Source organism: Pinus tabuliformis, chromosome X (assembly GCF_031772625.1).
Source record: "Pinus tabuliformis cultivar Carrire ecotype Pingquan chromosome X, CPIR1, whole genome shotgun sequence".
NCBI classification, from domain to species: domain Eukaryota; kingdom Viridiplantae; phylum Streptophyta; class Pinopsida; order Pinales; family Pinaceae; genus Pinus; species Pinus tabuliformis.
The window spans coordinates 1,327,664,268-1,327,808,446 of record NC_142308.1 but is presented as its reverse complement, the minus strand read 5'-3'; the positions used below and the strand labels follow the sequence as shown (position 1 = coordinate 1,327,808,446).

General features: G+C 37.8%; 2 protein-coding genes across 4 annotated transcripts in view; one reads left to right on the top strand and one right to left on the bottom strand.

The window, feature by feature from the left end:
• Positions 1–67,476: 67,476 nt before the first annotated feature.
• Positions 67,477–123,874, bottom strand: LOC149144987 (uncharacterized). Of its 3 annotated transcripts, none has more exons than XM_089448554.1 (3): positions 123,690–123,874; positions 123,466–123,604; positions 67,477–67,771 (listed from the first exon to the last, which is right to left on the bottom strand). In XM_089448554.1, the coding sequence occupies exons 2-3, from the start codon at positions 123,589–123,591 to the stop codon at positions 67,733–67,735; spliced, it is 165 nt and encodes a 54-aa protein (XP_089304680.1). In that variant the 5' UTR covers positions 123,592–123,604; positions 123,690–123,874; the 3' UTR covers positions 67,477–67,732. The 3 variants fall into 3 exon arrangements, with proteins under 3 accessions (XP_089304680.1, XP_089304679.1, XP_089304678.1); XM_089448553.1 differs by having other exon boundaries at positions 123,466–123,601; positions 123,690–123,861; XM_089448552.1 differs by lacking the exon at positions 123,690–123,874 and having other exon boundaries at positions 123,466–123,624.
• An 18,203-nt stretch (positions 123,875–142,077) lies between these two features.
• Positions 142,078–144,179, top strand: part of LOC149144986 (uncharacterized) — a 3,987-nt gene continuing 1,885 nt past the window's right edge. Inside the window, exons 1-3 of the mRNA XM_089452326.1 lie at positions 142,078–142,552; positions 142,673–143,679; positions 144,010–144,179. The exon at positions 144,010–144,179 is cut by the window's right edge and continues 1,885 nt beyond it. Of these exons, the coding sequence (XP_089308452.1) occupies positions 142,078–142,552; positions 142,673–143,679; positions 144,010–144,179 (1,652 nt within the window). The remainder of the gene's footprint in view (positions 142,553–142,672; positions 143,680–144,009) is intronic.

The following is a 144,179-nucleotide window of genomic DNA, read 5'->3' as shown; positions in this document are numbered from 1 at the left end:
AGCTTCTAATCATAAGCCAGTTGTAATAGAAATTGGAAAAATGGAAAACCAAGGCCCACTCACATTCAAGTACAGCTCAATCTGGAACAATAGCACAGAAATCAGTGAATTAGTTAAAGCAGCATGGGCACCAAGAATATCAGGCTCACCACAATACACATGGGACACAAAATTAAAAAATGTAAGAGCCAAGCTAAAGGAATGGGCAAGGTTTAAAAAAAAAAAAAATGAGCTATGTCATAAAATGGATAGCATGTAGGCTGAAAAAGAATGTAAAGAAGAAAGCAAGCAAGACTACCTTAAAGAGAAAGAAATTTTCTAGGAAATATACAGGGAAAACAGGAAAGAGGAGGAAGAGGCAAGACTAAAATCTAGAATCCTTTGGCTCAAGGCAGGGGATAAGAATACGTTCTTTTTTCATAACAGTATGAAAATTAGAAGAGCTAGAAACCAGATAGCAAAAATACAAGTGGAAAATCAAGAAATCAAAGGAGCGGAAGAAATAAAAATATCAGCCCACAAGCACTTCAAAAACTTACTGTCAATAAAGGAGGAAACGGTTGAATGTGATGAAATTTTGCAGCATACAAAGAAGAAAATCGAAAAAGAACAAAACAAAGACATGTGTAAGGACCTCACAGAAGAAGAAATTGTGGAGGCCATTTGGAGCCTGCGTCCGGAAAAAATGCCCGGGCCAGACAGATTCACAATAGCCTTCTAGAGAAATCATTAGTATACAATCAGAAAGGATTTCTTAATAATGGCAAAGAATGTTTAAAAAAAAATGGGAGGCCACACAAGATCTTCCTATCTTGCCTTGGTTCCAAAGGAAGTAAACCCATCCACCTTCAATAGGTTCCGGCCCATAACTTTATGCAACTCCTCCTACAAGATAATAACAAAAATAGTGGCAAACAAAATAAAGAAAGTGTTGCACTTAATCATCTCAGAAAATCAAGGAGGGTTTGTCCCAAACAGACAAATCATTGACAATCTCATCATAGTTTAGGAAGTTGTCCACTCCAGTATCTTAAAGCAACAAAAAGGTATGATAATCAAACTAGATATGGCAAATGCTTTCTATAGAGTCAGCCACTCATATCTACTGGCTGTACTTCGGAAACTGGGCTTCTCAAAAGAAATAATAGAAGTGATACAAGAATTCATATCCACTCCCTGGATATCCCCCCTCATCAATGGAAGACCCAGTGAATTTTTTCAAAGCACAAGAGGCCTCAGGCAAGGCTGCCCTCTATCACCATTTCTCTATATAATAATGGCAGAAACTCTTAGTAGAGCATTGGAAACTCAGAGGAAAGAAAGAACTATCACAAGACTGAGAATAGCAAAAGGAATAAAGACCATAAATCACTCCTTGTTTGCAGATGATACATTGTTGATGGGAGGAGCATCAACGATAATAACAAGAAGATTCAAAAAATTAATGGATGCATTTCTACAGGTGTCAGGTGGAATTTTGAATAATACAAAATTCAAGATCTATGGGTGGAACATTCCACTGTGAACTATGCAAAGAATTTTCCAAATCATGGAAATCCCAGCACAGGAAAATTGGAATCACTTTCTCTATCTGGGATTACCAATATCAAAAGAGATCATAAAGGCAGAAATATGGACAAAACAAATTGGGAAAATGCAAGACAGGATAAAGAACTAGGGAATGATGTGGTTAAATATGGCTGGAAGGGTGATATTAATTAAGGCTCTCCTTGTTGCATTACCAATATATCAATATGCACTAATCATGGCACCAGCAAGTGCCCACAAGCAGATGGAATTAATTCTAAGAATTTTTCTCTGGCAGGGGAGGAAGTAGGGAAACAAAAAGTTTAGTTTGGTAAGGTGGGAAAAAGTAGTGCTACCATATGAATAAGGAGGTTTGTCCATTCGGCTGCCTGGGCTCATGAATGCAGCCCTGGGAATGAAAATTGTCTTAAGACTCATAACAGGTAATGAAAGTTGGTGGAAAAAATCCCTCATAAACAATTATCTAAATGGTTCCAAGGAGAATCTGTTGAATGGGAAAATCCCAATAAGACAAAGCACCCAAGTATGGAAGCTAGTCAAAAGAGTCATTCCAACAATGGGCAGCCACATTTCCAAAACTCCTAGGAATGGACAAAAAATCTTGATATGGGAAGACAGAATCATGGGAAAAGACCCATTATAGGATCACCCGAAAATGGATGGCATTCAAGAGTGGATGAGATGGAAAGGATTTAATACCTTACATTCAATCTCCCTGTGGACTCAGAAGGAATGGAAGGAATGGAAAAGGCCAACAATCCTAGCAAACATGCAAGAACAATGGAATAAACTCACACAACATTTAAAGGGGGCAGCACCAATTCACCGTGACGAGGAAGACAATTACCTGTGGGACCCAAGTAATGGGCAATATACAATGAAAACTGGATATAAAATTCTTCAAGATCAAACCAATCAGAAAGAATGGGAACCATGGAAAATAGCATGGAAATCTGAAAGTTTGCCTAAGATTAAAAAAAAAAAAATAAATAAATAAATAAAAAAAAAATTAAAAATTAAAAATTAATAAAAATTAAAAATTAAAAATAATTAAAAATAAAATAAAAAATCATTTGGACCCTATTAAAAGGAAAGATCCTGACTGGCGAAAACCTTAAAAAAATATGATTCCATGGGCCATCAAGATGCCCATTATGCAACAAGTAGAAGAAACTATTCAACACTTATTTCAGGAATGTAAATTCTCAAGAGAATGCTAGGAGCAGCTCTTGAGTTCGCTGGAAGTAAATATAGACTATGGTAAACCATTGCCAGAATTCCTCAAAATTCTAGAGAAAGCCTACCCATATGCAACAAAGAAGAAAGTCACAATTATAAGAATCTGGAAATGCATTCCAACAGTCCTATGCTGGCAAATTTAGCTGACTCGGAACAGTTGCATCTTTAAAAACCAAAATCCTAGAATTTGAAAAACATTATCAAAAACATGGGGATTAACTTTAGAAATATTCAATGAAAAAGGAACGACCCCAACGGATTACAGTATCCTTCAACAAGAAGAAAGAGAATGGCTTAGCAAATCCATAATAGACAACAATGGTAAAAAGGGACGGAGAAAAGAAAGCTCAGGGAAAAACTGGAAATTGAGAATGACTGAAGAAGAAATTGAAGTTGGAAAAGACTACAAAACAGATATTGTTTGCAATTTGATGGAGCCTCCAAGAATAATCCTGGAAAGGCAGGAGCAAGCAGGATATTTTTTTATCCAGGAGGGAAAAAAATTGTCACATATGAATGGGGATTGGGACAAATTTCAAATAATAAGGCTGAAGCTTATAGCTTGTACATGGGGACAAAAATAATTAAAAAAAGAGGAATCCAAAATCCAGTAATCCTAGGAGATTCAGCCATCATAATTGAGGCAATGACCCGAACCAAAAGTCCAAGCAACGAGTTTATGAGTAGAATTATCAAAAGAATAAGAAGGAATTTAGAAGTCTTTGGTAGTGTAACTTTTAAACAGATACTGAGGAGAGACAATCAGCAGGTGGATTTCCATGCAAATCAAACAGTGGAGATGAATGAAGGAAGAGTTCGGGAAAACAATGAGGAACACCATCACTTTGTGCCATAAGATCAAAATTAATTTGAAAAGATTAATGTACTGGGGAAAAAAGGGACAAAGCAAGACAAATCATGGAAAAAATAAAAAAATCAAAAACTCAGAAAATCAAAAAACATACAGCCAAAAGAAACCTCAGAAAATCATGGAAAGGAAAAAGAAAAAGCGAGGAAAAAAGGAGAAACAAATAATCATTGTTAGAAACAACAATATAATTCAAAAGGATTATGAGCAAGCAAAGCACTGCTCAGAAGGAAAGTGGGCCATAGAAGGAAAAAGCGTGGAAAAAATAGCTCACAACTCCAACGCATGGGGAGATAGTTTCAACAATAGATTCAAAGGTAAGCTGGCAGCGAAGAAGCATCACCACCTTAAAGAAGAGTGCATAGAGGAGCGATTTACGATTTGCAGTGTAATTTGTAATTTCTCAAGGCCCGTGACTGGCCATTGATCCTCCATAGCGCCTCCAGGCCTTCACACTGGAAGCCCAGCTCTTGGGACAGCAAGAGCATCAGCTCTCTGCGCAGTCCAATTCCTCACGCAGGCTCCCACGTGGTTTAATGCTCAGCTTGCTTCTCTCCTTCAAACCGGTTCAATTCCTCCCTCTGTACGTCAACCTCCAGCATCTGCACTTCAGCTGGCAGCCAATTGGGTTGTTTGTAGTTGCTCAAGGCCCGTGACTGGCCATCGACCCTCCATAGCACCTCCAAGCCTTCACTCTGGAAGCCCAGCTCTTGGGACAGCAAGAGCATCAACTCTATGTGCAGTCCTCTTTAAAAAGCTCACTCAACTCTCTTCTCTCCTTCCAGCCGGTCCAACTCCGCCTTCTTCTCTCTCTTCTCTCCTTCCAGCCGGTCCAACTCCGCCCTCTGCTCTCTCTTCTCTCCTTCCAGCCGATCCAACTCCGCCCTCTGCTCTTCAACCTCTAGCATCTATGCTTCAGCTGGCAGCCAATTCATTACTATTGGGTTGTGTTATATTCTTTCCACATAGTTAACAAGGGGTTTGAAGGGCACCCGTAACCCCACTTTATGGGGTCCGAGGCAGTGCCCCAGAAAATTTTGGTTTTGGACCCTATATTAGGTTGGGCAGACCCACCTATGGTTTTGTGCATCATTTTCGCACATGTTTTTTGGACACGATGGTTTTCGGTCCATGGTATTGGACGTGATGGTTTTCGGTCCATTGTATTGGACATGATGGTTTTCGTTCCATGGTATTGGATGCTTCGGCATGTATAAATATGTATTGTAACATTAAAAGGAACACAATGAAAAATCAAGATGGTAGTCCCGGTTTTGGGATCTAGGGGAAAATCTCTATGTATATGTACTTTATGTGTTCTGCTCTCGCATTATTTATTTTCTATGTTTTAGAATTCATATGCAGGTAATTTATGTACGGGGTTAAAACCTACATTTGGTATCAGAGCAGATTTGGCTTCAAGGGGATGCCTTTGTTGCTGAGGGGTTTCGCTCGGGCCTGTGGTAGACCCTTTTTAGTGGGAGATCTGCGAGATCGACTCTGGTGGTGAAAGAAGATGGCGAGCAGTGGAAAGATAGATATCAAGAAATTTAATGGTCAGAGTTTTGAGTTGTGGAAACTCAAGATGGAGGAACTGTTGGTGGATAAAGATCAGTGGATCGTGGTAGATCCGAGTACTAAACCAACAGAAGTGTCTGATGAAGAATGGAAGAAGTTGGATCGAAAGACAAAGAGCACAATACGATTGTGTGTCTCAGATTCAGCATTGTTGAATGTATCAGGGGAAGCTACAGCAAAGGCTTTATGGGACAAGTTAGGGACTTTGTACCAATCTAAGTCTCTGGTGAATAAATTATTCCTGCAGAAAAAGTTGTATAACCTGAGGATGAAAGATGGAGACTCGGTGACAAAGCATCTGAACGCATTTAATACTGTGCTAACTCAGTTAGCATCTGTTGATATTAAAATTTCAAATGAAGATAAATGCATCAGTTTGTTGTGTTCTCTACCAAATTCGTGGGATAGTCTAGTTATTGCAATAGGTAGCAATGCCACTGCCTTGCAGTTTGATGAAATAGTCTCAGCCTTGCTAACGGAGGAGATGAGATAGAAAAATATGGAGAGCCAAAATGGTGATTCCTAGTCTATACGAGGACGGTCCCAGAACAGAAACAAAAATAAGTTATTGAGTGGGAGATCTAAATCTCCAGGAAATCCTGTAAAGGTGGTGTGCTGGAAATGCGGAAAGGAAGGCCACTTCAAAAGGGACTGTAAATCTAAAGATCCTGATAAAGGAAAGGGATCTGATGAGGCTCCTTCTGTAGAGGTGAAAACCACCTCAGATGAAGGTGGGGGTGTGTAGTTGGCTTCTTCAAGTACACATGTAGATCATGAGGCATGGTTGATTGACTCAGGTGCATCCTTTCACTTCACTCCCCATAGAGAGTGGTTCTGCAAGTATGAGAAATATGATGGTGGTGATGTCTTCTTGGGGGATGACAGGAAGGCTAGAATCAGTGGTCGTGGAAAAATAAAGTTGAAGCTGCAAGGTGGAAGGGTTAGAATGCTTCTAGGTGTTCTACACATTCCTACATTAGCCAGAAATCTGATTTCTGTTAGCAAGCTGGATGATGCAGGTGTAAAAATAGTGTTTGAGAAGGATACCTGCAAGATGGTTTGGGGAGCACCGGTATTGATGCGGGGAGTTTGGATTGGAACTCTGTATAAGCTGCAAGGTAGCATTGTTATTGATGGGTGCAATAGTTTGGTGGTTCCTGAAAGTGGTGCAGAAGATCTAGTGGTCTCTAGAGAGAAGACCATGTTGTGGCATCAAAGGCTTGGACATATTGGAGAGAAGGGCCTTCAAATACTTCATGGTAAAGGTATGGTAGAAGGTACGAGTAATAGCTCTCTGGATTTTTATTTCTGTGAAAATTGTGTATATGGGAAGCAGAATCGGGTGAGTTTCCCCTCTGGTAGTAAGAGGGCGAAACAAATATTAGAACTTGTGCACATTAATGTGTTTGGACCTGTGAAGGTTCCATCATTGGGTAATTCTGTGTACTATGTATCATTTATAGATGACTTCTCAAGGAATACATGAATAGATTTCCTTAAGAAGAAATCTGAAGTCTTTTACAGGTTTAAAGAATTTAAGGCTCTAGTGGAAAACTAGACAAAGAAGAAGATAAAGGTGCTGAGGACATATAATGGTGGAGAGTTTTGCAGTAAGGAATTTGAAGAATTCTACAAGAAGTGTGGTATAGCACGGCAAAAGACTACTCCATATACACCTTAGCAAAATGGATTTGCAGAACGAATGAATAAGACGTTGATGGAAATGGTAAGAAGCATGCTCAGTGGTTCCGAGTTAGGACAGGAATTTTGGGCAGAGGCGGTGGATATTGCATGTTACCTGGTCAACAAGTCACCTTCATCAGCGTTGGAGGATAAGACTCCACAAGAGGTATAGACTGGTAAGAAACCCTCTCTTTCATATCTGAGGGAAATTTGGATGTGATGCATATGTACATGTTCCAAAGGAGAAAAGAACAAAGTTGGATAGTAAATCTGAAAAGTGCATATTTATTGGGTATAAGGATGGTTTAAAGGGTTATAAGCTTTGGAACCCAGTAACAAGGAAGGTTATGTACAGCCGAGATGTGGTGTTCATAGAGGTGAAAGATGTTATTAAACATGAAGTCCAACCAAAGGAACTGAGAAGATAGAGTTTGAGCTAAAGGAGGAAGAATTAGACTTTACAGTAGAGGAGGAATCAGAAGATGAACAGCCACAAACTCCGGCTGTGAGAAGATCAGTTCGAGAAAGAAGGCAGCCAGAAATGTATAGTCCATCTGATTTTTGTTCAAATTTTGCTTTGTCTGTTACTAATGATGATCCCAGAATAGTGAAGGAAGCAGTGGATTCAGAGGATGGAAAACTCTGGAAAGAGGCCATGGTTGATGAAATGGCATCTTTGCACAAAAATGAGGCTTGGGATCTAGTGGAGTTTTCGGCTGGAAGGAAACCCATTGGTAGCAAATGGGTGTTCAAAAAGAAGACAAATGCAGAAGGAAAAGTGGAGAAATACAAAGCTCGGTTGGTAGCAAAAGGTTATTCCTAGGTGTCGGGAATTGATTTTGGTGATATTTTTTCTCCTGTTGCCAAGGTAACTTCTATTAGATTACTTTTATCTGTTGCTGGTGCTTTTGATTTTTTGGTAGAACAGATGGATGTGAAGACGGAATTTCTTCACGGGGATTTGGAAGAGGAGATCTACATGAAGCAACCTGAAGGCTTTGCGGTGAAGGGTAAGAAAGAACTGGTATGTAAGTTAAAGAAGTCACTATATGGGTTAAAACAATCACCAAAGATGTGGTATCAGAAATTTGATACATTTATATGGGGACTTGGCTTCACCAGAATCAAAGCAAATCACTGTGTGTATTTTCAATTAATTGGTGACTGTGTTATTTATCTGGTCTTGTATGTGGATGATATGTTTTTGGTTGGAAATGACAAAGAAGCTGTCCAGGATTTGAAGACCCAATTGTCCTCTAAATTCTACATGAAAGATCTTGGTGCTGCAAACTATATTTTGGGAATGGAAATGAAAAGAGATCGAGAAAAGAGGAAGCTCTGGTTAAACCAGAGGAAGTATGTCGAGACAATATTGCAGAGGTTTAATATGCAGGATAGTAAACCGGTGAAGGTTCCTATTCCTGTAGGTGTGAGGTTATCTGCTGAACAGTGTCCCAAGACACAAGAAGAGGAAGAGGACATGTCTCGTGTTCCATATGTAACTACAGTTGGTAGCCTGATGTATGCAATGGTTTGTACTAGACCAGACATTGCACATGCAGTGGGAGTATTGAGCAGGTTTATGTCAAAACCAGGAAAGGAGCATTGGACAGCAGTGAAGCGGGTTTTCAAGTATTTGCGTGGCACTAGTGATTATGGTATGTGCTACCAAGGAAGACCAGGATTGGACAGAGTGTTGGATATTCATGGATTTGTTGATGTAGACTGGGCTGGAGATCTGGATCAGAGAAGATCTACAAGTGGGTATGTGTTTAACCTATTTGGAGGTGCAGTCAGTTGGATGAGTAAGAAACAATCTGTAGTGGCACTATCAACTATAGAGGTAGAATACATGGCAGCCACTCATGCAAGCAAGGAAGCAGTTTGGTTGCAGAGATTGTGTTCAAGTATGGGGTTAGTACAGGAAGCTATAAGGATATACTGTGACAACCAAAGTGCAATTTTCTTGGAAAAGAACCCTGCATATCATTCAAAGACAAAGCACATTGATGTTCAGTATCACTTTGTCAGGGATATGATAGAAGAAAAAAAGGTGTTGCTAGTAAAGGTGGACACTTTGAAGAATACTGCAGATGCATTGACAAAATCTGTGAGCTCAAAGAAGTTTTCTTGGTGTAGAGAGACAATGGGCATTTCAGGGCTGGGAAAATGACTAAGCTCTCTTGTGGCCACTTGTGGAAAGAAAACAACAAGTGGGAGAATGTTTGGTTGTGTTATATTCTTTCCACATAGTTAACAGGGGATTTGAAGGGCACCCGTAACCCCACTTTATGGGGTCCAGGGCAGCACCCCAGAAAATTTTGGTTTTGAACCCTATGTTAGGTTGGGCGGACCCACCTATGGTTTTGTGCATGATTTTCGCACATGTTTTTTGGACGCGATGGTTTTCGGTCCATGGTATTGGACGTGATGGTTTTCGGTCCATGGTATTGGATGTGATGGTTTTCGGTCCATGGTATTGGATGCTTCGGCATGTATAAATATGTATTGTAACATTGAAAGGAAAATAATGAAAAATCAAGCTGGTAGACTCGGTTTTGGGATCCAAGAGAAAATCTCTGTGTATATGTGTTTTATGTGTTCTGCTCTCGCATTATTTATTTTTTGTGTTTTAGAATTTATATGCAGGTAATTTCTGTACGGGTTTAAAAACTACATTACCAACCCTCTATTTATGCGTGGCTCTGCCCATAAGTCGGTGGCCCATCTGCTCTCTGCTCCTACAGCCATAACCTTTCCTTGCAGCTCTTATCACAAAGTTTCGAATTTCACTCTTCCCTCTTCACATCCGCAGGCCCTCTCTTATACTATCTGTTTCAGAGGCAATACCCACAACAACAACAACAACAACAAAGTTCACAACAGAGGTCACCAAATCGGAGCAACAATGGATCAAGGGAGCGCAGGCAGCGACAACAATGCAAGGGGAAAAAGCAGTCAGATGGAGTCTAACTCCATTGAGAAGGCAGCCAGAAACGACCCATGCCCAGCATGCAAAGGAAACAAGGTCATGATACATTGGCTGCAACAGTCTCTCAAAGATCTAAGAAGTGAGATGAGAATGGAGTACAGCTTTCAGAAGCAAAATATGGCAGCATAACATCATGAGATAAAGGATCTGAAAACCAAGTGCAAGCATCTGCAGGAAGTAGTAAAATACTATAGGATCAACGCAGCGAGAAATGAAGGAGAAAACTCAGCCAACAACAACAACAGAACTGAAGCAACCTAAGAACACTCAGTCAACAAGCCATAAACCCAAAGAGAATTTATGTTATGTAAATTTGTTTGCTTAGTAGGTCAATACGTCCGACAGTATTCTAGAATAATTAAAAGAATATATGAAGTTTGGAAATTAAGCACAGGAGAAGGGACTGTTCTCTCATCTTGTTGCTTAGTCTACCATTACAATATAGCTTAATGTAACTAGAGCTAGCTCTACACCCTTTTTTGGTAATATATCATCTAACCGATCTTGTTAAAAAAAACAAACACAAGCATTATTTAATCTTAGGCAAAAATTGGATAAATCATGAATGTATCAATTTCAAAGAAATATAATGAAATATGTCTTATATATATATATATATATATATATATATATATATATATATATATCAATTTAATAACGGAACATTGTTTTATAGACAACCTTTTTTATACAATAATTTAAAATAAAACACAATTTTGACAACATAGTTTATAATATTCCAGTGCACACTCATTGATTGTTCTTTTGCCTTTTTCCCTTAAGAGCATCCTTAGGAAGACCTTGTTCTTCCATTTTCTTTCATGCAGGAGTGTGTTTTAAGAATGGGTATTTAATCAATAACTCATCCAAAATTGTAAGGTCCATAATAGCCTCAACCATTATCAATCTATCAACCTCTCTTTCCATATCTCCATCTTTGTCATTTATAGCCTCAACAAATTGACAATTCGGTCTTACAATAGGGACCCTTCCCTTACTACTATTTATAAATATTGCAATATTTTTGTGTGTGTATACACACCCATCTATATACATAAGATGACCTCTATTCATTTCTTTTCCACTTTCCAATTGGAGACGATGTGTATACATATTCAAATTTAAACAATATGCTGACATGTTATGCTTCTACTTTGCTAGCCTTCTCCATTAACCATTGTAATATGACAAACCATAATATGGTATTAATATCATAGTGGCTTGTTGAGAATTGTTTCTATGTTTAGTTCCGACATCGAAATTTTGGATAATAAAGAGGCCTAGATTGGATGGTCATATCATGTAGTTATATCCCTAAAATTGAAACACCTCATACAGTCTAGGTAGTTTTTGATCACTGGGCCAAGCACAATATAGTCGATGATCAAATGTATCTTTGTAAATTGATCTCAAACTCAAGGGAAATACATCATATACATCACATTCATTATTATAAAATATGTAGTACATCTTCCCCTTGTATTTAAGCAAATTATGCATCTTTAAACTGATTCTTGTTCTATTACTTGTCTTCGCCAATTCCTCATCTTCTGAGTTGGTATATGTGCACATATTTTTGTTATATGTATCATCATATAAATGATGATTGCCTTCTAGGATGGAAGACAATTCCCTAGGAAAATTTAAACCAAATACTTTATCCTACAAGTAATCATAAACAAAAAAAAATTAAATCATGTAAAACAATGTTTAGAAGAATAATACATATTATTTATATCAAATTGGAAAATTCCTTACCACAATTCCTATTGGATTCAAATCGATTATTGGAGGCATATTTCCCATTATAATCTCATCATCTATGTAATGTCTTTGTACAATCACTCATTTGAATTGTTTCTTTCCATGACATACTGAACATCCACAAACAACAACTTTCTCAAAGTATTCATCCCATGTACTATAGGCCTGCCCACCCTCTTTTTCATTGCAATCATTTTTTGTCTTCAAGATCCATTATCATATCCTCTTCCACCCATTGTACTCTATGTGATTTAACAATTTTAAGTCCACGTCCACGTACATATCTTTTTTATTTTGCTAGTTGAAGGCTCGGGCTCTACATTTTCTCCAATCTCCATATAAAATAATCAACAACATGCATTAATTTTTGTCAAGATTGGATAATACACTATAAATTTTAATAAGGACGTATCACAAAATTCCATTATATAAATTTTTCTTAAGTTAAATCAAAATTTGAGTACTTTATGTTTCACGTAATCCATTGTGTCCTCATTTGATATGACACAATTTGTTGCCATGGCCTCACCTGGCTTTTGTAATACACAACATATTCAATAATGCTTAGTACACCAAGTATATCATTTCAATGAAAATTATATCTAACACAAAACTTCACTTCATTCATATATTTGACATATTTAGATCATGTTAATTTGGAGTTGAAAAACAAATAATTTTATGACCATAGGTATATACATCAAGCCAAAATTTAGACAAGAAAAGTATCCAACGTCCCTATCCCACTTGGCCATCCTAATTTTCAAACATTTACCTTGATCATAGAATCACATTTAATCATCATTCTTGTGCCTTTTCAACCAATAAGTTTGACCTGAAAGGCATCATGGAAAAAAAAGTAACTTTCTCTCCTCTATCCAATTCTGTGAATGTAACAATTCATCATATCTTCCAATGTTCAAGTCGGAACAAATATGCACTCTCGGGCCAAACCAATTATACTTTTGAGAATGAAATTTTAAATGGGACATGATTGGACAATAACTAACCTTAATATATATCCTTGCGTCATGTCTGGAAAATATCCTACATAACTATGTTTCCAACTTATACACAACTTTCACGTAAGGAAAGTCAAAGCAAAACTTAAAATGTTGTATCAAGTCTGAAGTATAAATATATAAAATCAAAATAAAGTTATAACAATGAATAATTATGTAAACTAATAAAATAAACAAACTACAAATTGAATCATATTCATATTGGCTAATAACTAAAGCTTGTGCGTGCATTTTATTGAAGCAAGGCAATTTTGTCATGCTTCACAAAAATGCACTCCTATCCCTCATTTCAAAACCAAATTCAATTATTCAACTTAGAAAGTATTTTTTTGCTCATAATTAACATTAATATTATTAATATTGTTAATTTTTCATATATATATTTCTATTGTTCAACAATACTCCAAATTGCATGGATTTCATAGGGTAAAAGGCAGGGTTTGTGTGCCTCAAATAAATCCAAACCGGAAAATTAAAAATAAAAAATAAAATAAATAAATAGATTCTATCATTATTTTTTACTGAGAGCTGCACATGCTCCCGTGAGCTCCTCCCTGGTGCGCCTCGAGGGCTTCTGCAGACTTAAGTGTCGAGCAGACCAGAGCAGCCTCCTGCTGCGTTCATGGAATCATCGGATCCACCGGAGGATGGAGATCCTCCTCCAGGAAAACAAACCTATGAGAATGAAGAAAATGCAGATGTCTTTGCATCTCTGATCTCAGCCATTGGCCCTCCAAAAACTAGACCTTTAATATCCAATTTTTTTAAGAAACTCAAAGACATCCCAGAGATCTCTCTACCTCCATCTCTCCCCCACCGGGCGGCGCTATCTCTAGCAGAAAGGGGATTGGTTGGCCAATTTACAGGACTATGGCCGTCACCTGGTTCAGTTCAGAAATGGGTTGAAAGGAACCGATCCTCTTCAATAAGTGGGAAAATCTCCATAAGATTTTGTGGAAGAGGGTATTATACCTTTCATTTCGAAACAAAGGAATATCAAGATTTAATCTTTAGAAATGGCTCATACTTCATGGACATGCAAGGCCTATATCTAAACAGATGGACCCCTGACTTCGATCCTGAAATGGATGTACCCAACGCAATGTCGGTATGGGTAAGACTTCCCCACCTTCCTCTACATTATTGGGGCGATGAATCTATTAGGGCCATCGGGAATGCTGTAGGGAAGTATATTGACAAATTAAAACCAAAAGAGAACATGCTTGCATGTGCGAGGATATGTGTCGAAGTGGACCTAGGGAAGGGCCTTTTGGGGGTAGTAAAGATCAAATTAGATCAATGGGCACACATACAACAGCTGGATTATGAGCAGATATCGTTCAAATGCAATGTATGTCAAGAATATGGTCATTTTGAAAATAGAAGCCAAAAAAAACAAGAAAGTGAAAATTTAGAAGAGTCTGAAGAAAAATGGGCACAAGTTAAAAAGAAAAAATCGACAAACAATCAACCCCTCTCCTCCTCAAGCCATCCCCAGGATCCCCCCCCCTGATCCTTCTCCATCATCCACCCTCATCCAATCCGCCCTAATCTCCTCATCTTTCATCAATCCCAACCCCTTTGGACCTCTTTATGATCCTCCAAATCCTCCCTCGTCCCCTCATCTCTCCCCCTCCCATATCCTCACCCCCTCAGTTCCTATTATCCCTCACAGCCCTCCTCCCCCCTTAGTTGACAGAAGTTTGACAAGAAACCAATCAAAGGAATCTCTTCAAACCTTAGATCACCAAAATAAAGTAGGAAGAAAATATAACAAGGAGCTTAAAGATGAAGTGGCAGCAAAAGAGATGGCTTTAGCAACGCAACAACCCATGGAATCCTTTTTTGGGGAAAACTCCGGGAACAATGAGAAAAACCAAAATCATCAAAGAGGGAAAGGACCCTCAACCCATCAACTAAATAAATAATGATTGTGGTCTCCTGGAATTGTCGTGGTTTGGGGACATATTTTAAAATAAATGCAACAAAATATCTTTTAGTAAAGGAAATCCCAGATATTCTTATGCTTCAGGAGACCAAAACTAGTTGCCAAGATTCAGAAAAAAAAAAAAAAAAATAAATAAATAAATAAATAAATAAAAATAAAAATAAAAATAAAAATAAATAAAAACAAATAATAATAAAAAAAATAAAAAATAAATAAAAATAAAAATAAAAATAAAAAAATAAAAAATAAAAAAAAATGATCAAAAATCTAAAAAATTATGAGGGAACAGCTCAACAAGCTATAGGGGCCTCAAGGGGAATTTGTACATTATGGAGGAAAGGAAAATGGGAGCTGCTACAGCAAAAAAAGGAACAACACTGAATTAGAATAGATCTAAAAGAGACAACCACCATTGAGCAATTTTGCATTGTCAACATATATGCTCCCAACCGCTTCAGGGAAAAAGAACAACGTTGGAATATGTTTCAAGAGATCTTAAATGATACTCATAATAGAAAAATAATCTTTGGAGGGGACCTCAATCTTGCCCTAAATGTAGAGGAGAAATTTGGAGGGATTTACCATGCAAAATCTTCAAGGGATGCCATTGAAAACATTATGTAAAAAGAAAATCTAATAGACATCACTCCCAACAACAGTAAGTATGCATGGAACAACAAAAGGGTAGGAAGCAACAATATAAAGGAAATATTAGATCGTAATTTTGTTCAGGATAGCATCATCTCCAACTACAATTCAGCAAGATCAAGAATCATTCATACAACGACATCAGATCACAAGCCAGTGGTAATTACTATGGGTTGATTGAAAACCAAGGCTCAATACCTTTCAGATATTGCCCAATATGGAATAGCAATGTAGAATTAAAAAAACTAATTGTGGAAGTGTGGTCTCAAAAAATCTCTGGGTCCCCTTATTATGTGTGGGAAACCAAGCTAAAAAACTTGAGAAAGGACCTAAAAATATGGGCCATAGAAAACAAAAAGCAAGCAAAGCAAAGAAAGGTCAGGCTATTAAAAAAAAGTAGAAACTTCAAGAGGCAAATGAAAATAAGAAGGAGACCAAAGAGGACCATATCCAGGAAAAGGGCCTCTTTTGGGAAATATATAGGGAAAACTGGAAAGACGAGGAAGGGTCAAGACTAAAGTCAAGAAGCCTTTGGCTAAAAACAAGGGACAAAAACATAGCTTTTTTTCATAATACTATGAAAATCAGAATTAAAAAAAGAAGCTCATAAACATTTCAAAAACCTCCTAACAGCGAATGGAGAAATAGGAGATTATGAAACCTTTTTGCAGCATGTACCAAACAAGATAAGTATTGAGAATAATGCAGAAATTATGCAAGAAATCGTAAAAGAAGAAATTGAGGTAGTTGTTTGGGGCCTTCATCCGGATAAAGCACCAGGCCCAAATGGATTCACAATTTCTTTTTACATGCAGCACTACAAAATAATAAAAAAGGATTTAGTAAGAATGATAAGGAATTAATTCCAAAGGATGCAAGACCTTCCACTTTTAGCAGATTTCAGCCAATTTCATTGTGCAACTCTTCTTATAAAATAATAACGAAGTTCATTGCCAACAGAATAAAGAAATTTCTCCTTGAGATTGTCTCGGAAAACTATGGAGGCTTTGTTCCAAATAGATAGATTAGAGACAATGTATTGGTGGTCCAGGAAGCTCTACACTCAAGCATGTTGAAAAAAGAACAGGGAATCATCATAAAATTGGATATGGCCAATGCCTTTGATCGGGTAAGTCTTCCCTACCTCACTCTTATCTTAAAGAAATTTGGCTTCTCAATCGAAATCATTGAGGTAATCAGTGCCTGCATTATGGGACCATGGATAGCCTCGTTGATAAACAGAAGACCGAGTGAGTTCTTTCAAAGTTCCAGAGGGTTGAGGCAAGGTTTCCCTCTTTCACCTTTCTTATATATAATAACGGCAGATTCGTTAAGTAGAGATTTGGAAAAGAGAAGGAGATAAAGAACACTAACTGGTTTGCACATCTCACTTGGTGTAAGAAGCATAAATCATTCCATGTTCGCAGATGACACTTTGTTGATGGGAGGAGCTTCATGAATTATTTCCCAAAGATTTAAAAAAGTTCTTGATAACTTCATGGAGATTTCTGGTAGCCTCTTAAACAATGCAAAATGTAGAATGTATAGCTGGAATGCTCCCTCCCGCACCATGCAAAGAATATCCCATATCATTAAGATTCCAATACAAGAAAATTGGAATCACTTCTTTTGCCTTGGACTACCTATCTCTAAATAAAATCTAAAGGTTGAGTTATGGAGTATGAAAACTGAAAAGATGAAGGAAAAAATCCAAAGTTGGGGAATGTTGTGGTTGAACATTGCCGGCAGGGTGACTCTAATCAAAGCCATGCTCACTGCATTGCCAATTTACCAATATGCCACTATTCTGGCTCCGGCCAACATCCACAAACAAATGGAATTAATAATTAGAGGTTTTCTATGGCAGGGAGGGAAAAAGGAGACCAAAAATTTCATCTTGGTAAAATGGGAACAAGTAATTTTTCCCTATGAGAAGGGAGGCTGATCCATAAGGCTATTTGGATTGATGAATGTTGCCCTAGGGGCCAAAATTATATGGATAATGATAACTATAAAGGACAGTTCGTGGAAAAAAACTTTGGCTTTAAAGTATATGAATCATCAAAGAACCCACTTGCTAGATGAAAATGTCCCAATAAGGCCATGCTCGCAAGTATGGAAGCTAGTTAAAAAAATGATACCTACTATCATCAAGTACACTTCAAAGATGCCTTGAAATGGAAAAAGTATCAAGGTATGGGGAGACAGAATCATGGGGAAGGAGCCTTTATCATCTCACCCAGGTTTCCAAGAGAAAAGAGAATGGATGCAAGACAAGGGGCTAACCTCCTTGCACTCTATCTCTCGTTGGGAAAACAGAAATTGGCATGACTGGCACATTCCAAATCTGCCTCCAAATTTAAAAATCCAATGGGATCTCTTAGTCCTCCATATCAAAGGATCAACCCCAAAAAATATAGAAGATGAAGACACAATCATCTGGGATCCTAGTGGGGGTTCCTACTCAGTCAAGTCCGGATATAACTCTCTCCAGGCTCAGCAAGATGAACAAGATTGGGCCCCATGGAAATCTATATGGAAAACAGAAAGCCTCCCCAAAGTTAAAATATTCAGTTGGACTCTCCTAAAAGGAAGAATCCTTACTGCTGATAACCTTAAAAGAAAGGGATTCTCCAGCCCGTCACGGTGCTCAATGTGCCTAAATGAAGAAGAATCCATCCAACACCTCTTCTTGGATTGTCCATTTACTAGAGAGTGTTGGAAGCAGCTTTCTAGTCCTCTGGAAATGGAACTCAACTTCTCCATAACCTTTAATGACTTCTTTACTGAATGAAAAAAAATTACCCTTACTCAATGAAGAACAAGCAAACCATTAAAAGGTTTTGGGAAAGTCTCTCGTCATTTCTTTGTTGGCAGATTTGGCTCTCAAGAAATAAAAGCATCTTCAAAGACCAAATCCCAAAGATTGGAAGAGTTCTGTCAAAAACTTGGGGACTCACTTCAGAATTTCTAAACATGAAAGGTTTAAAAGAAATAGACAGTAGCAGCCTCCAACAAGAAGAAAGGAATTGGATCAGCCAGGCAACTATCAGAAGTAACTGGAATATTAGTCCCAATGTCAAACCTCCAACTCAAAACTGGAAAATTAGATTAAATAAGGAAGAATTCATAACATGGAAAGGAAATTTGAATAGGCATTGTCTCTTCTTCGACGGGGCCTCCAAAAACAATCTGGGTAGAGCTGGAGCAGGAGGGATCCTCCTCGAGCCAAGGGGGAATAATCCAGTCACTTATGAGTGGGGGTTGGGGGAAACCTCCAACAACAAGGCAGAGGCTTATGGCCTGCTAATGGGAACCAAGATTTAAAAAAAAAAACAGAGACCCTATAATAATGGGAGATTCAGCAATTATAATTGAAGCCATGGTTAGTAGAAGAAATCCTCCAAACGCTACCATGCATCGAATCCTCAAAAGAATAAGGCAAAATTTGGAAGGTCTGGGAAATGTCACTTTTAAACATATATTGCAGGAAAACAATAGTTCCGCAGACCACCATGCAAATTTGGTAGTGTCCAGGTCTGAAGGGGAAACAAGAGAAGCTGAGGATGTGTTCCACACATCTATTCCTTAGTCCTATTGACCTTGTATGAAAATCATGTCAAAAATCTCTTCTCCCTATGATATTTTGTGGTTCAATACAAAGGAGATATGCAGTATCAATACATATCTCTGCAGTGATTTCTTTTCGACTGACATAGCATGGAGGTCCCGTGACTCCACACGAACCTCTTTGTGCATAATCTGCCACTCCACCAACTCTAAGATTTTCAAATTGCATCCAATCAATTTCTACCATGTATGCATTTCCTCTCTACGGTATGGATCTCCTTTCGCACCCCTCTCTCCTTTATATCTCGGGCCTCCCTCTCCTCTATTCACTCCCAGATCGCCCCTCGCTCTTCTTGTTGAACTCTCTTCATACCGATTTCCCTATTCCTTTGTTTCCCCCTCCCTTCACTGCAGCCCATGTTCCTCCCTTAATCACCTTCTCGCTCCCCCTCTGTGCGATCCCAAGCCATCTACAAGCACACAACCAGTCTCATGCTTCTTTCCTCTTGCCCACAATCCTCCTATTCGCTTAACATCTTTGCTCTGCTCTCCTTTTGGTTGTATGCGCATTTCTTCTCACTCCCCTATCTTCATTATTCCCTCCTTTCTCGTTGTCTTTGTTGCAAGGATTAATTTCCACTTCTTATTGTTTCATTTCAAGCCAGCAAACTTGTGCTATATCAAAGGGAAGATGAAACTTCATTCATACAGCGTCACTCTAACAAGCTCATGGGAACAATAGCAGGGCATTTTTCAAGTAGAGATACCAGGAAGGAACACCACAACACAGAGGATCATATCTCAGATCAAAGGATAGCAGAAGACCGCTCAGCAATGGACTTAAATCTAGTAGATCGAGCTTCCCAAAATGAGAAATGTGCTACATGCAGAGCCAAAAAATTTATGATCGTCAAGATAAGAGAGACAATTCAAGACTTGAGGTTTCAAATGAGGTCTGAGAACTATGATTTGAAGAGACAATTGGAGAGTCAAAAGGCTGAAATAGACTCCCTCAACAACAAATGCACTCACCTTGAGGAGACAGTCAGCTACCTCAAAAACATTATGCTGAATCAGGAGGGAGAAAATTCAAACTACTAGAGCAGTAAACAGAGATCTCAGCAAGATCAATCTGTAAACAAATATTAAACTGCCCATAAGTGTTTTTGAAGTCTTTTAGTTTTTGACAGTTATGTTATGTAAGTGTATTTTCTTGCTTTCCCAGTTTGTAAGGCAGTATGCCAGAAATGTAGTTGGAATCTCTGGAATTTTGGATTCATGTCTAAAGGTTTCCGGGACTGCGTTCCCGACCTTCTCTCCTTCAGCATGACTCCATCCAGCATCATATGTAACATGAACTTGATCCTCTCTCTTTTTTGGAATATATAAAACAATAACCGATCTTTTAAAATATATATATATCCACACCGGGACCTGTAATTAATTGGCAGTGATATAATGATCATTCCATCATATGGGTCTGTGAAACTATACCTCAGTCTCCTACTGTAATAGCACCCTAATGGGCCTCAATTCTTGGGTATGACGTTGGGGCCTTCTTATTTGTAATATGAGAAAAGATTATGAAAAAGATATGAAGGAGATATGTTGAGCCCTATGAAAAAGATATCATGAAATAATTATTACAGAGATATCATGACAGGCCTATCACTTTTTTGTTGCATTGTTATTTCTAATGTTCTCTCTACATAATTTCTTATTGTGATATGGGGTGAATGCAAAGTGAAAATCTTGAAAAAAAAATTAAAATGCAATTCTCTACAACAAAGACTGCTAGCCCTAATAAAATTTACATGGTTACTACTTTACTTGTTAGTAAAGATATAACAATGTAAAAGTGTGTAAAATAATAAAATAAGAAATCTACAATTTGAATCAATCGGATTGGCCAATAAATGAAGTTTTTGCATGCATTTTAGTGAAGCAAGGCAATTTTGACCCGCTTTACAAAAATGCACACCCAACTTTCGTTTAAAGGCCAAATTAAATTATTCAAATTGGAGAGTATTTTATTGCTAATAAGTAACATTAATAAAATTAAATTATTTTAATTTAGAGATCTGAAGGTCGAAGTTAATGTAAGTGAAAGTGTTGGAGCAATCATAGTTCATGGTGTCTCCCCAAAAGTGTCAACATTTTGTGAAGCGCAGAAACTTATTGGAAGCAAATTAGTGTGTAAAATTAGTAATTAAATAATATACAAGATATTTTAAAGCATCTTAAGGGTTTAGATAGAGCTTACGCGATATTTTTATTTTTCTCCCTTTTTGGTCCAGAAATTGGAATTGCAGAGCAAGCATTGTCAGTTCCGTGAACAGAGGGTGGATTTAGGATTAAATTGTGGGATATTTATTCATGTGTTCCTGTAGAATGGTTTGATTATCATAAAGGTTTGTTAAAAATTTAGGCAGATTATGTGTACGTGATGACTAGATTTCTTACCCCGGTTTGGATTGCTACCCTTCACATAGTGTGATCTCCTTCCTTGAATGTTATTTTCCTTGCCTTGCCTCCAAGGACAAGATTTGCTAGCCCAACCTCAAAATGTTGAGTAGAGGGAATGGAGAAAATAGTGGACAAAATGAGATAAGTCATTGTGGAATTATAGATATGTCATTGTTTAAAAAATAAAAATAAAAAATTTTTATATATCTAGGGACATGAAACTGACCAAGAGAAATAAGCCTTGGCTTCGATATTGGGGATCTAGGCAGTTAACAAACTTGATGGTGTGGACTTGAAAATGCTTGCTAGATACATAGAAAACGATCAACTAAAACCACTGAAACATTGCAAGCACATCAACCAGCCCAAATAGAATCAATTAATTCCCTAACCACTCCTAGATCGAGTAGAAGATCAAGGAGGAAATCATTAATCCTAACCACTAAGAATTTGGAACTTGAAACAGAGACTTCCAATGCCCAATCCACTCTTGGGACATAAATATCTTATTCTGCCATGCCACATTATGAATCTCGCATTGGTAGCTATGATACTATGACATGTTTTCTGGCAAAATCCATAGATCAGATGTTGGGAGTGTTTTTGTGAATAGGTTGAAGGAATCATGCCTTCAACGGTTCAAATACCATCTCCATTTTCCATTCTCAAAGATATTTTTGCACCTACATAAAGTAGAAATTCATGACATGGAGACTGAATTTGGTGTAGGATGGTTTGTAAAAAAGGTTAAACTACAAATATCTCATAAATGTAATATATTTAGGTGCAATCAAACAAAGAAGATAAAAAAACTCTCGCTCGAGCAAAGGCTCAAAAGAAGGCCATATGATGTAAGTATAAAAGTATGGAAAGAACTTATAAAAACGTATAAGAAGTTGAATAAACGGAAGAAGTCCAGTGAGGAGAGTAACCACGTATTTGAATATGCTCATGATATTATATCAAATTTCTTAAACAACTTTTATATTTTATTTGTCTATAGTTAAATTTAATTACTATATGTTTTAGGACAAGGCCTTCAAGGCTAGGCTTGCAAAACGAAATGTCATGCATCACAGTGACCAAAAAGGTCTAGAAGCCTTGATTTGTACCTTTGCAAGTATATCTAATATGTGAAATGATATTTTCTTCATTTCCTAGAAAAAAATAAATGATTACATATTAATTAGTTTAACTACTCCATGTGCCATGTTTTTGTTAATTTTTGCAGCTGTGGCCAAGTTACAACTTGGATAGCTCAAATGAATGAGATGATGATTGCATTAGATGACCTAAGAAGTTACCCATGTGGTTAGGGCCAACCCATTCCATAATACATGTATGAATACCCCAAGTGGACCCTCATGAAAGCTTATAAATAGAAGATACCTCAAGCTCATTTTTACACATTCATCAAGTCATCTTCTCTTCTCTTATTGTCTTGGTTCGCACAGGTCTGTCGGAGGAAAGTTTGCACAACGATCTGAAATCACGGGGTCAAAGCTCGCACTGATCTAGGGTTTTCTAGATCTTGGACACTGGCATAGAACTGGACATTTTACTTCCTGGACTTCGGTACAGTGTGTTATGGGAGCATCCAGTGAGCCTTGGACATTGGCACAATGTGTTATGGGAGCATCCAGGGAGCCTTGGATGCTGGCACAGTGGGTTATGGGAGCGTCTAGGGCTTCATAGATAGATCGAGTCGTATAAGTCCCCGGACGCTCGCACAGAGTGGTCCTGAGAGTGTTCAGGCTGCCATAGATGCTCGTACAACAACCTTATAAGAATGTCCAGGTATTGAAGCAGGTCTAGGTATGTTTGACCCCAGACGCCCTCATCCATTTCACCTAAGAGCGTCTGGATATGTTCTAAGTGCTTCATCCAGAGATGCAGAGAGTGTCCAAATTTGCTATAGACACTCGCACCACTACTCCCCCCTGTGTCTAAGACTCATGGATGATATTTATGTATTTTGAAGATTCCACTCAGTGACAAAAATGTTCAATAGTACCCAGCAGTTTTCTATAGTTAGTGATAGCACACTTTAGTCCTCAGAATCATGGTTTTGAATATAAGCATGATTAGATATGTTTCATGGATATCATAGTTGTTTTGTTGCATAGATAAAGTTATGGATCATTGTACTCTCTTTTTATGAATCATTTGATGATGAACTAAGAAGAAGAAGATTTGCAAGGTTTTTCCCCATAGTGGGTTTCGCCCTAGTCTTGAACCAATCTATTTGTGCATGCTTTTATTTTATTTTTTCCTTTATGTTTCACTGCATTGATGATGATGATGATGTTCTTTCTATATAATTTCATATGTTGATGGATTATGGTGTAGATCTAAACAATGTAATGATGATGTGTGGTGAACTTAATGTATTAATGATGAGAAATTATCAAAGCAAAGAGCAATTTATCCCTTTGAAAAATTAACATGGTATCAAAGTTGGGTTGAAGAAAAGCCACAGAGATCACCTCGATGATGACACCTTTGATGGCAGCAAGAAGAGGATGGTGGAGACATAAAAGAATTCTAGGGTTTGAATAAAAGCCTAGGAAAATTTATTATTAGGGTTTGATGGATTCTATGAGGTTAGGGTTGGAGAGAAAACCATAGTTTATGGAAACAATAATAGGTATGTAACCTATCTTGTCAATGTGAAGATGCTAAATCACTTGACAAAGATTTGATGAAGTCCTAGATGGGAAAATTCGTAGCAGGCCTGGTTCGATAACTAAAAGAAACATTAGTATATGGACCATGGACATTGATGGCTCTTGAATATTTTTTCAAGAGGGAGAGGATCACCTCTCATTGAAGATAAGTATTTCTCAACTTATGATGCCTCTTACTTTTGTTTAGACCTTTGAATCTAATGACATTTATTACTTATACTTCATGCATATGTATTTGTGTATATGGATGTTTCTAACCTACTTGATGACATGTTATGAGTAGATATATCTTGAGGATCATGTGTACTGCAGGAAGGATGACTAGATTTAGAAGAGGTAAATAGATACTTAATGAAAAGGTGACAATAAATACAAGATGCCTCTAAAAATGTGCACAAATATTTTAACACCACAAGGTATGCTTGGTATGTTGTGTTTGAGTTATTGGCTTGGTAAGCCCTAAGGTATTATGAGAATGTCTCTTTCTTTGATGGCTCATACATACATATGAAAGCAACTTGGATCTATGTTTCCTATGATGAAATGATGCACCTAGTGTTGAACTTTTGATCTTCTTGAATTCTATGAGGCTATCTAATATTGATACATTGATACACATGATGATTGGCTAATATCTTATCCTATAAAGAAGGCTAGCTCCTTGACTCTAGTAAATGATACTCTTGATATTTTTCATGATGGATTTCATATATAAGGATAACTCATTGACTCCTATACATGATTCTGCTGAAAATGCTTGTGATAAGCATCATGAAAGCATATGGAAAGAGAGATTGTCGCTCTCATTGTTTTGGTAAAGCTTTATTGAATGACCTAACTTAATCTCATTAATCATGGTAACCTTGATATGAGAGGTATAAGTGTAATATTGATATGTATATCTCTTACTATCTGTGGTCATGTCTTGATATCATATGGTTAAACTGAATGTCCTAACTTGATTGAGTGACTTGATAGAAAGTGTTATTGTGTTTAATATCTGAGATATGATGTTGCATATATATGTTGCTTGAAGTCTAACCTTTGATGAAAGGTTGATGTCATTATGATAATAGCCACGATAGATATGATGTTGTATCTATATGCTACTTGAAGTCTAACCTTTGATGAAAGGTTGATGTCATTGTGCTAATAGCCATGATAGATATATGTTTATGATCTAATAGATCTGTTGTTGAATGACTCTAGTAGAGACAGGCCGATGACATGAATGAAGTAGATCCACAATCATAGGGATAATATCTTCTCAGACCAATATTTTCATTATGTACTGTTGAAATATGATTTATGTGCATCTAACGTTATTGATGCAGCAGAGTCTTAGATCTGAAGCCTATACAGAAATTAGGGTTTCTGCTCCGAACGTAGTCATAGATCTGGCAAATCTCATCCCTAGGTGCTCGCATGCTAAGGCCCAGATAGCGTCTAGGTAGCTAAATGCGCTCCCATGGTAACCTAAAGGGAGCGTCCAGGGGTTTGACTACACTTGACCATCATATGAAGCTTTCTGAAGATGTCTAAACTCTTAATCAAGGTGTCTTTGACATATTTTTCCGCGGTAATCTGATTTCTGAAGTTGTTGGGTTAAATTGTTTATCATTGTGCATGAAATCAGGTGTTCACCTGGGAGATTCCAATCCTACAGATGTGTGGAAAATAATAGTGATATCTACAAGTAGGAAAGAGTTGAATGTTTTCCATAATATGAACATGCAAATTGAACTTGTGTTTGTTGGTGACCGTGATCTACTTATAGATATGTCACTATGTTTGTGTTACAATAGTTTGGCATGATTTGGTTGATTGATATAGATGAACTATGTTTTGTCATGATACTTGACAATGACTTAGAGCTTTCAATTGATGATTGAGATATGTCTTCTAGATTTCTCTATGATAGCAAATTTGGACTTGACTTGATGTCTAATGATATGACCTGGCGATTGTTGATTTGCCTTGATATCAATCCTATGTCTACATAATGACTTATGTGGGTATTAAAAATTATTTTCTATTGGCCTCCTTGTTCCTAGCACAATGGTTGAGGTACTGATAGTTGAGATTCAACATGAAAATGGAACCTGCATGATTCATCCTTGGTGTAGGCATTTGCACCTAGTGATAGAAATGACTTGTATTATGATTATAAGAATGACCTGATGAATTTTGGATTGATATTTCATGGTTGGTTACAACTTGCTGACATTATAATAAATGAAGTCACGACTTGATATGAGCTCTCCCTGTCTCCTGGTTGAAAGAATTGACATTGTGATGTTGATGACTTTGATAATGATTGTGATATGACTTCTAAGCTTTGATAAGATGACTATGTTGATGCAATGGTACAACATTGATTTATGTAAGGATGATTATGTTGGATAAGAAAGGAATTATGCTTAGAGCATTGCATGAAGCAATCTCCCCGATCCAGATATGTCTATATTTGACAGTTATTTGGTGAAGTCAGGATGATGAGTTCCAAGGTATGGATCTGATTTAGATTATGGTTTTGGTTTTATAGCTTGATGATCTAATTTTGACAGGTGATGAGCCTCTGATGATATAAATCATATGGAGATGCCTTCTAAATCTGGAAATGATGTATCATTCCATGATGCATTGATTTCTAGAATTTGGGAAAGACATTCCATATTGCAAAGCTATTAAAAATGTTTTTGAGTAATGAAAATGCAAATCCTTGGATACTCTGATTTGAAGTTAAAATATGTTTTTGAACTTGACATGGCATCCGACTATTGATTGAAGCATTGATGTTCCATTTTAAACATCCATCTGTATATTTATGATATGCATAGAACTTGAATAAATTCATGACTGAGTTGCTTCTTTCACATAGAGTTCTCACAGATCATCCTTTGAAATATCTGCATGTGATATTCTATTTTTAAGACTGAGGTTGACCTACCTAATGAGATCCCAGGGTCGAGATGTTCTCCCCTATATGTTTGGATCCTATAGCTGTATATGGGGTTGTAGTTGTATAGCTCCCCCATGAGATTCTAGGTTGAGATGTGCTCCCTGATGATATCTCGAATGATAATTGATGATGATCTGGGTAGTAGCCCACTGATAGATATTCCAAATAGCATACTAACGGATAGAGGGTGGTAGCTTAGGCTCCCCTCCGATAACAAATTCTTCTTCTTCTAAATTCAATAATGTTCAGCATATGAGCAGGAACAATCAAGAGATAAGCAGGAATAAGCAAAGGATAGATCAAGATGTACATTGATGATGGACATGTAATGATGACTACATGACATATATGATCCGTGATGATACATGATGACACTTGAAGATTCCAGAATGGCATATTGATCGATGGACAGATATTGGTAGGTGGAATTGTCCCTAGTTGAGAGTGAGTGTTAATTTTTGCAACTACGGTCAAATTCCATCTTAGACAGCTCAAATGACTGAGATGATGATTGCATTATATTCCTCTTTTCTAGAGGACCAAAATTGACCTAAATATTACCTTATTTGGTCAAGCGGAAGTTGAGTGAATTATTTTATTCATACATATATTTTGGAATGGGTCAACCCTAACCACATGGGTAACTTCTTAGGTCGACCTCAACCCCAAGTGGACCCTCACAAAAGCCTATAAATGGAATATACCTCAAGCTCATTTGGACACAATGATCAAGCCATCTTCTCTTCTCTTATTGTCTTGGTTCACACAGGTCTTTTGGAGGAAAGTTTGTACAAGGGTATGAAATCTCAAGGTCGAAGCTTGCATTGATCTAGGTTTTTCTGGATCTCATACACCAACACATAACTAGACATTTTAGTCCCTAAAAGTTGGAACTGTGTGTTATGGGAGGGTCCATGGAGCCTTGGACGTTAGCATAGTGGGTTATGGGAGCATCCAGGGCTTCAGAGATAGATCGAGCTATATTAGTCCATGGACACTCGCACAGGGTGGTCCTAAGAGCGTCTGGGCTACCATAGACACTTGCATAACTACCTTATGAGAGTTTCCATGGCTTAAAGTAGGTCTAGGTATGTTTGACCATGGATTCCCTCATTCATTTTACCTGAGAGCATCTAAATTTGTTCCGGACGTAATCATCCAGTTATGTAGGAGTGTCCAGGTATGCTAAAGACTCTCGCACCGCTCCTCCTCCCTACTTCTCGAATTCATGGATGAGATTTATGTATTCCAAAGATTCCACTTAGTGACATAAGCATTCAGCAGTATCCAGCAATTGTCTACAGTCAGTGACAAAACACTTTAGTCCTCAGAATCGAGGTTTTGATTATAAGCATGATTAGTTATGTTTCATGGATATCATAATTGTTTTGTTGCATAGATAACGTTATGTATCATTGTACTCTCTTTTCTGCATTATTTGATGGTGACCTAGGAAGGAGAATATTTGCAAGGGTTTTCCCCATAGTGGGTTTTTCCCTAGTCTCAGACCAATTCTGGTGTCTCTATATGTGTGTGCTTTTCTTTTATTTGTTCCTTTATGTTCCTATGCATTGATGATGTTGATGTTCTTTCTATATAATTTCATATGTTGATGGATTATGGTGTAGATCTGAATAATGTAGTGATGATGTGGGGTGAAATTAAGGTATTAATGATTAAACACAATTATCAAAGCAAAGAACAATATAGCCCTATGAAAAAATAACAATTTGACAGGAGGACAAATATGGTCGTATGTTAGGTCCCTATAATACTAGTGTATTCCCCTTATTGTTATTATTAGTGTAGCCCCTTATTTTTATTGTTGTGCCCATGTATCCCTCATGTTGTTATTGGTATTCCCCATAGAATCCCACTACTTTTATTGTTGTGCCCTTACATTATTATTGTTATGTAGGCTCTTATTATATTATGATCCCTTATAATCCTATATATATCAAGGAGGTCTTATCATTTATAACATCCAAGAATTGTTCATTTATGTAATGTAAATGAGGTTTCCCCCTCGAATAGTCTAATTTTTAAGTCATTGATCTATCTTTTCTTCTATTTTGTGAGTTGGTTTCATAACATTTGGTATCAGAGCTTTGGATTCTAGGGTTTCACTTCTTTAAACAAGTCATCTTGGAATTTTCACTATAACTTTTTTTCTACAAGAATTCAGAAGTTGAAATTGCAACCACATGGAGCAAAAATATTGTGAGCTTAGTGTACAAATTTCAGATCTTAGTTTGGTATACTTTCGAAGATATGATCCGAGGAAGTTAGGGTTTTGGAAGGCTCCAGAATTCAATCTCAAACTGGTGACCTAGGGAAAGTCGTAATAACTTTCTCTCCAAGCATCATATTTAAATTTAGTATAAGTAGCTAAAAGTGCACAGACTATATTTATTGATGTATCATTTTCAGTGTCTAAGGTTGAAATAGTGACATGTGGAACTTTGTACAACTTCGCTTTACTGAACCAGTGGATAATCAGGTCATTGTGAGAGATTGGGCATAACTCTTCTTGAAGAATCCAATCTCAGTCTGACTTATTGAATTGGAAATAAGACTCAAAGGGATACCACAAGATAAAATTTTAGATCTTGGAGATCCAAAATTACAGAGATACAATAGTTTCAATATCGAGCTCCTAAAAAAAAGAAAAAGGTGTGTAATTTTTTAAAATGTACATAAATTTTGTTTGAAAAATCAGTGTGAAGTGATTCAAAGGGAATAGATAAGCACATATATCATTGTTTGATTCTAAAATTCCTAGAAACAAAAAAATGGACACACAAATATATATCATGTAACATGATATATCAAAATTACAAGACCAATTGCAACAAATTTCACTCTCACAAAGAGTAACCAAAAATGAATTGGAAGCGATGATGAATGTTAAGATGGATGATTTAAAAGGGAGCATGGATGCTTTAGAATAAAAAATGGAAGGTTTAAAGGATGGTTTAAAGGCATAAGTGGAAGGTTTGAATGGAGGTTTGATAAATTTGCTACAAGAAATGCTTCCTAATGGAAACAAGGTATTCCATGAAACTCATGATGAGAACAAAAAGAATATTAATCGTTATTTTAGAGACTCTAACTTTCGTTTGAAGACCTCCCACATTACAAAATCCGATATGAGGAATTTTGATGGCAAAGATCCAGTAACATGGATACCACAGATGGAGCAATATTTTGATCGACATGATGTGCAACCCTCATAAAAGGTATGTATTACATATTTATATTTAGAACCCACTTAGTTTGTATGGTATACATGGCTTTTTTCTTATAAACCACTTGTCACCTGGTCAATTTTTACAGAGGAAATGATAACACATTATGAAGATACAAAGAGCAACACCTTCTTTAGCTAATTGATAAATCTCAAACAAAAGGGTTTAATGGTGGGGCACATTAAAGACTTCTGAAAATTGGATATTACGGTAACTGATATTCCAAAGGAGCATAGGATTGATGTATTCATAGGGACTTTAAAGGATAACATCCAACATGAGGTTCTCCTTTGGGAACCTAGTTCATTGGAGAAGGCATTTAGGGTGGCAAGAAAAGTTGAAAGCAAAATTATGGCAACAAGGAAGTCTACCACTCACAACTATAACGATGGAAGTGTTGTTGCTCCTAGTCTTCCGCAACCTACAAGGTTGACACCACAAAAATTGGAAGAAAAAGAGAAAATGGGATTTGTTACAGTTGTGATAGCAAATACACTAAAGGTCATAAGTGTGTTGAGAAGAAATTATTGTACATAGATTACAAAACAAAACATGGACAAAATTTTTTCTCTAGATGGAGAATGAGATATCAATAGTTGACTTTCAATAAGTTAGTTGGATATTGTTTTGTTTATATGTCAATTTTCATTTCTTTCAACATAGATTAGATGCAACATAAATTGTAGTAAGTTTTAGTCTTGATTTGACTTAATATATCCTGAATCTGAAACGCTTCAGGACGAGTCGTTTTCCATGGATTTTCTTCAGAATTCCCTCAGCAAAGTCCCGGTGCCCTGCCTTTCGAATGTAGGAAGACCTGGAAAGAATGCGTATGGGCGGCTTCTTAACTGTAACGGTAAGGGAGGCGAGAAAATAGAGGCTGTAATAGTTTTTACCATTGATGTTTTTGGTGATTTTTCACCCAGTCCAGAGCTCTGTCAGCTTCTTCCTGCAGAAGATAATCATACCTACCCTCTGCTCCTAGTTCAGTGGATCAGTAGACTGCATGATCCCTCCTTTGCGTTTGGCTGTGTGGCTCCGGGGGTTTTAGCAGCGGCAGATCTGAAGCACCGCAGCTTAAAGCCGGTGTTCGAAGGGAAATGTGGAGAGCAAACGTGCCATACCCAGAACGCGCGATGCAATGGCACGGGGAAAAGGAGAGAAGAAAACTGGGACGCGGCAGGGTTGGAATCTGAAGGTTCTTACACTGTTTCGGTCGCTGCAACCAAAGAAGGGGGATTGCATGATGCAGATCTGCTCCCTCTCTCCATGGAACGGCCCAAACATTGCAGATCCCACCTGGATCTATTCGATCTAGCCACTATTCGAGAACAGCTAGAACCCAGGCAGCAGATCGGTGGCAATGAGCATAGATCGAGCAGAGGGTTTGAAGAACTAGACATGCAAATGGAAGATCGACCAAATACGAGGTCAGATCTGGAAGATTGTTCACAGCCAGATCACAGGGTTCAGGTAACATCAATTCGTTTTCAGATTTTTATTAAAACCCCTGAGGGGAAATCCTGTTTAGTGTGGGTACCTGCAGAAAGTACCATCATGCAGTTGAAACAACAAATCTGGGCATTAACGGGATACCCTGTTCAGATCCAACATTTGGTCAGTGGTAGGCGGTCCCTCCAGGACAGTAGATCCCTGATAAGCTATGAGATTAGTCCAGAAACAACCATTGTTTTAAACCTAAGGCTGAGAGGAGGGGCTTTGCCTCAGGGACAGCCAAGCTCCTCAGGGGGAGACAAGGGGAAAAAGACAACACCTCAGCATCAACCCAAGGAAGGCTCCTCCTACAAAAACATTTTACAGGGCAACAGAGATTCAGGGTCCTCTCCAGATCAAGGCGGATATACACCTAGGCCATACATAGTAGATCAGCTAGGGAAACTCTACAGGGCTTGATGACTTCGTTAAGTCCTATGAAACGCAGGCTCTAATTTGTCGTTTTAACAGTTTTTGGCCAAAACCAATGGATCTATTTCACTGGATTTTCACCACTTGGACCATGGAATGTGACATACATTTATGCTCCAAAGGTTTTTTTATAGTTAGATTTGCATCCACGGAAGTCAGAAATACAATCCTCAGTGCTGGGCCTTGGTTTTGGGGAACAGCGGGGTTGTTTATGACCCCATGGTTTCCAGATTTCGATCCAAACAAAATGACTGTATCCAAAGTGTCGGTCTGGGTCCGCCTATATAACCTTCCCCTTCACTTTTGGAGTGAACGAGTATTGGAAGGAATTGGGAACAGCATAGGGAAATATATCAAAACAGATCTGGAAAGGATTGATGAAAGGGTCTACACTTTTGCATGCATTTGTGTGGAAGTAGATCTAAGTAAAGGGTTGCCGGACAACATAAGGCTGATCTACAAACAACAAAACTGGCTGCAAGCACTAGACTATGAAAATACCGCTTTCAGATGTAGGCTCTACAGGATGACAGGACACCTGCAAAGCACATGTCCAGAAGCCAAGAAAGCAAGCAGTAAAAAGAATCAGAAAGGGAAGCAGAGGAAAGGATGGCAATTCACCCCCCCCCTAACTCAGAGGACGAAGAATCAGAAGCAGAAGAGGAAGAGATATCTGCAGAGAATGCTGAGGTATCTCAAGGAATGGAGACTCAGAAGGAAACCACATCAGAAAACAAGGCTACACAGCTTTACTCAAATCAGGCAGAGAAGGCAAGTGAGGATCTGAGTATGGGACGAACTAAATGGCATCACCACTCAGATACTTCAGATTCAGACAAGGAAACAACCTCACAGAAAGCAGAAACACAGTTAGTCATAGCTTCGATCGAGCCCACTCAAGGAGAGTGGCGCAAGGTCGAAAAGAAAAAGGGGAGAAAAACTTGAGTTTTCTCTTCCGGACTCCAGTTTTTCCCCTATTTCTCCCTTCTTTTTTCTTCTTTCTCCTTTTTTCTTCTTCTTAATGCACGTTAGTTTGTTAACGTTGCTGGGGGTGCAAAAGCACTCGAGCCCAGATGGGCAGCTTATGGAAATGCTTCAATGCATCTGCTAGTGTAACTTTTCATTTTTTTAATAAAAGGTTACCGATTTTTTCCTATGGAAAAAGATTAGATGCAACATACTATTGTTTTTCGTGTTTAACCAATGAAAAATGTTTTACATTCTAGTTTTAAAATTGGTTGGAACATGGTTGGTACATGATAGGATAAACGGCATCCTCCTAGGGCAATATATCAATGCAATGTTTCCCACCACATCGATGGAATGTTTCCTATTTCCACACAATCTAACAGAGCCCCAAGGAAGGGAAAACCTAAAGGACAACTACTCGACTAAGTGAAAACAACGGGACAATGACCCATTGTCACTTTAGTAAAGGTTCCCTAATGTTTATGGACTTTCATCGATGGGATAATTCCTAGGACCATGCCACTGAAATCAAGATTTTCCAAGTAGTTCCCTTCCTAAAGTTATAATCCATTAGGGGAGATCCCTCATGACTAGGATTGAGGATTAACCCCCCATTTAAGGTGAGGGAAGAAGACTACAATCAAAACCCTTCCTTCCTCCAAGTCACCCAATAATTCATGCCCAAAGTGCTCAAGGAGAAACAATCATAAGCACTCGATTGCATAATGAAAAACATACCTTTAGGATTGGATTTCCCACCTTCAAATACATGATCTCGATAAATGGATGAGGGGAAATATAACTAGCTTAGGGAGCAGAGATCAAATGACACAATACATTGCCTGTAATAGTCGCTATCAAGGGTTGTTGGCTATCAGCTGAAGACAAATCTGGGAGAAAAAATATCCTATGGGGTCGCCCACTTTTGGTGGGTAACATTTACCACCATACCTTGTCTTGTCACCCTAGAGATAATTCCTAGTTTAAAGGGAACCAATGCCTAGGACATCCACAGAATTGTTTTAAAACTTTTAAAATATTGTTAAAAATGTATTAAAATGTGCCCAAAGGTGATATATTTCCTTGTGTAATAGAACTTAATCTTAAAGATGAACCTTTATTCCCATATTAGCCTTATATTAGCAAGGTTTTAATTATTTTGCTAGAAAGGAGAATTGATAAGAGGTTACGGTTTATAACCTGAGCCCTTTAATATGATCCAAATTTAAAATTCTAAGATGAAAGTATGGATGATTTAGGTTAAGAATGGAAGTGCAGAAATAGTGGAGAGTCAATTAAGATGTCTTTGAACAAAACTTACAGGTATTCACTATAACTATTAAAGATAAATAATTTGAAATACATTTATCTACAATATGGATCACAAAAGTCTCAGATCTAACATTTTTTTACAATATTTTAATTTATTTATTTGCAATATGATTGGCTCTCAAATTAAACATGTTATTTCCCATTTTATAGATTAAAGAGCCAAAAGTGTAGAGGTCCTATCATAATTGAATGGTCATTGAGCTGAAAGGCTCATTCTACAACCCAATATGATGTGTAACGTTGACCGTCTGCCATCAAAGTTGAAATTTTTCTCATCTTGGTCAAAAAATAAATAAATAAATAACTATACAAAACATTTAAATAATGTCAACTCATAAAATAATTTGCACATGTTAGATCCGTATTTAAGATGGATCTATACTGCTAAGAGTAAAAACCAATATCTACCAATAAATATCATATATTTTTGGTATAAATGATACAGTCAAAAATTAAAACATATATGAATCGATTGTCTTTAGTGCAACTTTTTGGAAGCTTTTCCGATGGGTTTTTCCGATCCAATTTCTCTAAAATCCGGCAGCAATTTATTGAAATCACAAGTTTGATGAGTAACCTGCACAATCAAAGTGTCCTAGGGGTTTTTTAGGGTGTTGAATCCATATATACAGTCAAAAAACCAGTTTAAACAACACAAATCAAGATTTCACCTCAGGTTTTTCCATCGGATTTTGACATCGGAAAGTCCAAAAATTTACATTAAAGACAACTCCTATATGAATCATCAACCAAAAGTTGTATTGCTTATGGTTCATAAATCGATTATAATCACCGAAAAATCATTATACTTCCACCAAATAGAAGTGTTGGGTTTTTTGAATGTCTAAATCTATTAAACAAACATCGACGTCATTGGTAAATATTGAACCATATACTTTTACATGTTGTTCAAATGCTTATTATATATGTGCAATATTTGAAAAAAATGTGAATCAACGGTACTCATGTGAGAATAATTAAAATGGAACTCTCAGTGCTAATTTATTGTTGTTCCTATTTAAAAAAGGTGTATTGTTTTCTGAGTTATTGCCACAAGCTAGCTTAGGGCAACTTCTATCACAATAAATACACGTCAAACCATGATTCTAGCTTGGTCTTAAGGAGTGAGCTAAGAATTATATAAAACATATTAATTTTTGGCGACGAATCCAACACCATTCAGTGAAGATTATGATTTTGTATTGAGAATGCTTTCACTTTTAGCATAGTTTCACCGTATTCTAATATGTTTTCACCAATTTTTATTTGATCCAAAATTTTAGAAAAAAACTAAAATACATTTTATCTTTTTTTTTTCCAACCCAACTTGAAATGAAATTCTCATAGATCCATTGGTCTAAATTCATTTAATATCTTGAACAATTTTAGCTTGGTTTTAAGGAGTGTGCTAGTAATTATATAAAACATATTAATTTTTGGCGAGGAATCCAACACCATTCAATGAAGATTATGGTTTTGTATTGAGAATGGTTTCACTTTTAGCATAGTTTCAGCATATTCTAATATGTTTTCACCATTTTTTATTTGATCCAAAATTTTAGAAAAAACTGAAATACACTTTATCTTTTTTTTTCCAACCCAACTTGAAATGATTTTCTCATAGATCCAGTGGTCTAAAATTCATTTAATATCTTGAACATTTTTTTATGGTAAAGTTCCTTGCATATACATGAAACTCTTATTCACAAAATTTTATATAATTTAAAATCAAATTTACTCAAAAAGAGGAAGCAAGTCAAATACTACCATTAAACTTATTTGACCTCTTTTTTTATAATTAACCATTTAAAAAATCTATTAACACAAATTCCAATTACATAGGTCAAAAAATTAATTATAAAATATTTAAATTTATATAAAATTTAATTATTAAATATAAGTAAAACTTAATAACCTCTTATAATAAATATAAAAAAAATTATGTAGTACCTTAATTATGTAAAGTTTTTGTTGTGGTAAACCTATAAATTCATATACATGCATGGACCTATGATTTATTGACCACTATATTAAGTGTTTCTATCATGTTATGTTAAATTACAATTAATTGTATATTTTTACTAATTATATTTTCTTAAATTAAAAATTGTTTTCCTTAATTATAATATTTTCGTAATTATTTAATTTTGTTTTTAAATGAAACATACATTTTTTTTTAATTTTTCATTTTTGTTATATAATATTCAATTGCTATTAATTGATATTTTCACATGTTTCAACCAAAAACTTATAATTCTATTTTTTAAATAAATAAATAAATAATATTTTCTTTAACTAAAATATTCTCATAATTATTTAATTTTGCAAAATAATATGATAAGCTATAAAATATCTAATATATTTTTAAAAAACAACTATAGTTATTGAAAATGTTCATGGAAATAGACTTTTATACTTTATGTTAGGGACTAATAAAACATTATTATGGTTGTTGAGTAGGATTAGATTCTCCACTACCACAATGTGAAATTACAAATAACAAAATATCTTAATTTACCAATCAGTAAAATCTAAATAGACCAAATTCCAAAATAACAAAATATCTCAATTTACAAATCAATGAAATATAAATAGACCATATTACAAACCTTAATAATAACTTGAATTCAATATTTTTACTTTAATATAATTATATTTAAACCAAGCGGCAAGGAAAAGCTACTATATAGCACTTGTTAGATATTGTAATAATGATTTCATAATTATATATAGTAAATCATTTATTTTATGTATATAATTAAGTTAATAGTTATTAATTAAATGATTATTCCATAACTATAGTAAGGGAATATCCTAAATATATATGACATCATTTTATTTAATTTGACATAACTTGAAATTGTAAATTCTCGCTTATATATATTCTCACTTGTCTCTTGACATAACTTGAAATTGTAAATTCTCACTTATATATATTCTCACTTGTCTCTTGATATAACTTGAAATTGTAAATTCTCGCTTATATATATTCTCACTTGTCTCTTGACATAATTTGAAATTGTAAATTCTCGCTTATATATATTCTCACTTGTCTCTTCTAATCTCTTTAGTTTAACATGGTACCAAAGCAACTCTGAATGTAACCTAAGGAAAATTTAAAAATAGTGTGAAGACAAAGTTTGACACAACTTCTTGGAGAAACAAATAGAATTACAAAAGATAAATTCAAGAAATTCGAGGGGACAAATTTAAAGACGAAAAAATATACAGTCCAATCAAGAGAAAAACAGTACGAGTGTAGCATATCAAATATTTTTTTCCTGGCAGGTGGGAAAATTTATCATAATTTAGTTGATTAGGTGTTCAAGATTAGGCTCAAAGATTAAAGTGTTATAATCTTAATAAACTTAGCTTTAGATTGAAGAGCTCGTCATTCTGAATCCAACGACACAAATGGAACTCAAATCTAAGCTCATATGCAGAAGTTAAAGAAAGTAAAAGTTTAGGTTTGACTTGGACACATTGTAGCATTAGATGATGTGGCAAGGCCCTTCAGCGAATGAGGAGGTGCCAAGTGGCAGGCTTCCATTGGCCCCACATATCGCAAATCGCAATCGTAGGTGGGTCGGAGCTAAAAATCGGCCCCAGAACAGCGAAGGTGTAATGCGATAAGACAAGCAGGAAGGCTTTCAAGAATCAGTCGGAGGTGCGATGCGATGGATCGCAATCACACATCAGTGAAGGGAAGGAATTATAGAAAATTGTCCCCATCATACCCAGGGTTGCGATGCGATGGATCACAGATTGCAATCGTACACCACAGGAAAACAGAGTCTCGCATTATGATTACCCACTTATTCACAGTCGAACTACGATTTGTGATAAGTTCTTGGATGCGAGATGTTTATTGGTTCCAATTTTTAGTGTCATCGGGTCTGCCACATTGCAATCGCCCAGTGTGTACACAAACCTTAATCCCCCCGATCCTTTCCGATTGCGATTTGCGATAAGATAGTCGGTTGATGGAATATGGCTCGTCGCACAACAAAATTTTCACCCAGTTAGCGCATTTTTTGGGCTAATTTGTAGGATCATGCCGGAAATGGGGCAATTTGTGGAGCGAATAATGGGAAAACAAGGAGAAGTCATAAATTCTTTTGTTTTTCACCAAATTGAATGCAAAAAGAGGATATATAGCCATTTTTGGACATTCTGGACTAATTGGAGCAGGTTTCAGAAGCATTTGAACATTATAAACATATATTTTTACACTTTTGATCATAATAGAGAGGCCCAAGCCATTAGAAGCTGGAATAAGGAGACGTAACCCAGGAGGGGTGAAATCCTTTATCATGGGCTTGTTGTAATGTGTTTTTGATGATGTTCTATACATGTTTATGTTGTTGTTCAATTTCTAGTTTATGTTAAATTGCTTATAAAATTAACATAAAAACTCTTCATTTCACTTGAAAATTTTGATGAATCCTTAATCAAAATGAAAATATTTTGCTTTTAATCTGAGGAAGATCTTAGCACTACAAACTAGTATTCTAAATCAAATCAAATTTGGTATCTGAGCACTAGGTTTTGTTTTGTGAAAGAAGGTTTTAATTGTTTTTACAAGTTTATGTCATGCTTACAAGGTTAAAACTCAAAAGAGGTGAAGGAAAGATGGTTGGAAGCCCTGAAGTTGGGTCAAGGGGAAGAAGAGAAAGGTTGCCACAATCTCCAACACCAATTCAACCTCAAGTTGCAGTTGAGACTTCAGAGATCATGTCTCATGAAGGAGAACCTACAAACATGACAGAATATGAGAAAACCTTCAAAAAGGCTTTCTTTGATATGAAAGAGATAGTGAAGGTCCTCTATGAAGAGAGGAATAGAAGTTTGAAAGGAGAAAGTTCCAAACCTCCCAAAGGAGAAGGCTCTTTAAGAGGAGGTAATGGAAAAGGAGACAAACCTCCACCCTCTCCACCATCTTCTTCTTTACGAGCATATTCACCCTCTTCCACTAATACAACCCTTACTCATACTCATCATCATTCTTCAAAAGGAACTAGTAAATCACCTTTTTTAAAACTTGATGTTAAATTCGAGTTGCCCATGTATAATGGTGAAGTGAATTCACAGAAGCTTGATAATTGGATTTGTCAGCTGGAGGTCTATTGCAGGATTCAAAACCTTCAAGAGGATGACCTAAAGATTCAGTTAGCTTCCTTGAGAATGGAGGGTAAAGCACTAGTATGGTGGAAATCAAAGACCCAAGAGGAGATTAAAAAACACGGTAAGATCTATATTTCTTGGAATGATTTCATTGCTGCAATCAAAAGAAAATTCTACCCTCTAGCTTATATGCAGAAAGCCATCATGAATTGGAAAAACTTTAGACAGCTTAAAGGTCAAAATGTGCAAGTCTACACCCAAGAATTTAGAAAAAGGTCTTTGATGTTAGGTGTAGATTTTCAATCACAAGACACACTGTTGAAATACATAGGGGGTTTACACAGTTACCTTAGGCATACTATATTAATGTTTAATCCCAGTAATCTAGATAATGTGTGTGTGCAAGCCACTCATCTTGAGGCAAGAGGGAAAAACACCCCAGAAGAAGGTAGTAAAAAGTCATTTGAGGGTAAAGAGAAAGAAAATGGTTTCAAGGGAAAGAAAAGTGCATCCATTAAAAAGGAAGGAGAGAAAACAATCTGTAAACATGTTCTAGAGAGGGTCACGATGAAGCTCATTGTTAGAAGCTTCATCCCGAAATGAAACCAAAGAAATTTAACAACAAAGGAAAAGAAAAGACAACTGCAATCACTCAAGAAGAGGATTTGGGATTCGAATCGGTTGATGAAATGAAAATCACAGCCATGGGGTTTCAAGGAAAGGAATCCATTGCCAGCACTAGTTCTTCAAGCTCGCAAAATGAAACTCCAAATGAAAAGAGGAGAATAGAATTGTTTCACATAAGGGTGAGCTCAAAACATAACAAGATTGATACATTGTTTGATAGCGACTCTCAAGCCAATCTTATCTCAGAAACATTGTCAAGAGTTTAAATCTGGAAAATGTTCCACTTCATAAACTGTATCCACTTGGATGGGTATGTGACAATGTGTAATTGCAGGTTACGAGAAAGTGTAAACTGAAATTCACAATCACTGCAAAAATCATAGATGAAGTGGAGCTTGACACTGTGTCATTAGATATATGTGGCATCATTTTGGGCAGGCCATACTTTTATTACAAAAAAGCTATTTGCCATCGACATGAAAAAATTTATCACATATTCAAAAATGGAGTAGAATATATTGTGAGAGCTCACAGCCAAAAAAACAAATCTTTCAATTGTTAATGCAACGCAAATGAAAAGACTGGTGAATTTGAGCAAGAATCTTGTGCTTCTCATGATCAAACCCAAGAATGATATTGATTATGAAGCATTTGATGGTTGTAATTCGAATTTGAAAACTGATTTGGTTGACACTATTAACCAATCTGATGAATTTTTTAAGGAATCAAAGGCATTACTTCGGGGGAGGAATCCAACCTAAGTTATAGTTGCAGCAAAAGTGTCTTCTTCCTAACATTGGAATGTAAATCATGTCAGTGATGGAAAGTGCAAAAATTAAGATGCAAATCCATGGATTGTTGAATAAAATGATCATTCAACCTACTCCTTTACCATGTGGTGCACCTCTTGTTTTGGCACCCCAGAATAATGGTAAGCATTTCCTTGAATGGGATTCAAGAAGTGGTTTTCATCAAAGTAGAGTTGTTGAAGGAGATATAGGGAAGATGACATTCAAAACCAGACAAGGTTTGTTTGAATGTATTTTTATGATTTTCGGTCTTTTCCATGTTCCTACTACTTTTACGCATATGAACAAAGATGTGTTGAAACCATTTTTAGACATGATAGTCTATTTGGATGACATTTTCATTTTCATAAAATTTCATTATGAACAAGTCATGTGTGAGAAAAAAATACTTGATGTCGTATGTCAAGAACATTTGTTTCTGAAGATGTCAAATTATATGTTGGATAAAACCTCTTTGATGTACTTGAGCTATGAAATTGGTTCTTCCAAGCGTGTTCAGGTTCCCAAGGGATTTTTCGTAGTTTGCGTGGAATGTGGAGAAGGTGAGATGAAGCTAGACCTCTCCAAGATTGAAGTCATAACACACTCCATTCCTGCAGACATGTGTGAATGAATCATACATCCCCGTGAAGCCACAGATGCCTTTGCTCTGCTTATAATTTATGCAAGCAAGCTCAAGATAGTCATTTGGATAAGAGGTTTTTTGGGAGTAGCCCAATGTTGGAGGAGAAATTTTGTTAATTTTTCTTCAATTGTAGTTCATTTGCATTCGTTGGAAGTTGTGCAAAAGGTATTCCAGTGGGGAGGTAAACAACAAGAGGCATTTGATGTTTTAAAACAAAAGTCAATACAGTTCTTGTACTTGCACTTCCATACTTGAGACATTCATTTAAGTTTCAGGTTGTTGTATGTGACTATGCCATGGGCGTAGTCTTTTTGCAATGTGGTAAGCCCATTTCTTTTCATTCAAAAAATTTCAATGATAAAGTTTTTAAGTTGTAGTGACAAAGGCACTTCCATTGGATGGGTTTTATTCTACTATTCCACTCGGTCAAAAGGTATAAGTGACAAGCTTGTTGATGTACTTTATTTGCCTATATTTTGTATAACTACTTTCCTCGAGCATCATTTTGTTTCACATAAAAGTTATGTTCAGAAAAATACATACTTTCAAGATGTATATTCAAGCTTGAGTCAAAGGAATCAAGTGGAGGAATTTGTTTACCATTTGCATCATAATGTATTGTATCATCTTGGTAAGAAGGATGTTGCTACTAATAGTAAAATGGACAAGGCCAAAGAGTTCATTGAAAGACTCCAAATGCTACATCAAACAGTAAAAGAACGACTTGAAAAGGTTAAAGGCAAGTACATATAAAGGCACGACAAGAATCGTGTAGATCACAAGTTCCAATTCAGTGATCAATGGATCAAGATTGGAAAGGTGAGGGAATTGTACCCTCACCTGCTAGTCAATTGAAAGTGAAATTTTGGGGTCCAAAAGACTTCCAGTGGGGAGGAAGTGATCATGTGCTCAAAATTAGACTCAAAAATTGAAGTGTCAGAATCTTGATAAACTTAGCTTTAAATCGAAGGTCGTCATTATGAATCCAATGGTGTGAACGGCACTCAAACCTGAGCTCATATGCAGAAGCTAGAGCAATTCAAAGTTAAGGTTTGACTTGGACACATGGCAGGATTGGATGATGTGGCAAGGCCCTTCAGCGAATGAGGAGGCACAAAGTGGAAGGCCGCCATTTGCCCCCACATATAGTAAATTGCAATATCAGGCGGGTTGGCGTTAAAAATCGGCCCCAGAACAGCCAAGGTGCGATACGATAAGGTAGGCGGGAAAGCTTTCAAGAATCGGCCGAAGGCGCGATGCAATGGATCACAATCGTACATCGGTGAAGGAAAGGCATTACGAAAAATCAGCCCCAACATACACGGATTTGTGATGCAATTGATCGCAAATCGCAATCTCACACCACAGGAAAACATAGTCTCTCATTATGATTACCCTTTGATTCATCGTTAAACTGCGATTTGTGATAAGTTCTCAGATGTGAGAAGTTTATCGGTTCCAGTTTATAGTTTCGTCGGGTCTGCCACATCAAATCGCCCACCGCGTACACAAACCTTAAGCCCGCCGATCCTTGCCGATTGCGATTTGCGATAAGACAATTGGCCAACAGAATATGGCACGCCGCACGGCAACATTTTCACCTAGTTAGTGCGTTTTTGGGGCTAATTTGTAGGATCATGCCGAAAATGGGGCAATTTGTGGAGCAAATAATGGGAAAACAAGGGGAAGTCATAACTTCTTCAATTTTTCACCAAATTGGATGCAAAAAAAAGGCTAAATAGTCATTTTTGGACATTCTAGACTGATTGGAGCAGGTTTCAAAATAATTTGAGCATTGTAAACACAAATTTTGTTGGGTGTGGAGCCTGATTATATTCTGTATTCAAAGGTATCGCCACATTGGACCCCAGTTCGAAATGGGGCGACAATGACGCCCGTAAAATATTCGCTGCAGGGGGGGTCTAGGGGGGGTAGCTACGACCTTTGGGGAGCCCCCCCCCCCCCCCCCAGCGGGGGGTTTCGGGGGCAGCGCCCCCGAAGCTAAAAACAGATGTAAATTTTCCTTGTAAAAGTATAGTAATTTCTAGTCAATCTGGGTCGTTCATTTGGCAGATGATCCGACGGTAGAACTTATGTTTAGTTTAGGGTTTTTTGCCCTAGAAGGAAACCCTTCTCTTTGTATGAGGGCATTGTATTGAGTCTGTGTAATATATGTGTATTCTCCGAGCAAGAAGCAGAGAGGTGAGAATGTGAGAGAAAACAGAGGATATTACAGCGGATCTACTGTAGGTTGTGTCTCTTCATTTTGCTGGACAATAGAAAGGAAGGACTGGCTGTTCGGGGTGGACGTAGCCCAAATTGGGTGAACCACGTACATCTGTGTCTCTCTTGTTTTATGTGTTTTCTATTTTTATATCTCTGCAATATTTTATGTGTTCCATTGCTCCGTAATATATAATTTTCTAACAAATTTTACACTTTTAAGCATAATAGAGAAGTTCAAGCCATTGGAAGATGGACCAAGGAGATGTAGCCCAGGAGGGGTGAACTCCTTTATCATGTGCTCGTTGTAATGTGTTTTTGATGATGTTTTGTACATGTTTATGTTGTTGTTCAGTTTCTTGTTTATGTTAAATTGCTCATAAAATTAACATAAAAACTCTTCATTTCATTTGCAAAAATTGATGAATCCTTAAGCACAATGAAAGCATTTTGTTTATAATCTGACGAAGATCTTAGCACTGCAAACTAATATTCTAAATCTGATCATCAATAGTCAAACCAACAGTGAGGACAACCATCTCTCGTTGCTAACCGCGAATGTAAGCTGACTCATCGCCATTAATCAAGGAAAACCACGCCACCTAGAATAACCTGTTGGTGGTCTGTAAGGGGGCAGACTTCACTCTTTCTAGATGTCTCTGGGTCTTGGATCATTAACATGTTTCCTTACGTCCAAGGAAGACGAGCTCTTAGCCGAGTAGAAGCAATTTTAGGACATACTCCACGCCCGCAGCATATCAAACTTTTGGCAGTCACTGATGGTGGAAATTAAAACAATGATATTTAAAAAATTGACATCTCAAGAGTATTTATACAACAAATAACAACATTTTAAAAAATATGGTAGTATTAGTCTAACCAATAGAAGAAATGGTTTTTTGCCCAGAAATTGTCAATACAATTTCTAGTGATATTGTGATTTCTTCTTGTTTAAATACACATTTGAATGCATAAATGGATTCAGTGCCCTGAAATCCCTTGAATCACTTTATCTTTGCAAATTAAATAACTTAAACTTATGAATTTTTAAAATATGCGTTGTATTTTAAACAAAATTGATTAGACAAAATGCTTGAAAAAGAAACATTTTGTCTATTAGTTATAATACGCATATAGCGAAACAATGTACAATGACGTTGATTAATTGTACAGCCATCGATGGCAATTGTACAATAACTCAATAATCGCATCATATGGAAGCTCTTTAACTTTTACAATGACTCAATAATGGCATCATATGGCGGCTCTTTAAAATGGTCAGGTACAGGTACAGCATGACAGCAATGGGTCCATACAATGCTTCAACAAAGTGGCTCAAGTTAAAGAAACATTTTTTTGATAACTAAGAAAAGTAGAACCAAGAATAAATCTCTATTTAAAGAAAGCATATGTAAAAGGGTGTATTTTTATTTTTAAAAACTTATGGAATAAGAGAGGTTTTTCGGGGGAGGGGGTTTAAATTTTTTTTAAACAAAAAAGAAATGGTCAATATCAACAATTTTATTACGCTAAAGTCTTATAAGTTAGACAGTATAAATTTTCCTGCTTGGAAACAAAAAAAAATATGGAAAAAATGTTGTCTTAACACGACCTCCAAGAAATAGTTACAAGTATAATTGCAAAGCAAAAACTTATGACCAATGAATATAAGAAGAAAAACAAAATTGAATTACTTCTTACTTTTGCCTTGGAAGATAATATTCTTCCTTGCGTTAGGGGTGTTACCATTGCCTTTAAAGTTTGGACAAAATTGAATAAATTTATATGAAACCTTGAATAAACTTAGAGATTTATTGTTGTGAAATAAGTTAAATGCTTTAAAGGTGGTAGCATTAGATTCTATTACAGATTATGTTCAAAAGTTACAAAAATTGAAAAATGAATTATCAATGATTGACTTAGGTATTAAAGATAAAGAATTCAACACCATTCTATTTAACAACTTACCAGATAAAAATCAATGTTTTGTAACTTCATTTTGTATCTCTTCTCGAAAAGAAACACCCATAGTTGAAGAATTTGTAGGCTTACTCCTTCAGAAAGAGCAGAGACTCAACAAGAATGAACTTGCACCAAATGAAGCTTTTACAAGAAGACACTGAGGAAGAAGTCGCGATGAAGGTCATCAAGAAGGAAGATCTATTTAGGTACTTCTAGAAGTTCTAAACATTGCAATTACAGTAGCAAAAATAATCATACAAAATAATAATGTATTATTAAACAAAAACATGGAGATGAAAGCACTGGAAGTAGAGGATATTGCATAAAAAGAAGTAGACGTGGTAAACATTAGAGTAATTTTGTTCAAACAGCACAATTGTTCCTCAATACCCTATTATTGATTATTTGTTTATGGATTTTCAAACTGATAACCATGCTTCTCAATGTGTTTGGTACATTATTGATTATTTGTTTAAGGATTTTCAAACTGATAACCATGCTTCTCAATGTGTTTGGTACATTGATTTATCAGCCATAAAGCATAGAAACCATAAACAAGTTTTTTCAAAACTTACCCCTTGTGATAATGAAATTATTATTCTCGGTGATGACAGTTTTCATGAAGTATAGGGGAAAAGGATGTGTACAAATGAGAGTTTCATGAGATAGTATTAACACTACAAAGAATGTCTAATATGTTCCTCGCTTAACAAAAAATATACTTTCAAATAGTAAAATCATTAATGAAAACGATATTGTTGTGTTTGATTAAAGCTCATGAGAATAATATTATTACCAGAGGATTGTGGTTGAATGATATGTACATGATTGATGGTGTTCCATGGAAACAAAAAGTGTTTCTAACATGCTCCACCTCATAAAATCAGTGATGGCATGAAAGATATGGTCATTTTAATTGCTTTTATTTAAAATTGTTGCATAAACATAACTTGGTGAATGGATTACCTAATATTAAAGTAGACAAAAGTGTATGTGAAACATGTTTGGTAGGAAAGCAACATTTATTCAAATTTGATAACAGCAAAACCAAAGCAACTCAAGTACTTTAATTAATTCATTATGATGTTTGTGGTTCCATGAGAACTCAATCCCTTGGAGGTGCTAAATATTTGTCATTTTCTTTGACGATTTCTCACTCAAAATATCGGTATGTTTTTTTGAAGAACAAATCTAATGATTTTTCTACTTTTAAAAAAAAGAAGTTATGGTTGAAAATCAAGCGGTCAATGTATTAAGATGTTTCGAAGTAATAAAGGAGGTGAGTATGAATCAAAAAAATTTCATGATTTCTGCTATCATTGTGGTATTTAAAACAAACATCAGTTACCAAAACACCTCAACAAAAGGGGATAGCAGAGAGAGAAAACAGATCTATTATGGAGATGGTTAGGTGCATGCTAAAAGGGTATATCTTAATGACCATGTTTGGGTTGAAGCAATACAAACATCATGTTTTTTTGTTAAATTTAAATCCAACAAAGGTAGTCTGTGGGCAAACCCCTTATGAAGCTTTCTCGTGAAAGAAACCAGAGGCAACCAATCTCAAAGTTTTTGGTTATTTACCATATGCACATATTTATGATTTAAAGATATTGTACATTGGAGGCTAAGAGTAGAAAATGCATGCTTATTAGATATAGCACTAAATCAAATGCTTATAAGTTATATGATCCAATGAAAAAAAATTGTTATAAATGGAAATGTCATTTTTTATGAAAAAACTCCACATGTACATACATTTGAATGGAAAGGTGAAGCTTTGCATGGTGATAATGATGAGCATGAATTCAAAACTCTTGTTACATATAGAAGGTGCAAAAGATAAGAGAACAAAGAAGTAGAAGAAAACAATGTAGAGTTGAAAGAACAAAATGGCAATCAAAAAGAACAAGATGGTAATTAATATTTGAATAATAACAGTGAATCAAATTCAAGACCAAAACGGTTCTATAGGACTCTTCAAGATATAAAACCATATGAAATACAATAAGGACATAGAAGAACAAGATCACAATCACCACATTAGGTAAAACATGCTTTAATGAGTGAAGTTGTGCACTCTTATGATATAGTTTCTTTAATGAAGCATATTGAAAAACAAGAATGGAGAGATGCTATGAAAGTTGAATATGTTGTTTTGATAATAAAAAAACAACGCTTGTAAGTTAGTTAAATTACCCTCAGCTAAGAAACCAATCGGCTATAAATGAGTGTATCACACAAAATCAAATCACATGGTTCTATTATAAATATAAATCCAGGCTAGTTGCAAAGGGGTATGCACAAAAATAAGGTATTGATTATGAGGAATGTTTGCTCCTAGTACAAAATGAATAACAACTAGAATGTTGTTAGCTCTTGTAGCAAAATTTGGTTGCAAGGTACACTAGATGGATGTTAAAAGTGCATTCCTGGAAGAATATTTACAAGAAGTATATATGGAGCAACCTGAAGGATTTGTAGTTGAAGGAAAAGAAAACTTAGTATGTAAATTGGTGAAGTTATTGTATGGACTAAAACAAGCCCCTTTAGCATGTTATGAAAAGATTAATAAGTATCTTAAATTATTAAAATTAATAAATTAATTAATTAAAAATAAAAATAAGTGACCCCTATATATCAAAGAAAAAAATAAAAAATAAAAAATAAATTAAAAATAAGTGACCCCTATATATCAAAGAAAAAGGTGAAGAAATTATAATTATGACTCCATATGTTGATATCTTGATAATTACATGTCGCAGTAATTATTTGATACAAGAAGAAAAATATAGCATTTCTAATCATTTGATATGATTTACTTGAGAATGTTACATTATTGCTTGGGTATTAAAGTTTGGAAATGACCACATAGGATTTTTAATTCATGGACAAAGTATGTTTCATAAGTGTTGGAAAAAGTCAAAATGCAAGATTGCAATCCAAGAAAAACTCCAACTGAGGTAAATTTAAAATTTTTGAAAGATGATAAATCTAAAATAATATATGAATTGTTTTATCATCAACTTGTTGGCCCGGATTAATTTATCTTATTACAACCATACCAAACATAACTTTGGATTTGGAAGGTGATCAATATTTTTAAATTGTCATAGGAAAGCACATTGGAATGTAGCAAAAAGAGTACTCAAATACATAAAAATTACCTTGCAATTTGGTATCGCATTGGAAAAGAATGATAACTTCATGTTGAAAGGCTTTTCAAATGTAGATTACGCGGATGATATAGATAACAAGAAATCTATAGCATGTTATGTTTCTTCCCTTGGTAGTGGAGTAATTTCATGGGCAAGTAAAAAGAAACCTTTGATGTAACTTTCAACAATAGAAGCAGAATACAATGTAGTTGTTAGAGCAACTTGTTGAGAAGTATGGTTGTGAAGGATTTTAAGTGCTTTGAAGCTTCCACAAATGCAACCGACAATTTTACATTATGCCAACCAAAGTACCATCAAGATGACAAAAAATTCAATTTATCATTTGAAAACAAATCATGTTGAAATTCAACATCATTGTATTAGAGAACGAGTGCAGAACAAATAAATAGAGTTTATTTATTGCAGGTCTCGTGATAAAGTAGCAGGCATCTTCACTAAGGCACTCAATAAGAAAAAGCTTGAAAATTTTTTAGAAATGTTAGGGGTTATGGAAAATGAAATCATCTTTAAAAGGGGTTGTCAAATATTGTAATGATTAATTTAATATTTGTAAATAATAAATCATTTATTTTACATATGTAGTTAGGTAAATAGTTATTAGGTGATCGTTTCCTAACGAGAGTAATGGAATCTCCTAAAAACATATATGACACAATCTTATATAATTTGACATACATTGAAATAATAAATCTCTAACTCATTTACATTCTCTCACTTGTCTCTCATAATCTCCTTAGTTCAACACTTACTATGATAATAAGTTGTACCATTGCAATCCTAAATTATCTTCTTGCATATATGGTTTTCATGTATTTTGACCAAGTTTCATTGGTCATTTTGATGTGTTAGCTTTTTGACTAAAATGCGGAGTGATTTGGCATGCTCTAAATAGCTTTGAAATGTTTTCTTATATTGTCGTTGTAAATAAATGTAATTTTGAGATATGCATAGTTGAATAAATCATGCCCTCAACAATATTACAATAATCTATTGTTGACTATTTTGTGGTGTTTAATTATTTGAACTTAACTAAACAAATCGTGCATACATTCAAGATATATATGCATGTAATTTTGAATGTTTTAGTTTCACAGTAATATTGAAAGTTCTATTTGATAAATCCATGAAGTCATTGGAAGTGAAATTTTTTAATTAAGTGTGAATTTCTTAGTAAAGATTGTCATGTTCATGAAATTTATATGGTGGCCTAACATGCTTCCAAAGTGAAGGTTGAGGAGTTGGTCAAGTCATGAAGGGAAAAGTGTGTTAGAATTACAAACTCCAATTATGGTTCTTCTATTTGAATTATAGGAGAAATTTGAATGGGTTCTTCTACACCCTAGGTTGGTAAAGGGTAGCAATTATCCTTAATTAGAGGAAAGTTTGATTAAGACCATGAATTCGTGGACAAGTTAGGAAGGGCATGTCCCATGCATGTTTAAAAAGGAATAAGGGAAGCAAGGTAGGTAAGGTTAATAAGGTTTTGGAGTGAACGTGGGAATGGAATGTGCAATAGTGATTAAGGAAGAATAGGTACTTAAACCTCGGTTTGGTTGTTCTTGAGGCTTTGATTATTATTAGGTGTCTTTAGTGCATGAAGAAGCAAGAGGCTAAGAAGAAGTATATCTCAAAGTTGCATGTTCATTATGTCTCTTGGGTGGAAAAGGCATCATGAACTCAAAAAAAATCCGATGTTATCTCTTCTTCCCATCTTTCAACAAATTTATAGTATCTAGGGTGGTAAGAGAGGGGTGGTTGTTCCCTCCCGCGGAGAATGTTATTCAAAGTGTTGGCATGCTTGAAGACAAAGTCAAATATGAAAGTTTGTTTAATAACACTCTTCTTCTTCTCCCAATCTTGATATCATATATCATTTAGTTTGCACTAGAATTTCTAAAATTCTACTTGATCCCAATCTACATGCTTGAGTAGAGCACCCCGTGACAACTCTAAACATAAATCCTCATAAATAAATTGTTGAAAAGGGAGCTCCACTAGAAGAAAGCATTTATTCCACCCAAGATTTGAGCCTAGAAATTTGTATCTATATATTAGTGCATTATTTAGAAAAGGATTCCATTCATTGTCAAACAATATATCAAGCTTTTATAAGCTAGCTAAACATGCCATTTGTATGCTCTTTAGCATCTACTTTTGTAAAATAAAATTACTTAACCTTCTTCGTTGAAGAAAAACAAAATGTCATTGGCCTTCAAAAAGTAAGTGTGAAATAAGAATCAACTATGTACCTAAAAAATATAAGACCTGTTAAAGCACAATGAACCTAGACTCAACTATCTTAATAAATATCTAATACAAAATAATATAAAATATATCATGTTGGTTTGGTGCAAAGGGAGGCAAAATATTTAAAACCAAAAATCCACATTTACAATCCCTACCATCATTCAATGGAATTGGCACATAGTATGTCAACAAGGTGTTACATAATGTCAATATATGTATTAATCTCTCTTTACATCTATATCATCGTCTCATTGATCCTTTGGTGTTGAAGAACTTCACTAATCCCTAAAATTAAAGTTAGACAATATACAATGTCAATACTTTTAATACATTTTAATGTGTTACTCTACTTTTAATTTGGTTGAAATACTCAAAGACTCACTTGGTGGCTCTAGTAATTATAATTGTTGGTATAGGCAACAACATTCTACCATCATAACATCTAACCACTTCTGTTAGTGTCCTATGTCTAGGAATCTTAGTCTCGTTAGTCTTGCAATGTATCTAAGGTCAAAACTGTAAATATTAGTCATGAATCACTGATTATTATTGATAGAAGGCCACTCTCTAAACTTATGTTTTTCCTTACAAACGACAATCATGGAAAGTTTTTGGTCACTTGAGAAGGGTACAAAATCATGTTACAAGCCCTTAGTTAGTGTGAGTTGCTTAGTCCCATCTTGAGTCATAGTTAGTAGGCCATCTAGGTTAATGTATTCATCAAAGCAATCATGTAATGATCGTGACACAGGTTTCAAGATTTTTTATATCAATTTGGATGTCATTTCGACAGCTTGTGAGCTCAACAAGGGATAATGGTCGGAGGACAATCATTTCAAATCCCAATGCACTGTGTTTTCAGGAAAAGACATTGCGCATTCATGATGGTCTCTCCAAATCATGATCAGCATGATCACCCTCGCTCCAAGCCATTCAAAGTGGTCATTTGAACCTACATTATTATCTCTTAGCGCTGCAAATCCACACAGGGTCAATTTCTCGCATCTCAACTATCCAAATCCTCGCACAGGTGCAAATTTGGTTTTCCTTTTATCTTCCAGTCATGATAGAACTTTGAGATTGCTTTTAAAAGCCAACACAAACAGTCTAGAGCTTGCAAAAAGAACAAAATTGTCGTCATTGCTTTTCAGCATTTCGCTAAGTTTTAACCTCGTTCGCTGCAAATCCACACAATGGATTCTATTGCTTGTTTGTCACTTCCATTTCATCTTTCATTGTATGAACCTCTACATGCAAATGGTACCTTGGGTTTAAATTCAAACCAGGGTTTCTACCTCAAATTTTTTATGCTTGAAACTGTTTGAAAATTCAATTTCCCTTGGCGCTGTGAAAGTGCGCTGCGCAAACATATTTCCATCATATCTCTTAAACCATGTACCCATTTTCCCTGAATTTTTTACAATAGATGCATGGGGTGAGATGAATAAACTCAACTAGTTTCAGCTCAAAATATCTCACAATTTCCGAGAAACGAGCTACTGTCACCTACAGCCATTTTTGGATTTTCTCAAAATCCGTGAATCAGATTTGGCTCAATTTGTTTTTGGAGATGCATTATGATTATATTAAATTGATGTAAAAAATTCAACCCATTTAGATTCACTGTTCGGGAGATATTCACAAAATACAAGATGTTTCTCAAGGCACTGCGAAAGTGAGGTACAAGCCAAAGGGAGGTCTATAGGTGTTTTGAAACTTGCTCAGGACCATCACCATCATAGGAGAATTCGAGCCATACCTAGTTGCTTCATTTTTTCATATATAGGCTGCAATCATATAAAGCATGGAAGTCAATTTGTTTTGTTGCGAATCTGCCTAATGGCGTTGAGAGTGTTAGCCATATTTTGTCTTAAAATTCGAATTTTTTGCTTCTAGTAATATTTCTGAGCATGTAAATGGATGGAAAAATATCCTAGGGATTTTGTTTAATGTTTATTGGTCAGTATTCTAAGCTATTTATGTTTTAAACTTGGATTGGCTACAAGGAAAGCAGTTCTATTTTTAGTGTATGCACCAGATTTTGAATGTATCTAATTAAATTTAGTTTTGGTCAATGAAATCGACCACCTAGGATAGGAGATCGAATCTTTGATGATGTAAAAGGATAGAAAAATCATTGTAAAGGTTGAGTTGGCTGAATTTAGAGAGAAGACTTTTTGTGCACTGTAATTTTGAAGACTTTTTGCCAGTGAATGAATGGAATAGCAGGTGATTTGCATGGATTCTTGTGTCAGAATTTTGGTGCCTTGTGTTCCTTTGAATTGTGATTTATCCTATGTGTTTTTCATCCCTTTAATGTACATCTTTCTTGCTTTAAAAACCATATGATTGATTCAACATCCATCCTTAATGATGCTCTAATTAGTTTGCCAAGTTATTAATGTTTTCAGCTTTAGAACAACATTTTAGAATTCATCTATTTTTTGATGCTCTAATGTGCTTGTCATTCACTTTTTCTTCCTTCACCTTCCACAACAATTTAATCTAAAACCACCACCAAATTTTCCTACCTTTCCCTTGTGGAAACAATACTCTCTTTTCCCTCATATCACTGGACAAAAAAGTTGATTTGACATGACTCCATGCCCAGTGGATCTGCCCCTTTCCTCATCAACATACCATTGAAAATCAAACTTTATTTAGCCTATTTACCTAGCCTAATTGGGTAGCCTAAGTGAGAGAGCCCTCTCTAGGTCAGAAGGGCTAGATTATGACCTAGAAGTGGTTTGTGGTTACCTTTGGGATTCCTTTCTCAGCCTAGGGAAATCACAGAGTGCTAACAACTTCTACCAAATCTGTTCATCAAACTTCTATTCATCCACTAATTTGATGATCGAGGACAAGTTTAAGCATTATCTCAGAAGTACTTGCTTGCATAGTGAATTAGGGGTAAGTTGTTGCTTATTATAGTTATGATATTAGATAGCATGTTATCATTTAAATCTCTTACTCATGTTTTAAAGAGAAGTGTGTTCTTCTAAAAGCATATGGTTTTTCTTCAACATACATGAAATTTCATCCAAGAGGAATTAGAAGTGGTTTCTAATGATTGTTCATTTGGGGTTATATTGATTCTAATTCACACATGTTGCAACACTGTTATACATGGCCTAAGACCTATTATATGGGATTCCAGCCCTTTATTTCTTTCCTCTTCAAAGCTAACTCTTTCTTCAATGAGAGGGGATTTGGAGCAAAGCCTTCAAGACCACCACTAAGGGAGGGTAAGTTCCATATTCCATAATTCAAATTCTTGAGGAATATACTCTTGTGACGCAAGAACTTTCAACCGGTTTAAGCTCTCTCTCCTTAGAATCTTCAAAATAAGTGGAAGTTATATGGCTTTCAAGATTTTGAATCTATGCATTCATCCCATCATATGAAGAATTGAGAGTCAAATTGAGGAACTCATGTAGGGTTAAATTGAATTTTTAAATCATGTGGAAACTTTAGAAAAATGTAGGGATTTGGAAGAATTGGGATAAGTAATGCAACCTCTTCAAGGAATCATTTTAATGGCAAAAAAGTTTCATCATGAATGTATTTGGTCACTCATATGTAGTGAAGATTGGGTCATTGCTAATTATGCAATAGTGAGCCAATTTGTGTTATATTCAACTTCAATAGGAAAAGTTCTTTGCTCTAAGGATTTCTATAGTTGCAAGTATGATTGGAGGAGTTTCAACCTATAAAAGGTCACACTTGTCATTGCCAATGTACAAATCTCTTGAGCTCATTGGGTATGATATTTGGCGCCTTTGTTTCTTGGTATTTTCCTTATAGTATTAATTTGAAAAAAAATGCTTTAAGTACATCTTGAGAGCTTCATTAAAACCCATATTTTTCTATAAACCTTCTCTATGGGTACATATGGTTTGGGTTTGGAAGATTCCCACAATGGCTTCACATTCTCACCATTGATACTTGTGTTAATTTGTTAGTAATGCAATTCCCTACTCCTTGAAAGAAGCCTTATTCTTCTGATCCGTAATTGATCTAAGACAAACAATAAGGTATTACAAACTCATGTGCATGGATGTGCCTATGTTATTTTGTACAACGGATCGATAAGATTTCAAATACACAGGCAATGAAGCAGTTAGAAAAAATATAACAAACAACACATATAAACACAACAAGTTAAATAAAGAGTTCACCCAATACTCTTGGGCTACGTCTTCTTGGCCTCTCTATTATGTTTTCAAAGCAAATTTTTTACAACATTGAGCTCAATCTAAGTCTCACACAACAGATATAAATCAGCAAGATTGTACTTGGATCCCCAAGTCTTTGGAGTACACAGACTCTCTTTACTGACTCTCGACCTTTATTGGTCACAGTAATATGAGCCCACTCTGAGACTCATACATGACAGGCATTACAGAGGAGTGCACTTGAACCTCTCAAGCCTTCTCTGGAGTGCACAGACTTTCTGACTCTCTCTGTCTCTGTCTTAATCCTGGCTCGATGTTGCCTTTGCTTCTATAGATCAGCTCAGATTCTTCTCTCTGCTTTCGGCTTACTGCCTACTGCTCTTTCTCTTTGCCCTTTGCTCTTGTCAATTGGTGGCTTTTAAGCCAATCTGCTTCATGGTTGTTCGTTTCCGCTTCCCGATTTTCCAGTTCCCCTGCCTCTATCTGTTTGAATCCCTCTGTCCTACGTAATCAGTCACTGTATAACACTTCATAGGGAGGTAGCCACCTATTTCATAATGGATGAGTGTCAGTTCTCTTGGACATTTTTGAAACGATTGTTTTTTTCATTAACTCCAAAAATACACGCGAAACACGACCTTGTGCCAACGCATCTTCCATATCAAACTTCAAATCCTATACAACTCTGCCTATTGACCCCGTCAAATCCGGTCATCCATCGGAACGCGTCTCCGCCGTTGATATGGGGGCCCCAAATCCTACGATCATCGTTCATATCAGACGGCTAAATAGCATGATGTTTACCCGTCCGATGTGAACAGTTTTCTCTCTCTTCCGCCGGACGCGTGGCACTCGTTGTATGGCATCGAGCGGAACTCGGTTGAAACCGCTTACCGCTTGTAGCTCTTCCGACATTCTGCCGGTTTTGTGGAATCCCGCTTTCATGGAATCAGAACGATATCCGTTGCATTTTATAATTTTTCGGGTCCGGGTGCTTGCGGCCTTTCCTTCTTTGATGGGTTTGCCCTGCGATATGCGATTAGAGACTTGTCGCTAATCGCATATTAGAAACTACCCCCGTTTCTCGAAGTGGCCTCTACATTTGCTAATATGCGATAGCGCGCGTTACCATAGGCCGACGGTCTGCGCACTTGACCGACGATCATCATTGCTCCGCGTTGATTACAAATTGCAACTGTTACGAGGATATCTCCGATAAGCTTGACCTTTATAAGACTTTTAATCCTTGACATGATTTTAAAGAGTTCATGAAAACTTAGAGAGTGTTCTAGGATCCAATTTGGATCACGGCCTTCCCACTAAAAAGGATTTTGGACCACCAAAAGTTGGTTTTTAAGCATCAATCAAGTGAGGATATAGATTCCTTGCTTGCCCAAATTCTATCCATCTTGCACTGCTTGGTTTTGAACCTTTGATTCCAATCCTGAGGTACTCAACATCCCCTCTGTGCGTAGTTCTCACCTTCTTGTTTAGAACTGTGTCTTCCTGTAATTCATTGAGATATTCAGGCAACATATCATCAATAGAAGGCAATTGACTCTGCTCTTCGGGATCTTCAATCAATGAAGGTTCAAACAGTGTCTAGCTTTCTGCATTAACTACTGAATAGATGTGCATGTAAACTGGAAAATCAAGACGAAAAGCATTCTCATCAATTTTCTCAAGTATCCTAAAGGGTCCATACCTTATTGGCTTCAGCTTCTTACCTTCACCTTGCATTTTGTCTTTGCTGATATACAACCAGACTTGATCACCAACTTGGAACTATGCTCAGTCCGATGCTTATCATGCCTTGCCTTGTACTTGGCTTGGCTCTTTTCCAGCTATTCCTGTACTTCTTGGTGAATCTCTTGGATTTGTTCAATGAACTTGGTTGTTTCGTCCACATCATTGTGTCCACCAATCGCTATGTTTTTACCAAAGACAAAATCCAAGGGAGACCTTGGTATGAAACCAAAACAGGTCTCAAAAGGAGATCTCTGAGTAGAAGAATGTTTAGCCCGGTTGTAAGCATGTTGCACATAACACAAATGTTCATCCCAAAGCTTGGGATGCTTACTGCAATATCCTCTGAGCAACTGGATCACTGTCCTGTTGACCACCTCTGTTTGGCCATTTGTTTGTGGATGAAAGGTTGTGCTCTTCTTTAGTCTGGTGTCCATCAATTCCCACAGACTTTACCAAACTTTCCAATAAATCGGGAATCTCAATCAGATACTATGGAAGTGGGTAATCCAAAATGAGCCTATACATGCTGAAAGAACAACTTTGTTGTTTATTCAATTGTAATCTATTTGTTACAAGGTATTAAAATACACATTTTGCTGAACCTATCCACAATAACATATAAATAGTCATGACCTTTTCTAGATTTAGGCAGTCCCCTAACAAAGTCCATGGAAATACTTTCCCATGGATGAGAAGGAACTGGTAGTGGAGTGTACAAGCCTAATTTTCTATTGTTGGGCTTGTTTTTATCACACATGGTACACCCTCTTACATATCTAGAAACTGTTTCATGCATTTTTGGCCAGTAAAAAAATCTTTGCAGCTGTGCAACTGTGTTACTTACACCAAAGTGCTCTGATATTAGAGAAGTGTGTGCTTCTCCAAATATCTTTACTCTTTCGATTTGAGGAATGCATAACTTTCCAAAATGATACAAAAGTTGGTCCTTAACATGATAATCCAATTCTTCTACTTGTTTTCCATGACTTAAAGTTGCATATACATATTTGAAATCTATATCTTGAGCATATTGTTTAATGTAGCTTTCATGCAATATTGAATTATGCTCAAGTATAATAGATGCATTTATGATTGGTCTGGACAACGTATCTGTAACTTTATTGTGTATGCCCTTTTTATATCTGATGACAAGATGAAACTGTTGTAGAAAACCCATCCACCTATAGTGTCTTTATTGCTGCAACTTAGTTTGTGAGTGTAAATATTGAAGTGGTTGATGATCAGTATGTATAACTGTCTCTTTGCCCATTAGATAATGTTTCCACTTTTTCACACTTTGTACTAATGCATACAATTATTTATCATATGTGCGATAATTAACTACTACAGAATTAAATGTCTCAGAATGATAACATATGGGCTTACCGTGTTGTGTCAACACCGCTCCCATGATATAGTCACTGGCATCCATTTCAATCTCAAAGGGTCTTTGAATATCGGGCAATGCTAGTACTGGTGCTGTACTAATCTCTTCTTTTAAGGTGTCGAAGGCTTTCTGTTGTTTGCCTCCCTACTGAAACACCTTGTTCAATCCAGTTAAAGCATGTAAGGGAGCTACAATCAAGGAAAAGTTAGAAATAAACTTTCTCCAATACTATGTTGCTCCTAGGAAGCTTCTAACTTATGTAGCAGATTTGGGTTTAGGCAAGTTTACAATGACTGCAACTTTAGAGGAATCTATCTTCAATTCACCACCCCCTACAATATGACCCAAATAATTCAAAATGTTTTGCCAAATTCACATTTTGATAGCTTAACATAAAGATTTTCTCTTTTCAAATCATCTAAAGTTTTCTTTACATGCTTCAAATGCTCTTCCCATGTTTTACTAAATACAAGAATGTCATCTAGATATACAATGACAAAATCATCAATAAAAGGCCTGAGTACATCATTCATTACTCTCATGAAAGTAGCAGGAGCATTAGTTAAGCTAAAAGGCATAACTAACCACTCATATAGTCGCTGCTTTGTTTTGAAAGCAGTCTTCCATGCATCTTGCTCTGCGACTTTGACCTGATGGTAGCCACTATGCAATTCCAACTTGGAAAAGTAAACAACTTCTTTCAACTGATCTAATAGATCATCTATGCGAGGAAGGGGATAACGGTTTTTTATTGTTATCTTATTCAGTGCTCGATAATCAATGCACATTCTCCACGAGCCATCTTTCTTTCTCACCAAGACAATTGGAGACCCACATGGTGATGTGCTAGGTCTTATGAACCCTTTCTCGAGCAGCTCTTGTACCTGCTTCTTGATTTCTTCATTCTCTAAAGCGGATAACCTGTACATTCCAATTTTAGGCAATGGAACATCTTGCTGCAAATTAATATCATGTACTATTTCTTTTTTGGGTGGCAGACCTTTAGGTTCTTGAAATATCATATCATATTCTGAAACAACTTTATCTAAATTAGCTTCTTGTTTAGCATCACAGCCTTCAAATACATTGGTTTTATCAAGTTTTTTTCCTTTACAACCATCAGTAAAAATTGTTTGCGTGAATTTACAGTTCTTTTCATCTACCCTGAGTTTATGAGAGTATAATTATTCTTGAGTTTATGAACTCTTACAATATATTCAATTCCATCTTTAACGAGTTGATACTTATTTTCAGCTCTATAGAAAATTGCTTTTCTATCGTACAAGTAAGGACTTCCCAAAACAATTCCACATATATCCAAGGGAATTGCATCTAACTCAACTTCATCTACAAATGATGAACCAATGGCAAACCTAAGTTTACATTGTCTAGTCACTTGTAGCTTTGTTTTATCACATAACCAACCCAATGGATATGGCTTCTTGTGAGGTGTGGTTAGTAATCCCAATTTCTTTACAATTGTTTTAGAAATTAAGTTTACTTGTGAACCACTATCAAATAAAGTATCAATCTTTTAATGCTTTGAAATAACTCTAATATGAAAAAGTTCATGTCTTCTTCTCTCATTTTCTTCACTATCAATGGTTTGTGCAGAATTACTAGTAGATGCTTCAAAAATTTTACCTTGTATACCTGTGGCTGTGATTGTTGTTTCATCCCCTGAGTCTGACCCCAAATCCTTCTGAATAGCTGCAGCAGTCTTCTTATTTTTGCCATCGTACTTCTTGGGTTTCAGCTCTAAATGCATAATCCAGCAGTGTTCATCATCATCCCCATCCTTCTTGCAGTGGGTGCACGAAAGTTTGGTCTTTTGTACAGCATTTGCCTTCATCTCTTTCCATTTCTGCTTTCTCTTTTCCTTGTTCATGACAGGTTTTGATGATCCCCCAACTTCTGGTTTCATATTCTTGCCCCTAGCCTCTAGATGTATAGCTTGAACAGATACCTCATCTATGCTAGTAGGATTAAACATGAGAATAGTATGTCTCAAATAACTATGTAGACCACCTATATACTTCAGCAGAGTTACAGGTGAGTCTAACGAAATGCCTAGAATCAAAGCTCTTTTTCTAAATTCTTGGGTGTAACTTTGTACACTTTGCCCTTTCAATTGGCAAAGAGTTTTCCAACTCATCATAGCTTGCTGCATATAAGCTAATGGATAGAATTGTTTTTTAATTGCAAAAACAAATTCACTCCAGACAGAAAAGATTTTACCATGCTTCTTCATGTCAGCTTGTGCCCTGCCTTCCCACCATACCAAGGCAGTTCCTCCAAGGCCTAGGCTTGCCAGCTGAATCTTACTTCTGTCTAAATCAATGCTCTGCACCCTGCAATACACATCAATCTGTCTAATCCAATTATCCAGCTTCTCTGCATTCAACTCTCCATCATATATTGGCAAATCAAATTTTACATCTAATTTAATCAAAGATGTTTTCTTTTTATTTTCAGGGTTATTGGGGGTGTGGGAAGCTTTTCTTCTTTCCCTTTGCCTTTAGAATGGTCATTGAGGAGAGATTCTTCTGCTCCTTTGTTATGCTGGGAAGTTGAAGAATCTTCACTTTGACCTTTCTTAAATTCTCTATACATTTCTTTTACCATGGCTCTCATAGTCAAGACACTGTCCGTGAACAGAGGGTCTAATTCCAAGGGAATCTCTCCTGACATTTTCCTCCTAGTATAGACTCTACCAATTTCTGGATTAAATTCAGCCAATTCTCCTCCTCCTAGTTTAAGCTTTGATCTAGTTATCATTCACTAACAGTCCAACACAAATTTGTCTAACCTTAGCAACCTAAAGCTCTAATACCACTTGATCTGTAATTGATCTAAGACAAAAAATAAGGTATTACAGACTCATGTGCATGGATGTGCCTATGTTATTTTGTGCAATGGATCGATAAGATTGTGAAATACACAGGCAATGAAGCAGTTAAAGAAAACATAACGGACAACACATATAAACACAACAAGTTTAATAAGGAGTTCACCCAATACTCCTAGGCTACGTCTCCCGATCCAGCGTTCAATGGTGGCCTCTCTATTATGTTTTCAAAGCAGAGTTTTTACAACAGTGAGCTCAATTTGAGTCTCACACAACAGATATAAATCAGCAAGATTGTACTTGGATCCCCCAAGTCTCTGGAGTACACACTCTCCTTGCTGACTCTTGACCTCTATTGGTCACAGTAGTATGAGCCCAATCTGAGACTCATATATGACAGGCATTACATAGGAGTGCGCTTGAACCTCTCAAGCCTTCTCTAGAGTGCACAAACTCTCTAACTCTCTTGTCTCTGTCTTAATCCTCGCTCGATGTTGCCTTTGCTTCTATAGGTCAGCTCGGCTTCTTCTCTCTGCTTTCGGCTTACTGCCTACTGCTCTCTCTCTCTGCCCTTTGCTCTTGTCAGTTGGTGGCTTTTAATCCAATATGCTTCCTGGCTGTTCATTTCGGCTTCCCGGCTTTCCGGTTCCCCTGCCTCTGTCCGTTTGAATCCCTCTATCCTGCATAATCAATCATTGTATAACGCTTCACAGGGAGGTGGCCACCTATTTCATAACGGATGAGTGTCAGTGCTCTTGGACATTTATGAAACGATTGTTTTTTTCGTTAACTCCAAGAATACCCGCGAAACACGACTTTCTACCAACGCATCGTCCATATCGGACTTCATATCCTATACAACTATGCCTGTTGACCCCATCAAATCCAGTCATCCATCGGAACATGCCTCTGCCATTGATCTGGGGGCCCCAAATCCTATGGTCATCGTTCATATCGGACGGCTAAATAGCATGATGTTTACCCGTCCGATGTGAACAGTTTTCTCTCTCTTCCGTCAAACGCGTGGCACTCATTATATGGCATTGGGCAGAACTCAGTTGAAACCGCTTATCGCTCGTAGCCCTTCCGATATTCTGTCGATTTTGTGGAATCCCACTTTCATGGAATCGGAACGATATCCGTTGCATTTTATAATTTTTCAGGTCCGAGTGCTTGCGGGCTTTCCTTCTTTGAGGGGTTTGCCCTACGATATGCGATTAATTGCATATCAGAAACTACCCCCGTTTCTCGAAATGGCCTCTACATTTGTTAATTTGTGATAGTGCGCGTTACCATGGGCCGACGGTCTGCGTGCTTGACTGACGGTCCTCGTTGCTCCGCGTTGATCACAAATTGCAACTATTACAAGGATATCTTCGATAAGCTTGACCTTTGTAAGACTTTTAAAGAGTTCATGAAAACTTAAAGAGTGTTCTAGGATCCAATTTGGATCATCTTCTTGTAGGCAAATAAGTAGACCCTCTTCTACCTCTCCCCCATCCAAATTATAACAAGTCAAGAAAGAAAAATCCTCTATCCTAAAGAGATGAACCTAATATAGAACCAACCTCTCCAGTTATCACGAGGGGCAACATATATTTTGAAAACGTGATTAAGATTGAGAAAAATAGTTATAGCATCAACCTATATAAATTAGGAATGTGGTAAAAACAATGAAGGAACTAGATAGAGATGAACATGGGTCATCCACAAACAATGAGAGGCAAGAGTCAATCTTCTTTATTATCAGACACTGTAACACCCAAAGTCATGAAATCGTCGCTCAATCTATTGTAACTATTGAGTGGGCTATCAAAGATCTTTTGGTTAGCTATATTTGTGGTAAGAAACAACCACTCAATAATGACAGGGGAAAATTTGATACATTGATCAACTAATCCGAAAAAATTCTCCACATTAGAAAACCTCTAAAGATTAGTACAAGTTATGTTGAGCTCAACTTGGACACTTAAATGATTTTCTCCAACCTTTTACATTTTACTTACAACTATCATGATATTTCATTTCTTAAAAGCCAACAACTCCCTTGTGAAGTGTTCTTTACAAAAAGAGAAAATCATTCATATGATCAATAATCATGGTGTCTACAATCAATTTAATCTTGGTGGTCTTTTTGGTTAGTCGAGGTAATTTGTTGATCTTCACATTAAGGTCCCATATCAATTATATTAAACATGGTTACAATCTTCATGAACAAGTCTAATTAGAAAAGTTGGTGATATTAACATTCAACTTCAAGAGATCGTTCACCAAATTGGAATAAAGAGATTTAGGGATATTTTGGCAATTAAGAATGGGCTCAACTTTGCAAGTGCAAAATACAAAAGAATATAGAGCCTTTTCACCCCATCCCTACATATCAATCTACGAATATCTCAATTTGCTAAGATCCTAGTTTTACACAACTTGGGAGAAGAAATCAACTAAGATATTATGTTTTCATGTTCATAGTTATTCAAACTTTATATTATCCATGGCTATATGTGACTACCAGGTAGATAGTTCTTCATATTACAACAATGCTCTAGAGAAGATTATCTCCACTATATATAATCAATGACCAGTCATGGAAGCTCTTCTCTGCAAAGACAAAATTTAGGCCAAACATTTATAGTTGAGTGGTTTTTTTCATTGAAAACAATTTAGAATTTCCTATGGCAGTGTTGTACTATAAATTTTCCATTGTAATATATAAACAAACCCTTTTACTTATACAAAAAATCAGTCACATAAAGACAAGTTTTCTTACAAAATAATAATAAGAGATTGATCTAATAACAAGACATGAAACCAAAATTAGCAACATCTAATGTAAGTAAAAATGTAACATAATAAGTTTGTGATGTGGGTTAATGTAGGGAAAGCACTTTGGATGGTAGTACGAATAATTTAGAAAATCAAATTTCAAGGATGTTTTAGTTCTATGGGAAGGAGATAACTGAATTAACAAAGTTGTGTATTGTCTCCATCTCGTCCATATGAAAAAAAAGTACATATTTTCCTTGGGTTTACAAGAGAACATATCGTGGAGGGAACCTCATTTGAGTATGTTTGCTACATAATAAGAGGGCATGGGCTCAAATTAATTTAAGACGAACAAATTAAGGCATGTTCCTATGGAACATAAACATAAAAGGTAAGATAAGATATGATAATTTTATCAATATCCAATAATTTTATCAAATATCCAATTGTTGACCACAAATAGACCAATAGCACCACTAAGTACAATAGTGTGGGATGCAAAGTGGGAATCCAAAACATTGCTCCTACAAAAACATGATAAAATCATATCTACACTACACTAGATAAGATCCATATTTTAACATGGAGCAAAAAGCAAAGCAAGGGAGTGGGCAATGATGTCTTGCTAAAGGGGTGTTGATCAATACCCATTGATGTTATCTATACTAACCTCTAAGGTTGAATAAAAGCTCATGATATATGATTGATCGAAGAATATGAAGAGTTAGGAAATATGGTTTGAGACATGTCTCGCTCGCTAGATGTTGTAACATTGTGTCTAGGTCTAGAGGAAGTCTCACGTCTAATGGTGTTATGTGAATTGTCCTAGAATTTTAGGCAACAACCCCATAAGCGCCTCATTTGTGACTTTAAATGGCCTCCCAAGGTCTCATAAATCTAACCACTAAGGTTGTATTGCTATCAACTTGCCCCTTGGTGCTTCTATTGTTGAAAGTGTGGGAAAGAACAAAGTAATTGGTTTGGAGGTGTCTAATCTAGGTAGAGGTCTCCAAAGTGAGTGGGATCTAAGTCTGAACACCTCACTCATATAGAGACATGGATCTCTAGTACAAAAATAAAAAAGAAGGTAAAGAGAGCTTTGAGATTCCCTAAAAGGATAATGAAATCATTATATAATATTGTAATCGAAGAGACATGGAAAGATGAAGTGCTCCTTCGTCTTGATCTCATGAAGATGGCAACACTAGTAGATCTTGTCTTCCTATGTGATACAATGATCGATTTCAACTTGCAATCAAAGAGAACCAAGCTTAAACTCCCAAGAAGGATCCTAGGAGGATGCATTCAATGTCGAAGCATTAAGGGGACCAAAAAATAATGCCATACCTTAGCCACATGTAGTGATCTGCATAGAAGGCCAACTAGGGGTTTAACCCCACTAGTGGGTCGACTTAGTTAACCCAAATATATGGCTTGGAGATATAAATTTTGATAACCATATTCTACTCCTACTCGGTCAACAAGAATTGACCAAGGGCATTAAGAGAGTATCTCAAAAGGGAGAGGTGATCCATCAAGATACCAACCCTAAAGTAGGCAAGTGAACTTCATAAACCATTAGTGAGCCTAAATTGAAGTACTAATAGTGGCTATGGCCTCCGAGGAGCCATAGTAGAGAAAAGGGTAGTGACCTAACATAGCCTCAAAACCAATTGCAGAAGGGAGATCAAATCAAAGATAGTTTCAAACCTGAAGAGCATCACTGCAGACCCTACCTAATAATGGCCTATGAAATTGCCCCCTTGCATTGGTGAAGCAATGGAGCATGAGAGCTTTAATTATCCTTGTTATGCCACAAAATGACTAGAGTAATCTAAGCCTCCAAACCATAGAGCATTGTGCATCTGATAAGGTTGTCCATAAGGTCTATCCTTGACAAAATGTTGAGGGTTGGGGTTAACTACGACGACTTCAGATGCATGAGAACAATAACACATCCCACTAAAAAGGCATATTGATGTTGTATATTCTCCTAGTGACATATAACATACCTTCCAGATGAAATACATTAATATACCATTAATATACCAAATAAATAAGATGCATGAGACACAATAATATTTATTAAAATAAATGAATACATTGTAAACTTCTAGAAGTCAAAAGCACAGCATTAATATATCCTCTCCCGTTTGTTCCAATTAAAGAGTTTTCCAAAAATATTAAAAATCATAAAACACATGCTTAATAATATTGTCTTTGGAAAATCTTACTTCTACGATGTTTGAAGGCTAATCAATGAGGTATTAAACACTTTCTAAAATTATTTAAAATTTATCAAGCATATGAAAGTTGTGGTAGTTAAAAGGGTTAGTCTTTGTTTTTGTTTTCAGAGTGAAGTCACCCATTTATGCATCACAATACAAGTTGTTATGCAATATTGGCAAGTGAGGCCTTGTTACCATTAAATTTCTATCTATTAATGCATAACACCCACATAAAGTAAATGCCGTTGCTATAACCTTTTATTCGGGCATTGTAATGTTCTCTAAACATATTTCAAGATTTGGCTTTGATCATTAATATGAATTTACCTTTCCTTCGTCGTATTAAAGTAGACGTTAGAGTGGGCTGGTATCGTGTTATTAAAGTGGGGGAGTTCATAGCTCCCCTGAGATCAATCAGAAGAAAAATATACTAATTTACACATGAAAAAAAATAATAAATTTTTTACATGTTTAAGGATTTATAAAGATTTAGTTTTAATAAGTTCATAGCTCCCCTGAGATCAATCAGAAGAAAAATATACTAATTTACACATGAAAAAAAATTATAAATTTTTTACATGTTTAAGGATTTATAAAGATTTAGTTTTAATAATAAAAATAAGATTAATCATGACATTATTTGAGATGACCAATTGAGAGATTTACTTTTAATAGTGATAAACATGAGTAATAAATATACGGCTAGAGCTCTTTTGATAAGTATTGATCTTTCCATATTGTAAAATTGCACGTCACAAACATAGTTTTTCTCGTGGAGTAAAATAGTTCTTTCAGAATGTTTATAATGTTTATAGCACATAACTAGGACACATTTTTATTACTCACATGATGTAGATTAGTTGGTTTGTGTGGAGTTTAATCCCCATCAGGTTTTAAACCAAATAGAGAGAGACTGACTGCGGGGAAATAAACTATGCCATGGAGTGTCCAAGCTCAACTGAGTCTCACACAATTCTGATGACAACATTCTACTAGTTGATATATCATTCTTCCATTCAATATTAAAATTATTCCCAACCTAACAATATAATAATAAAACAAAAAACAAAACACAACAAAAAAAACAGACACTTTCTTTATTCATCAGGCATTCTGACTTTGTTTACAATTTAATTCTCCACTAACCTCCAATGTGACAAAATGCCAAGAAAGAAATTATGAATATTGGGCAGGACACAATTTAACATATATCAGTTCAATAAAGAACAAGCATGTGTGCGTTATCATGAAAGGTTAATTCTTCAGAATTTCCCATTTTCCAATCCATGTACATGATCAACTTGTTCACCAATTCATTCTCAAAAATTAACATTCATATATCTCGATCCCGAGCTTCTTCCTTCTGGAGTTTCTGTAAAGAAACAGTTTCATGTTATCAGTCAGTACAAAGTTAATCATTCCTACACATGTAGCACCATAATGCATCTATCATGATTACATCATGATCCTTTCAACCACAGATTATATGTTAAAGAAATATATTATACATTTGAATAAATGTTAAATATAAAGAATAAAAACTAGAAGAATACATGCGATAACAGAAGGAAACAGCAAGATTAAATTAAGTTTCCTATTAAGATGAGCTGCATTAATCAATAAATAGAGAACTCCAAGTATATAAGCGTAACTAAACGATCAAATATCATTAGGTGGAACAGGACAATTACCGGAATGAATTTCCTATGCGGCCCTCTCTCATCAGACTAATTTCATTTTCGTTCAATCATTTTCACCCAACGTTTCACTGCCTTGCTTCGTTGTGCAAAAACAAGAAGTGGATAAAGATGGTTAATATGGTACACAGTATTTCAAGTAACCACTAATTCTCTCTTGCGACTTAGAAACCTTGACTGATTGTATGTAGAAAATATAGGCCGGTGAAATCTTTTGTTTGTGAAAGGTCAATGCTACGAGTTACCAGTTTACAAATAATTAAACATGCTCTAGATGGGAATCTTATGAGACTTGTAATGTAACTTATGTGGGTATATGGACAAATCTAGACCTATGGATCTTCAAGCGTTCTATCAGGATTGTTTCCCTGAATGGTAGACAAACAATCTAGATGATATTCATGGTCAAACCTGAGATGAAGATCTTAAGCCATTTACTAAATCAACATGCGTACTCTAGCTAAAAAAATGGTTGAAAATAATTGCCAATGGGATTGCTGTTCTGACCATTTATCCTTAATTTGGCCAGAATTTATTCGGGTCAGAATTTCCTCCAACTACCTGAGCATGCATATTCTTCTCAGCAGGCATGTAAAGAAAGGTCATAATGTTCTCATGTCTCTTTTCCAACCTATCTACAATTGTCTTCCATTCCCAGCATTGTTTCCAACTATCCTTGCATTGATCTGTTGTACTGGGCCACTGGCTACTGACCAATAAAAAATATTCCTCATCAATGGCAGCTTGTCGGGTTGGTCCAGGGCACTGCTATCACCCTCACCAGGGTTCAACTATCACATCGTCCATTTATGCTCATGCTTGTGTTTACGCCAGTATTTGCAACTGCAGATGGGGTTAGGTGCAAGTCCTAGTAGACTTTGGTGGAATAGATACCTCCAAGTCACAGCCTCTTAAGTAAAGGAATGCTCCATAACACAGACGCTTGTACCATACTGTACATCTCACATTGAATAGTTTCTACTTGCTCATGTTCAATGGAAGTATTCCAACCAACATAAAATCTTCTCCATCCATCAGTCTCTCAGCATTCGTGGAACAGGCATGGATGTTTTAGAATACAATTATTTTGTTAACTTTTGTTTGAAAACCCAAAAAGAAGGAAGATAATTTATGCTGCGATGCTTCAATATTCATAGGGACATGTATACATCTTACAGACTACAAAATACACATATACATATTACATACATACAAATGAAAGCCGTCTGCATGATCAGCATAAGTATGTACACAGGCTTTTTTCAAGCTTGAAAATATAAACCGGCCCTTCATACCATGATCCCTGTGGCCCATATTGTACGAGTTTATAAGCCTGTAGGGCCCAAAGAGCTTGCAAGACAAGCCCAGAAGGCACAAAGATTAGCCCAACGATAAACAAACAATCTAAATATAGAACTCATATCAAATTTCAGTCTATTATGTATGTACAGGCACACAAAGGCCAATCTATCCATCTAACACCACAACTCTATCAAACCCTATTTTTAAAGGTAGTGGGCCTCTAATGTATGAATATTTTGGGCCTACAAGACCCAAAGACCCTGCAGTCGATAAAACTGCAAGCCCACAAGACACAAAGACTGGCCCTATGATTCATGACGTATAATGACTTGCATATTGTGTCAATTATTTGAAGCTCTCTCCTCTCTACCCATCTATTCTGAAGTAACTTTCCAAGCAGACCTTCAAAGTTAGCACTGATGCTCAAAGCTCAAAAGCGTTACTTTTTGTTGGTATACAAATGTTGTAGTTTCTATTGAAACGAAAAAAGTAGTTCCAAGTACAACATAATTCTTGCATATGTACAAGCACAAAATTTTCTCATACTTTCATGATTAAAGTAAAATCATAAAACATCCTACTGTGGGAGATTATATTCATCCCTCTAATCATCTACGCACTTGTCTATGATACATTCCAGTCTATAGATTTCAAATATATCATGTTTTTATAAATCAGAATAGATGCATCTCAACTTCGAATCTACAAAGTGTTGAGATGGATCAAATCTCTTAAGATGCAAATCTCTTTTTGAGTGCAAAACTTGAGGAAAGACTTGATTCCTCTCAACAATTGATAGATCCGCAGTTGAGTGTTACTTGAAGTTAGAGACAGTAGGGTTCTGCTAAATTTAGAAGTGCACTAAATTTGGTAGAGGAACCCACAAGTGAAGCTAAGGCGCAGTTTACTTTCTCTTAGTTTTGACTAAGGAAAATTCTCTAATTGTCCTATAATCAAAAATAGTAAATCTGTTAAAATTGGCAATTAGGGCCAAACTCCATGAGAGTCTTTTTATTTATGGCAGCTGATATTTTTCTTGGATTCCTCTTGTCGAGAGGTGTAAGATTGATCTAAAAATCATCCGATTCCTACATGTATTCATGGAGATATGAATTTATTTGTGTTATGTGACAATTCGTCAAGGTTGGCCTGCAACCAGATTACCCCCACTTGTCCTCCACATTTTAGTATAAATAGAGGTGGTCTTCAAGTCACTTTGACACACACTCTTGTGATCTCTCTTCATTCTGTTTTAGGTTTGATGAAGAAGAAATCTAGAGGGAGTGCCCTAGGATATACGCTGGCCTAATGATGCCCTAATCCGCAGTAAAGGGGAGAAGCCTAATGATGCCCTAACACTCCCATGAAGTGCCCTAGATGTGGAAGAAAAAGGGTCTTCTTGAAGATCCTACACTGCCCTAATTTACAGTCAATGAAGCAAGCCCTAATCGCAGTCATGACGGAGAATCCTTAACGTTGTTATAAAGACTTTAATGCAGTCTTGGAATCACAGCAAGGACAGGCTAAATGCAGGTCTATAAAAGACCCTAGACGCTGTCCTAGAAGAAGACATCTAGACGCAGAGTAAGAAGGGTCATATTATGCCCTAGCCGCAGAGAATAGGAGGGCTAATGTCTGTATAAAGGAGGCCTAATTAGCTATGGAAGACAGGCCCTAAACGCTGTCAAGAAAGCTCCTATACGCAGTCAATGTATGATCGAGAAGAGCCCAGATCCGCTGATGTAGTAGGCTCTAACTCTGCAGTAGTTAGACTCCCATACGCTGCCCTAATTAGCTGACAGGTGTAGCCCTCATCCGCTGCCAATAAAGGTCTCCTATCCCTGAGTTTGTACACTGTCCAGAGGAGGCCTTTCCTCAGCAAGTATGGTTCGAATTCACAGCTAGAAAGAGGCCTTAATATTGCAGTCAACAGAGAGAGTTAAAGGAAACTCTAAGCCTGCCAACAGAGCTCTAAATGCAGCTTATATCAGTGTAGCAAACAGCATTGTAGCAAGATTATGTCTGGGCATGAATAAAGAGTTCATGAGATCTGTTGGAAGAATCTATTACTACAGCCAGCTGCTTTGCTAGGCTGCAAGCCATAGCAAGCAGCTAAGGCTGTTCCATGTCAATAGTGCAGCATGGTGCAGCATAGTGATGATGAACTGCAGCATGAAAGTACAGCATAGTGCAGCATGGTGCAGCATAGTGATGATGAACTGCAGCATGAAAGTACAGCATAGTGATGATGAAGTGCAGCATGAAAGTGTAGCATGAATGGTGCAGCATAGCACAGCATGAATGGTGCAGCATAATGTAATGAAGTGCAGCACAGTGATGGGTACAGCATGGTGATGGAATCACCTGTGTTCAGATCTGCTACCTCATGTGTCATCTTCCTAGAGAAGATCTCTGCTCTTATTTTGACAAGTCAAAATGTTGACTTCTGATGTATATGTACTATCTCTCTCTCTGCTGAACTATTGAAGAACATAAGAAGAATTGATCAAGGGTTTCCCCACATTGGGGTTTGTCCCTGGCTGGCGCCACATCTTGTGTCCTCTTGTCTTGGCTTGTCTTCTGTGATTTATGTTTATGTTCTATCTGCATTTTACTATCATGCTAAATGTGATTGCTAATCTGGAATTGATATTGAGCTAATATGGAAAATTGAAGTAAATTTGCTCTCAGCATAGAACATACCTAAAATTAACAAAATTGCACTCAGCCATGCATGGAGATTTATTCTCAATTCGACTTGAGTTCAATAAGGCAGTTTGACTTGAGTTCAAGGAGTCAGTTTGACTTGAGTTCAAGCAACCAGTTCGACTTGAGTTCAAGGAGTCAATTCGCTTGAGTTGAGGAGCTAGTTCAATTCTATAAAGAAGAAGGGCGTAGACTTGGTAGATCACGTGATTATGCACTAGAGAGATTTGTGTGTGCAAGCTTAGCAAGGAATTTCTAGATCAGCATGTGAAGGCAGACAGAAAGGCCGAAAATCCACAAGAGATTTCTGGAGCCAAAGCGTATCACTTCAGGCCCAAGTTGGCTTGCACAGAAGGCAATCTTAGCCTGTACAGTCCGTACAGCTGCACATGAGAGAGGCCGAGTAGATCAAGGGTGCGCAGATTGGTGTGTTGAGGAACAAAGAATTGGAATGGAATTTCTCTTGATATTTTGTAATCAATCCCTGATATTTTGCTGAGCAGATTAATTAATAATACACACAAGTTGGCAGGTTTTCCCCAGTTGGGGTTTCCTAGGTATTTCTGGTGTATTGTTTATTGAATGCTTGTGTCTTCGTAATTTTGTTTTCCACTGCTATTATTCATTAGAATACTCAACATATTTAGTAAGTGAATTTTGCAGTTCAATTTTCAATTCTTGCGTCTCAGAATACTTGTTAAATTAGCAGCTAGGTATTAGAAATCTAACATCGTATCAGAGCTACATTCTAATTGAAGACCAAAAAGCAAGAAATTTTTCCTCAAGAGCAGGTTACAAACGCAGTGAAGAGAGTGCAGTGTTTCTCGAAAAATCAGTGCACTAGGATTTTCTCCTAGCAAGGTTTGCACAAGGGTTCTCTGAGCAGTTGAGCAGTTCAAACTAGCAGCATGGCATATTTGGTGTTGAGATTTGAAGACCGCCTTGATGGGGCCTTGAATTTGTGTTCTTGGAAGGAGAGGATTGGTATAGTATTGGAGGAGCAAGGAGTTTGGGGACTTCTGGAGAGTCCACTCGCTGCACCAGCAGATCCTCAAGCAACTGGCCCAGCATAACAAGAATGCAAAGGCCAGAAATATAATCCTTGAAGGAGTCAAAGATTATATCATCCCTCACCTTTCCGGAAAGAAGATAACATGGGCCATGTGAACAGCTATCTTAAAGTTGTATCAGGCTACGAGTGAGGCTAGGAAGCTAGTACTTTGATATAAGCTCAGAAATATCAAGATGACTAGGTCTAAGTACGTGATCTCTTACCTAACCAGATTCACCCAAGTGAAGGACAAGTTAGCCAGGGTTGGAGAGAGTCTCAGACAGAGACCTTGTTAGTTTTGCACTATTGGGCTTTCCCAAGTCATGGGAAAACTTCATTGATGCAGCGAGTGGCAAAGAAAAGCTACCAAATTGGGAGCAGCTATGGAGTGATTGCGTGCAAGAGGAGATCCGAAAGCAAGCTAAATTTGGATCTCATGCACACACTAAGGAAGAAGAAAACTTTGCCTTAGTTGGCAAAGGGGGCAATGCCAAGGCCAAGAAAAATCCAAGGGCCAAGTCCAATTCAGGAGGCCAGAAGAAGAAAGATCTCAGCAAAGTGAATTGCTTCTCTTGTCATCAGTTTGGGCACTATTCCACCAAGTGTCCAAACAGGAAGAAGGGATCCAAGAAGGATCACGTGGCAATGTTAGCGGAGGTGGAGGAGTTCACTTCTCAATTTGAGGAGGAGTTTTCGCTCTTAGCTTGCATGGCAAGCTCAATGGCCAGCAAAGTGTGCTATATTGATAGTGGAGCATCCTTTCATATGACTAGGGACAAGGGTTATTGCAGTCAGTTAACAGAGAAGGATATGCAGTTTCAAGATGATGGCAGGTACCTAGCATAGGGCATGGGTACAGTCAAGTTTGAGAGGGATTTCGAAAAACCTCTCTACCTTAGAGATGTCATCTACATCCCAGGGTTGAAGAAAAACCTGGTTTCAGTCTCAACCTTGGAGAGCAAAGGGTATGAGGTTATATTCAGCAGAGGGAAGGCTTTCAACAAGCCTCTCAATTTCGGACAAGCTACAGTTTGAGACAATCGCAGCCTTGAGTAGCAGAGAAATCAGTGTGCAAAGATGCGATCTTGGGGAGCTTTGGCACAGGATCAATTGTGGGATCACGTTGGGTGTACAAGATTAAGCATGCAGCTGATGGGAGTGTGGAGAAGTGTAAAGATAGATTCGTGGCCAAAGGATTCTCTCTGATCGAAGGGATACACTATGATGAGACATTCACACCAATGGCCTGATATTCGTCCATTAGGACTATTCTGGCAATTGCAGTACAGATGGGGTGGAGGATCCACCAAATGTACGTGAAGACCATGGAACCAACAAAGTTCGTTCTTCAAGTTAAATACTCCTGAAGACTTGGAATATGTAGATCTCCATTGAAGATACAAGATTATATATTAAATGTATGAATGAGAATGATAATACAATTAAGAGTGAGGGTCCTATATATATAGCCAGGTAAGTACCTTTTCATGAACAGTCATGCCTGTAGAGACATGTCTCTTCCCTACTAATTATTAGTTAATTAATCATTGTTTATGTCTATTATTATTTATATTATTTTTGCCTTCCTCATCAAAAAGCTTTGTCCTCAAAGCTTACTGATGAAAGGCTTGATCTCTTTTTTCCGTTTCGAATGTCTTCTTGTCTCAGAACTGTCATCTTTGTCGAAACAAGACGATATGATGCTCTAAGTGATAAACAAAATTGTCGCACTGAGAATGGATCTGACCATCCTAAATTAATCTTCTGTGGAATCTTGTGGTTACTGGATACTTCGTGTGAATTGTTATCACAAGACTGAATTGTACTGACATTAGTAGTCTCCGGAACATAAGTTTGTTGTTTATGTCTAGAGTGATACGGATTCGTAGATTCATTGAGATGTCTATCCTTGTGATTCGGATGTAGATAAGGGGTTCTTTTGGTTTGTCTTTCCCTTATCATGTGTGTGGCAATATTCTGATTTACTTCATGTGACAATGTTGTTGAGTTGGGTACAGAACCTTCACTTGGGGTGTTCATTGTCTGAACTGCGACATCTAAGTGTGTCTTTTCTTCAACTAGCTTGTCTTCTTCTTGAGTTGTGATATTCACTAGATCAGTATTTATTCCTTTCTCTTCAACTTGGACTTCTACATTCGATGCTTCCTTCTCGATAAACTGTTGCACCTTGTTTTCCAATGACTTCTTGTCTTTCTTAAGCTTCTTAATTTGCGTCAATAATTTTCACTGTGATCTTTAAGTCGAGAAACTTCTTCATTTTTGTCAGCAGTGATCTTGTCAACTTCTCTTTGCATATTTTGTACAACTTTTTTACCTTCTTGAAAAATTACTTTTGAAATATTTTGTATGTCTTCTGGCATCACTAAATTTGACTTCAAAGTAACATTCTGTAGCGTTATTTTTTTCTTTTTGTGGGAAAATGTCAAAAACTTCTTTTTCGTATTTAGGATAAAGGACCCTAGTAAGTCCATCCAAAGTGAACCTAGAATTATATCACTATTGTCGCAAAATAAGATTTTAACAGTGAATTCCGAGACTAAAATATAGTCTTCAATGTTTAGTTGTAGATTGCTTATGTTATATTGTTTATTATTAATCGAATCCATCATTTCAATTATGTTCGATTCAGGGATCACTAATTGGTTAGCACATTCAGTACTAACATAATTGTTATTTTGGGTAGGATCGATAGACATGCTAACATCCCTTCCCGCCAAAGATCCTTTGATTTTAAATAGCATACTGACGCATATACTAAAAGTTTTAGGAAATCTTCCCTCTTTCACGTCTGACTTAGACTCAATTTCTTGTTCGTAAGTGATTGATTCCATTTTGCTTGGTCGAAATGAACTTACGGTTTTTTTTTAACTTCTAAAACTCTTCCAAAATATAATTTTTTGTCTTTGTAATTGGAACTTCAACTTCATTTTTCTTGACTTCCTTGTCAAGCTTCACACCTTTTTTCCTTTTGCTTTATAATCTCCCTTTATTGAAACTTAAGACCTTAACCTTTTTATGCCCCTTTTAATATTAACTTCTAGCTACGCTATTTTAATGAAAGTGTTTGCCACTTAAATCTAATTAAGGTATAACCCTGATATATTTCCTTTCACGCGATGGAACCCCTGGATCTTTGAATTTAATTGGGAACCTTAATTTGAATTATAATAGGAACATCTCCTCACCTTTAAGGTGACCTCATTTAACTGCTCGATTTCAATGTTAACAAGAGTCGTTTCATGTATAGCGTGTCGCTTATAGCAGGGGATGAGGCTTCAGTTGTGACTCGTGAGGATTGGTCACAGCGACAGGAAAATAACAGATAGCATGGGTGGATAGAGTCAACGGTGGCTGGTCAAGGCAATAGACAGCAAGGTAAATGCACTAATCGGAGGTGGCGAAGGAGGACCGTGTACGGTACAGCGGTTGCGGTGGCAATACAATGGTAGTTGTTGTCATGCAAAAGGGGGTACGCGATGGTGGTGTTGGTAATTAGTAACAACGACAATGGTTATGCAAGGTAATGAGATGTTGGCGGCATACGTGTTTTATGGGCTGCGGAGGACGAAGGGTGCAGTTGGACAGTTGACGATGGGAGAAAATAGCACTCGCCGAACAGGATTGCTGGCGGCTGGTAAGTGGCATGAGAGCTCAGGGCGGGGCAAGCAGTTAATGTTCCAAAGCCAACGACGACTCTGACTATTCCAATATAGTAAGCTTGGACCAATAGCCTTTGGATTGCAGCCTTAGCTGTGTTTGTTTTTTTTTACTTTTTTTTATGTATAATTTTTTTATATATTTGTTATTTTGTTTAATAATTTTTTTTAAATCCTTTCTTTTATTTTTATTTATGTTTATTTTATTTTTATTTTATTTTAATGAATTTTTTCTATATATGTAATAAAAAAAAAAAAAAATATTATACTTGGACTTTTTTTTTCAAATACTTGGCCAAAGGCCTAACAGCAAAATGGAGAACCTCCACACTATGTAGCGAAACACTTCAACGGCAACAAGATTGACGAATTTCAATAGCCAAAGACCGGATCAGACTGGCTCTATGCAGTGGTTGCGTCCAGAGGATCGAACAGCTCTGATACCAAATGGAACCATGTTATATTGGGTATCAGAGCCACATTGGCTGATCACCAGACCTTTGGCCATCAACCTCCCTTCAACCTTGTGTTGTGTAATTGAAGCGTTTCACTTAGAGATTGGAGATTCTCCATATCACGATTTAAGCCTTTGGCCCCAAAAAATTAAATAAAATAAAAAAAATAAGGCCTTTAGTCATTGACATTTCAATTATTCTAGTAAAAAAAAAGAATATAGTCCAATGTAAATTTTGAAGGACAGCATTCATATATATAAAAAGTTTCTACATTATTGATAAAAAGTGCACGATAAAGTCAAAAGGGAATCTTTCCAAATATCTTTAACACTATACGTAACAGAAGGAAGAGTAGATAAGATTATCTTGATTCTTCATTAAGTAGTTTACAAGCTCATAGTTTTAGCAACCCATGGTATTTTCAAGGTAAAAGAAGAACAAAAAGAATACAAAATTTCTTTATGTGAATGGTAAGTTTTACTTTTACGTGGAGAAAATTAACTAAGTCAAAGAGATATAAGTGGACATATATTTTATATTATACCCCAAAGAGGTAAATAGCCACGTTTCACTAGGGTTGTAACTTTTCAAAAAAATAATTATAAATATATATGTAAAAAAAAAAAAAAAATTATAATAAAACAAAATAAAGTTAAAATAAATAAAAATGAAAAGAAAGTTACAAAAATTTATAAAAAAAGAATAGAGTTTAAGAAAAAAACAGCAACAATTGTTGAGAATATAAAAATATAAATATAAAAAATAAATACTATAAATAAAAATAAATAAAATAAGTGGAGACAATTGTTGAAAAAAGAAGATGAATAATCTAAGTATGAAGGAAGAAAAGATGAGTTCCACACAACAATCGTTATTTTGGACTAAATGTCCATTTTGTCTAGACATTATTGGATACACTTATATTAAAAAAAATGCAATTTAAAATGTCTAGCGTGTGGAAGATTATTTAGTACCGAAGAGCATAATGATAATGAACAAGATGCAAATAAAAAAATTAAAGGAAGAAATTGCAAAACTTCAACAAAAGAACGAAGCATCAGAAAAGAAATATAAAGATCTCGAAGATTGGTTTCATGAAAAATCAACAGAAAGCAACGAAGAAATTTGGCGTCTAAGGGACCACAATGAGAAATTACTTTCACAGATAAAAAAATTCCAAGGTTAAGAAACAAAGACTAAAACAAGAAAAGGAAAGTTCTGATAAAGAACTAAAAGAGAATCTATCAAAAAAAAAAAAAAAAATTTGTGCCTAAAAACCCTTAATCAAAAATTATTAGAGCAAATAAAAAATTTAAAAGATAAAGAGAAAGATACTAAGGACAAAGTCAACGATTCAGAAAATGGCGAACTTTCACGTTTAAGGAATCATAACCAAGCCTTGCGCAAACAAAGAAGCTTAAAAATGTCAAGAGATCACTAAATGACAAATTAAAACAAACAGTCGTTTCAGCCCAAGTTGAAGATAAAGAAACAAATACCGATCCAGTCAAAATCGTAACTCAAGTAGAGGATAAATCTACTGATGTGTAGACACATGCAGAAGTTGTAGTTCAAATGATGGACATTCCAAATGATGATTCAGTAGCCAACTCAACAACAACAACGCCTGAAGGAAATCAGGAAACAATCACTAACATGATAAGGGAAAGTCCAACCAGAAGAACTATTTATTGACATCTAAAACACACGAGCAAACTTTCTAATCAATCCACGTATCAGTATCACTCAGAACATAAACAACAAACTTATGTTCCCAAGAATACTGAAGTTTGCAGAATCTAGTCCTACGATAACTTAAGTCACCAGGTTCGAGTTCGAGTTCGGCGCCCATGAAATTCGAATAAAGTTCGGCAACTAAAATTTTGTAGATAAAATTCGACATAAAATTCAACATATAGAAATTCGAAAAAAAAATGTATATTAAAGATAGATATGCATATCAGAAATGGTATGGCAGCAAGTCCTATGAGCAACCATTCATAACTGTTCAAAAAATAAAATACATCTGAATCTTAAAATAATTCAATCTTTTAAAGATAGATTGGCATAAAAAAATATACAAAAATAGTTTTAAAGAATTTTCATTGTCCAATATGGGTGATACAAGGTTTCCAAACTCAAATTAAAAAAAAAAAAAAGCTAAGAGTTAACACACAACAATGAGCAATTTGAATCTATCGAATTAAGCTTTTTGTGGTTACTGACAGCGTGTAGGTTTTAGTACCTATTTCCTTCTTGTTTTACGATTCAGTACTAATATCCAATTCCACAGAAACTACATAATGGGCAATGCATATTAATCCATTCACATAGATTACACAAAATTTAGTTGATGAACGGTTCACTTACACCATGAAATACAAAAAATCATTATAAGACTTCAAAACTACATAACGAGAAAGTCTTTCCAAAGGTGAAGGCTGAAGCTTATAAACAAGATAAGCCCTTCTGCAACATTCCCACAGCCTAGTCTGTAATATTCCAGGCAATACTGAAATATTTTCATAAACTGTTTCATAAATTACATCATGCATAACAGACAAGACACATGATTCTATCTGCAGACTAGAAATTACACACTGACGAGAATACACATCATTTTACACTGTAAATTAGTATTCATTCACGGTAATTAGATAGATGCATTAAAAAAAACAGTCCCAACAGGTATACTAAACAGTCCAGTTATGTGGTTCCTTGGGTATCATTGTTAATAAGGTACTCAACATACCTGAAACATTCACAGGGGGATTGAACAAATGCCTTAGAATCCGAACTATGAACAAAGATATAGCCTAAAATTCAGCCTCTCAGACAGTTGCAAAAGAGGCCTCAGGGGCGAGCTTAAAAATAGACCGGAAAAGTAGCCTCAGACAGATCACAGTGTGCCTCACAAGAGCTCGGGTTTTAGCCTTAGGATGAACTCAGATTAGAACTCAGATCATGGATATAAGAAAGGCATTATTATTTATAATTTAATATATTTAAAGATCAGAGCTTACGTGTGATGCTTTCAAGTTTCAACAGGGATAGTAGTGGGAAACTTAAGAAATGTTTTGTTTTGAACGAGTCCTGACTCCTACCTGAAGGCTGTAGATTGTAGTCTGTAGAGTCACGCGACACGCCTGCAGTTTTCTCGGCCTGCAGTTTTGCACCCTCCAGCACTTGTCCGCACCAAAGGCTCTGCCCTTTACGTGACTGTTAGCCCAGACCAGCCCTTTACGTGTCACTGCAGTTCAAAGCCCTTACGTATAAGAATGTTGTAACTTGTGAGTCGTGACTGGAGTATGGAGTCTGGTGAGTCTGGACCGCCGACGCCAACGAAATGAAACCCAAACAATGGAACAATAAAACCCGCGGGCCGCAACCTAACGCGCGAAAAAAAACGAATTTAATGGAACTATAGGCGAATTTAATCGAACGTATGGCGAATTTCAACGAATTTCAGGCGATTTTGTTCGGAAAAAAATCGAATTCGACTTGAAATTCGAGTTTGCCATTAAATTCCGCGAACTCGAATGAATATGTTCGTTTGCCATTGAAATTCGGCGAATCTGGTGACTTAGACGATAACTATTCATCACAAATTCCCAGAGACCAGAAGATTTCGCAAAAGATTAATCTAGGATAGTCTGATCTATTCTCAGTACAACAATTTTGTCTATCACTCAAAGCATCATATCATCTTGTATCAACGAAGATGAAAGTTCAGAGACGAGAAGATATTCTCAGTAAGCTTTGAGGACAAAGCTTCTTGAAGAGAGAGGCAATGTTATGAATATAATTCATATAAAAATAATAAATATAAATATAAATATGATAATAATAATTAATAATTAATTAACTAATGGCTAGTTAGTTATTAATGAAGAGGCATGTCTTAGAGACATGACCATTCATGCAATGGCACCTACCTAGGGTATATAAGCAAGCCCTCATTCTCATTTGTAAACATATCATATCAATTCTTATACAATATTCAATATACAATTACATGTCTTACAATGGACATTTACGTCTTTGAAGTATTTTAAAGATTTCCGCTGCGTATACGACTTTTGGTCGTTATAGACCGCCTTCCTTAACGGAGTTGTTGAGGAAGAGATTTGTATTGAGCAGTCTGAGGGATTTGAAACTTTCAATAGAGATACACATGTTTGCGGGCTAAAAAGAGCTCTTTGTGGTCTCAAGCAAGCACAGAGGGCATGGTATGCCCGATAAACAACTACTTTCTCAGATTGGGCTTCACCAAGAGTGAAGCTGACCTTGTACTACATTGTGGTTGAGGGTCAACCTCTCATTCTTGTGTTGTACGTTGATGATTTGATATTCACAAGGGACAAGGAGATCATATGTGCCTACAAGAGAGATCTTGTAAAGGAGTTTGAAATGAAGGATATAAGGTTGATGCACTATTTCCTTGGGCTGTCAGTATCGTAGGGTGTTGGATAGATATTCTTAGGATAGGGCAGATACATGCGAGAGATTCTCAAGAGGTTCCACATGCAAGATTGCAAGCCCATGACCACGCCTCTAGTCACAAATTCGAGGGTGGACGCTACCAGAGGTAAGTGAGTGGATACCACTTTATACAAGCAGCTCATAGGGTCATTGATGTATCTTGAGAACACGCGACCAAACATTTTCTTTGCAGTTAACCAACTGAGCTAGTTCATGGTTGAGTCAACCAGAGTGCATTGGGTTGCTACTAAGCACGTGTTGAGGTATCTCAGCGGCACAGCAGATTATGGGTTGTATAGGAAGGTTGATGGAGTGATTCTTCAAGGATCCACAGATGTAGATTGGGGAGGGGATTTAGCGGACAGGAAGAGCACTTGAAGTTGTGCTTTCAGTGTTGGGTAAGCAATAGTTTCCTAGTTCAAATTGAAGCACAGATCAATGGCACTGAACGTAGTTAAGGCTGAGTACATGGTTGTCAGTTTGGCAGCTTGCGAGGCTATTTGGTTGAGGAAGTTACTTGTTGGGTTGTTCAATTAGAAGTTGGAGCCCACAGTCATAAACTGTGATAATCAGAGTTGCATCAAGCTCTCTGAAAATCCAATGTTTCATGACCGCTCCAAGCACATCAAGATTAGGTACCACCATATTAGAGATTGTGTTTAGAGGGGTAAAGTCAAACTTTAGTACGTACCTACAGAGGAGCAAATAGCAAATATCTTGAAAAGAGCATTGGCAAGAGACAAACTCGTCTACTTCAGAGACAAACTAGGTGTAGTACATAACACTTTCCTCTCTAAAAGCGGCTATTAATTGAAGTTAGAGACGGAAGGGTTTTGCTAATTTAGAAGTGCACTAAATTTGGCAGAGTAACCCACCAGTGAAGCTAAGGCACAATTTACTTTCTCCTAGTTTTGACTTAGGAAAATTCTCTAATTTTCCTATAGTCAAAAACAGTAAATCGAACTCAGCCATGCAATGAGATTTATTCTCAATTCGACTTGAGTTTAGTAAGGCAATTCAACTTGAGTTCAAGGAGCCAATTTGACTTCAGATCAAGGAGCCAACTCGACTTGAGTTCAAGCAGCCAGTTTGACTTAAGTTTAAGGAGTTAGTTCGCTTGAGTTGAGGAGCTAGTTCAATTCTATAAAGAAGGGTGCAGACTTGATAAATCACATGATTATGCACTAGAGAGATTTGTGTGCAAGCTCAACAAGGAGTTTCTACATCAGCGCATGAAGGCAAAGAGAGAGGTCAAATAGCCTCAAGAGATTTCTTGAGTTAGAGCATATCACTTCAGGCTCGAGTTGGCTTGCACAGGAAGCAGTCTTAACTTGTACAATCCGTACCGCTGCAAATGAGAGAGGTCGAGTAGATCAAGGGTGCACAGATTGATGTATTGAGGAACAGAAAATTGGAAGTGAATTTCTACTGTTATTTTGTAATCAATTCCTAAGATTTTGCTGAGCAGATTAATAACACACAAGTTGGCAGGTTCTCCCCAGTTGGGGTTTCCTGGGTATTTTGGGCTTATTGTTTATTGAGTGCTTGTGTCTTCTTAATTTTGTTTTCCGCTACTATTATTTGTTAGAATACTAAGCATATTTAGTAAGTGAATTTTGCAGTTCAGTTTTCAATTCTTGCATCTCAGAATACTTATTAAATTAGCAGTTGGGTAATAGAAATCTAACATTAAGATGGATCTATGTTGGTTCTTAATAACATTATTTATATTTATATAAATTTCACATCTCTATATATGGAAATATTCTTATTTTTAATTCAATTATAACCCGGATAATACATATAGTTACATATATATGTGCTTGACAATTTTAATTTTTGAATGCAACATGCATAGCATTTCATTTTGTGTGTGTGTGTAGAAAGAGAGAGAGAAAAGTATTTATACGTTTATTAATAAAAAAATTATATGAAGTTATGAAATATAATAGTTACGAATATGAATAATTATTTGAATTTATATGGTAAAATGGATCTTCAATTATAGCTACTATTTATATTTTATATATATTTGACATCTTTATATATAAAAACATTTGTATTTCTAATTAAATGTTTATTAATTAAATTAATATTTTCCCCATGGGGCTTTAGATTGACGGTGAAAATTCTTAAAGCACTCCTTGCGATAAGTCACCAGTTCAAATTTCCCATGGATTAGTCAACCAAAAATATATATATATATATATATATATATATATTATTTCTAATTATATGTTTATTAACTAAATTTATTAAGTTTTTATATGTTTATTAATAATATGATTTAAAATATCATGGTTATGAATACGATCATTATTATTTAAATATAATATGCATATTATGAATTTTTTCTCAAAAATTATTTGTAATTTTATTAGTGAAAACGAAATTACAATATAACAAATTGAATTGAATCGATTTTTATTTTTATTACTTTTCACATTAACTACTTTTTTAATTGAGCTGATATTATGCTTTATTATTATTATTTTCTAACACCTAATATAACATGTCACTACATCTCCCCCATATTGGATTGTAGAGTGCCTCTCGATGCAAAAATCAATCACATTTATATTTCATGACTTTTGAGTTGCTTCCATATTTGCCATTGCAAACTTAAACATACCTGAATAGCACATATGTTCAGATGTTTGAGCAAATTTAACAAGAATAATATATCCACAATATTTGACCCCCTAGCATTAGCATTCAATATATAATAGGATTGATGTAGTATTAATGTTCAATAAATAATAGGATTAATGTCTTGCGGCTTGAGTGGGCCTAATATATAAGAACATATATTTCTTCCAAAGAGCTCACAAGTTCAAATGCAGAGAGAGATAAGAGTATGTATACCTATATAAACATTAGCAGTCAAATCATTGCGCAGAGGTGTATTCCTTGTCCCACAAGTAAGGAGATCGTATACACCAATTTGGTGTTTGGCTTAATTGTGACCATATTATTATTATTATAAATATATTATTATTAATACTAAACAATAACGTATCACAAGATTAGCATTAAATAATAAATAATTAAGTGTAGGAAGAACACTCACCCTCAATGAAAATTTGGATGCACCAACATGCTCATGTGCCTCTTGTAATATCTGGGTAAGCCATCTTCGTTTCTCATGAGCTACAGTAGTAAGTGAGGGCATATCCACACCTAATCTGACCTCGTCTCATTTCAAGTGTAACTCATCTCAAATTTCTAATCAAACTTTGGAAAAACAAACTCCTCTCTCACCTCAATCATTGAAGGAGAATCCTATAAATTATTAGATCTCACATCCTCATCAACCATCACATCTCTGCTCACCACAATCTCCCACTATACCAGAATATCAATCATGGATGATATAGAATTATCACTATATCCAAAAAAACAAGATGTTATGAAAGCATCTTGAATCCCAAAATAAATAAACACCTGTGAATCTGAAGGACCATAACCCTAGATCACAAGTTAACTATCAAACTCCATCATCCTTCAAAGTAACATAATGAGCCAAAATCTCTAGACACCGCATCATGAGTTGTTTGGGACATCCTGCATAGGTAATCACATCTCCATACAAGGCCAAGACAAGTGAATCACATCTATCAAATTCACAAGGTAGAAATCTGCACAAGTCACATCCCTCCTAAATTACCAAACTCGTGGTATAGGTAGAAATCCACATGGGGCTATCAATAAATTGTGACCATGAGAGTCCCTCTCATGTACCTCAGGGCTCAAAACCCTGGAAATTGAGGCAACAACCTGAACATAGTCAATTCCCCCATCCGAAGAGAAACTTCTCGTAATTGGAACGAGAATTTTATCAAGGTCAACTCCCTCTATCTAAGAGAATCAAACAACCATATCCTTGTATCTAAAATACTCCTATCAACTGTAACTTGCAAGCCTAGAATCAATAACTAAATCCATAATAGGTTCTATACATGTCTCCATGACATTCTACCATGCATGCTTTGCCTCCTCAAAAGTTAGAAGGCTCTTCTAGCCTCTCATTGGAATGTGCAAGTGCCACTAGATCAACACGTAACCTATAAAGGCCACTCTCTCTCACCTCTCTAGCCAAAGTCCTCAAACTAGCGAGACCACACTCACTGATGGTGCATTAATATCCCTCAAAAGCAATTCTTTGTTGTACATGTCATACAAGAGACTAAAAGAAAATTCTTCTTCCACCCCAAAACAAACAAAACATAACCCAACTCAAGAACATCCCCTAAAGACACCTAGAAAGAAACAGAACCAATTCCTCTTATTAGATAAGTAAGATCAACACCAAGCACCACACTTATACCTCCCTCTTACTCCTAAAGATCTATCATATGCCATATGTCTCAAAGTTCCACTATCCACATACCATCCAAAGTAGACACAGTGTTAGAGAACAAGCAAGAGACTAAGGCCATATCCATCCTAAAAAATCTGCAATATGAAGAAGATACTCCACCTATCACAGCTCCTCCAAGGCATCTCACCAGCTGAAAATAAAACTGTACCAGCCAATAATCACACAGATTTATCACCTATCACAGGTGAAAACATACCAACAGCCCCTGGAACAAATCAGCCACCTATCATAGGTACTCCTAAGCATCACCTAAAAAACATCCATAACAACCATCAATTAGGAGATCCATCACCTCCCATTGCAAGAGAGACTCACTGAAACCTCACACAAGTGAAAGTGTTCATCTTGGGCAACCTAGGGCATTAGATCCAACAACCTCAAACAATGTCAAGCATCTCTCCCGGGTATTCTTCAGCTAAATATGAACTCCCTGTTATAACTTATACCTAGACTCTAGCGTGATATTAGTTGCCAAATCTCTAACACCATGTAGAAATTTCTGAAAATAAAGCTTTTATAGCAAAACAGAAATTTTAAGTCTAAATTAGCAATTTAATGGATCTTAACCCTATGAATTTTAGACTTCGACCCGTTATGAAATATAAACAAAACAACAGTAATAGCGGACAATATTTCACTTAGCAATCCAATCCACTAGGCAATTCAAGAGATAAGGTACCAAAACATGTCAATACATTTTAGCCCTTTAGGGCAATCTTATCATGCATATAACAGATCTGAAAATCACTTCTGGCACCTGTAAATACAGCATTCTTCCCAATCTTCTTCAATATAAATGTCAAATCACCTAACACATTCAACCTTAACTTATGTCAAATCAGAAAGACATGTAAGTGTTAGGAATGACAAAACAATGAAGAAATAGATGGTTGGAAATCAAACGTGCAATTGTACACACCTAAAATCTTCATTGATATGCATAAAGATGAAGTCCATGTACATACCATAGCCTCATTGCAAGGGTAGTATGATCATCTAGCTCTCCAAAACCCTAGCTCACACCAAGGAGATCCAACAAGCATGCATCACACAAGCATGCCCTCCAAGGCAAGATGTCTCCACAACCTAGGTTTCATTTGAAAACCCTAATCTCCAAGTCTCCAAGGGATGAAACCCTAACCTTACTATTCAAGATGTTGACACCTAATCTTCATGATTGGGAATTTTATGTAAATAAATAAATTGGGAAGGTGAACAGTCATCGGGAGATGAACTGAACAATCACTCCCTATTGTATATAACAATGGGTTACCTATGGAATATACACGAATCAGTTTTTCTGAGTTTTCTGCCAAACTGGAGTTACTCCTGGCCTGACATGGTATCAGAGCCAGTCCTAAAAATAGTCGTAACTCCCTTCATCTCTGCCACTGCCTCTGTCCTGAAATAGTCTGCCACTGCCTCAGTGCTGAGCGTTGTTCTGCCTCTGTCGATGGCCTGACATGCCCAGAGATGCGTTGGTGCCTCATTTCGCTCTCACCCAACGCCCATGGTTGTTAATGTAACTCCCTTCACCCAACGCTCTCACCGTTCTGAGGGATTCCATGCGCAGCGAAAACGCCATCGACAAGATCGGTCGGGCAACCAGGAGTTCCTCTTCTTAACTTTGATTTTCAATTTGGGTTCCTTCGTTTCACAAGATTCAGGTTCAGTGGGCTTCTTCTTATGTTTGTCTGCAAATTCACGTTACTGTTAAACTTTCCTACATTGAGTCTTCCCTTAAAGTACTGATATTTGCTTCGGCCCCAAGAACTGAATGATGCCGACCTCTGGACTTCCTGGAAAATCCTCGTAACATTGAGATTCAGTCTCAATCACATAGCCTTCGTCCAATCTCATAGATTTTCTGAGATTGTCATATTTGGTGAATCGCATACTCTCGGAAGATATACTCTCTGGCATCCGCAGTTGAACGTTGACTGATTGTGAACGTTGTCTGACATTTTCAATACCATTGAACGCTGCCTGACATGGTATCACAGTCGTTTTGTATTTATGTAAAACTCTTCACTGCCGTTAACCCTGAACGAATGCTTTAATGGTATTATGATTTTATTATGATATCGATTCGAGATACTTTCCCCAACTGAACTGCGAAGTCAGGAGGCTCTTGATGATGTCGTGCACCTCACTCTGTTTATGTGAAGTTGTCAAGGCTAAACGTTTGCACAAGTCAAATTCCTACTAATTTCTGCATCATGTTAATCCCATTGTGATTATTTTCATATCTTATTATTTTGGTCAAGGTCTTTCAACTTTGATATTAACGATTAAAAGGTTGGAATATGTGCGAAAGCGGCTCAGTTTTGATAAGCACATATCAGAGCGCATTGTTGGTTTTGATAAGCACAAATGAGAGGGCATTGTTAGTTTTTATAAGGAGTTTGTGAAGAAGGGACTTGTCTGGCTTGTCTACACATCGTTTGTTTCAGAGGATTATAGTTTTTGAGACTTGGAGATGCTGATGAAAGGGTTTAAAATCATCAGCCTTTGATTTGAATAGTAGTATTGCACAGTTTTTTTTTAATCATTTGAATGGTAATGCTGCGTTGAAGCATTAAAGTGATATGTAATATTGAAGTGATATGTACATAATATTTCAATGAAATGCTGATGCTTCTATCAAATATTAGAGGGATTTGAAAAAAAATATAGTGCATAAGGCTGTAACGTAAGGAAGTTTTTTTTATCAGCAGAAGTTATTTATCAGCAGAAGTTTTTTTATCAGCAGAAGTATTTTTTTACAGAATGCATTCAATCATCTCTATGGTAGGAATAGTTCTCACTGGCAAGGAGAACTATCCTGAATGGTCCCGGATGATAAAACACACCCTCATCTTCAATGAGTTGTGGAAAGGAGTGTGTGTCGGAGAAGGAGACAATGACCCAGTGCAGCCTACATCAGACAAAGAGCTCGTCATTTGGGAAAACAAGAACAGCAAAGCCTATGCATTAATCGCAGCATCTGTAAATGAAGAAGTAATTCGTCATATTTCATCATATTCAACTGCCTTTGAAGCTTTACAAAAGCTGAAAGAACTCTATGACTCACATTCTGCACTTGAAGTTGTTCAGCTCATGATTAAACTCTTCACTCTTGAACTGAAAAATAATGATCCTCTTGCTCTTGCATCTAAAGTAAAGTCTATAATGCATGATACTAAATCCACTAAGGTTGAGCTGGATATCCCTCTTATTGCTTTTCTCAAGGCACTCTATCCTACCTACTCCAATTATCTTGAGTCTTTACAAGCAAATGGAAATCTTAAAGATATAACCTTTGACTCTCTTGTGAAAAAGTTTGCTGAAAGAGAGAAAGCCTTTGGAAAGAAGACAGCTCCTGAATCTTCTGAAGAGACTGTGTGCCTTGCTCATAAAGAAAAGCATCCTGCTCAAGATTCTACAAGAGGAAGAGGTGGACAAAGAGGAAGAGGAAGATACTTCAGAGCCAGGGGGGGCAGACATTCTCAAGGAGAAAAAACAGATCTGCATTGCATTCGCTGCAAACGAAATGGATCACATGATGCTTCTACATGCAAGCTACCATGGGACAAAATTGAGCAGAAAAGAAACCAGCAGAAAGGTAAAACTAATGATACAGACAAAGGTAAAGCACCTGAATCCGCTCACTATATTAAGGCACAATGTAACATTGGAGTAAATGAAGATTTGTTTAATGCTTCGCTTGCTTCTTCGAAAAATGATTGGTTGCTTGATTCAGGAGCAACCTGTCATATGACTCATAGGAAAGATTTTTTTGAAAATTTCACTGACAATGTTGATGGAGCAGTATACTTTGCAGATCAGCCAAAAATCAAGCCATGAGGGCTTGGCACAATCAGGCTTAAACTGCCTGGTCTTCCAGACTTTCTTCTGGATCATGTTCTATATCTCCCACAGCTCAAGAGAAACTTGTTGTCCTTGGTTCACATCCGCCAGCAAGGTCACTCCATTCATATGTTTGATGGCAAGCTTGAGGTAAGAAAAGCATCTGACCACTCACTTGTCATGAGGGGAATAGAAGAAGAAAGACTTCTCAAACTGCAAGGAACCTCTGCTCATGCACAACATTTCTCATATATTTCTCATCATGAAGAAGGTACACTTCCATCAAGTTTATTATGGCATGCTAGATTTGGACATTTAAACTATGACAGTCTCCGCTTATTGAAGAAAAATGGTGTTGCTGGTTTGCCTACAATTCCTAGGAAACATAAGCAATGTGATGCTTGCATTCTAGGAAAGCATAGCAAACAGTCTTTTCATGATTCACATTCAAGAGCACATAGGAAGCTTGAACTCATTCATTCAGATTTATGTGGTCCAATGCCTGTTCCTTCTGCAAATGGAAATAAATATATCATGACTTTTATTGATGATTACACCAGAATGTGTTGGGTTTATTTATTGAAGAACAAATCTGATGTTTTTCAAACATTCAAGAATTTTCATAAATGGATTGAAAATGATGCACAAACTCATATTGGGTCTATTCGCACTGATAATGGAAAAGAATATACATCAAATGAATTTGAAAACTATCTTAGCCAACATGGGATCAAACATCAAACAACTGTGCCTTATAATCCCCAACAGAATGGTGTAGCAGAAAGAATGAATAGAACAATCTTGAATATGGTACGATCCATGCTTTTCTTCAAAAATGTAAAGATAATGTTTTGGGCTGATGCTGTTCTATGTGCTGCATATATAAAGAATAGATGTCCATCAAATGCTATAAGAAACAAGACTCCTTATGAATTGCGGTATGGACATGTTCCTTCGGTAAAACATCTCAGGATCTTTGGTTCCACCTATTATGCTTTGATACCAAAGGTACATAGAAACAAACTTGGTGCTAGAAGTCGTAAGTGTATCTTCCTGGGGTATTCAAACACCTCTAAAGCATACCGCCTCTATGATGAAGTAAATAAAAAGTTTGTTGTATCTAGAGATGTCATTTTTCTTGAATCATCCAAATCTGACAATGTTGTTGAGCGGCAACTTGATCGCTTGGATAGATTCGCAAAAACGAAATCATTTCAAGAATTTGATAATCAGATTCCACATCTTGAAGGGGGGATTCCTATACTAGATCAACATGTGGAATCTTCTTCTGAAGAACAATCTCCCCTGCATGAAACTCCAACAACGGATGATGCTTTAAGTGATGTAATTGATAGAATTGGGAGACTCAATCTTGATTCAGTCCCAACTCAATCAACAGAGCAACCTGGACCATCTCAGAAAGGTCCCCCAAAGTGGCTGACAAAGGCACTTGAAAGTGTTCATCCTGATGAAATTGGAAAAACAGGAACCAGAAATTCAAACCGACAAAATGGAGGTGATGTAGATGACTCTAATTCACCTGTTGATATGGATGTTACTTATGATTGTGAATTGAACTTGTCTATAGATTTTGAACCAACTTCCTTCAAAGAAGCTGCTTCTCATGATAAATGGAAAGAAGCGATGCAAAAGGAGTATGATGCTCTCATAAAGAATGGCACTTGGAAGCTGGTTGATCCTCCATTTGGAACCAAACCAATTGGCTGCAAGTGGGTCTACAAGAACAAGTACAAAGCTGATGACTCACTTGACAAGCACAAAGCTAGGCTTGTGGCAAAAGGTTTTGCACAGAAGGGGTCGATTATGAGGAAACTTTTGCCCCCACAGCAAAATGGGCCACCATCCGGACACTCTTGGCACTAGCAGCTCAGAACGGTTCGAAAGTCCATCAAATGGATGTAAAAACTGCATTCTTGAATGGAGATCTAAAAGAGAATGTTTTTATGTCCCAGCCTGAAGGATTTGCTGTGAAAGGACATGAACATAAAGTATGCAAACTTGTGAAGTCCTTGTATGGCCTCAAACAAGCACCGCGAGCCTGGTATGAAAAACTAACTGAGCATCTTCTGAAACTCAACTTCAATCATTTTGATCTTGATGATGCAACTTTGTTTGTCAAGAAAGTTGGCAAAACAGTTGTGTATCTTGTGGTATATGTAGATGATCTTTTAATGACAAGGAACAATGAAAGCTACATTGCATCCATAAAGAAGGAATTGGGGAAAAGTTTTGAAATGACTGATTTGGGCTATGTTCATTACTATCTTGGCATTGAAGTAACCCAACATCCAAAAGCCATATTTCTTTCTCAAAAGAAATACATTGGAGATTTGTTAAACAGATTTGGCATGACAGAATGCAATCCTCTTTCTACTCCAATGGAACAAAACTTAAAGCTCACATCTATTTAAGGAAAGGAATTTGAGGATGCAAGAAAGTATAGACAGCTTGTAGGAAGTCTCATCTACCTCACTACTACCCGACCAGACATTTCATTTACTGTTGGAATCCTCTCCAGGTTCATGCAAAAGCCTTGTGAGGGACATTGGTCTGCTGCAAAAAGAGTTCTAAGGTACTTGAAGGGAACTCAAGACCTTGGAATCAAGTATACACAGGTGGACGACTTCAGCTTGATTGGATACTCTGATTCAGACTTCGATGGAGACAAAGAAATTGGGGTATCTACTTCAGGATATGCTATGAGTCTTGGATCAGGAGCTGTCTCCTGGAGATCACGCAAACAATCAGTTCCAGCAGATTCCACAACAGAAACAGAATACGTGGCAGCAGCTGAAGCAACGAAAGAAATTGTGTGGCTCAGGAAAATTCTTGAAGATTTGCAGGTAAAACAAGTACAATCAACTCCACTCATGATTGATAATACCTCTGCAATAAAGTTGGCCAAGAACCCAAAGTTCCATGATCAAACAAAGCATATCAATACTAAATATCATCTGATTCGACATCATGTTGAGGCCAAAACAATCCATCTCCGTCATTGTTCCACACTTGAGCAAATTGCAGACATCTTCACCAAAGCACTTGGAAGGGAAAAGCTTGAACGATTCAGAATGATGCTTGGACTCACCAACATCCCTTCAGATTAAGGGGGGGAATGTTGACACCTAATCTTCATGATTGGGAATTTTATGTAAATAAATAAATTGGGAAGGTGAACAGTCATCGGGAGATGAACTGAACAATCACTCCCTATTGTATATAACAATGGGTTACCTATGGAATATACACGAATCAGTTTTTCTGAGTTTTCTGCCAAACTGGAGTTACTCCTGGCCTGACACAAGATGCTAGCAAAAACTCCAAGAAACCCTAGAAACTCTACAAGAGAGAGAGTACAAATACAAAACAAGAAGTATAAAAGAGAGGAAGACCAGTTCTCCCCTCCTAGTCACATCTCGTACACAAGTGCTAAGAATGAATGAGTAATATAGAAAAACCATCATCTCCTACATCTTGTTCACAAGAGTAAACCCTAGAATCTCACAACAGCAAGCTCCCAACAAAGAAGTCTTCTTTCCCTTCCAAAACTTGTTCTAGGGCTTCCCCAAGAACCCTAATGAATTTCTCCAAGAAGACTAGTGCAAAAAAAAAATATGATGATGTTGAGGGCTCTCTCCCTTACAATACATATGTGATCCTATGCCCTTACAAGCAACTAAGAAACACGCATGTAAGCTAACTAAGAAACACGCATGTAAGCTAACATATGCAGAGCACTACACTCCAAGGGTACACATGTCAAGCTCCAAGGAGATATTGTCCATTAGAAAGGCTCTAAATACAAAGGCACACCACAAGATGTGTCCAACACTCCTCCCACAAGCCTCTGATGAATCCAGTGAACCTCCTAGGCCATATACTCCAATGGGTTCACTCCCCCATCTATGAACATTGTCGCAACCCAAGTGCATCCCCAAGCCAACTCCAAGCCTTTGTTTAAGCATCTAAGCTACCCCACTTTCTCTAGGACTCTAATGCCCTCATCAAAGATATCAAACCCTCCTCCAATGCAAGGTGTTCTTCCTATAAGCAACCATCTCCATGTGGCCATCATGTAGAATTTCATCAAGTTGTTTGAAGATCTAAGACACCCTAGGGAAAAATGTCATGCAAGCACCCAACTAAGGTCAAGTAACAATCGAGTAAGCCATCTCCAATGTGCAAATCGATCACAGACCATCTTCCATGTGCAAAACCATCAAGAAATATCAAGGGACTGATTATACACCATGTACCCCAAATCTCAAAAAGCACCCCCATACAAGGTCTATAAACACTTTTGTTGTGTCTAATTGCTCCAACTGATCAATTCAGCCTGCCACACACTTTAGATATATGCCTTTTGTATTCTCTAGAAGCCATGATTGACCCTAAGCCCACACCTTGATGATTGGATCATTGGATATCCAAGTCACCTAACATATGGACATGAGACACATAGGACGCGCAAATTCGAGTGCCCGACACGGGGCACATAGACCCCCTAGAACAAGACGCATAGGACACGTTATATATTATTTTATTATTATTATTATTATTATATATTAAAAATTGATACTAAATAGATATTTCTTACACAAATTCTCATTTATGATACAAATTCAAACATAGATCTAGATTCTGCATTGTAAATTTAAAAATTGTAAGTTGTACAATGTAACATTATGCATACAAATATAATTGTGACATATTCATCAATGATTCGATAGGAGAAAGACAAGAAACTGCAGTTTTCTCATTAAGTTGACAAAATCAAAATGTGTTACATAGGTAGTAGCAATGCCAATGGCAAATAGAATTATGGAAATAGCAAATACAAAACAACTCCAAGGTAGTAGGTAGCTCATCAATCATCATCATCAAATCTTGTTGCTTGGCCCTTGATCTCTTGTGACATACTTTCACAAGGGACATTATCTTTCTTGAGCCTATTGTCTTTCTAAATTTATTTTGCCCTCAACATTTGAAGTTGTTGTTGCAGCCCCACTTCCAACAGAGGGAACACTTGCAGACCTTGATGAAATTAGAACAAGACGGGCATCCAATGGGGACATTCTTCCCCTTCCTTTGCCCCTTCCCCACTTCCCTTGATTGAGCCATGAATGCTTTAAAAAAAGAAAGAAAAAATGTACAAACATGTTCAAAAATGGACATGCAAACTGTTGTAGCAAAAATGCAAAAAAAATAGAAGAAAAATGTACTTACTTGTTGCTTTAATCACCTCCAAAATGCTCCCAAACCCTTTGCTAGTTGCTCCCACACACCCACAACAAGAGAGACACTCAAGAATGAGTGAGAAATGGGCCCAAATCGAGCTTTAAAGGTCGCGCAGCATGCTTTTCAGAGGGACACGTGTCCTGAAATTGGGATTCGTTGGCCCGTCAAATCCGATTCACATGCCCAACGAATCCCACATGCCAGGACACGCTCAAGCCACAAATTGAACATGTGTCCCTCGAGAATTGTGTCCAACACGTGGTATTCAGGACACAAGGGCGAGGGGAGGGTGAATCCAGTTTCTTAGTTGGATATGTTATCTGGTAAAACGAAAAATTATGTTGTCAAATTTGTGTTCCATGTTGAAATTTTATGCCAAGTGCGATAGAATACAATTTTCTAACTAATAATTACTTCCTAATGATTTTTCAAACAGTATTTTATGTCACTACTATCATTAAAAAATTATTCTTAGAAATTGCAATAGTAAATGCAGCGAAAAAGATCATAGAAAGACAACCATGCACAATAGTGACAATAATTTTACCTAGGGAAACCCAACCTTGGGAGAAAATAAAACAACTTTTCTTGAGGAGAAATAGTCTTTTCAACAAGATTTACAAATCAGCAATTTGTCTAGAAATTTGTGCCAATATATAAGTCAAAATACCAATCAAACCTGATCAAACAATTGCTACTCAAACAAGTCAAAATACTCAATAGTCAATGTTAGTCAAATGGCCTAGTCAAACTGCCAGTAGTTAGTCAAACCTGCAAACAAATCCTCGGTCAATGCCGATCAAACTCAGCCAAATCATCAATCAAAGCAACTATATGAATCAATCAACGTTGGTCAAAATCGGCCTCTAAGTGCAGATAATAAATGATGGAGAGAAAGAAGAGATGGACCCCATAAATAAACTCTCTCCTTTTGCTCAAACTTGCTATTGCTTGATCTTCAAATGAGACATCACAATATCGTATTTATACATGTCCAAGGGTGTGACAACCCAAGGGGCATGTCCCTTCATTGGCTGGCTGACTTAACTTCTTCTTGGGCCAACCTGTCGTAATAATATACAACAAAAAAAATTGCATAATGCATCTAGGGCACACTTGAAGACCCTTTAGTCATGCGGGAATACCTCCCTATGCTACACAAAAAATCAACACTCCCTCCTTCGAGAGGGAGGTATTCTCCTTAGCTAAAATTTCTCCTCCACTAGAAAAGTTCATGAATGAACTTACTATGTTGATGATTTGCCTCTCACATGACGTCTATTTATATAGAGCTCTAAGGTTGAGTAGAGACCCATCAAGGTGGCTTCTCATCACAAGAAACCCCTTCACTAATGGAGCCTACATCACAACTCAACATTAGACTAGAATTGTTTACCCCACTATTGGGTGAAAAACCCCAATCAATAAACAATTCAAACCTGCTCTATAAAAGATAGATCACTCCATCCCAAAGCACAATGTGAACATCGTGGGCCATTTACCCCTAACCAAATTACCATGGCCCTATGGGTGAATGTATCAATCTCCCCTAATCAAATTAGCATGACCCCATAGGAGAAAGTCTGCCCTTAGGCCATTCACCCCTAGCCAAATAAGCATGGCCCCATGGGTGAATATATCATACCCCCACTAGTCAAATCAACATGACCCCATGAGAGAACTTTTGCCCAATGCTGCAAAAACATCAACACTCCCTCACTCTCAGCGAGGCAGACATTTTGCATCACGCCAAGCTTGTCTCTGAAGTATACAAACTTTGCTCTAGACAAAGGCTTGGTGAGAATGTCCACAATCTGCTCATTTGTGGATATGTATTGCAACTTCACTACTCCCTTGTACACCATGTCTACGATGGAGTGATATTTGATCTCAATGTGCTTCGACCTGCCATGAAATACTGGATTCTCCAAGAGCTTAACACAACTTTGATTATCACAATGTATCAAGGTCGTCTCTAACGCCTAATCAAACATCCCTACAAGTAGCTTCTGAAATCACACTGCTTCCTGCCCTGCGACATTGGTTGTGATATACTCTTCTATTGTACTGAGTGCGACAGAAGTCTGCTTCCTGCTAAACCAAGATATCATAGTTGATCCTAAGCTAAAGCAACACCCTAAGGTGCTCTTTTTGTCCTCTGCACTCCCGAACCAACCTAAATCAGTATATCCCTGCAGCCTCACTTCATCACCTGAGACATATCTCAAACCATATCCAACTGTACCACGCAGGTACCTCAACACATGCTTTGTTGCAACCCAATGTACATGCCTCAGCTCAACCATATACTGGCTCAGGGTGTTCACTGCAAAGCAAATATTTGGCCTAGTGTTAACCAGATACATCAAGGATCCAATCAACTGCTTGTACATAGTGGGATCCAGAAAATCTGAATCTGAAGCGAAATCACTTAGCTTCTTCAGATTTGTCACTATCGGTGTAGCCATGGACTTGTAGTACATCATGTTGAACCTCCTAAACATCTGAACAATGTACTTCCCATGTCCAAGGAAGATCTCATCAAGTCTCTGACACACCTCCAATCCCAGGAAATGCATCAAACCAAGATCCTTCATCTCAAACTCCGAGGCCAACTCCCTCTTGCACCCAACAATGAGCCTCTCTGCCCCAATAAGGAACAGATCATCAACATACAACACCAAGATCAAAGGATCACCATCAACAACCATGAAATAAAGGTCAAGATCCACATCACTCTTGGTGAAGCCCAAACTCTTCAAGTATCCATTAATCTTGAAATTCCATGCCCTGGGTGCCTGCTTGAGTCCATACAAAGCTTTCTTTAATCTGCAAACATGGGAATCCTTCCATGTACCTCAAAGTCCTAAGGTTGTTCTATGTACACTTCCTCCTCAATCACACCATTAAGGAATGCGGTCTTTACATCCATCTGAGTATCTTCCAACTCATAATAGCAGTGTTGTCCACAATTTTGTCAATAGTCTGAAAAAGCAGTGTACAAGCAAGTCGCGAAAATTTTTCAAAGATCAAAGTCATCCGTCAGGATGAATATATCATTGTAAACACAATTTCTGCAAGTTTTATTGTAAATGATGTTAGTATGACCATTTAATTATGTAACAACACCGAGGTAAGCCTCTTATTTTAGCAAAGGATTTCATCCTAGGAAGTTTTTTAACCTCCCTAAATTATGTGTGTTTGTAAACATGCATAATCGATAGATTTTTTTCTTCCAGCTTAAACCCCAAAGCTAGGGTGGAATTCGTTGACAAGGTCTTAGGTGACTCCTAGTGTTTATCGAGTTTGATGTGAAAGTGTATTTAGGAATAATTTTAGTGCATGGTCCCTTGTAATCAGAACACCATGGCTAAATTATTTTATTATAAGCACACTTGGTTTCATACTAGATCATATTGTGTTGCAGAATTGGATAAATTATTGAAGGTCCATGTCTAAAGGTGTTTTCCCCTTTCAAGGGTTGAATTTGTAATTATTTTGATGTAAAAATATTTTAGTGCATTGTCCTTCACAATCAGAAACCATGGCTAAAATATGAGGATGGAAAAATTATTAATCCCCTCTATAGTCAATTAATTAATTTTTCTGGCTAAATCAAATAAAAATCTTAAGCCAGAAAATTAATTAATTTTGAGTCAATAAATAATTATAGAAAAATTAATTTCTCTCGGAGTGGAAAATAAACAAAAAATTGTGAGTCAAAAAGAAGTCAAGCTTTGGAGGTTGTCCACCAAGAGAAAAATGAATATTTTAATAAATTTGAGCCCTTGGACCTTGGTGGTTAAGTCAAAGTCAAATTTTTGAGGAAATTAATCCAAATTCCTCAAAAATAAAATTCGACGATGGAGATGAAAATAAGATCAAGTTATTTTCAATGGTTGAGATTAGTTTGACGAGGATCAAGCCAACTAGCCGTTATTTTCCACTTGGAGGGGTTTTCTCTATATAAAGATGCTATTGAGCTTTTATTTCCCATCTTCAGATGTGGTAATTTTGAAATGCATGTACTGAACTACTGCTCTGTTGGGAACATTTTTTATCATAATAGAAAGACTTTGGGGTTCAGTTCATGGTGTTCTTCTATCTGTTGATTTGTGGTATGTGTAGGCTATGTGTTTATCCTATATTGTGTTGAATATTTTTTTAAACTGTTATTTCATTTGTCAGTGATAAGAACATTATAATGGTACGAGTTATCTTAGGTGATTTGATTCACTATATGATCTAACGTTTTATCTTGAAAATTTATACAGATTTACAGGTACGCTAGCCCTTGGGCTCCAAGTTCACAGATTGTGGGGATGAATCGACCTTCTTTGGGCTTTAAGCTTTCATTGTGGTAAATTATTTTGCGAAAGGGTTTTTGGCTGGTTTATCCTTCGAAATCATTCATCCATAAAATTTATTTAAAAAATCTTCTCAAAATTTTATTTGATCTTGGGCTAAAAAGATTTAACATGCTAATGAGAGCTAATAATTTTAATTTGCAAACATTGTACATTAGTAGATATTTGTAAATTATTTCTAACCCTTGTTTTTATTTTGTAGCACTTGGGGTTTTGGGGTTTTGCGAAATTCTTTCATTCATTTGCAGGTGATTTTCTCAAGCCATCAAAAAGATAGATTTTTTTAAAGAGGATCAAGCCCTAAGACTAGGGTTTTGAAGGGTTTCACTCCTCCAAGTGAGACGTCCAGCATAATTGAGCAATTTTTCCGGGGTTTTGAAGTTGATCTAGGCCTAGGAAGGCAAGATCTAGCCTCTAGCCTCCCTCCAAGCTCAACGTCTAGCCAAGAAAGGAAGATATTGACCCTCATGGAAGCAAATTTTGACATTTTATGGTAATTTTTTGTCATTGCAGGGTTCTGAAAAAAATTTAAGGCCTTTACGGCCCAGCCATCACCCCTTCCACCCTATCTGTGGCCTCTCTTCCCTCTACGTCAGCCTTTCTTGCTTGTTTGGGTGAGCCGCAGGCCTAAGGGCCTTTTTCCCTCACCATGCCCCTCTTCCATCCTAGTCGTGAGCCCTAGAGGCACTTTTCCTTGAGTCATAGGCCTTACTAGGCCTTGAATCCTAGCTACAGCTTATCTTCGGCCTTGTTGTGGCCTTAGAAAGGTCTCAAAACCTCTCGGACCCCTCTTTGGCCTCTTTTCCCTTGGACGGAAACCCTATTGGGCTTTGTTTCCCCTAGTCGTGGCCTCTATGGCCTATCGTTGCCCTTCCTTGGCCTTTCTAGCCTCATCGTTGGCCTTCTTCTAGCCCTTCTTTGCCCTCATTCAGTCATTCTTCAGTCATTGAGTTAGTTTGCATTGCCATTTTGTCTCTAACATTTGGTTTTGCAACAATTTTGGAGCTAACTTGGTGGTTGCAGGTGGTCAAGCTCCTTGAAAGGGTCTCTATTCATCTACAAGGCCATAAGGCCTCTTGGTTTGCCCTATAATCCCTCCTTGTCATCATTGTATCCATTTATAACTTTGAAGCATTTTATGATAGCAGTGTATTCAGGGCCTAAACACATCCAAAATAATCCTAAATTCACTAGTCATTCACTTAAGGCATTAAATACTAATCTTGTAGTCGAATTGATTTGATATAAGTGAAGTTTTGTGGACTGTGGGTAAAATTCTAGAACTGATATGCTTGCTACAGCCATCTAAATTCACCTACAGCAATGGTAAAATAACATAACAGTGGCGTACAGGCAAGCTAGCAGTCATATTTAATCATTAGCATATCATTTGCACTCATTGGGCTTGCATTTATTGGCATACCTTGTAATTTCTTGAAGGTTGTCATAATAATCAGAGGTCTAATATATCCATATTAAAGCCTGATATAAGCATAGTAGTAGTGTCAAAAGTCGTTGACAATCATCTCTTTTCACTTGGCATTCACTCCTTGCATCTTGTGCATTTTTAGCAAGTGTTGTCTAGTGAAATTTGGTGTTTCTCTTACTGCTGCAATCATTGGCTTCTTGGTTGCTCCATCTTGCATCTCATTGCATCTTGCATCTTGCATCCAATTGTATGTTGCATACATTGAGTTTTTGCATAAGCATTTCATGATTGATAAATCTAATTGAGAACATAAGTGCTCTAATTGGTGATTGTTGGCTAATTGCTCTAAGAATAATACTGTTAATGAATGCTCTCTCTCTCATTGATAGCTAGCATTATTGTGTCGTTGACATATTCTTACTTGTCATTGCTATCGCATTGCTAAAGAATTGGATAATTGGTTACATTGTCCCTTGTGATCATAGCAATGATAGCATTTCTTGTGGGAACTTCTTTTATGACAAGTGTAACTAATATTATGTCTTACAAGTGAGCTTCATATCTAAGTTTATCAACTCACTCATAAAGTGCTTAATTGACAATCATAATAGTAATCTTGAGATTGGCTCTTTTTGTCTCTATTTGGCACATTGGCATTCCATTGTTGCAATCTAAAGTGACCTTAAGAATTTGTTAATTGTGTTTAAATACTATCATCTAACTGGCATTGTTGAAAGATGCACTGTATTTATGGTTATTTCATAGCAATTGTCTTGATTTTGGCAACATTTTGGCGCCATCTATCTTGTTTCGTTGAGCACTTTTCTTTTGGCGAAGATTGTCATTATACAGTCTTAAGTACTTCATTGTTATAGAATCAAATATCATTACAATTTGTCTCTTAAGTACTTAAGACATTTAACAATATCACTTAAAAGTAATCTCTCATATTGCATTTGCATCCTAGGATTAGCCTTGCATTAATTAACTTACCACCAAGCATAAGCTTGGTTGAAATACTTTAGGACCACCTTGCTTGCGAAGTCTAGACCCTCTTTAGTGGTTAACACAGTGACCTTGTAGTCGTCAGAGCTAGTGTCTATGCTGCTGGAGGCATTGGGTGGTTAGATTCCTAGGGGATGTACCATTAATATAGCCATTGCTATCTTTCCCTGGGCTTCTCTCCACAACCTACTCTAGAGACTAGTTTCAAAATAGCTAAGGGAAAGGATTCACCTAGTTAGGCATCTAATCTAAAATAAACCAAGATCTTGCATTTCACTTAGTTTTTAGGTGTTGCATTTCATATAGGATAGTGAAGCATCTTAAGGCAGTGACTATTCATCCAATGACTTGGTAGATAAATTCATTTTAAGCAAGTAAATTGACTCCATTTAAGGCATTGGTCTTTTAAGATAATCTAATCAAATCACCAAACTTGCTAAATTAACCAAGTTGCTAGGCCATTCAGTTGTATCTCCCGGACTTGTTGGTTGCCAATGGATCTTGCATCTTCACATTTCATAGGGCCTACCCCCCATGTTGAAAAGTGTAACTACGTTCGGTGTTCATAATGACATGTAATTGTGATTCTATGTAAGAGATGTAAAGAAGAAAAATAAAATTATTGTAATGCTTGCATCATGGGTTTCATGAGCAAGAGATTTTATATTTAGTTGAGGCTCCCATTGAGAGCCCTTAGGAATTTTTGTCATCTAGTCATAAAAGTCTAAGGAGTCATTGTCATGTAATGAAGACATGTTACACATTGAAAAGAGTCATACTTGTCTATGTTAAGTCATCCTCCAAGACCTTGTCACTAGCCCTCATCAAGTCGGCCTACAACGAAGAGATTATTCTAGAAGATGAAGTCGGCCTTCTCAAAGATCATGTCAGCCTAAACAATCATGACCAACGACTATATATACAGGTGCTTGTCCTCATTTGGATACAAGCAATTCGGTGAAGCAAGTCTACAAAGAAGTGTGAAAGAGACACTAGAAGAAGCCTCTATATCAGCACAGCAAGAAGGAAGGATAGCGAAGATAGTTGTGATTGTTTTGGGCTAATTTTTCTTTCCACATGCGAAGGTAGCAGATCCGAAAGTGTCAAGAGAAGGTCAAAGGATTGCATCTACATTGAAGTGACCTTGTTTGGATAGAAGACCTCGCTAGAAGGAGCCGAGAAGTGAAATAAATCTCTCTCTTAAGGAGACTATTCAAGGAAGCGAAAGTAATCTAGGGTTTTTGTGGTAGGGTTGCAGACCTACAAGACTAGAACAAGATTCTGAAGGAAGTCGAGAAGGAGAAGAGGAAGGGCAGCATTAGAGAGGAGGCTAGTGACTTGGTATTGGGAGGACTCTAGTGTCAAGGGTCTTTGTCATGGTCTTGGTGTTCGCCAATAGAAAATCTATAAGAAGAATTTTGTTTGGGTTTTCCTCTCAAAGAGTGAGATGTTTTGGCCCTAGCTGACAAGCCTATATACTATTGTTCATGATTTGGTAATTGTCTTGATGAAAAGAACATAATAATAACTAAAGAAGAAAAGATCGTAGTCAAGAAGCAAAAGACTATCACAAGCAATTATCTTAAGCAGAGAAATCAACTATCTATTGATGCCTTAGATTTCTCAACATGGTATCAGAGCAAAGGTGCTAAAGTCAAGAAGGGGCATCTAATCAAGGAGGCACACAAGGATCGATTTTCAAAGGGATCAAAGCGAGACAAAGGATACCAAGCAAGAGATCAAAATCTTCATCATACCGAAACCCTAGATCGAAGAAATCTACTTCAGCAAGAGTCTTGGAATCATCATTAAGGAGGAAGCAGAAAGAAAGATCAAAACCCTAAAAGCATTTCCGAGATCATCACTCATCCATCATCTAAGGAGTGGAAGCTTTTCAAAGAATAAGGAAGATTAGATTGAAGGACATTATCATCATCTTCAAAAGGGGTTCGTAAAGCAAGCTCTCTCTCATTAAAGAATACGCCAAGGAGTAATCTTCTACTATCTACATCACTATCAAGATCAAGGAGGAAGCAAGTGAAGAAAGCAGCATCTACTCAAGTATATGACTTCATCTGAATCTGTCAAAATGTATTTTTGCAAGGAGAGCAACAAATTAGTTGGAACTTCTAATTTTCTTGCATGGAAGAAAAGAACGGCCTAAACCTTATTCAGAATGAAGTCATGGATCACATCAAGGGGTCACTAACTCAACCTCTGAAAGAAGATACTCAAGCACTTGCTAAATTCATGAAAGGGGAAGTGAGGGTCCAGAGGATTCTAATAGAATCCTCAAAGACTCTCTTATCCCATATTTATCAAAATTAGACACATCAAAAGCGATATATGACAAATTGGAGTTGTTTTCCATAAGTACTGCAGAAGAAGTTATCTAAGGCAAGAACTCTCTAAATTGAAGATCTCAAGGGAAGAGGGAATAGCCTCATATTTTATGAGGATTTCAGAAATAAGAGATCAACTTCAAGATTGGGCAAAATAATGTCCGACAAAGAAATGACCACTGCGGTATTAAATGCACTACTGAAGGAATGGGGCAACTTCACTTCAAGTATTTATGGGCAGAAAAAAGCCACCCCTTTCCAAGATTTATGGTCATTATTCAAGACCGAAGAAACCAAACTGAAGGCAAAAACTGATGTGGGATCAAATGAGCAGAATCAAGCATATGCTGCTATGACAAAAGGAAAGGGAAAGTTTGGTAAATTTGGTCCTCAAAAGAAAAATAAGAACATGGCTAAGGTAGAGTGCTATGGATGTCAAGAATATGGGCACTATAGAAGAGAGTGTCCCAAACTTAAAAGGGGCAATAACAAGAGAAACAAGGAAGAAGCCCATATTACCAAAGAAATGGAAGAGCCTAAAATAAAGAAGCCTAAGGAGGAAGTGAAAGATCTCTACTATGACTGAGATAATCTCCTTCACTAAAAGGTATTTTGCTATTATGTAAATTATAGATAGGAAGCTTGGTAAATAAGATAGGATGCATCATATTAGAGAATGGCATCATGGTAGAAGCATTAGAAATAAGAGCTCGTGACATAAGTAACATGAAGGATGTTTGGGACAAAATCTATAGCTATGTAGGATATAGCTCTTGGAAACCTCATTGAAAGCTCAAAAGATACTTATGGAAAAAGGAAGAAGTCATCTAGGACAAGGCTCATCATACATTAGTCAATAAGATAACATCTGCAGGATAGGATATGCAAGATCCTCTAGATTCTCTGATGGAATCTTCATTGTAAGGTTCATTGATCATGAGGAGAAGCAAGGGTTTCATCAAGAATTCCAAACTTGTGGAATTCATGAAATAATGGTATGATGACATACAAAGAAGCAGGTCAATAGAATGAAGCTCCTTCAATCAGAGAAAGTTGTTGGCCCAAAGGAAAGATGAGGTATCTATTCTTACAGGTGATATTATGGAAGTCATGTCATATGGTTGCAGACAACATGGATCAATGTTCTATCTTGAGAAGCATGATCAAAGAAAGGATCTCCTCCCACAAAGGATGCAGGAATGCATGTGTCACATATTTACTAGATGAAATCAACAAGTCATGTCATATGGTTGCAGACAACATGGATCAATGTTCTATCTTGAGACGCATGATCAAAGAAAGGATCTCCTCCCGCAAAGGATGCAAGAATGCATGTGTCACATATTTACTAGATGAAATCAACATAATATGTCTGCATATGGAGTACGAGATGACTGACTACAATTGAGGAACTCTTATTGGAAGTTCCTGGGAATGAATATGTGAAGAAAGAAAGGAAGAGATCATGGAATAAGCAACAATGGTAAAGGTAGTCAACATTCGAAAGACCGAGAAGATCTGACTATGATATCTCCCAGAAAGATATGAAGACCCTGATGGAAGTCTGGAAAAGATATAGACCCTTGACAATACATGTATTTAGGAGACATGTCAACATGTCGATGGATGTTGATGCCTACATGAAGATGTCATGATGAAAGACCATCACAAAGGTAATTATGATTTAAGTGTTAATTTCTTATTTATGAACTAGTATCTGGATGGGCTTATGTAGGGCTATCAAAGGGAAGAACTGTGGATGTCTTCCAAGATAACCATGTAGAAGGATGCAAGATCCTTCCAAAGAAGAAAGCATGATGGAGGTAGCATAACATGAAGCAATCACTTTCTGATGAGAGGAATGATGACATGACTGACTCATGGATGAAAGTGATGGATGGTCTGTGCCCTATGAAGAAGTCCCAAAAGATGAAGACTCTGTGACAAAGAAATTCATGACATCGAAGGAAGGAGTTATTCAAGCAGTTGATTGTCCCATCATCTCCACCTGAGGAGTTGTTGTAAGTCCCTAATTAAGAGGGAGCCTGGAAAGAAGTTTCTTACTTGGAAGAAACTTGGAAATTCCTAAGCCAAGATGGAGCTTAGGAGGGGTATGTTTCGAGAGAGACAATGACGAGAGTGTCTATAAATCATTGATCTCGCCAGCATTGAGCTCAGATCTTGTGGAGAGATAGAGTTGTTAGTCAAGGCCTTGCTATGTAACAATGTTGGTTGATATGATGCTAAACAAATGGGTTACCAATCTAATTCTTCTTATGAGAAATTCTTTAGATTAAGAATGACCAAGTACCACTGTGAATACCTCCCTAGTTAAGAGGGAGTGTTGGAAAGTGTAACTAGGTTCAGTCTTCATAATGACATGTAATTGTGATTTTATGTAAGAGATGTAAAGAAGAAAAATAAAATTATTGTAATGTTTGCATCATGGGTTTCATGAGCAAGAGATTTTATTTTTAGTTAAGGCTCCCATTGAGAGCCCTTAGGAATTTTTGTCATCTAGTCAGAAAAGTCTTAAAAGTCTTTATCATGTAATGAAGACATGTTACACATTGAAAAGAGTCATACTTATGTATGTTAAGTCATCCTCCAAGATCTTTTCACTAGCCCTCATCAAGTCGGCCTACAACGAAGAGATTATTCTAAAAGAGGCCTTCTCCAAAGATCATGTCGGCCTAAACAGTCATGACCAACGACTATATATACAAGTACTTATCCTCATTTGGAGACAAGCAATTCGGTGAAGCAAGTCTACAAAGAAGTGTGAAAGAGACACTAGAAGAAGCCTCTATATTAGCGCAGCAAGAAGGAAGGATAGCGAAGATAGTTGTGACTGTTTTGGGCTAATTTGTCTTCCCACGTGCGAAGGTTGCAGATCTGAAAGTGTCAAGAGAAGGTCAAAAGATTGCAGCTACATTGAAGTGATCTTGTTTGGATAGAAGACCTTGCTAGAAGGAGCCAATTAGAAATGCAATAAGTCTCTCTTAAGGAGACTATTCAAGGAAGCGTAAGTAATCTAGGGTTTCTGTGGTAGGGTTGCCGACCTACAAGAAGAGACCGATATTTTGAAGGAAGTCAAGAAGGAGAAGAGGAAGGGCAGCGTTGGAGAGGAGGCTAGTGACTTGGTCTTGGGAGGACTCTAGTGTCAAGGGTCTTTGCCATGGTCTTGGTGTTCATCAATTGAAGATCTATAAGAAGAATTTCGTTTGGGTTTTACTCTCAAAGAGTGAGAGGTCTTGGCCCTCGCTGACAATTCTGATATTGTTTCTCTTGTCTCCTTATTGTTCATGATTTGGTAATTGTCTTGTGAAAAGAACATAATAATAACTAAAGAAGAAAAGATTGTAATCAAGAAGCAAAAGGCTATCACAAGCAATTATCTTAAGCAGAGAAATCAACTATCTATTGATGCCCTAGATTTCTCAACACCCCATAGCCTGTTGTTGGGAGACAACTAGAATGGAGAGGGCGGGGATCAGAGTGACAAACCCCACCCTAATCATTGTTGCATCTTGCCTATACAATTTGAGCGACAACAAGAAGCAAGAGAAACAATAGTTCTGATAGAAGTGTACTTGGCGATTGGAGGAAAAGTCTCATCATAGTCCACTCCCTCTTTTTGGGAGAACTCTCTTGCCACATACCTCACTTTGTACTTCACAATGCTACCATCTGCTACATGCTTGGTCTTATAGATCCACTTTGAAATCACTAAAGTCTTGGAACTATCTCCCACACATCATCCATCATGATGGACTGATACTCTTCCATCATGGCATCCTTCCAAACCTGTTGGCTTGTTGCCTCCTCATAACTAGTAGGCTCAGAATCAATGATGTGGCTCATCAATGCCATATAACTCAAGAACCTTTGTGGTCGCCTGCTCTCCCTAAAAGTATCATGGGGAACTGCATGCCTCTCTGCATCCTGCAAAGAGTCACAAAGATATGTCGGCTTCTTCCTGGTCTGTTCAACATCTCTAGGCAGGTCTACTGGCTCAACTGGCTCCATTGATTCCTCTTGATAATCTAAAGGATGATCGAATGGAATAGAGGGACCTATATGTGCATCCTTCGGAGCCTCCTGCTCCTCATAATCAATCTCCGTATGGGATTCTCTAGACCTCCTGAAGGCTACCTCCTCATCAAAAGTAACATGTTGACTAATCTCAATCTAACGTTGTTCTGGAATGTAGATCTTGTGGGCCTTTGAAGTCTCGTTGTATCCCACAAAATTACCCTTCTTCCCAAAAGATTCTAACTTCTTCCTGTTCTCCTTAGGCACATGAATGTATACTGGACAACCAAAGATCCTCAAATGACTAACCTCTAGCTTCACTCAAATAAATGCCTCCTCGAGAGTCTTATCCTCCAATATCTAGTGAGGACTCATGTTCTGAACATAAACAGTTGTCTCAGATGCCTCTGCCTATAAGAATATGGGTAGATACTAGATCCAAATCATGAATCATCGCCTTCACCGCTTCCACAATGGACCTGTCCTTCCTGTTGAAAATAGTAGCAAGAAAGGTCTTCTTGACTTGTGCTTTAGTCAAGAAAGACCTCACTCAATCTTCCCTTAGCATGCACAACTTCAAGGTGACAGTTTGACTCATGCGCAGAGTTGGAGAGGCAGTTGAGTCGATCTCCTAGTACGAGTTTAAGTTTGGAAGTGGACAAGTTAGAGAGCTTCAGTTCCAAATTGAGACAGAACGAGTTGAGGAGTCAATTCGACTCAGTTAACAAGTCAAACTCAACTCGTATTCCAAATTTACACTTGCCAGACTTAGTATGATCAAAAAGGTTAAAAGGGGGATGAAGGCACGTTTGTAATCATAATTGTTGAGCACGAGTTTTGTGTGAGAGCATGTTGTGGGAAGAGCATATCTAGGTGCAACCTATACGCAAATTTGAGACAGAGAAATTCTTTGCAAAAGTGTGTGCTAAGATTTAGGGAAAGGGGGTAATATATGTGGATGAAGGAGCGGGACCACGCAAATTTGAGACAGAGAAATTATTTGCAGAAGTGTGCTAAGATTTAGGGAAAGGGGGTAATATATGTGGATGAAGGAGCGGGACCACACAACCAAAATTAGGGTTTCTCATGAAATACCATCCCTAAAGCCAAATGGTCAATAAAAATGATCCCACGAGACTAGATTCCAAGGTTAATATCCAAAAAGGGGTCTAGGGGACAAAAGCACAGACCTAGCCCATTCTTTCTGCCATATCCCCCCATTAATCCATGCCCAGAAGTGTCCATGATAAGCAAACTACAATACTCAATTACCAAATGATAAGGCATACCCTTAGGTTCAAGAGGCCCACTTTCAAACATACGATCATCACAGATGGGTGAGGGACCACATGGTTGGCTCAGGTGGCGGAGAAGTGGCACAACGAGCTAGTTGGTCGCTGCAAGGGGTTGTTGGCTGTCAGCTAAGGACCATCTTGGAAAAAAAATCTCCTAAAGATATGGCCCACAAAATGGTGGGTAACAGTAAGCATTGGTGTATTTGGGGTAAGTGATTGGCGAAGGTGAAGTCAAGATACATCTCACGAAGATGGAGGCCATCCTCAAGTGGTTAGTTCCTACTAATGTCACTAAAGTTAGGAACTTTGTGGGGGCGGGGCAGTACCTATTGATGTTTACAACATGCTTTTCAACTATAGTTGTGCCATTTCATGCCATAACAACCAGTGATAAGAATTTTCAGCAGGAGAAGAATCAACAAAAAGCTTTCAATGAGTTAAAATGGAAGATCAATCAATCACTAATTCTTGCATTGTCTAATTTGTAGAAGTTTTCAAAGAGGAAGTGGGTGCAAGACAATATGCTATGCAAGTAATCTTGATGCAAGGGAGGTAAGCCAATATGCAATCAATGTTCCACCAAGTTTCTAGGACGAGGAAGCACATGAGCAGGGTGACACACATGGGGCTCATGTGCAAGCAACCCCAAATTTTTGGCAATTTTAGGGAAGGTGAGGGGATGTTGGGTACCTAACATAGGGCTCCCCATGTCTAAAACTATAAACATAAAAATAATAATGATAAAGTCCCAACAATAACAATTTATCCCATGTAAATTTAGCATTGTGCGATATAAATACTAAACAGTAAAGAGTGAAATAGTACTAAATTCAAATATGTGAATAATATAAAAATGAATGAGATTAAGATTCAATAATGAAATGCATTGATTCATAAACCATAAACGAAACAGAAATAGTAACATTGATACATTCATTTAAATTCATCATTCTAGAACCTAATTATTACTAAGAAAAATAGTAGATAATAAGATACTGAAGTTTGAAATAGTAAATTGAAATTACTCAAACTCAAAAACAATAAAGAGTAAAATAGTACTAAATTCAAATTTGTAAATGATATAAACATGAATGAGATTAAGATTCAATAATGAAATGCATTGATTCATAACCCATAAATGAAACAGAAATAGTAACATTGATACATTCATTTAAATTCATCATTCTAGAACCTAATTATTACTAAGAAAAATAGTAGATAATAAGATACTGAAGTTTGAAATAGTAAATTGAAATTACTCAAACTCAAAAACAATAAAAGTGACAAGTCAAAGACTCAATCTGAGGTCATCAATATCTAGAGTCAAGACTCGCAAATTAAAATTGAAAATTAACAATGGACAATAAACATTGAAAATAAAATGAGCATCAGGGAATTAAAGTGAATAAAATGTAAATAAAAGTGAAAGTGAGGTAGTTATTTTTTTTAAAGCTTTTATATGCAAAAATGTTGTGGGGGGCGGGGAGGGGGCACCTAGAAGTCCCCCTTTTGTGGGGGGGCACCCAGAAACACCCTTTTTCTAAGGGTGACATCCAAAAGTCCCCCTATCATGTGGGGATGCCCAAAAGCAACGCTTTTCTAGGGGGGCACCTAGAAGCACTCCTCTTTTGGGGGTACGCATGGAAGTCCCCATTTGGGGGGAATGCATTCCCCACATTGGGGAAACATTTCCTCAAGTGCCCTCCCCGTCCCAAGAGCATAGGGGACATGCCCCCCACCTTTGGGACGCATCCCCATGGAATACTAGTATGCTATCATTCTAAAATGTTTCATGGTGGAGTCCTAAACTACCCTACATGATAAGGAACTCTACCTTGCCATTCAAGCTATTAAAAAGTGGAAGAACTATCTAATGGGCAATGAAACCATTATCCACACTAATCACCCACCACTATAGTGTTTGCAGGCCCAAGTAAGCTTCAACAAACCAAACACTACAAGTGGATGAGATTTTTGCAACAATTCAATCTAGTCATCAAATCTAAGAAGGGCATCACTAATAAGTTGGCAGACATGCTTTCAAGGCCACCCATATCCAAGATTACAGTCTTAGCAACCCTTATGCACATGGAGCCTTTTACCCATGATGCATACATATAGACATACACTAAAGACAAGAACTTTAAAGAGGTGTTTTAGCAACTACAAGGCCAAAGTCATGTAGAAGAATGTGACGATAAGGCTAACTATCATCTCTACAGTGGATTGCTCTACAAGCTATACAAGCTCTATGTTCCTAAAGGTAAAAGATTGCAAGTTATCAGAGAGGCTCACGCGTCCAAGGTTGTAGAACTTTCTGTTATTAGGAATAAAATTGCCAACTTAAAGAGGTATGTGTATTCGCCCAGAGTCCAAGAAGATGTAGCTCAATATTAGAGGATGAATTTTTTTGGACAACAAACCTAGTAACGAAAAGAAAAGTCTACACCATCCCTTACCTATACCCACTAGACCAAAAGATAGCATCTCCATGGAATTTGTGGGTGGTTTGACAACAACCAAGAAGGGACATGACTATCTATTTGTGGTAGTTGATAGGTTCAACAAGATGTGCATTTTTATGCCTGGTAAAAAGATCATCAAAGGACACGAAGCAACAAACAGGTTCTTTAAAAAGGTCAGTGCACTTTGGGATACTAAGGAGTATCACCTCGAATAGAGATACCAAATTTCACAATGCCTTTTAGATTATACTTTGGGAGAAGATGGATACCAAATTTCTCAATGCCTTGTAAACTATACTTTGGGAGAAGATAGATACCAAATTGAAAAGATCTACAACTTGTCATCCACAGATAAATGGATAGAAGTACTCAACAAAACATAGTTTCCACTTTTGAAGAGTTACAATCAAAAGCATCCAAAGACTTGGGAAGAAATTTGATTTATATTCAGCACTCTTATAATAGAGCAATCCACACTTCTACTAATAAGTTCCCTTTTGAAACTTATTTTAGGTATTTGACACCATTGCCCTTAGATGTTGTATATCGACAAAAGGGAGTGATGGAAGACATCATAGGAGATGCAATGAAAGCAGAAAAATTGTTGAAAAGAACAGACAAATCTATTTGCAAGTACAAGAGGCATTGAAGAATTCACAATAAAAGTACAAGGTCCAACATGATTAGCACAGAATCAAGAAAGCATTCAAGGTGGGAAACAACGTTTAGTTGCATTAAACAAAGAAAGACTACAAGGTTCTGGTAAGAAGATCAAGGCTCTGCAATATGGTCCTTTTAAAGTATTAAAGAAGTTAAGTGATAATCCCTATAGACTCAGTGTACCCATATATACGCATTTACTTAATAGTGAATGTGGAAAATCTGAAACTCTATGAACCTTACATGTTGAATCCAGAAACTAAGAAGCAAGTTCTACTTACCATAGAGGATTTAGCACCAAAAGCTCAAGAAAAGTTGGCAAAAGATACATTTTTGCAGAAGAAGTCCAAAATTATTAGACAAGGTCAACATAAACTTTGGTAGATAGGATTGGAAGGGCAACTTCTAGGAAAGGCCAAAAGGTACGTAGCGGAAAAATTTCGTCACCTCATTCAATAAAAATTTTTAGGGACCAAAAACCTCGTTAGATGGGGAGCTATGATTTGGAATGGATCATTATAGGATTTGTCAAGTATGTTGATACATTTTAGGAGGAAAAGAAGAATTAGCTTGTAGGGCCCATTTTAGGAGCAGGTCGCAATATGGTGATTTGGCATCTTCTAGAGCCAATTTGAGGCATCAAACGACACTTTTGGTGTCAAAACTTTGCAAGATTAGCCCCTACCCCCTCAACATTGTTCTGCACATCGTAAGCTTTCAAATAGTCAAAAAATCACGTCAATTGGAGTTTGTAAAAATTAGGCCTCCCACAAGTTGACCTACCTCGTTAACCAAGATGGTACCAAGTGGATGCCACATTAGCCCCACTACTCTCAAATGCAAGGCTAGTCATGTGTGGACATTCAAGAAGATTCTAGAGGGTCCAAATCTGTGATATTCCTAATTAGCCATGGCTAATTGGAATATTCGATTTTGTTCAATTTTTGCCTTCTATAGTTATTTATAAATAAAAAGGTGAGGAAGGGGGACATAACTCACTTTTAAAATAAAAGTCACTTCCTAGTAGCACAACGTTGTGACTTAAAGGGGAGCCAAGGGGGCCAAAGGGGGACGTAGAGATGGAGCCCACGCAGACACATGGAGGGACTGCGCAGAAGGGAAGAAACACGTGGCAAGAGGGGAATTACGTTGGAGGAGGTGAGCCTTGGAATTGAGAGAGGCAAAGGCTATAAAGGGAGAGAGAAGCCCCCTCATTTTGATCATTCAATTACGACCATTTGTGATAGTCATTTCGACTTAGAGCACGCTGGTTGTTTAGCTAGTCTGCAACACTGTTTAGTGCATTGATTGTCTCCATTCGGAGATCTCACCTTTAGCCCCGGGGGACTTCGAGTGCCTGCTTGGGCAAGGTATTTCCATTGGCATTTCAGCAGTAGTTTCATTAGTATTTCAGCAGCAATTTCATCAGCGTTTTGGAGGACTGCGTAGCACTAAGAGAGGGACGCAGTCCTTTCTGGCAAGAGTTCTGGGTTGAGGGTTTGCAGTAGGATTTGTGCTGAGAGATAGAGCAGGGGATCAGCCCTTGCATATTGGAGAGTTTTGGCAGGGGTTTCAGGCATATTTCTGGAGGGTTTCATTCAGTGGCAGCGCAGAGCATTAAGGGACTGCGCAGAACCCCAAGGGGGTGATTTTCGGGGGTCGGCCATTTCATAAAAGCTTTCTGGGCTTTTCTGGGTTTCTTGAGTAGAGTCTAATTCCAGAGTTTCAGCCTTTTTTGAGGAGGGGAGTAGCCCCAAATCTTCATTTGATTTCTAGCAACAGCAGTAGCACAGCAGTTCTCCAGCAGCTTGGATGCAGTTCAGAGAGGGGCCATTCCTTTGCTATTCTGAGTGTATTTCTTCACTTGCCTTGTGCAAGTCGAGGTGCCATCTTTCTGATCACCTCCTGTACTCATTCTATTACTCAGTATAATAAAATGGCTTAGCATTTCTCTCTGCATTTCTTGAGTATCTGTTTATGGTTATATTGTTATATGTTGCACCATTGTTATTTGTATCCCTTTGAGCATTCTCGGCTATTATACCACTTGTGTGTCTCTCCTATACTCTTAGACAGAGTCTGGAAAGGGCCAGGTAGCCTCCGAATCTCGTCCTCATTTCAGAGCCGACATATCTGGTAAATGCCCTCCCAGTCCATCTTTGGTTGGAGTTTGCTTGTGTTTGAGGAATATTCCTAATAAGGGATATTACAGTGGTATCAGAGCATAGATCTAGCTCAGCCTGTGGAGCTAGCAATCTATGACACCGGGGGAAAAACCCTATATCTGTTACAGAGGTCGGAGATACAAAGACACTGGGCGTAGGTTGGAAAACACTTACGGAGATGGAGACTGTGTTCCGGTGGTGGATGCAGAACAGGAGGAGCTTGTGGTGGACGCAGAACAGGAGGAGCCTGTGGTGGACACAAAGCAGGAGGCTCCAATGGCAGATGATGACGGGAAGAGATTTGTGGATATGCTCCTCAAATCAGTGCAGGATATGTCGAGGCAGATTGAGGTGATGGGGCAGAGATTCACGGCAATAGAGGCCAGACAGCGTGAGAGCCCACAGTTTTTCCAAGTTGGTGAAGGATCGGGCGCATCCCACCATTTGCCAGAGCAGTGTGATATTGCGCAGCAGGTGGCCTCACATGCCCCTACACGCTCTACCATGCCCACTTTCTTAGGAGCAGACAACGGGGCCGTTGCCCAACAGGAGGCAGAGCCCAGACATATGGGTGATTATTTTGCTGAGTACCAAGCCTATGGGCAAGAGTTCAAGGAAGCCCTCTCATTCAGAGATTTTGTTCAGCTCCAGCGAGATAGTAGACCCCGCAACCATCACAGAGGGTATCGGCATTACCATGATGGTGACACCCACCGTGCAGCGAGTAGATTCCACTTACCTACGTTTGATGGTTCATCAAACAGTTCGGTAAAGTCTTGGGTGGAGAAGCTGGACATTTATTTCCAGCTTAACCAGATGTCGAAGACAGAGGCCATCAAGGTGGCAACATTCCATTTGGATGGTGCGGCCCAGGATTGGTGGTTTCACGGGATGGTTACACTCGGACACTCTATAATGACGACATATGCCGAGTTTACTAGGAGATTGATGGAGCGATTTGATCGGAGGGATCCAGAGCAACATTTTGTTGAGCTGACAAGGCTCAAACAAATAGGGAGCCCAGAGACCTACATTGCAGATTTCTTGAAGGTCTCTGTGATGGTGCTAGACCTATCCACAGCGCAAAGGGTCTATATGTATGTTGAGGGGTTAGCAAAGCCACTTCAGGGTTTAGTCCGATCCACTAGACTAGCCACACTCCAGGACGCTATTAGCAGGACCCGAGATTTACAAGATGTCTTACCCAGGACCCGGACACCTTACCCCCAGAGACAGACTTTTCAGTCTAAGGGGAAGGATGTGAGGATTCCACCTCCAAAGGGGAATCCAGGACGAGTACAGATTGACGATGATGCCAAGAGAGAGCTGAAGAAGAAGCGGTTGTGCTTCACTTGTCAGGAGCCGTGGACACCAGGACATAGATGTGTTGCTGGCAAAGCACACTTTATTGAAGTCTTCTCCGAGAGCAGTGGAGAAGAGGATGATGAGGATGATGTGGAGGCAGGAGATAGCCATGACGTACAGGGACCTTTGCCACCTCCACTGCCAGCAATAGGTGGTGCATCTTTTGCACCCACCCGAGGGGCCCTTGCAACATTGTGAGGAGTTCCCAAGTATCTGACGCTACGCGTACGGGGGGCAGTACGTGGCCAGCGAGTATCAGTTTTGGTTGACAGTGGGGCAACCCACAACTTCATCGATGCACAGATGGTTGAGCGGAGGGGTATACAAATAGAGAGCTTCGATGGGTTTTCAATCTTGGTCCCAGGAGATAAGACCATGAAGTGTGCTCGTTATGTTCCAGAGCTTTCAGTGACGATGGGCACCTACACATTGACTAGCCACTTTTTCGTGGTCGATATTCCAGACACCAACATGATACTGGGTGTTCAATGGCTTATCACTCTAGGGAAGGTCACGACAGATTGGAAGACCCTAGAGATGGAGTGGGATGATGAGAGGACAAGGAGGCGTGAGAAGATACGGGGACAGCACACATATCCCCCTCAAACGGTTTCGGCTCATTGGATGGAGGCAGTCTTCCGGAAGGGAGACATAGAGTGGGCAGTGGAGCTGCGTACATCAGAGGCAAGGACTACAGGGCAAATGGTACATCCAGAGATACAGTCCATCCTTGACCGGTATGCCATAGTGTTTGGGGAGATTCCACCAGGACAGCCACCAGATCGGGGGTTTGAGCACACCATCGAGCTTGAGCAGGGCATACAGGCAGTGATTACCACCCCCTATAGGCACCCCAAGGCCTATCGAGATGAGATTGAGCGGGCTATCCAGAAGTTGTTGGCTCTTGGGCACATTCGACCAAGCACGAGTCCTTTTGCTTCTTTCGTGGTGTTGGTGAAGAAGAAGGATGGTACATTGAGGATGCGCATTGACTATAGGGCCCTGAACAAGAAGACCCTGAAGAACAAGTACCCCATACCCAGGATCGATGAGTTGATGGACGAGTTGAGAGGAGCACAGTTCTTCTCAAAGATTGATTTGAGATCTGGGTACCATCAGATTCGCGTGAGGGAGCAGGACATTCCCAAGACCGCCTTCAGGTGTCACTATGGGCACTTTGAGTTCTTGGTGATGCCTTTTGGGCTAACCAACGCCCCCGCTACATTTTAGTCCTGCATGAATCACATCTTCCACAGTCACTTGAGGAAGTTTGTGTTAGTATTCTTTGATGATATTCTCATTTACAGCAGGACTTGGGAGGAGCATCTCCAGCACGTTGAGACAGTATTGCGTATCTTACAGGAGCAGCAGTTCTATGCCAAACTCTCCAAGTGTGAGTTTGGGTTGACGGAGATGTTGTATCTGGGACACATCATAGGGGTGGATGGAGTGAGAGTCCACGAGGAGAAGATCAGGGCCATCAGAGAATGGCCGGAGCCGAGAAACGTGACAGAACTCTGGGGATTCATTGGCATTTGTACTTACTACCGGAAGTTCGTCAAGAGTTTCTCCCAGCTTGCTGCACCCCTGACAGATTTGACGAGGAAGGGGGCTTTCAGTTGGTCGGATACAGCGCAACGAGCCTTTGACAGGCTCAAGGAGGTTATGAGCAACTGCCCAGTGCTTGCATTGCCAGATTTCACGCAGCCATTCGTTTTGGAGTGTGATGTGTCGGGAGAGGGATTAACACAGTATTGATGCAGGGAGGTCACCCTATAGCATATGAGAGCCGGAAGCTCCTTCCGCACGAGAGGTTGTATTCTATATACGACAAGGAGATGATGGCCATCATGCATGCATTGGCCAAGTTCCAGCAGTATTTGGTAGGTAACAGGTTCAAGGTGAGGACTGATCACAACAGCCTTAGATTCTTTTTGGAGTAGAAGCAGCTACAGGAGAGGCAGCAGAAGTGGATCAGTAAGATCCAAGCGTATGACTTTGACATTGAGTATGTCAAGGGCAAGAACAACGTGGTAGTAGATGCCCTTTCACGTAGACCAGCCACGTTGTCTCTTATGAGCTTGGATACAGACTGGAGGGCTCGACTCTTAGTAGAGTACTCCAAGGACAGGTTTGCATGCGAGGTTTTGGATGGGCAAGTGGCAGATGACAGCTAAAGGGTGGTCAATGAGATCATCTATTACAGGGACCGGATCCTCTTGACTGAGGGTCTCAGCTCAAGAAGAAGATACTACAAGTATCACATGATTCACCATTGGCAGGCCATCAGGGGTTTACCAAAACCTACAGGGCCATTAGAGAGAGGTTCTCATGGAAGGGCCTCAAGGAGGACGTACTCCAACATATCTGGGAGTGCGATGTTTGCCAGAGGAACAAGGGAGAGATGAGCCATCCCGCGGGATTATTGCAGCCTCTTCACATTCCAAAGGGGAAGTGGGAGAGTATTTCGATGGACTTCATCACAGGGTTGCCCATGGTACAGGGCAAGATTTGTATCTTTGTCGTCGTTGATCGACTGACAAAGTACGCACATTTTTTCACCATACCCGCACACTATACAACAACACAGGTGGCCGAGCTATTCTTCAGAGAAATCTTCAGGCTACATGGTCTTCCTAAGACCATTGTCAGTGATAGGGACAACCATTTCATGGGCGGGTTTTGGCAGGAGCTTTTCCGGTTGGTGGGGACGAAGTTGACACCGAGTACCAGTGATCACCCACAAACGGACGGGCGGACAGAGATAGTTAACAAGTGGCTGGAGGGCTACTTGTGTAACTATGTCAGTGGGCAGCAGCGAGCGTGGCTGAAGTGGCTGCATCTGGGGGAGTACTGCTACAACACTTCACATCACATGTCCATTGGTATGTCGCCATTCTATGCCTTATATGGGTATCATCCTTTATCTTTTGCTGACGTGATGTTTGGTGACAACAAGGCTCCTAGAGCCAAGATTTGGATCCAAGAGAGTCAGGATATCCTCCGAGCTCTCAAGGATAACATGGCTACAGCGCAGAACCAGCAGAAGCTGTATGCCGACAGGGGTCGGGTGGAGAGACAGTTTGAGGTAGGGGACATGGTCTACCTACGATTACAACCATACTGACAATCGTCACTGAAGCTGAAGGGGGCTGAGAAGCTTAAGCCCTGCTTTTATGGGCCATACAGGGTGATACGCAGGACTGGACAAGTTGCATATGAGTTGGAGCTGCCCCAAGGCAGCAAGATTCATAACGTTTTTCATGTATCATGCATGAAGAAGGCATTAGGGCAGCAGATGACAGTGACAGATGAGCTACCACCCATGTATGATGAGGGGCATTTGGTGTTGCAACCGGAGGCTATCATTGATACCAGGGAGAGGCAACTGCGGAGCAGGACAGTCCGGGAATTCTTGGTGAGGTGGAAGAATTTGCCGGATAAGGATGCCACTTGGGAGAGTGAGAAAATCTTGCAGCATCCATCACTTCAGTTGCTTGAGGACAAACAACATTTTGCCGGGGGAGACTGTAATATTCCTAAATAGCCATGGCTAACTGGAATATTCGATTTTGCTCAATTTTTGCCTATTATAGTTATTTATAAATAAAAAGGTGAGGAAGGGGGACATAACTCACTTTTAGAATAAAAGTCACTTCCTAGTAGCACAACGTTGTGACTTAAAGGGGAGCCAAGGGGGCCAAAGGGGGACGTAGAGATGGAGCCCACACAGACACATGGAGGGACTACGCAGAAGGGAAGAAACACGTGGCAAGAGGGGAATTACGTTGGAGGAGGTGAGCCTTGGGATTGAGAGAGGCAAAGGCTATAACGGAGAGAGAAGCCCCCTCATTTTGATCATTCAGTTATGACCATTTGTGATAGTCATTTCGACTTAGAGCACGCTAGCTGTTTAGCTAGTCTACAACACTGTTTAGTGCATTGAGTGTCTCTGTTCGAAGATCTCACCCTTAGCCCCAGGGGACTTCGAGTGCCTGCTCGGGCAAGGTATTTCCATTGGCATTTCAGCAGTAGTTTCATTAGTATTTCAGGAGCAGTTTCATCAGCGTTTTGGAGGACTGCGCAGCACCGAGAGAGGGACGCAGTTCTTTCTGGCAGGAGTTCTGGGTTGAGGGTTTGCAGTAGGATTTGTCCTAAGAGATAGAGCAGGGGATCAGCCCTTGCATATTGGAGAGTTTTGGCAGGGGTTTCAGGCGGATTTCTAGAGGGTTTCATTTAGTGGCAGCGCAGAGCATTAAGGGACTGCGCAGAACCCCAAGGGGGTGATTTTCGGGGGTCGGCCATTTCAGAAAAGCTTTATGGGCTTTTTTGGATTTCTTGAGTAGAGTCTGATTCCATAGTTTCAGCGTTTTCTGAGGAGGGGGGCAGCCCCAAATCCTCATTTGATTTCTGGCAGCAGCAGCAACACAGCAGTTCTCTAGCAGCTTGGACACAGTTCAGAGAGGAGCCATTCCTTTGCTATTCTGAGTGTATTTCTTCATTTGCCTTGTGCAAGTCGAGGTGCCATCTTTCTGATCACCTCCTGTACTCATTCTATTACTTAGTATAATAAAATGGCTTAGCATTTCTCTGTGCATTTCTTGAGTATCTGCTTATGGTTATATTGTTATATGTTGCACCATTGTTATTTGTATCTCTTTGAGCATTCTCGACTATTATACCACTTGTGTGTCTCTCCTATACTCTTAGACAGAGTCTGGAAAGGGCCAAGTAGCCTCCGAATCTCGTCCTCTTTTCAGAGGCGACATATCTGGTAAATGCCCTCCCAATCCATCTCTGGTTGGAGTTTGCTTGTGTTTGAGGGATATTCCTGATATGGGATATTACAAAATCCCTAGTGCTAATTAAGGATTGAGGCATGCAAAAAACCTAACCCTAGATGGCTATCAAGCTATGTTAAATATCAAGACACTAAGAAGAGGAGGAGTTCCATTCTTTTGGTATTGTTATTGTTCCATAGTTGAGCAAAGCATCTAGGAATAGGATATTGAGGTATAATAGAGGTAGAAGATTCTAGCAACCACTCAGGCCATACTGTCCATGGCAACTCCGTAGTGAGTGCCCCCATCCTTTGTACTTGCATTTTAAAACTAAGAAGAACAAACAAACAAACAAAAAAGAGAGTTGAGCATAGGCCTCACCTTCTGACTAAGATCCTATACTTGATTTCCTATGTCATATCTTGTGTCCATTTGTGTGGATGATGTGTTCATTTGCTTGTTTCATTCATTTTGGTTTCAGTTCTTTCCATAATTTTGGTCGCTACACTAGTAATAATAAATATCGGATCTAAGGTAATAAACTACATAATAAAATATTTCATAAGTTAGAGATCTATTGTGGGCAACTACTATAGTGGACTATCCCTAGTAGTTTACATATCACTAAGATCTGACCCACTCGCTAACTTATTCCTCAATAACAATCTCTTCAGCCAATCCTTCGTTGTTGGACATCCACATCCTCACAAATATCCTTGGCATATCTTTCTGATATACGATCTCCAAAGCAAGGTATTGGGAAAAGCACACCTTATCCCCTAGTGCTCTCAAAAATAAAAGTTGTCCTTCAAAAGTGCATCCTTCTCTCCATGTTCTCAAACAATAAAAGTGTAGAAACCTGAATAGGTGAAATTTAAACCTTTCCACTTATAGTGGAAGCCCAAGAAGGTTTTGGGCCACTACAATAATATATCAGTGTCCTTTGGCCCACTTCCTTCACTTCATCAACAATCCAATCTACCGAAAGGGAAATCCAAAGACATCTCACTGAAGGGAGACATATTTTCCTTCCTTTTGATCGATTTCCTACAAAACCTAAATCGTCATTGACTCATTACCTTCATCTTCCTCTAAGATCTTCTTGCTCACTCCTAAGAGAGGACCATGTATATATCTTTGGAAACAAATAAATATTTTAAAGCCTGGCAGGTTACTCAAGTGATTGAGTGCTATGAAAGCAAATAAAAGGTAGTCTAACAGCTGAGCTAGCTATCTCTATGATATGTTAATACTTAATATCTCTACTGGGTCAAGAATACTTTAGTCTATGCCAATGGTTTACCCTCGTTGCCACCCATCAACAACAGTGAAGTCTTTGGGGGTTTACCATATTGGCACTGGTGATCTCAGAAGCAACAAGGCACCCTGAGGAGGAAGATTATGGTTGACAAGATAATGCACCAGAAGCCAAGTTCCCAACTTAGGATGGGGAGTGCAGCAGAGTACTAACATAGATGATGATTGATCCTCCGGCCACTGGACTAACCCTTCAACAGCAAAATCTCGCGCTTTCATGATTCTAATCTTGTTATCTTTAATGTTTGTACTAGCCAGCATGGCATTCTGTTTTTTCGGACTCCTAGATATTATTGCTAGCGGTTGGAACTTCTTAAAAATGTTCTTGTCCGCGATATTTGATATATTATTAATAAAAGCAGAATCATTTTCAAAACAAGAGTAGTGTATACTCCATCTCAAAAATAAAGAAGCAACCAAAATGTTCAACGTGTACCAACTGAAATCTATCAGGCTGTGGTTTTGTAACAAGTTGGAGACTTCGCACTTGCATCAAGAGTGACCCAGGTTCAAAACCCAACGTCTTGTATAGATGTGGCCATCTATGCAGACAAGGCCAGTGACAAGTCCTGGATGACCAGGACAGAATAGACAACGTGTTGCCTGGTAGCCCTAGGTAGGATGAGTGTAATGCATGTCTTAAGGAGTTTCGTACTCTCTCGAATCAAAAGGGTTTAACTACCAAATTTATAAAATAAATAACTAAACAAATCCCTATTTAGCAAAAATAATAATTCTAATGGTTGAAAATGAAGGATAAAACGCGGGTTTCAACCCATTGCATAAAATACTGCAAGGAGACGTGTCTAAGGACCAAAATAAAAGCACAACAGCATCAATACTTGAATTACAAACGCAACGAATGATGGATCGCTTCATTTTCTACGGTAAGAAAAACACCAAACAAAACAAAAACTGCAAGAAATCAGCAGTAACATATACATATAAGTGAAGCACTTTGGCAGAAAAGAAACAACTTACAGATTGAGCATTGTGCCAGGAAATCCCATTGTAGAGATTGACTGCAAAATTAAGACCCAGGTATATGCTGGCCACTCCAAGCGCTCCTGTGAAAGCTTTGAAAGCTATATCTCCTGCCTTGGCCATCCCTATAATCCTGCTAAACATTACATTATTCATAATCAATCAATTGTTTGGCATCAGTTTACAACTGTAGGTTGCTCGATTTAAGGATTAACACTTACTACTGTGTGATGCTGATCCCCGCCTCCTGAACCCGAAATCAATTCGTCCCTAACGATTACTTATTCCTCTGTACTCCTCGCCCGTTTAATCTCTCAACCTTTGACGTTAGTGACCTCCACACCCTCTCTTGACCCCTACTACCTTGGAGTCCCGTGTTGGTTCGCGGATGGGAGTGGTTAGGTAGGATTTAAAATCTGACCAAGTTAACGAAAACTTGAAAAATTTTAATTTTGCGCCACATGTTTCAAAAATCTACAAAAGTAGAGGGCTTGATCACAAAGATCCGTTTGCAGCTTAGAAGCGGATATTGCAACATATTTGCAGCGAGGTGAAGTTTTTATAGTGGGTGATTTCAATGTAGAATAGCAAGTGAGTAAGCTAGCATTCTTTGTTGTAAAGATGATTGTGACCCTATTTGGCTTACAGAAGAAAGTAATCATCAGTGGGAAAGAATTTCAAAGGACAAGCGCTGCAATCTCTTTGGTGAACAATTGTTTACTCTATGTGGGGCCTTTGATTTAGTCATTTGTAATGGTTTGACTAGATGGGCAAAGTCCAGTGATTTCACTTGCAATACTTACAATGGAGCAAGTGTGGTAGATTATGTAATTTGCTCGCATGGTTTGTGTGAGAAAATGGAAGAAGTTTTGGTTGGAGATCGGCGGTGGGATTTGAAATCAAATCACAAGCCAATTTATTTATGTTTCTCTTGAATTGGAAAGAAACACTTAAAGTCAAAAATTCAGCATGTCCAACAAAATCTCACACAGGTCAGAATTCTTTTGACCCCAAAAAATTGTAATACCTTCAAAATGACACTAGAGAGGCTCTTTGAGAAGGAGAAAATTACAATTCACAGCCTTCATAGTCATGAATTAACGCATTTAATTCAATGCGCACTTGCAAAGTGCAAAAGAACAAAATTTAAAAAGTTTGAAATAAATTGCTTTCCAGTTAATGCTTGGTTTGACGAGGAATGCAAAAAGGCAAAGAGAATGTGAAAAGAGACAAACAAGGATAACATAAAGCTCAAATCTTACTAACAGTTATTAAGCAAGAAAAATGTTGAATTCATTGTTTCAAGGAGGGAAGAACTAATCTTCCTTGGGAAAAATAATCCCAAATTATTTTGGAAGGAGCTCCAACCGAAAAAGATACAAATTGGAAATAATATTACAGCTTTTAAATGGTTTGATTATGCAAGACAACTCTATGAGCAGGTTACCAAGGTTGACCCTCCCCCCTTGGTTAACACTGATATTGAACTCTTCACAGTACAAGAGGTAGAGATGGGTATCAAGAATTTGGGTGTTGGAAAAGCAAAAGACTTAGCTGAACTTCAAGCAGAATATCTAAAGTGGGGCTCAAAGATTCTTGCACCTCACATTACAATAATCTTCAACAACATCATACAACAAGGGCTCCCCACAGGTTGGACAACTACTCTGGCAATACCTCTTTTCAAGAGCGGTGACATCAATAATCCCTCCAATTATAGGACCATCATGTTAAACCCTTTGTTTGCAAAGCTATTTGGAAGCATGTTAGAAAAAAAAATTAGCAAGTAGGTAGAAGGAAGAGATAAGCGTACTAAAGGGTAAGCAGGTTTTAGACCTAAGCATTCCACAGTGGATCACTGCATAACTTTAAAGCACATCATTGAAAAAGTTTGGGAGAAAAAAGAAAAAGTCTTTTGTTGCTTTGTTGATTTCAGAAAAGCGTTTGACTCGGTTCCTAGGGATAAACTTTGGCAGAGAATGGAGGAACTTGGGGTTCCTAAACATTTGAGAGCAGTTGTGCATAGGCTGTATGAAGAGGTGAAAGTCAAAATTAGAACTTCAACAGGCATTTCTGAAAGTTTTAGAAGCGATATCGGGGTCAAGCAAGGTTGCCCACTGTCTCCTACCCTTTTTGGTTTATATATCAACAAGCTTGAGGAGTGGTTAAATTCGCAAGGGGGTGATAGTATCTATTTGTGCAAGTTTGTTATAAGGCTTCTTTTATATGTAGATGACCTTATTCTGATTGCTAAATCGGCTCTTGGTTTGTAAGAGCACTTACTATCCCTTGAGCATTTTTGTAGAAGTGTGGGGATGCAAGTCAATATCAGCAAAACAAAAGTAGTGGTCTTCTCTAAGAAAAGAAAACATAACCAGCATAAGTTCTACTTTGAAGGCAACATTCTGGAAGAAGTTGCGGATTACAAATACCTCAAAATTGACTTCAACAAAAATCTAAGCTGGAATGGTTGTAGAAAGAAAAGAACTTTGGGGGGGTGGAAAGCATTTTATGCTTTTCAAAATAGGTGTAGAGAGGCAAAATTATGGGACTGGAAGACCACCCAAACTCTTTTGGGGCTTCTAGTGATTTGGTGATTCTCTATGGTTGTGAACTTTGGGCTAGCAGTACCTCCGACATGCAGTGGAGACAAATTGAGAAAATTTAGAAACATTTGATTACAAACAAATTTAAAATTAAAAGTGCAGTTCCTTGTGATATCTTGTTAAGCGAAACAGTGATTGCTCCTATTGAAGCAATTGCTATGGTGCGAGTCATAAGGTATTTAAAAAAAATTGAGCAAATGGAAGAGGGTAGATGGCCTAAGGTTGTCTTTAATGATAGATTGTGCAAGAGCAAAAAAACTTGGATGCAGCAAAATAACAAATGGTTTAGCAAATGGGGTATTTGCTTGAACGCGTGTCCCATAAACAACAAAGAGATAAAAGCTTTTGTTATGGAAAAGTTCCACAAACGTACTTGGGATAAGGAGCTAGGAAGAAAGAAAAATTACTATATTGAAGTGTTCAATCCCACTCATAATCATCAACCAAAAGCATACATAGAGGCCAATATCTCTTGGAGAGCCAAAATTCTTATTGCTCAGTTAAGGACTAATTCTCATCAACTCCGTTGTAAAACAGGGCATTGGAAAAGAACAAAGGAAGTGTGGGAAGAAGGGGTATGTATTTTTTGTTCTTCCGGAAAAGTGGAAACAGAAAAACATTTCATTTTAGCATGTGAGGCCTTCAAAGACAACAGGGAAAGTTATGCAGATATGCTGGCAGCTGGCTCTTGGGATAATCTATTTAGCAAGGGGTTTGTCGAGAAGCTGGGAGCATTCACTGTGAAGCTTCACAGAAAAAGCGTCGAATACATCAAGCAGATGAAGAAGCAATCTGTCCCATAGGCTATCTTTAGCCTCGTGGACATTAAAATAATTTATTTCTTTCTTTATTCTATTTGTTTCACAACTATAAATAATTTCTTAATGGTAGATTGCCACCTTTCTGGATATCTTATTGATATAACGATTATAATATATTGAAGTTTAAATGTTATTATAAATTTATATTTATAAATAATAATTTATTTGTTTGTTTTTAATTTAGGTTAAGATTTAAGGGGTGATTTTTAATATTTATGAATAGTATGGTTGGTAAACTTGTTTATGTAAATCAATTTGTCTCACCTAATGGGATTTGAATTTCATTAGTAAATGGGATTTGAATTGGGCAATTGTTGCTATGGAACTAACTAAATGTCCAAAAGAATGCAGAACCAAGGTTGGGCACTTTTTGTGACATTGTCCTCATTCTACAAGCCTCCAAAAGGAAGCAAAGGCATATTCCTATCAGATTCATATTTCTTTAAGTTGACTTGTAGCCTCACCTTCAACGACAATGCTCAATAAACCAAATGTGTTTATTGAGATCGAATTCGAAGCATGACAAAAGGAAGAGATGACATACAAGCTTGATCTAGAGTCATACTGATAGCTACTGTGAGATCTGAAAGCTTCGTTGGGCGCATAATTGATTTATCTAGGAGGGTTTCCAGAGAGGGAAGGTTTCCAGTCGATCATCTGCAGTCAAAGCTTCAAGTTGTTGTAGGGGAGAAATTCTGGAGGTTTTGTAAACAAGCATTTCAAAGGGAGCAGAAAATTGCGTTGAATTTCAGAGTGGTTTTTGGGGTTTGAGTGATCGGCAGATCGAGCTTCCTTGTATCAGATTCATATCATATCAATAAGTTGTATGTGGTTGCACTATCTAGTCTCAAGGTACCAGAGACAAAGAATAGAGGTATTGCAGCAGAGTACACATTGATACCCACACGACCTATCACAGATTTGAAATTTCAAGGGCAACAGTCTCATGGTTTTTTAGATTCGTTCGTTAAAGAGTCCTTGCAACTTGTTTTCAAACAAGTCTCAGTTTTTTGTTACATCTTAAAATGGAAAGCAAATCAATAGTAAATGTTAAAAATGGAAAGGAAATCTCAGGTTTTGTAGAAACAAATCATTTGGGTCAAGTCAAAATTGCTTCAACAGACAAAACAGGAAAGTGGATTTGGCTAAACGCAAAGCAATATTGGGGCATTTTAAGGTGTAGGCTTGCTCGCCTTAAATGGAAACAAAGAAGAGGAAAACCGTTCCAGAGAAAGAAAATAAATAAGAGCAGTGAAAATAAAGAAGAATCAACCATTTACAGTCGCACATCTACACCTCTTACTTGGTCATCAGATCTCTATGTCCAAGAACTGATGAAGGCCAAGACAAGGCTGGAGATTTTGGAAGAGAAAGAACAGGAAAGGGACCGCAAAATTTTAGAGATCACAATTGCAAATCGATGTTTAATGGAAGGTAATAGAATTTTAAAAGACCAAGTAAAAATGTTACAAGAGGCTCTAGAGACAGGAAAACAAGAATGACAAAGCATGATGACAGTGTGGCAAACCATGAAAGAATCAATAGCAGCAAACAAGGATGTGATAATTTCTAAAGCAACTAAGATAGATACACAAGTATCTCAACAAACATACCTTTCGAAAGAGAAGGCAAAAAGGAACAATAAGAAAGACGGTCCAAAAGAAATCAAAGCTAGAGCTAAAGATGCTAATGGTTACATAAGGACAGAGGAAGAAGAAGATGCAAGTGCTCGTAGAGCACAGGAAAGAGAACACAAAGAAAGAAAGGACAGGGAAACAAACTTTATTATCAGGGGAATAAGAGATTATGGGAAGAGTGAAAGTACTCTCGATTTGACAAGAGACTTTCTGAACGAGAAACTACATTGGAAACGGTAAATTTGCCAAACAAGGAGGGTGGGGAAGATATGTGAAGAGAGGTCTCAACCCATAAAAGTCACCATGGAAAGCATGCAAGACAAACACCATCTCTTAGGCAAAAATAAACTCTTGAAAGGTTCACACTTCTTCCTAGATGAAGATTTAACCAGCAAACACCAAAAGGAGAGAAGAAGTGGAGAAAATTAGAGCAGCAAGAAATGAAGCAAAAAGGGCATGGTTGTACAATGGTAAAGCAATTATTCCAGTGTTTGGGCCTCTGGTCAAAACAGGGCAGCAAGCTGGAAGTAAAGAAAAAATAGAGAATTCAATAATAGGGAGGAAACAACAAGATCAACATGGATGAAAGGGGTGAAGACTCAAATTTGAGTCTTATGTGCCAAATTGCGTAGCAGTCAAATCCTACCCAGGTCTACCTAAGTTTAGTTTGTTGGAATTGTAGAGTTTACCCTTGGAGGAAGGGACCTAGGTTAGGGCCTATTTCGGAAGGTATAATCATAATTTGTCTCACAAAAACTCATGAACATGATGGTTGCAAAACTCCTGTGTTTGACGGTTATTTGAAGTTAGCAGTTTGGAACAAGGTAGCAAAAAATGGAAAAGGCTATGGGGGATACTAGTTTTAGTGAAAGAAAAAGAAGGGCACCACATTTAGTTAATTAAAGAAGTTGCAAATAAAAAATATCTATGGTTCAAAATATCAAAGAATGAGAATCGCATAATAATTTTGGCATGTTATTTTGCCCCTCAAGTCTTAAAAACTTACAAAAATAAGGGGCTAGACAGCAAGGATCTGTATGCAACTTTAAAGCATGATATTGTTGCTTACTCTCAACACGAAGAATTTCTTTTAGTGGGAGATTTCAATGCTAGAACAACAAATCATCAAGCTAATATTATTTGTTGCAAAGAGGATCACAATCCTATTTGGCTCACTGAAGAAGAGAATCCCCAATGGGTGAGGTGTTCAGAAGATGACAAAGTTAGCAATATTTTTGGAGAGGAGTTGCTTACATTGTGTGGTGTTTTCAACTTAATTATTTTCAATGGTCTAGATATATGGAAAAGGTCTGGGAACTTCACTTGCAACACATACAATGGGACAAGTGTCGTCGACTATGTGATGTCTTCACAAAGCTTGATAGAAAAGATAGATAAAGTTAAGACTGGAGAGAATGTTTGGGACTTACAATCATACCATAACCCAATTTATATAAAGTTATCATGGTTAGAAGTAAGGCAACATAGGAGGAAAACCCAATGCTCCTGGCAATCACTATCAAGGGGAAAAATTATTCTAACACAAGAAAATTGCACTATCTTCAAAACAATGTTAGAGAGATTAATTCAGAAGGAGAAAACCAATTTCAAAAGTTTCAACAGTCAAGAGTTAACAAATTTAATTCAAAGTGCACTTGAGAATTGCATAAGAGAAAAAAATAAGAAATCAGTATCAATTTTTTTCCTGTAAATGGTTGGTTTGATGAGGAATGCAAAATGGCAAGGAGAACCTTGAAAAAGGAAGACAAGGAGAAGATGAATGTAAATTTATATAAGCATATACTAAAAATGAAGAAAGATGAGGTCATGCAAACAAGGCGAGAAGAGTTAATATATCTAAGCAAGAATAACCAAAAGCTTTTCTGGAGGGAACCTCAACCAAGGAAGAAGCAAATCGAAAATAATATTACAGCTAATCAATGGCTTGAATATGCAAGACAACTCTATGAGAAAGAACCAGAGGCAGAGCCTCCCCCCGGGATCAACACAACTACAAAGCTCTTCACATTACAGGAGGTGGAGATTGGAATTAAAAAGTTGAAAACATGAAAGGCAAAGGACTTGGTTGAACTTCAAGGAAAGTATATAAAATGGGGAATGAACGCTCTTGCACCACACATCTTGGAAATATTCAACAACGTCATTCAACAAGGATTCTGAGGAGACCAGACAACTAGCCTGGCAATACCCCTGTTTAAAAGTGGAGACATTAATAATCCTTCCAACTATAGGACCATTATGATCAATCCTTTGTTTTCAAAGCTTTTTGATAGCATGGTAGAAAGTAGAATCAGTAAGTGGGCGAAAGTAAAAGAAAAGAGGGCAAGAGGACAAGCGGGTTTTAGGCTAAAGCATTCTACAGTAGATCATGATATCACGTTGAGACACATTGTTGAAAAGGTTTGGGAGGACAAAGAAGAAGTATTTTTCTACTTTGTTAAATTCAAAAGGCATTTGACATAGGCCCTAGAGATAAGTTGTGGCATAGAATGGAAGAACTTGAAATTCCTTTGCATTATAGAGTCGTTGTCCATAGACTTTATGAAGAAGTTAAAGTCAAAATTAGAACCTCAACGGGTATTTCAAAAAGCTTTATAAGTGACATTGGAGTCAAGCAAGGTTTCCCTCTATCCCCTACTCTTTTTGGTTTATATACTGATAAACTGGAAGAGTGTTTAAATCTGCAAGGTGGAGATGGTGTTCTGTTGGGGGAGTTTGTGATAAAGCTTCTTTTATATTTTGATGATCTTGTATTGATTTCTAAATCAGCCCATGGGTTACAAATGCACCTATATTCCCTTGAGCATTTTTGTAGAGCAGTGGGGATGCAAGTCAATACTAGCAAGACCAAAATAATGAGTTTCTCTAATAAAAGGAAGCAGAGCCAGCATACGTTCTTCTTTGAAGGCAACATTATTGAAGAAGTAAATAAGTACAAGTACCTCGGGATTGATTTCAACAACAAATTTAACTGGGAGGACTATAGAAAGAAGAGAATTTTAGGAGGGTGGAAAGCATTATATGCTCTTCAAAACATATCTAAAGAGGCAGAGTTATGGGATTGGAAAACGATTAGAGTGCTTTTTGGACTCTTAGTTTATTCAGTGATGCTATATGGGTGTAAATTGTGGGCTAGCAGCATCCCCGTCTCAAAATGGAAAAAGTTTGAGAAAATCCAAAAACGCTTGATCATGAACAAGTTCAAAATAAAAAAATTTGTATCTTATGAGATAATGTTGAGTGAAATGGGATCAACTCCCATCGAAGCAAATGCTATGGTGCGGCTCATAAGATATCTAAAAAGAATTGAGCAAATGGGAGTAGGTAGATGGCCTAATCTTATCTTTAATGAAGGCATGAGTGAAAGAAAGAAAACATGGATGAAACAAAACTACGCATGGATGCAAAAATGGAATATCTACCTCAATGTTTGTCCCACAAATAGCAAGGAGCTAAATAATTTTGTTATGGAGAAGTTTCGTAAACGGGTATGGGGAAAAGAGTGCGGTAGAAAGAAGAAGTACTACATTGTTGAATTCAACCCTACACGTGATCTACAACAAAAAGAGTTCATTGGAGTTAGCATTCTGTGGAGGGAAAAGGTTCTTATTGCTCAATTAAGAACCAACTTGCATCAACTTCGGTGTGAAACAGGACAGTGGAAAAGGCCTAGAGAAGCTTAGGAAGAACGGCGTGTACATTTTGTACATATGGGGCAGTGGAATTGGAAAAACATTTCGTTTTGGAATGTGATGCATTCAAAGACATCAGAGAAAGTTTTGGGAATATGTTAGCATCGGTTTCTTGGCATTGTCTTTTCAGCGAGGGGATTGTTGGACGGTTGGGCTAGCTCATCATAATTTGAATAAGAAAAGGATTGAATTGCAAAAGGCGAAAAGTAGGGAACTAATGTTCCCATAAACTATTTTTAGTCTCGTGGACGTTAAAATATCATTTCATTTCATTTAAATATAGAACAATTGTTGTAGGGCAATGTAGTTTGTGTGTTATGTATAAAAAATAAATTGTTATGTATTAATTATGATTAATTTAGGAAGAAGAAGCACGATAAAAAGATAATGACACTTATATAAAGGCACTGATGCTATATTTAAGTCAGGGGCTATCATTGTAAACATCATCATCTCAACAAATTGTTACCAATATGTAACCATTCGTTGTTCGATGATCCTTGCTCATTGAGTTTGTCCACTGTTCGTCTGTTTCATAACTCCAGTCCATCCTTTCTATGGTATTTTATTTGTCGTCCACTAACATTGTGTCCCCTATTGCCTGTTTCTTTGATCGTTCCTGTTTTGTCACTCTTCTTCACTACTGACATTCATCCTTCATCTGCACCATTCAATTTGGTTCCCACAACCTGTGTTTCACCATATTCTGAATCAATTCATGTGGTTCTATTCCTCGACATGCTCTGACAAGGTGCCTTATCCACACCCCCAACGTCATGCCCACAACCAGTCCCCCACCATCATTTCATAATCATACAAGTTAATATGGGGAGAATCAAACTCGATCGGAATACGCTAGCTGGATTGAATACACCACCAGTGACTTGGACAATGACGATGAGCGAATTTAGTAAAAAACTGGAAGATTTTGATAAGAGTCTCAACCAGAGTAACACGAACTTTATGGAGCTACAAGATAAACATAAAGTATAGAGAATCAACTCCAACAATATTATAATTCCATTCAAAAGGACCACGCAGACCTATGAATCGAGTTGATCATAGTCACAAACAAGTGATGAGTATGTTGAACCTGATATTTTCAAAGAACAGTGCAACCACTTAACAACAAGATTCTTCTAGTACGCCAGAGCCGTTAAATTCACATCAAGTTCTCAAATCCCCACATTCATCTACCATACCTAATCCACAAAACAATATATTGGATCTTCAAAATATGTTAATTTAAAACCAAATTCCTTCATTAAAGCCATCGGTTGTCACATACCAACGAAAAGCAAAACTTGAGTTATTGAAATTTGATAGTAATGAGAAACATGGTGTAGTATGGTTCAATAGGGGCAAGAATATTTTGAGATCTACAATATTGACAATGACGATGAAAAAATCAAACATGCATCCATACGACATGAAGGTGATACACATAACTGGTACATATGGTGGAAGAAATCAACATATGAAACCAGTTGGAGTAAATTCAAATATGCTTTCTTTAAACAGTTTTAGGGTGTCAAGGAAGAAATTTCTTCACATAACTCACCAGACTACAACAGAAGAGAGTTGTGGATGAGTATACTAGAGAATGGGAAACACTAGCTGCACGAGTGCTTGATTATTGAGAAAATGTCTTATTCAATCATACATCATTGGAATTAAACCCTATCTCCATAATTAACTTAAGCTTAAAGATGTTACATCTATAAATGAAGCAAGATGGAAAGCAAAAGCTACAAACAAAAAAGTTCGAGAGAATATTGTTACCAAAATCTGAAAGAGCATACTCAAGAGGAAGGTTTCCCCAAACTTCTGACATGGAAAATACAAAGTATGTTCCACCACATCTATGAGAAGGAGGAAAATCTATTACGAAGGTGCAAAGAGTAAAAGAAGTTAAATGCAAACATTGTGGCAAAAAATGAGACCCTAAGCACAAATGTTTTAAGGCAAAGGATATCAAGAACTTATATAAATGTGAAGTAATCAATGATTTAGATAGTGAAGAATTAAGCATAGAAGAAGTTGAGGATTCTAAATAATTTTTCCAAAAGTCAAATGGTGGAAATGTTCCACAAGTATCACTAAAAACAATGATAAGAATCGGCCAACCCCAGACCTTGAAGTTAAAAGGGCATATAAAAATAACAATGTAATATTTCTAATTGATACATGAAGCACTCACAATTTTTTGGATTTAAATCTTGCGGAAAGGCTCAACATTTTCACATATACAACGTCTAACATGAAAGCGATGGTAGCAGATGGAAATAAAATAGAAGGTGTGGGAAAATGCCATAAGGTTAAATTGCGGATTTAGGAATACAATTTAGAATCTACATTTTACATCGTGCCGCTTGGAGGAGTGGATGTGGTCTTATGTGTCTAATGGCTACGAACCTTAGGCACTTACTCTACCAACCATTATAAAAAAATTAGATGGGAAGGACATAAATATAAGTTATATAGTTTTCAACTACCTAAGAAATCGTAATGTGTCATCCCATCAAATGGTGAAGTTGATCTGAAAAGGAGCTCCAACGTATTTGGTGCAATGTCACCGGGTGGAAATGATGGCTTCAAAATGAATTGGTGAAGAACCCCGTAAGATTCAAGAGTTAATTTAAAAATACAAGAAGGTATTTCATGATCTTCCCTATGCAGATGCCTCCTGAAAGAGAAATTGAACACATAATCGAAGTCAAGTGATCAAACCTTGTCAACATCAAGCCATATAGATATCCACATCGCAAGCTTTTTCTTTTTCTCGCGTTGGTCTTTGGGGCTCAAGTAAAGAAGCTCACTATACTTGCTTTAACTTTACTTTAACACTCCATGGCCAGTCCAACTAAGGAACATTTTGGAGTGAGGCTCAATATGGGACACCATTATCGAAGTTAATGATATGACATTCTTATCTGGGTCCTATCAAAAAATTGAAATCGAAAGAATAGTCAAGATCTCTTAAAATGCAGTATCATCACAAGAAGTAGAAGCCCTTACGTTACTTTGGTGATTATAGTTTAAAAGAAGGATGGATACTTTAGATTATTTGTATATTACAAAGGATTGAACAAGATAACAATTAAGAACAAGTTCCATATTCCCTTCATAGACAAAATGTTAGATACTACCAAATTAGAATAAGATTAGAGGGCATCACGAAGATCACCTTTTGAACTCATGAAGGTCATTACGAGTTTAAAGTAATGCCTTTTGGGTTAACTAATTCCCCAACAACCTTCCAAGCTTCAATGAGTGAAGTATTATGACCATACTTACAGAAGTTTGGACTAGTTTTCTTTAATGACATTCTAGTCTATAGTAAAACATGGAAGGAGCATCTACAACATCTAGAACAAGTTCTCACTATACTAGATGAAAATCAGTTTGTAGCAACCCCGGGTTTATTTTTTGTGTAAATAAATTAAACCAAGGACAAGGGACACGTATTCCAAGCTGAATGGAGGGGAAAACATTATAGTGGGCATCACTTGTGGTTAATTAATGGCTATGGTAATTGACATTGGCATTGGCAAAGGCAAAAGGAAATAAATGGAAATTTTGAATGAGAAATAAAGTAAAATAGGAGAAAAGGAAGACGAAGAGAAACAAATATGCATGTAAGGGAAATTAGAAAGAAATTAGAGGAACATGAAAGAAAACAGAAAAAAAGGAAAGGAAGAGACAAGATGTTAATAATAAAAAGGCATATGAGAAATAGTTCACAACTTTTTTCACTTCTAGCTTTGATTACTTTCATAAATGGAGCTCTAAGAGAAGAGAGAGGAAGCACTTGGACACAAGCAAGCAAGAAAGCTGAAAGCAAGGGAGCACAAAGAAAGGTTGCAAGAGTAGCTACAACGGGAAGGAATTGCAGGTAACAGGTTGTGTGTGTGATTTCATTGCTGAGATTTGGATGGATGATACATGTATTTTTATATTTGGTTGGTTTTTTGTCATTGACATTGGTCTTCGGCCTTGCATTTCCATTTCTTGGACAACCATGGTGTTGTGAGTTCCTTGTTTTAGTTTAAACTTTGGATGACTATTAGACTTTGGATCCTAGTGATGTGGTCTCAAAAAATTCCCAAGGGTCAAGGGTGGAGATGGGATTTCTCCTAAAACTCTTGACGGATGGGTGGAGACAGGAAAATTCCTTTGGATATGGTGAAGAAATTGGGAGGCATCCAAGCTTGTTTGGTGTTAGTGATTTCTAGACCGGTTTAGATGAAATCACTATGGTTGAGGGTTGAGGTGGTTTGGCCTCTGGAAGCCCTAGTTGGTTCCATTTTGGTTTAACCCATATGATCCCACATTCATGCTTGGAATATGGCACGTGGGTGATTGGTTGAAAGAGAGATTTGGTTCATCCCAATCTATGGTTGGGTGGTACGTGGAAGTCCCTGACTTGGTTGGCATTTGCATATGTTAATATGAGTTATTTTCTTATTGTGATCAATGAGCACATGTACTGGTTATTGTGTTGATTTTATGATTGATTTGTCATGGATTCATTTTGGTTATATGTTGGTTATAGGCCTGGTTAAATGATGTGCTCTAGTTATGGATCTTATTCATGATTTGATAAGTTATTGAATGGTTATGTGAATGCATGGGATAACAAGTGTTGTTGCAGCTAGTTTGAGAGGGCATTGAGCCTTCTTGATGATTCCTTGATGAAGTTAAGGAGACATTGAACATATATGCATTCATAACTTATAGTTATTATGTTTACCATGTGTTTGATGAAATGTTTTCCATATGCTTGGTGATTTCTGAGCAAGATATAGCCTTAGTACTTATCATTCAGACTTATTGTCATCTTAGATTCAGTTCTGGAGAGTTTTGGGTTGTTCTGGGTAGTTGTTCTATAGCTAGCCCTGAAAAATATGGATCTGAGTTGCTAGTCGCACCCTCTTAACTGGGAGATTTCGGTTGCAACACCACGGAGGAAGGCCTGTGTGTATGGTTGGAACCTTCCAACTACATGCATAGCCTGGAATGCATGCAGATAGTGTGTAAGGTCTGGGAAAAAGAAAGTTTCAACCCAGGACAAGCTCATCAATAGATGTTGTCTAGTATCCAAGGGATGTGATGCTCTTGGGAGGTGTCAGTATGTTTCCGGATAGTAGACCTCACTTCCATAACTGGAACTTGGATGTTGGGTCACGTCATAGTAACTCTCAGCTCATGTTTAGCTGGAGAGCTTGTAAAAGAAGGTAAATGTGAGGTGGGGTAGTTACACAAATTTATGCAAAGATGTCCAAATGCACTTTTGGAAAAGAAGAAGTAGAGTACGTTGAACATGTAATATCCAAAGAAGGAGTAAAAGTAGATCCTAATAATATCAAGGCAATAACGTAATGACCTAAACCAATTAACATCTCCAAATTAAGATTATTTTTAAGGTTGACTAGATACTACCAACAATTTAATTGAAATTATGCTCACATAACCTCTCCTCTGACAAATATTTTAAAGAAAAATTCATTCATATGAGATGATAAAGTAGAAAAATGTTTTGAAATATTAAAGGGTCATTCCTTCAACATCGATGCTATCAACTCTTGATTTTTCAAAACCTTTTATAATTGAATGTGACGCTTTTGGGTTTGGATTAGGAGTTTTATTAATATTAGAAATATTGTCGTCCCATAGTTTTTGAGAGTAGGAAGTTAAATAAGAGAGAGTGTTTGAAATCAATGTATGATAAATAGATGCTTGCTATCATGCATTTCCTAACCAAATGGTGACAATATCTTCTAGGTAGCAAATTATTGATACGTACAGATCACAATAGCCTCTAGTACCCTTTACCACAAAAAGCACTTCCGGCAGAGCAACAAAAATGGTTTTAGAAATAGCTACCTTTGATTTAGAAATTCTCCATAAGAAGGGTAAATAAAATATTGCATTCGAAGCTCTATCTCGAAAAGAGGAAGACCCATAATTACTTGCAATATCAACTATAGTTCTAGAATGGTTAGATGAAATTCAAAGTGAATACGTGAAGAATCCATATATGTAACCTAATCAATAATCCTATTCAAAATTCAAAACTCAAATGGAGGAATGACATCCTTTAGTATAAGGGACAAATTTATCTAAGTCCCACTTTCAAATTCAAACCAAAGTTTTTAAGGTGTGTCATGATTCACCAACAACTAGACATGTGGGATTCTTCAAAACTTGCTATAATACACGCCAGATATTTTTAGAAAGGGATGTACAAGAAAATTCAAAACTATGTGGTAGAATGTGATAAATTTCAGAGAAACAAAATGAAAAGAGTTTGACATCGAGATTGCTCCACTCCCTTCATATCCCAAACCATAAATGGGAAGAAATAGTGATGGACTTCATTGATGGGCTACCAATGTCGAATAGGAAGGATAAAATCGTTGTAGTTGTAGACCAACTCACTAAATATGCACACTTCATGGGCATAAAAGGTTCAGATTTGGCAAAACAAATTGCCAAAATATTTTTGCAAAAATATTTACAAATTACATGGGTTTCTAAAGATCATTGCTAGTGATCAAGATGCCAAATTTAAGGGAAACTTTTGGAAGGAAATTTTCAAACAAATTGCGACATCCCTTGACATGAGCTTAACCTACCACCCCTAGACAGATGGGCAAACTAAAATTGTCAATAAATGTTTGGAAACACATCTTCGTTGTTTTGTAATAGATAAGCATAAAAAATGGTATGATTGGTTACATCTAGCATAATGGTGGTACAAATCTGTATATCACACCTCAACAAAAATGATGCCATTTCAAGCTCCTAGGTTAGCCATAAATGATATAAAAATTCCAACAATAAAATATCAATTAGAGGAGAACCAAAAAGTCCTTGAAACACTAAAGGAGAATCTAAATATTGCAAGGAACTGTATGAAACAATAAGTTGACCAACATGGATCAGAAAGATAATTTAGCGAAGGAGATTGGGTATATGTCAAGCTCCAAACTTGCAAACAATTATCTTTAAAAAAATAAAGAAAAAATAAGCTATCCCCTAAGTTCTATGGACAACATCAAATCTTCAAGGAAATTAGTCAAGTCGTTTGCGGCTTAAAATTACCATAAACAAGCCGCATCCATAACATTTTTCATGTTTCTTGTTTAAAAAAGATATTGGGAAAACATCAAACAACATAAACAACACTTCCTACATTGAATAATGAAGAAGTTGTATTAGAACCAAAAGTTGTATTAGAACCATAAGTTATAATTGTCACAAGAGAAAAGCGATTACGTTCTCGAGTAATTAAAGAATATCTCAATTAGTGGAAGAACCCATGAAAATAATATGCTTCTTAGGAAACAAAATATTTTTGACAACAACATCCCTAGTTACCTATGCTTTGAGGACAAAGCATTTCATGAGGGCAATGCAATGTTATGTATAACAATTAAATTGTTATGTTATACATTAATTATGATTAATTAAGGAAGAAGAGGCATGATCAAAAGATCATGACCCCTCATGTAAAGGCATTGAAGCTATATTTAAGCCACACACGCACATCCTTTATTTTATAAATTAGTTGTCTCTACAACACCGTGGCATTAAAATTAGGAATTATGTTGCTACAAAATTTGCACATAGAAGCTCTTAACATGATACATAAAATATCCTATAAAATCTACAAAATTGATATTAATATATATATATATATATATAGATCATCTTATGTATGGTTGAGGTCTGATGGGGTACACGCGTCGCGATCGCAAAGGCCTAGGTTAACCTAGCTGCAGGAGCCGCAGGAAATCGGGAGCTCGCCGGAACGGACAGCACAGATCAGGGAACAGGGTTTTGGTTTCTGTCTTCAGACAGCGACTGCGGTATCTACGGTTGACCGGTATGGAGGGCCTCGAAGCTACAGAGCTAGTGGACTACTCCGCGGACCCACTAGAAGGGATCGCCATCTTCGGAAACCCTAACGAAACTCCCGCATCAGTTGTTGAAAGCCCCGCCGCCAAGGACACCCTTCCAGTGGTTTCTCTACCGTCTCCTCCCACATCCCCTGCTCTGGATGCCCCGCCCCTTTCACCAGGTACTGCCCTACTCCTATCACAATTATCACCGGACGCTCTAACCTTCGATTTGTCATCTCCGCCAAGAAGCGTACTTCCCTCTGCCCCTGTTGAGATTAGGGTAGCAGCTGAAATCCCCATCGCACTTACCGAACACCAAGCAGCACCGGAAAACACCATCACCCCTGTTGAGTCTAGGGTTGCAGCGGAAAAACCCTCGAGCGATGAAGGGATTAGACCCTCGGGCAGCTTCAGCACGCCGGCCCTCAATGCACAGCCCGCAAAACCCCCCCTGGGGTCGAGGTCACAAACCCACTCATAGATCATCCGACCGCTCCACGCTCGAAGAAGAGATTGAAGTGCATCAGAGCAACTGTCAAAGACATTACAGTATCATTCGGTGATCCCACAAACTTCGAGGAGACCATGGCACTGGCTCGAACGATTTTGGTTGGACATGTGCGGGGGCGTACCTTCACGGCGGAGAGATTGAAACTATGGGTGAAAGAAATTTGGGGCGCGCTATTCACTGAATTGCCGGAAGTACAAGAACTCCCAAGGGGATGGTTCTCACTCCACTTCGCAAAAGAGGAACACACGAATTCTGTACTGGCACATAGAAATGGCACCGGTGCTATTGAAAAGGTGGAGCCCTCTATTTGATCCGGAGCGCGAACAGATTGGAGCAGGCCCTCTTTGGGTGAGATTGCCGGGGTTGCCTCTACAATACTGGTCTGAGGAAGCATTCGTCAAGATTGGGAATGCTTTGGGAACGTATTTGGACCACGATCGATCCTACAAGGAGACCAACAAAAGAATACTTGCTAGAATCCTGGTCCATCTGGATACCAGGGAGGGATTACAAGAAAAGATGACTTTGAGATGGGGGAATTTCAGCAGATCACAGATATTGGATTACGAGGGCGTTCCCTTTAGATGCAATCGATGTCACCAAGTAGGCCACTTGTTCAAGGACTGCCCATTGAACAACAATCAGGAAGGATCTCCAAAACCGGCACCTGCGGTCACCAGCGGAACCCCCCCATCTATATCTCGTTCGCCTCAAAGCAGCGCGGGACCCCAAGGCGAACCTGCTAAATTGGACAAGCGAAAGATAGCCCCGCCTTCGCCCCCGCTGACCAGGGCTCGGGCAGCAGCAGCGGCCGCGCAAGTGTCGGGTATCCCTCCTATCCCTCTCTCTAACTCATCTGATATCTCATTTGCACTTGAAAATTCAACTGCATGCTCCATGGTTCAATGTGTTATCCCCCCTCCCCCTCCGTCGTCATCCACTACTCCGACCACTCTGCCCTTTTCATCTCCGCCCCCCTCGCCATCATCATCCCGTTCGACCCCATCCTACCCATACTCCCTTCGCCCTCGCTCTTCACATCTGGAGGTCTCTGAGACCCTTTCCGGGCTGGGTATTGTCCCTCTAGGCCCTGGGTTCCTTACTACCCGGGGTCGCAAATCATATCTCAATAAAGCCATTAGGCACGCGGGCGCGGAAGTAGCAGCTGGGCGTCAAGCCACCATCGACGGGGTCCTTAGAGCAACAAAACCCTGAAGATCGGCCCCCCATGAAGTGCATCTCCTTCAACTGTAGGGGCCTGGCTAGCTCCCCAAAAAAGCTAGCCCTCAAACGACTTTTTGAGGTCAAACTTCCCGATATCATTCTCCTACAAGAGACCCTTGGATCTGCAGAGTCTACTACACGAGCCCTAGCCACAGTAGGAGCCCGATGGAACTTCATAGCTTCGGATGCCATGGGCAGATCGGGTGGCCTGGCGTTCGGATACAATCCCCGTTCTATCAGACTTGACTCCTCTTGGGGAGGTCATGGATTCCTAGGAGCTGATATATTCTCTATCGAACCCGGCCTCTCCCTTCGCATTGTCAACATATATGGGCCTTGCCAACAGAGGGAAAATTATTGGAGACAACTCCTCAGCTGTAATCTATTATCACTTGATCACATTATCATAGGAGGAGACCTGAACTTCTCCCTGGGATTCAGTGAGTCATGGGGATCATCGGCCCAGATAGATCCCCTCACAGATTTCATGAGACGGTTATTGGAGCAGCATGACCTCATTGATATCCCACTGCAGAAGCCTCATCCTACATGGAGAAACAGAAGGATAGGATCGGCTGCCCTGGCCCGAAGATTGGATAGATTCCTAATGAAAGGCCCTCTGATTCATCGACTGCACTCATACAAACAGTGGGTAAGCAATGGAGGTATCTCAGACCACTCCCCAATTGCTATGGAAATCCTGGGTCCGCATCTGAAACCAAAAGCACCTTACAAGTTCAATCATCTGTGGCTATAAGACCCTAGCTTCTCTAATTTGATTACAGCATACTGGAGAGCTCACCCCATTGATCGAGAATCCTCGATGGCAAGGGGATTTGTTAAAAACCTGACAGAGCTCAAGCATATAGTGATCAATTGGGCCAGGGAGAAGAAGAATCGAGAAGATGAGCAGCTCATCAAGGTAGAAGAAGACCTGAAAGCTCTTCTGGACGAGAGAAACTTGGGGTTCACAACACAGGATGACAAGGCCCGCCTCGTGGAGCTGGAAAATCAGAAGAATAACATAATAAAGGGTAGGGAGGAATCTATCAGGCTCCGTAGTAGAGCTACTTGGCTTAAAGCCGGAGATGAGAATACCAGATTCTTCCACAATTTTGCCAAAGGAAGGAAAGTGGCAAATACCATATGGAACCTCCCTCTCCCCGAGGGGGGTCTGGCAGACTCCTTTAACAAGCTCTCAAATCTGGGCACCTCTCACTTCAGAGACCTATACAAGAACAATGCAGGTACAAATCTGGCAGAAATCATCAATGTGGCCACACACTTCCCCAGATTTGTAGAGGAGGAGGAATCTGAAGACCTTGAAGCCCCCGTCACTATGGCAGAACTGGAAAGTACTATCAAATGGTTTCAAAAGGAAAAAAGCCCTGGGCCGGATGGCTGGACTATAGAGTTCTACATTGCCTTCTTTGATCTGCTGGGAGGAGATATCCTAAAGGTTGTTGAGGAAAGCAGGACCTCGGGCAGTCTCTACAATGCTATTAATTCCACTTTCATTGCCCTCATCCCTAAATCGAATAACCCATCCTCATTTGATGACTTTCGCCCCATATCCCTCTGCAATGTCCTCTATAAGATCATCTCTAAGATCATTGCCAATAGGATCAAGCCCATTCTTTCCAGACACATCTCCCCTCAACAATTTGCATTTCTGCAAAACAGGCAGATCCATGAAGCCATTGGCTCGGCACAAGAGGCGATACACTCCATTTGGACTAAACATCTCAAGTGTATCCTGCTGAAGATAGATCTATCCAAGGCATTTGACCGAGTAAGCTGGCTATATATAAAAATGATCCTTATTCACATCGGTTTCCCCCCTACCTTAATCAACTGGATCATGGCGTGCATCACCTCCCCCACCTTCAGTATCTTGATCAATGGATCAGCCTCACACTTCTTTCACTCCGAAAGAGGGCTGAGACAGGGCTGCCCCCTCTCGCCACTACTCTTTCTTTTGGTCATAGAAGCTCTAAGTAGGCTTATCATCTCTGCAAAAAGGGAGGGGACTATCAGAGGCCTCAAAATCACGGAAGTATGTTTCCTCACTCACCTTCTATTTGTAGATGATGTCTTAATTCTATTGGATGGCAGCGTATAGGACTCAACTTCTTTCACTCGTATCCTTGATCTCTTCTCAAAAGCGACGGGCATGGAAGTGAACAGATCAAAGTCCACTATCACCGCGGTGGGTACCACAGCAAATGAAGTGCTCGTGGCCAGACAGGCTTTTCCTTATACCACCCAGCCACTGGACAGAGGCCTAAAATA

Excerpts from the sequence above, each read along its gene's own strand:
- LOC149144987 (XM_089448552.1), bottom strand. The coding sequence starts at position 123,624 with ATGAATAATGTAATGTTTAGCAGGATTATAGGGATGGCCAAGGCAGGA. Across the intron at positions 67,772-123,465 it reads CCTGGCACAATGCTCAATCT|AAACTCCAGAAGGAAGAAGC; the intron begins GTAAGTTGTTTC and ends GTTTCTTTACAG.